The sequence below is a fragment of the Pantherophis guttatus genome, chromosome 3 (assembly GCF_059756535.1).
Source record: "Pantherophis guttatus breed Tessera chromosome 3, ASM5975653v1, whole genome shotgun sequence".
Taxonomy (NCBI): domain Eukaryota; kingdom Metazoa; phylum Chordata; class Lepidosauria; order Squamata; family Colubridae; genus Pantherophis; species Pantherophis guttatus.
Genome location: NC_142065.1, coordinates 163,022,728 through 163,139,179, shown reverse-complemented (window position 1 = coordinate 163,139,179; position 116,452 = coordinate 163,022,728). Strand labels below are relative to the sequence as shown.

Sequence of the window (116,452 nt, the reverse complement as noted above, 5' to 3'; positions counted from 1 at the left end):
TTTAGTAGTTCTCTCCTTACTCATACTCAGTCATGGAGAAGGAACAATTGAACCCATGATCGCACTAACGAGCATCACAGGACTTGGCCCTCTGCTCCATGGTATTTAATATCTGCATATTTCTATCCCAAACCAGGCCAGAGATGCCATGTAAATTTTGATCTGGAGTCTATTGGTCCTTGATAACACCAAAGAAGCTCAGATTGAATCCCAGCAAATTAAGCTGTTCTTTCTTTAAAAAGTAAGAAAGCTGTAATCTTGAACTAATCATTATTCTAGATAGGGGTAACACTTTCTCTGAAGGAGCTACTCCACAATTGGATGGTTCTGTTGCACTTTACAACTCCTGCTAAACAACAGGTAGAGATTACGGTCAGGACAGGTTTCATCCATTACACCTTAACTGAGAGACTCTGACAATAGTGACTCAAAACTTCAGAAAGATTATTATAATACGCTCTTAAGTGGGATTTTCTTTGATGACAATACAGAAACAGCAGTTGGTACAAAATATGGTTGGACTGTTAGTGGGTAAGAGTCACTCCTGTAATTGTTTTGTAATGCCGCTATTGATTAACAATAAATTTTCAGCTGCAATCATTGGTGCTAGTTTTGCCCTATAAAATGATGGCTTGGTTCCAAGTATTTGAAGAACTATTTTCAAAATAATTCCGCTCTTTCCATGCACATTTCCAGAAGGGAATGCTTGTAATTCAGTTGAAGTAACATGGATAGTTGGGCCCAAACAGTCCTACCTTGTGATAGCATCAAAGTTGTGAAATACCTTGCCACTGAAAGTTTGCCTGATTTTCTATTGGTCTTTAATAGCACTGCCAAGACATTTCTACTCAAACAGGCATGGGGAAGTGATTTGGACTGATTGATCTGATTGGGGAATTCTTATTTCTTATAGTGTTAATTTTACAGTAAAATTGAGCCATATGTTTTTATTATTATACCCTTTGAAGGTTAATTTGGTTGTTTTACAATATTGATATTGTAATTTGCCAAGTTGTTGTATTAGCATAGTAGTGGTTTATTATGGGATTTCATAATTTTTAATTTAGTCAGAGTCTAGGATCCTGGGCAGCATAGAACTGCATGTAATAATTTCCTGAAGACCATAAAAAGTGATCTCAAAGTTCATACTTCTACCATTTTGCCCAATACAGTAATAGATATGAAGTTGAATATAAAATCCTTATATGAGATTTGGAAGTGAGCTGAATCAATGAAAGGCCTCATCCAGCATTCTTATTCCATTATTCCATACTGACCAATTATGTCATGTGGCTACAGAAAGTCAATAAACAACATGTAATGGCACCTTCTGTCTGAAAGCTTCTATTTGGAGAAGAAAGTGGATGGAAGATGAGTCTTAAGGAGGTTCTCCACATCCTTCACACAAACAGCATCTAGCCGAAGAAATTGGCTCATGGATTTTATGGAGTTAACAGTATTTACCTCTGTAATAAAGGAAAAGGCTAACCTCATATAACCGATAAAAATGACAATACTGTATAGACAAATTATATTTTTGTTTTGCTACAATATTGAAAAATAAAACAGCTAAAATGTCATACTAATGGTTAATGATAATATATTTTTCTTGAAAGGCCTGACTACTAAATGGAGCTGGAAGGGATCTTTGAGATCCCAACCTTCTGTTCACTGCAGAAATTGCAATGCATAATGCAGCTAAAGACTTTCTGCCAGATGATTACTCAATCTGCTGAAAGATCTCCAAGCAATTGAAGCCTTGATTTTACCTTATGTCAGTCAGCAGAATCATAGACCCAGGCATTGAAAGTCACTAAAGTAACAGGTGAATACCTCTCTTATGTTTGGGAACATATAAGTATTGCTTATTAAAAATTAGACAATTTAGTAACAGTGAAATAATTTATATTTGCCATATAAAATGGGGCAAAGAAATATCTTCAAAATAAATTGGAGCTTATTAGGACTTGTTAGGACTCGTGGCAACATATCTAGAAAAACCATTTTTGTGCTCATTCTATTCTGTAAAAGGCTTAAGAGGTTTCTGAAATAAATCCTCTTTTAAGTATTATACAGATCCACCAGTTCACTCAGACATTGTGTTTATGTAATTGTGGCAAAGCTTCAAGTATTGAGATAGATAGCTGTATTGGGGCCAAATAATCCTTGGCACAATGTTTCTTCTTATAATGCTTTGAACATACTGTACCACGGGGAGGACCTGGATGCTAAAAGCAGTGTTTCTGCCTTTCCAAATGCTGCTTATATTCTTAAAGGCTATTTAAGTAGGGTTAACAAGTAATAAAAAGAGAGTATAATTACTGAAAAAAGGAAGGACAGAAAAACACATGAACGTATGAAGAGTGTATCAGTTACAAGCTGCAATGTAGAAATTTCTCATTAGTATCACTGTTACAGTGGCCTATAAATAATTCAACAGAAGACTCACCGATTCCAACTACAGCATAAAACTATACAAGCCAGCTGAAAGGAAATAAATATTTCATAAATCGCTTCTGGTTTTTTTTTTTAATAACACTGGCAGGAAACTGAAAGGATTGTGTCAGAAAGACCAAAGTTTAAAATAAGGTAAATCTTGGGAGAAATACCTCACACAGGAAAATATAATTTTGGAACAAAAATAAAAGAAAGGCAAAGAAGCTGTGAATCTGTTGCAAGGAGAAATGACCAGATTAATTATAGCCTGGGGTACTAAAAGAATAAGGATGATTATGAAACTGAAAGATTGTCAAGGTCTCAAAAAAATATATTGAAGGAATAGTGATTAATGCTATAGAAAAAAAGAAAGATTGAAAAGTTCTAGATAAATTTAAGGACTAGGCCAAAAATAACACAATGAGATTTAATAGGAAGAAATATGAAATCCGGCAAGCAGGGAGGGGAGAGGCAAATGTATAGAATAGAGGAAACCTGGCTTGGTAGTAATATGTGAAAAGATCTGGTGGTTTCTGTATATTACAAGCTCAATGGGAACCAAGTCTCATTCATCTGTTAAAAAAACAAGTGTTATCACATATGCTCATAACTCCCATCTGCAGATAAACTGACCTTCAAACTTTTAACTAACATACCATTAAAAAATCACCACCCGTGAATAAGCTGACTCATACTTTTCATGATATTTTGGCTAAAGCCTCAAAGGTCCGTTTATGGATGATTTAAGTATATATGGGAAATACAATACTTTAAAAACATATTATTGTACAATATATGCTCGTGGATAAGCCTATCTACAGATAAACCAAACCTAAGTTTCCATCCAAGTTTGGCTTATCTTGCCAAATTGAAGCTATATCCTTTTAACCTGCAGCTAGATATTTCCTGAAGGATTGGGGGGGGGGGTAACCTGAACCTCTTACCTCTTCTCCCATCTAGTTCAGGATTGCATAGACTCTTAACCAGGGCCAATTTTGAGAAAACACTGTATTTCCAAATCTTACCTCACTGCTGCTCCAGGTGCACAATTCAGTTAGGTCCCACTTAGAATATTGTATCCAGTTCTGGCATTGCAGTCTGAAAAGGACAATAATAAAAAATGAGAGATACAAGAACAATGAAAATGGTGAGAGCACTGGAAATGAGTTTCTACTAGGCATGGTTAAAAGAATTTATATGCTTATCTGGCAAAGAGAGAAGTACAGGGGAAACATAATAGCATTCATCAGGTATCTAAAGAATTGACATACAGAGGAAGGAATGGACAGATTTCTATTGCCTCAAAGATCACAGCAGAACCAATGGGTTGAAATAACAAGGGAAGGAGATTCAGATTAGATATTAGCCAGAATTTCTAAAAGTTAAGACCTATCAAGCAATTGAATACATTGCCTCATGAATGGATGTTCCCCTTTACTGGAGGTTTTTGGAGGCTTGATAATCATCTGTGTAAAATGCTTTAGCAGTTCTTGCACTGAACTGGAGCAGAGGACCTCTGAGGACACATCCAGCACTATGATTCTATGATATGTCACAGAGTTGCTTGCATGCAATTACACAATTTATTCATAGTAAGTTCAATATAGAATAAATAAAAGCTAATTAATTAAAAAAAAGAATTGTATTTATTTGTTGGATTTTTCTATCCCAATTTTTTGGGATAGCATGTATAGTATTACTTCTTGAATGTAATCCTGAATAGATTTTTGAGTTCTTGGTTTTACGGAGAGAAAAATGAATTTAGATAATTGTCATTCACAACTCATCTTTCATACTGGATTTACTTAAATTATGATAAGAAATATGGTTATTGAACCTCCAAATATAAATTTTCCAAATAAAATAAATGATGCTAAAGCTCTTCTCTAAATCAAAATTCCTTATCTGTGCAAAAGTAGAGAGGAAATTATGTTTACATGCCACTCTGTGCTAAAATAATGTCTAGCTTACCCCAAATCATATTTCCTCCATGACTGAGGAGCTGTCCTTCCAAGAACTATAATTCAAAATGACAAGACTGTTTTTATGCTACATTCATTAATGCTTGATTACTCTGAGGGCAGAAGCAAATAAGGAACAGAGGAAGCATTTTCCACAATATATGTTGATTCATTCTGTATTATGTATTCACAAATAAGTGTCTTCTATGTGACTGCTTTCAGTGATATCTAATTAAAGTTTTTTCTGAACCCAAGATACTGTCAAATTTCTAACCAAGGAATACAAAAAACTTGGGATGTTCTTAGCTATATGTCTCAGGGGTGGGCTATTTATCTTTACTACCGGATTGCAGCGGGGCCGTGTGTGCAGTTTGCTCACGCGCTCTTCTGCGCAAGTGCAGAAGCGTTTGGATGACGTCAGGGTCGGTGAGCAGAGCCTCCCACCGGTTTTACTACCGGTTCTATAGAACCGGTGCGAACCGGGGGCAACCCACTACTGATATATCTATACGTTCAGAAGAGATCCTCTACAAGATGACCTTATAGATGGGAAGCATTCATTTGACAGTACAGGTAGTCCTTGACTTACAAAGTTCAATTAGGAACCAAAGTTACAATGGCACTGAAAACTGACTTATGACCATTTTTCATGTTTATGACTGTTGCAGCATCCCCACAATCATGTGATCAAAATTCAGATGCTTGGCAACTGGTTCATATTTATGACTGTTGCTGTGACCCAAGGTCACATGATCACCTTTTGTGACCTCCTCACAAACAAGTCAATGGGGAAGCCAGATTCACTGACTTATCAACTGCAGTGATTCACTTAATAACTGTGGCAAGAAAGGTCATAAAATGGGGCAAAACTCATTTAAATGTCTCACTTAACAATAGAAATTTGGGGCTCAATTGTGGTCATAAGCTGAAAACTATATATTGCTTCTGAAATAAACACTGGATTAAACATGATTGAATGCAAGTCTAAAGACTACCTCAAACAATGCATGACTGTACATCTGGGATGCCCCTTAACGTTGAAAAGGATTCAAGAGACAGTTAGGTTAATAGATACTTGCAGCTTCATCAGTAACAAGATTTGTATCCTTGACAATTCACAGAAAATCCATTAGAAATTATGAAAAGGATTAATTTTCTTAGAGAAATCACTTTTAAATGAGACATAATTCCAGTGCTGAAAGCCTTTCTTTTCAGTAAATCTTGATAAGAAGATCCTGTGCAATTTGTGGCTGTGAAAAGGATTGCTTTTTGGTCTGAATCAATTGCCAAGAGCTTGACATTACTGTAAAGTACATTTATTAAAGAGTGTGCAATTCAATTTGGTAATTTTGCAAACACTGGCTATTATTGGAATGAAAATGTCTGCTTGACATTAGACTGCACATGATTTGATAACATTTTGTAAAATATATTTGCCTTCCCAGGGGTCATTATTTTGGTTTGATGTTTAACTCATTTCCCATTCTTAATTCATACTTTGGAAAGAGTGATCTGCAGACAGTAAATTATTGGGTATCTTCAACTTCCTATCTGATCAATGTTAGGTCAGATCCTTTTGCAGCTTACATGTCAATTGTAAGCATCAATACACCTGTCCAGAGAAAAATGCCAGCACATGTCATGTTTTTTTTAAATCGGCTGCTAAACTGAAAGGGTTCAATCTTTGGTGCTCAGTTATACAAGCAGTACAGTATTTTACTATGCATTTCATTCTTCATTATAAACATTAGGCTCTTACTTTTGACAGTTGGAACCTTAATTTAACATTAAATTTCATTATCATCTCAGTGTGACCTACTTCCAAACAAATTTAAGCCATGATTGATCATAAGGTAAATATTACATGATATTCCTTTGGCCATTAAGCATCAATTTTGTACAAAAATATGGCACAGCAGTAGTTTTAAAAAGCTGTCAGTCTAGGGAACACTGAAGTTAGAATATTGTTATGCTATAATTTAATTTGTTTACAATTGCCTTAATACCGCCTTGAGTCTTTGGAGAAAGGCGGCACACAAGTTGAACAAATAAATAATTAAATATAATAATTAAAGCCAACCAATTCTGGTTTGTTTAATAAATTATAAGCAAACTGTGGCATAGCACACTTTGCACTTTGCAGATAAACGCACGTTGCACTGTATTCTCTTCTTTTAGCATGGGAAAATGCCTTTTTTAATTAAACTTAACAAAGTTTCCTCTGCATTATGTTAGTGTAGCATAAAGGGAGATTCGATGTTCGTTTCATTGAGAAGCTAATCACTAACGAGAGCCCTATCAGAAGTGCAAAATCTCAGGCCACCACTATTTCTGTGTGGTCGCTAGGAGTCGAAAACGACTCGATGGCACAATAAGCAGTACATATCTCTTTGACGACACCTAAAGGTCATCTGGATTTGTGCAGCCCTAATTCAAGCCTTTCAGTCGTGACAAAGAACCGTCACTGAAGCAAACTAGCACTCCCTAAAGTCGAGAGAGGCAAGTTCTAAGGGCGCGCGACGTAACTCCTCTCTCCCATTTACTTCAAGACTACAATTCCCGGCATGCATCTGAACGAAATTCGGGTACGCGCTGTACGCGTGGAGTTTCAGCAATCAAGCCGCTTGCTTTCGGCGTCGTTGAAGCTAACGTCCTTGAGTCAGTTTTCTCCTTTCTGGTTAGCCGAGTCGTCAGGCGCTGCCCCCACTGCAGAGGAAACCCTCCCGACTGACTCTTTGCCTTTGGGCTTTACGTCCCCTCGCGCGTGACAATTCCCGGAGCGGCGGCGATCCCCGCCCAGCGAAGCTGTCAACCAGCGAGAGCCGGGAGAGAGAGAGGAGAAGCGGTGGAAAGAGGGAGCGCGCGGAGGCGGCGTTTGTCTTGGCTCGCGCCCGCGCGGTTCCCCGCACGGCTTGGCGCGCGGGTGCTCGAACTTCTCGGCCGCTGTCCTCGTGCCCGCGCCAGAGTTGGCGTTGATCGCAGTGCGCTGGGGGAGCCGGTGACTCAGTTGCTCCAGGGGCAGCGAAGGGAGGCGGGAGGACAGCAACGCAAAAGGCAGCGGCTGACCCTGCGCGCTTCTGCGTCCGCGTGCTTTGCGGGGCTACGAGGAGGGGGCGGCTGCGAGCCTTGCCGTCGCAAGTCCTCCTCGGAAGGCTCCCCCTCCTCCTCCTCCTTCCCCAGCGGAACGTCCTCCCTCCCCCCCCCTCGCCCGCCCGCCCTCTCCTTCCTCCTGGAGTCAGCGAACGTGTGAGCAGCGATGGCGGCCGCCGGAGTCCTGGCCAAGCACGAGCAGATCCTGGTGCTCGATCCTCCCACCGACCTAAAATTCAAAGGTACGGTAATAGAAAGGCCGGTGGACGAATGGAGAGCCGAGAACGAGAAGGCCGGGAAGGAAACCGTATGCCTTCTCTGCCGGTTCCTTCCCGCGCGCAAGAGCCTGAGGAAGGGGGAGAGATGAGTGGGGGTAGCCCGAAGAGGCCCGAGCTATTCCTTTGCCCCCCGCCCCCCACCGCACACCCCCTTCTGAGGCCCGAGAAGGAGGTCGATTCGGGGGAATAGGACGAAGCGCCGCAGTCGCCATTTTGCTCTTCTCTTGTCTTTACGACACCCCCTCCCCGCCTCTCCCGCCCCAATTCCCGGTGGGTTTGCTGTAGCGAGCGGTAAAGGCGGCGGTTCGCTGGCTTTCCCTCCGAAGTCGCCTCTGGTTGCTGCTCCCCCCTCAGCGGCTGCTCGAGGTCCGCCAGTGGAAGGGAAGAGGCTCAAGAGCCCAGCCGCTTTTGGCAGGAGCTGCCTTAAGATCTGGCAGGCGTCCCTTTCTTCTTTTTTCTTTTTTGCTGCACCGCAGCACCCTCCGTCCCTGAGCCCCGGGACGCTCGGCTGCCAGCGAACCACGGCGTCCCTCCTGCTATGAGGCGGGAATGGCCCCTGTCGCAGGCATGACACCGAGTCTTCCCCGGTCGACTTTTCCCCGCCCTCCCCTGTTGCCTACGAGAGGCCCAAGTTGCAGAAAATGCCCTGCTTGTGGACTGTGGTGGTAGCTCTCCACGCGTCTTGTATTTTCAGAGCTTGTGGCAGCCGTCTGTTTTTTTGGTACCGGGGCTGGCCGAAGGGGGTTGCTGCCTTCCATTCAGTACACAGCATACAATACAGTACTGTATGTAGCGCATTACCGCGGCGGTTTGTCCGTGCGGGTATACGACCGTAAAAGAGTGGCGATACCTTGCACCAACACCCTTTGATGTGTCATGTATGTACTTAGTTCAGGGCGTTTTCCACTGCAACGCTTATGCTTTTTTGCATTTTGAACTTTATAAATTGCATTCGTGTTCTGATAGATGGCTCAATTAAAGGGAGTTCCAGCTGCAGTTCGATGAAACGGCGTGGAAGACTCCGGATAACTTTATAAGCCTTGGATGTCCCTTGTATGCTTAATACAGTAAATTCGGATGTGAAATCCTGTAGGACTGTTATATAATAGGTGATAAAAAATGTTACTTTCTGATTGGCTCCATTAGAAGAACAGTGATATTAAATTAAGAGCAAGGTAAAAGGTAACATAAACCAAGATTTATTTTTCTTCTGGTAGGATTGTATTTGTCATTACTTCCAGATTTTATAGATCGTTTTAAAATTAGATAATTATGCTTTTTAACAGAATGAATTAGGTGTGGGAAATGGACTTGAATATATAATTCTTATAGCCCTTTTTGCATTAAATAATAATTCTATAAAAGCCTCCAGAGTAATTTAAAGAAAAAAATTAAATTCAAAAATTGAGTGGTTGGGGATCAGTCTTTTAAACTATGCAAACCCTGAACAGGAAAAGCATTCTGCTCAAAAGTGAATTGAATGTTGAGAAAGGATATGCAGGACAAGATAATAGTACATTAGTTTGCTGAATTATTACAGGATTTGCCTTTCAATTGTTTATAGTTTGGGGAAAATAATGTATTTTAAATGGATAGGACTTAAGAGAAAGTTCTGAAAGCTCTCATATGAAAATTTTACTCATGTGAAATTGGCATAGGATCAAATATATTTTTCCTATAAGGTTCATGGAGTTTATATTTTTATGAACATGAGCGAATATATTCATATTTTTGAACCATCGTTTTATTAATATTTTTAGAGGAATCATCATAATGCAAGATGGTCATTCTTGTTTCTGAACATAGCTCAAATGGTAGAACATACAAATGCTTTGAATATGTGTGGTTCATTCATTGACATTTTCAATGAAAGGAAATTGTAGTGGAATTGTTAAGAGGAATCTTTGTCTGTAGAAGTTTGGCAAGATAGATCATGAAGACATTTCAGTGTAGTGCCAAACATGCAATATCCTAGCTGGTTTTAGGCCAGCAAGATCTACCATAGATCAAGTGATAATCCTATAACACCTAATGGAGAAATGTAGCTTTGAATCTTTTGTTCAGCTTTTTTAGATGGAAGAAGAACCATCTAACAACATAGATAAATGACTGCTTCTCCTAATATATGAACTTTACAGCAATACCAACTCGAGGGTAAGATTTGGTTCCCAAGAGCAGCTAGCCAACTCAATTTCAACAGTACAAGGATTAAACTATATTGTTGTCCCATTATTTTGTAATTTACACAGCACCTCAATAATGGCAACTTTCACCCGCTAAAATTAGCGGGTGGGCAGCCTTCATTTCTCCTGCATGATGACATGGTTATTCTGTCATTATCTGTGGTAGGGATGTAAAGAGTCCTTTGCTCAATATTGTGAAAAAAGGAAAATTGATTTTGTAATAAAAGTCCTCAAAAGCATAGTTGGTATATCAATGACTAAACAAACCAAATGTTTTAACTACCGAGAAATTATCTTTCACTGGTTGGAATGCAAGGATTCACATTTGGCACACATATTGCAGGTTGTCTAGAGAAATATCACAGTGAATTGCCCTTTCATTTCTGCAAAGCTGGCCATTATATTCCAACTCCACTAAGACTTTTTGAGGCAAAAACAATGGTATAACTATTATTTGGGATTCCAGTGAGGCCTTACACTAACTGCAGCCCAGAGGATACAGACCAAGTTCTTAAGATTAATCATGCAAGTCCCTAAATGTGTGTCTAACTCAGTTTTAAGACTAGAATGAAGAATAGGATAGAATTTGGATCATTATTTTTAATTACAGACTAAAAGTACTCTTTAAGCCAATAGGCCTAACATCCCTCATTAACAAAGATCACTTCCAATCTATCCTATGGCTTTTGTAATGAGCCAATACAAAAGATGGGCTATAACCAAGTAAAAAGATCACTGAAGGAGAGCTTTCTTGATGTAGGATAGTAATATGACATTAGTTTAGCACAAAGGGTACATAAGTTTTGGAAACACTTCTGCCACCAAACCAATTATTGTTAATCTCAATCAACAAACATTGTAAAACATTTGCTCTGGCCAGATTCAATTCCCTTCAGCAGTAATCGATGGTAAATATATTTCCACAAATATCTTTGCCCCGTAACTCCGATACCATAGATAATGTTTAGTATGATAGTAATACTTTCCCTTCTTTTCATCCTCCTTAATTCTTACAGTTTATTTTAACTGCCATGTTTAATGTATATTATATTTTTTATATTATATTTTTTATACATACCTACATATATACATACATATGCATGCTTGTCAAAGACCTCAATAAAAGTTTTACCTATGTGTTATACACATATGTAGTAAGTTTCACTGAACTCATGTTAAATGCTTTGGAGAAAGCACATTGAATTCTGTGCCAAAGCAACATGTAAGCTTTGAGTGGCTCACAAAATATGTGAACATTAAAAAAATATAACTAAAAAACAGGTTAAAATTATAAAAAATTCAAGCAAACTATAATGATTTCTGACTTTCTTTGGTAGAGCTATGAATAAAAAAATAAACTTTTAGTATAAGTTTAGCATTTGTTTACATTATTTCTTTAATCCTGTGTAATTCTAATTGTCAAATCATTGAAATTCCCTTGTATATGTTTCACAATTTTTCCAGTGTTATATACCAGGAATATATCATTTTATAAAAATTCTCAAGATTATAATTTAATGTAAATTTAAACCCTTTCTTCCCCAATACTCTCCCATTGACCAACCTATATATTATATTTATTTTTGTCCATTTTATTATACAGTCTTTCACTTGTTTATCCTGTTTTAATTTTCAATAAAAGTTAATATATTTTATCAATAATACCATCATTTATATACAATTCAATATTAAAATCAGTCTTAGCATTTTCAAATTCGTTAGTCTTGTCAAGTTCCAATGGCATGTAAAGTCTTCCAACTCCAGGTTTTCATTTAAATACTCCTTGGGAAAAATGTAGCAGATCAGCGTTTAAGTGCAATTTCCCTTCTAATAAAAGCTTTTTAGGGTGACAGGAATTTTAGGAGACACTTATGATTTATGCCAATTCAAAATTTTCAGTAAAGTATGCCTAATAAAATGATTTAAAATTTTTACATTAACTTTAACTTTATCATATCCCAGTAGCTGTGCCAACAGGTCTTAAATCATGTTCTTCCAATTCCAATAGCTGCCTATTTCTTAAAGTCATCTACTCTTTTACCCATATTAAACACCAAGCTGCAAAATACAATTTCAAAATCTCGTCTTCTAACTCCTCTCTTTCTTTAGCATCCTCCAGCAGTTTGTATTTAATTCTCAGTTTCTTGCCTTGCCAAACAATTTTGGAAATACCTTTTTTCTGTTGTTTAAATGTTACATCAGTGGTACGTATAGGTATTGTCTGGAATAAAAATAACATTCTAGGTAAAACATTCATCTTAATCACAGAAATTCTTCCCAACAATGACAGTTGCAATTTTTTCCATCTCAACCTATCTTTTTTAACTTCATTCCATATTTTAACATTATTTTGAAATAACATGCAATTCATATTTTTCTAGTCAAATATTTAACCTTGTTATAATAATTTTTAAAACCTGATTTTTTTCATCAGATTGTCTTGATCTTGTTTAGTCATATTTTTACCAATATCTTTTTTAAAAATTAATCTTAAAACCTGCTAGTACACTAGAATCTTTCAATGTTTTAATCAAAAACTCAATCCCTTTCAGAGGGTTTTGTAAAATCAAAACCAAATTATCAGCAAAAGCTCTGAATTTAAACATCTTTTTTAGGCCCATTATCTTCTCATGTTGTGTAATATCACTGTTCAAAACTACAAGAACCAAAATAAACAACAAAGGGGACAGCAGACAACTTTATTTCATTCTGGATATCAAATGATTTAGTCAAATTAATTTATTAAATTAAATTATTAATTTAATTTAATCTAATTGTATCCTACCTTTATTGTTTTTACAAATAACTCAAGATGCCAGACATGCAACATACCTTCCTCCTCCTACTTTCCCTACAACAACCCTGTCAGGTGATTGTCTAAAACTTTCTCTGTTCTAAGAAAATTAATGCAGCTTGATTTCATTACATTGTTTGGCTATTCTTTCCAAGATTCTCCTTGTAGAATGGAAAATATTAAATAATACCAGTATTAAAAGTTTTAAAAACTTTTAAAAGTTTAAAGCGTTTAAAAAGATTTAATCCTGTTTTCATAATTTTGAAAACCAGTAGCAACACAATTATTAATGGGTTTGACATAATACAAGAATTTTAGATATTTCAAGTAAAGTTAATTACTAATTTTATGTTACATAAAGTAACTTTTTTTATTAAAGGGAATTGGTTGAAACACACATTCTGTATTACCTTTTTGTTTAATTAATCCATATAGGATATTCTTACAGATTATTAGTATATATGCTGGTTTATAACTACTAAATATTCATTGTTAGCTTGAAGTTGAGATTTTCTGTGAACATTGAATACGTATTCAGGAGTATAGCTCACATTTGCTTGTCGTATTAATAATGAAATATATAACTGCAAATACAGTTGGTTACACAAGTGTAAAAAATATTTAACCACTAAAAATAGTGATATAAGAATAACTAGCATAGTTGGAGCCATGGGTAATGGAAAGATGTTGCTACCAATCCCCTTCTAGCACACCCAGGAACTGTCCATACCCTTATTAGATTTAGAGAGCTATGACTATGGTGTAGCTTTCACAGGAGCTACAAAAGTACCTCTCTTTTTCCATGGGGGTTTTCAGATTTATTTATTTTACAGCTCCCGGTATACCAAGAACGATATTATTGGTATACTTTCCTTTGCCAAAAAGTTAAGATTCGAGAGAACAAAAGTGAAATATTAAATTTAGTTGCTAAAATGCAAAAATTGCTTATTACATAGCAAATGTATGTCTATAAAATTTTAATTTGATTGGAAAATAGCTGTTAAGAATAAATAGACCCTAACCGCCCATTATAAATACTTGCTTCTGAATCTCTAATAATACAAAAGAAAATAGGTCTACATGTAATAGAAGAAGTAGGTTTAAAATATCAGTTATTAAACATTTGGCAGTGCTGGTGGAGAAGTTAATTAAGTTATACCATACATAGCAGATTGATGTGTTGCGTCTTAAGGATTTCTGGTTATTCACAGTAACAAACTAGGAAAATATCCATAAAACAAAAACATAGAATCAGTAAAAATGTTTAGGACAATAACCTGCCCCAATGTTTTAACAGTTGTTATTAATCTGTGTTCTTCAAATTGCAAGCAATATACAATTCTACTCTTAAATGCCTTAGACTGAATGAATATAAGAATAGATCTAAGCAGTTACATAATAGTACAGTTACATTTGTAGTGAGAGATGTGGTTCTTATAGCCCAAGCAAATTAACTCAACTGCAAGACTGAGCACAATAATAATTATGATGCAACTTTTTATAGCATCACTTTCTAGTTCTAACAACTTTGAGGTTTGTGGCCAGATAACAGCAGCTTAATTGCCTTGTGAGGAGGTGAAAACATAATCATTAGTCTTAGTATTTAAAAATATTAAAAATAAGGAAAACTAAAACATTTTTTACCTTGGATACCTAAGATAAGGTGTTTAAAATGCTATGGGAAAGCAGACATAGATCCAAATATGAATCTGAGGCACAAAGAAGTTAAGATGGAGCAAATCATACTTTAGTTATAACAAATTTTCTCTAACCTGATTCTCCAGTTAGCTGGTCCTTACTCCCTCAGATTGCAACCTTCAACCAAAGTTTTAGAAGCACTTCTTTGTAGCTCCTTTTAACTCACCAGTTTTATGGGTCATGGTTCAACATTTTTTCTCTCTTCAATCCAGACACCTAACATTGCTGTTACCATGGTTTCCAAACAAATCATCCCTGGCTCCATAGAGTCTTTGCCTGTCCCTCCATAAGCAGGCCTTGTTCTCTTCTCCTTGAAGATATTCTTGATTCCAAGTCACACACTCATCTTTAATCACAGAGAAAGATTGTTAGCTCTCTCCTGGAAACTAGTCCAGGACGGTCATGTGACTATTTCCAATCTCATTGCTTAGGTTTCTATACACCCTTGCTTTTTCCTTCTAGATTACTAGTGCAAGATTTTTATCCTGCATTATTAATATATAACTCAAAGCTGCAAACATACTTAATACTCATGCCTTCTATTTTCTCCACAACAACAACCCTGTGAGTTGGGTTGGAATGAGAGAACAAGACTGGCCCCAAGTCACCCAACTGACTTTCATGCCTAAGACAGGGCTAAAATTTATAGTCTTAACTACTACAGATAGTCTTCAATTTATTATCAGAATTGGGATTGGAATTTTGGTTGCTAAGCAATGCAATCATTAAGCGAATCATCACATGACCAGACATGATTTTATAACCATTTTTGCTGTGGTTAAGCAAATCTCTGTGATGCTTAAGCAAATCACATGGTTATTAAGCACATCTGGCTTTCCTTATTGACTTTACTTGTTGGAAGTTGGCTGGGAAGATTGCAAATTATGATCGTGTAACCACAAGACACTTCAACGATCATAAATGTTATCTGATTGCCAAATTGTGATCATGCCACCATGGAAGTGGTGCAACAGTCATAACTCAGAATGGATCGAGACACTTTTTTTCCTGCACCTTCGTAACTTCAAATCATCATTAAATAAGTGGTTCTAAATCAAAGACTACATACATACCAAATTGGCTCCATCAGATGTTCTCTTTCTGAAGATATAACGCTGATTGTTCTTTTCTCTACAGACAACAGTTTTTGTCGGCAATTTTGAAGAAAGGGGAACTTATTGAGCAAACCAGGGCAAGATTCTTCTTCTCTATCACCCTTGAGGCTTCAATTTTGTAGTCATTATGAGCTTTCCTGCCTCTCTGGGATTGAATATTGGTTATATAATTCAATGTACAGACTGAAGGAGTTTCCTATGGGGTTTGCCTGATCAACACAGTAGCATATATTTTAAATATTTTTAAATTTGGAAGCTAGAGCTGATGATCGTATTGATCTAATGAACACCTTTTATAATTTCCAGGTGGCAGTGCTTGAATGTGGAGTTGGCTGAAGCAAGCAATTTATGTTATGTATAACTTGGGAAGATGATATATTTTGAGATAATTTTATTTAATGTTTAAAAGCACATTAGAAATCTGAAAGCATAGTATGCTCTTAATTTGATGCATTTGATAGCATTAAAGATGGCTTTCGTGCTACTTACTAGTCCTGGTCAGCTCAGCGTAATATTTTCCACATTTTAATACTCACCACATTTTGTATAGCTTCTAACATAATAAATGCCCAAATAGTTGGTTGGATAGTGAACATGAATAAATGTTGTAGATTTTAAAACTAATCTAATTCATTCATTCATTAAATAACATTTTAAGTAGTTTTTAAAATCTTACAGGTAGTCCTCGACTTATGATTGCAATTGAGACAGGATTTCCCATTGTAAGTTGTTCTGGTTGTTGAGGCACCCACATGACTGGATCTGATTTTACAGTATTTTTTGTGGCAGTCATTAAGTGAATCACTATGGTCATTAAGTGAATGTCATGATCTTAAATTGGTACACTTATCATCTCATATCTCTGTAGTCTCCCCTTTCCTCATTATATTTGGTACTATGCACCCATTGAATATTGTTACCGTGTTTCCCCGAAAATAAGACCCTGTCTTACACTTTTTTGAACCCTGAAATAAGCACTTGGCCTTATTGCCATGCGCTCAAAAGCCCAATTGGGCTTATTATCAGAGGATGTCTTATTTTGGGGAAAACAGGGTAGATTTATTATTTAAACAATGTGTATGGCCATCCAATTCATAAAATGCAACTCTAGACAGCTAATTTACGATTAAAAACAAAACAAGGTATACCATAAATATAAAAGAACCACAGTAAAACTGTATAAAGCGCCAAACAAAAAAAATAAATCAAAATCTTGATTTAAGTTTCCTAATAGGCTTACCCTACATCCTAATCTAGTGCTTGGGAAAGCTTTGCTTTTAAAGTTTTATGGAAGACAGCAGAATCAAGGTTATCTGTATTGTGGCTGGTCTGCTATTTTAAAGGGCCTGTGCCATGACAGAGAAGGCATGCTTATTGGGCTTTATTAGAAGTCACTGTTTCATGGAGGGGATCCAAAATTTGACTGTTCTATCTGACACTGTAGGAAAGCAGAAATATTTGAAGATAGATGGTTCTAAAAATAAAGTAGTTCTGTGCTATGAAGGGCTTTATAGGTGATAACCAGTACCTTGAATTGCAGTAGAAATTACAACAAGCCAGTGCATCTCATGAAATAGTGATGTTAAATTGGCATAATGTGCTATACCCAGCCATGGTACATTCTGGACAACCGTAGTTTCCATATGATGTTCAAGGGATGTAGAGCATGTTGCAGTAGTCTGAGATATAATCAAGGCATAAATGTCTGTGAACTAGGCCTCCCAATCCAGGAATGGACACAATTGATATACAAGATGGAGTTAGGCAAAAGGATCTCTTGCTCCTGGCTGCTACCTGCTGCAAACAGGAATTGTGAGTCCAAGAGGAACCTGAAATTGTTATCAAGTTCTGTCTAGGGGAATGCTAGATCTAATGATGGAAAGTCTTCAAATTTGAGAGGGGTGGGGGGAAGGGATCATGTCACTAAAATCCACTGTCATTCCTTTTTTGTTGGGTTGAGCAGAACTTGTTCTTCCATATCCAGACGCCGACAGCTTTCAGGCTCTGGAAAAGAACTTAATTTGATTGGGCAGGGATAAAGATATAACATTACATATTATTAACATATTGATGATACTTAACCCTGCGCTAACAAATAGTCTTAGATGTTAAATAGGAGCAGAGAGAGAAAGTGGAACTCTGAGGAAATCTGTAAAGAAGGAATGCAGAGCTAAACTCCTGTTAACATCAATCTGAACCGCTCTGGAGGAGAAAGAACCATGTCATTGATGGTATCAAAAGTCACTGAGGGATGGATCAAGGTGGGCCAGATGAAAACTCCATTCCACTCCTACTATGGATCATCTATAGGTATGATCTGTGCTGTTTCAGTGCTACATCTGATCTGAAACTGAAAAGGATAAAATAATCCATAACCTGAAGGGTGGTCTGTAGCTACAAACTGATTACCTCCTCAACAGTCTTCCCTAAAAAGGAAGCCTAACCCTAATCCTAACCTTAAAAAGAGAATGTTGCAGGCAGGATGAAAATTGTCTAGGATTGTTGGATCCAAGGATGAAACTTGGAGGAGGGGGCAGACACCTGCCTCATTAAGAACTGGCAAGCTACTGCTTCCTTCAAGGATTCATTCACCACCACTGAATGCAAAAATATTTTGTCTCCCAGCAGACTTTTTAATCAGTAAGGAGGGACCTGGAACTGATTCATTAGCTGGCTGCACTTAGCAGCCCCGAGAATCGTGTCTTTCTCAGGGCTTATAGCCATGATGGTGAACACATGCCACAGATGGGACGCAGCGCCGTCTCTGTGGGCACATGAGCAATCGCCCCATCTCAGCTCTGCCACGCATGCATGCACACCTCCCATTGGCCAGCTTGGTCTTTGGGTCTCTGGTGTGCATGCATGGGGCAGGGTGCACATGGGGGTCGCACATGCATGGTCATGTTGCATGTTGGCTGTCCGTGCATGCGTGGGGTGCATGCACATTGCATTTTGGGGGTTCGGGCGCATGCATACATGCGTGTGCTTTGGGCATGCGGTCTGGAAAAGGTTAGCCATCACTGGCTTATAGGCTCAAATTCTTTTCAAGTGTCTATATTTGACAAGGCTATGGTGAACTCCATGAGCTTGCACAGAATCCAACTCAGAGTAGACGGAAGCATATCCAATAATTACATGAAAACAGTCTTCACAGAGAGCCTGCAGCTCAGACCCATCCCAACCTAGGTGGGACTTGACCACTTTGAACAGGGTTGCCTCTCCCAGACATCCTGCCCTAGAGATACTTAGCTTGGATATATCCCATTGCTTGGACTCTCCAAGCAGTGCACAGAAGGTACATTGGACTTACCTGAACGTTCGTTCTATGTGTGCTGCAGGAGAGTCCAACCCCGCCCTGGTTCCATCAAGGTCCAGTGTCCAGGGGTGATTGTTTCTTCATACTGGCTACGTCATCTCTAGGTCCAAGTCTTCGTCGAAAAACTGAAGCTCAGCCAACAGGAAGAGGCATGGCCAAACAAATTCCAACTCAGTCTCTGGTCAATCAGACGAAGTTAACCCATTGCTTGGACTCTCTGCAGCGCACATAGAATGAACATTCAGGTAAATCCCAATGTTCCACCTCAGATATGCAGATGATACCACTTTAATGGCAGAAAGCGAAGAAGAACTAAAGAGCCTCTTGGTGTGGATGAAGGAGGAGAGTGCAAAAGTTGGCTGGAAACTCAATATTAAGAAAACTAAGATCATGGCATCCGGCCCTCTAAATTCCTGACAAATAGATGGGGAAGAAATGGAGGTAGTGACAGATTTTATTTTCCTGGGCTCCAAGATCACTGCAGATGGAGACTGCAGCCAAGAAATTAAAAGACGCTTGCTCCTGGGGAGGAAAGTTATGGCAAATCTAGACACCGTACTAAAAAGCAGAGACATCACCCCAAAGTGTGTAGAGTCAAGGCTATAGTTTTCCCAGTTGCAATGTATGGCTGTGAAAGTTGGACCATAAGGAAGGCTGAGTGCCAAAGAATTGAGGCTTTTGAACTATGGTGCTGGAGAAGACTCCTGAGAGTCCCTTGGACACCAAGACGATCAAACCGGTCAGTCCTAGAGGAGATCAATCCTGACTGCTCTTTAAAAGGCCAGATCCTGAAGATGAAACTCAAATACTTTGGCCACCTAATGAGAAGGAAGGACTCATTGGAGAGGGCCTAATGCTGGGAAAGATTGAGGGCAAAGGAAGAAAGGGACGACAGAGAACGAGGTGGCTGGATGGAGTCACTGAAGCAGTAGACGTGAGTTTAAATGGACTCCAGAGATGGGAGAAGACAGGAAAGCCTGGAGGAACGTTGTCCATGGGGTCTCGATCAGTGGTGGGTTCCTCCCGGTTTGGCCCGGTTCTCCCGACCGGTAGTGGTGATGATACATCACTGAACCGGTTCTGCCCCCCCGCACCTCCCCCACCACCCCACGTTATTCTTACCTTTTATTTGGCCCCACCCCCAATCTATTGCTGCCTCCTGAGTCCCAGCTGATGATTAGAGGGAAAAAAACTGTTTAAACTCTTGCCACAGGGCTTCAAAGGCCGCCCTACAGCTGATAAGCGTTAAAAGAAAACAAATGAGTAGACCGGTGCCTGCAAAAAATAAATAGGTAGATTGGTACAGCTCTGCAAGCAGTTAAAAGCCTGGTAGACCAGTACCTCTGCTAAATCCTAAATAATTGTCACATGACCATCAAGCCATGCCCACAAAATAAACCACGCCCACAGAACTGGTAGTAAAAAAATTTAGAACCCAACCCTGGTCTCGATGGGTCAGACATGACTTCGCAACTAACAACAACAACATCCTGCAGATTAAAAAAATGAAAACATGGTGCATAAAGATCTATACTTTAAAAAATTGGAGATAGAAATAAATGAAATTCTGAAATTACTAATACTGACCTTTTGTAGAAAGTAATTAATATTATACACTTTCTTGCCTTGCTGAAGATAAGTAATAATTTACTGTCATATTTGAGGCCACAGAAGATATTGTTGTATTTCTTAATGAATTTAGTTCTGAACTGAATTTGACTTTTAAATTGTTGTTCAATGCTTTATGTCTGCAGCAGAATAATCTGGAAAATTGAAACCTCTACAGTCATCCCCATAGGAATATATTTGCATCTCAAGATAACAGTTTATGGATCAGTCAAAAGGGGCAAAGGTATTCAGCCAATATGCACCGGTTCAGATGAACCGGTAGGGGAAATTTGGCCTGGGTCGCCGAACCGGTAGCGACCTCTGGCTGGCCCCATTGCCTGCCCCGCCCAGTCACTCCTCACCTCTACTGTGTGGATCCTCGCTTGCGCACAGTCTCTGTTCTGCAGCTTGCTTGCCTGAAGTGCTGTGCCCCAACTGAGCAGCACTGATCTGCCTGCCAGGTAAGCTTGTGAGTCGCCGCCTAGCTAGCTGCTCCTGCCCATCGTCCCAGCCTGCCTCCCATACTCCCTTCCCCGTGGCCCGTGGTCCTGCCATGCTTCCCTGCCTCCCACGTGGCCTTCCCGGTGATCCCCGTGGCCAGGCTGCTTGCGAAAGCCTCCCCTACTCCCTACGAAGGCAGGCAAGCAGGCCTGGCCACGGGGACCGCCCGGAAGGCCTCATGGAAGGGAAGCAAGCATGTTGGGGCTGGGGGCCGCAGGGAAGGCAGCTTGCAGCCTACTGCCTTCCCAGTGGCCCTGCCATGCTTTCCTGCCTTCCATGTGGCCCTCCTGGCAGTCCCCCATGCCTGCTTGCCTTCCGAGATGGGGTCACACATCCAGCCCATGATGGGAAGATGTGCCACTTCCGGTCCGGCCCGTCAGTGGGTAGGTTGGCAGCCCTGGGGGAGAATCAGCAGCCGCTCGGCTGAGAGGGGTGGCAGCGGCGCTGCTCCAGGAGGGCGGGTGGATGTCCAAGGGCTGCATATGTGCGCATGTGCAACCCTGGGACATCCGCCTGCTCTCTTGGAGCGCCGCCACCGCCGCCCTGGAGCTCGCCTTTCTCCTGCCTACTGCCGCCCTGGAGCTCACTTTTCCCCTGCCCACCGCCGCCCTGGAGCTCACCTTTCGCCCACTGCTGCCATGGCTGGAGCTTGCCATCAGTATCAGTAAGTTCTTGCTTTGCTCCCCGCCGGGGAAGGGCTCCGTCGGGGAGAGCTGTGTGTGTGCCCAGACCAGGCGCTTTCTTTCGGGCCTCCCGTCTCGCATGTCTCGGGTGGGTCTCACTGTCCTATCTTGGGAAGGAGGAAGGGAAGGGAGAAAGAGGGAGAGAGAGAGACAAGAAAGAAAGAAAGAAAGAAAGAAAGAAAGAAAGAAAGAAAGAAAGAAAGAGAAAGAAAAAAAAAGAAAGAGGAAGGAAGGGGGGGAGAGAGAGAAAGAAGAGGAAGGAAGGACCACAAACCCTGGCACTACACGTGGCATCAGAAGACACTTTGAAACAGCACAGCAATCTAGGCTGGAAGGGACCTTGGCCATCTAGTCTAACCCCCTGCTCCAGCAGGAAACTTTACGTTGGATTATTTTGGTGCCTCTAACAGAGGAAAATTGCCAGAAAGGAGAAGGAGTTTAGTAGGACAAGGCTGCCATGCAGAGGAAGGCAGAGATAGTCCTTGACTTATGACCACAATTGAGCCCAAAATTTTGGTTGCTAAGCAAGAGTGTTAAGTGTGTTTCACCACATTTTACTCAATCCATGATATCTGGCTCTAACAGTCATGTGCAAGGTAGGGAAGAACATCTGAAGGTGTGTGCAATGTTCTAATGTACAGAAGTTATAGTTAAATGTGTGGCAGAAAGTGGACTCTGGGTGTTTTTCCAAATGCAGTAAGTGAGGTTGAATGTGTATAGTTTTAAAAGAGCTGTGTGTGTGTATATATACATACACATACAGTATATATCAGTGATGGTTAACCTTTTTGCCGCTGTGTGCCAAAAGGGGGGGGAGTGCGGGGGGGGTTGCGCATGTGTGTGCCCGCACTCATAATTCAATGCCCTCCATGCCCCATCTCCCTGTGCATGTGGGGAGGGCAAAATGGCCTCCCCCACCCCTCCAGAAGCTGGAAACAGCCAGTTTCCCGACTTCAAGTGGGCCCAGAAGGCCCATAAGTCATCTGGCATGCATGCTGGAGCTGACCTAGAGCAATGCTCATGTGCCCACAGATATGGCTCTGCGTGCCACAGGTTCGTCATCACAGGTACATATAGTAGATAATGTGTTGGCGAACCTTTTCGGCACCGAGTGCCCAAACGGGAGAGCACGTGCATGTGCGGGAGTGCCAGAAACTGGAAGAGCAGCTCCCTGGCGTGCATGCGTGCGCTGGGAAGCTTAAGCTTCCGGTTTCCAGTGTGCGCATGCACGCCTGTCACCTGGTCTTCTGGTTTTTGGCATGCATGCACACGTGAAGACCAGCTGGCCAGCGCGCACATACCAGAAGCTCAGCATCCCAGGGTGCACATACATGCCTTGGAGCTGCTCTTCCGGTTTCCGGTGCTCCCGTGTGCGCAAAGACCTGTTGGCCAGAACCCAGAAGAACAATGGGCGACAGCTGGCATGCCTGGAGAGATGGGTCTGCATGCCACTTTATTTTTATTATTTTTTTATTATTATTATTATTTTTTTATATGCCGCCCTTCTCCGGAGACTCCGGGCAGCTTACAATGCGTTAAGCAATAGCCTTCATACTTTTGTATATTTTATACAAAGTCAGCTTATTGCCCCCACAAACCGGGTCCTAATTTTACCCACCTTAGAAAGGATGGAAGGCTGCGTCGACCTTGAGCCTGGTGAGAATTGAACTTGCAGTAATTGCAGGCAGCTGGATGTTAAATGCTGCCTTAGTGGGGGGCATTAGCCTCCTACGCCACTCAGGCTCCTAAGCATTTCTGGCATGCATGCCATAGGTTTGCCATCACGGCTCTATACTGTGTAATATGTATGTATACATATGGCATATATACATAGGATTAAATATTTTAGCATTTCAGCCTCTTTCCTGTGCACCTGTAGTGAATGTAAATAGGAGAAAAACAAAGTATATAAAGTATGAATAGCATGGTTTTTGGAGTTCTTTCTAGCCTTTTATTAGTAGCAGTGATAGGAGACATTTTACTTTTTGTGTGGAATGCATTGTGTGCATTTATTTGCATGCGTACACTTTTCCTGGGATTAACAATGTGCATAAATTGTACTTGTGCACATTTCTATATGTAATTGGAATGAGGACTGTCCTGTTGTTGGAATTTTTATGATGAATTCCTCTGACTCATTTTCTCATTATTTATTCCTTCCTACTAGTCAGCATGCTAGCCATAAATCGTTCCCAACAACAACCACTTATTTAGTGATTGTTAGGAGTTATGATGCTGCTGAAAAAAGTGACTTATGACCAGTCCTCCCATTTACAACCATCACAGCCTCCCCATGGTTACATGATTGTGATTCAGGTGCTTGGCAACTGGTATGTATTTACGACAGTTGCAGCTTCTTCATGATTGCTATTTGTAATCTTCCCAGGGTGTTTCCAATAAGCAAAGTCAGTGGGGGAAGCGGGATTTGCTTAATAACCGTATCAAAAGAATGTTGTAAAGTCAGGCATGGTCATGTGGTGACTCACTTAATGATCTCATTGCTTAGTGACAGAAGTTCCAGTTCTAACTGGTCAGAACTTAAGGACTACCTGTATATCAAAAGAATGTTGTAAAGTCAGGCATGGTCATGTGGTGACTCACTTAATGATCTCATTGCTTAGTGACAGAAGTTCCAGTTCTAACTGGTCAGAACTTAAGGACTACCTGTATAGATGTTCTCTGAATACATGTGCACTAGAAAGCAGAAGGTGGACTATGAATGCTTCATTCAGTGTCAAGTGATCAGGAGGGAGCAAGACTTAGAATGGGGCTGTCAGACACATTCCAAGTCACTATCTACCATAAGGATAAATTGGGAAATATATTTTCTGGATTTTCTTTGTAATTCTTACCTATTTGAAATCAAACTTTCATTTGTTGACTTCTGCCCTACCAAATGTGGTCCCATTGTTTTTTTTGTTTTTGTTTTTTTTTGAGAATTATTCTGTTAAAGGACAGATGAACACAGTCTTGGGTTTTTATTCCTTTTCAACATTTTGCTGAGTTGTAAGAATAATACAAAAGAGAAATACTCAAAGATGTCTTATTGTGCTGTAAACTTTCATCTATGGGTATCAAACTCAATTACATCACGTGATGTATTGTGACACATCACAGCGTTTTTTTGCCTTTGTGGAGCTGGAGTGGGTGTGGCCTGCATGTGACGAATCCGGCCCATGGGCCACCAGTTTGATAGGCCTGATCTAAGTGATCAGAAGAGAAGATTAATCCTGTCTTCTGGACATGTGTAACACGATTGAAAAAATCTGGAACTTTTGATTTAAATTCCTCAGTGTGTCTGAGTTGTGCATTTATATGACAAACTAATCACATTTATGAATATACTATATGATCCTTTTGGTAGGTCCTTTGGAAAAGTTTTGCTATCTTGAGGATATTTGTACTATGATAAGCACTGATATCGGTGAAATCTGTAAATTATACTGTGAAGTATTATTAACATTCAAAAATTCGATTATGTTTCATTCCCCTTAGGTCGTACCCAGTATTTGGAAACACTAGTATGCTCAGATTATTTTTGAATCTGAAATATATACATAGATATGGAAATCAAGATTTGAAGAAATTGAAAAGAAATTTGAATGTTTCATTTGAAAAAACATTGAAAATATTTTAAAATTTATATAGAGGTATAATTTGAAGACAAATGTAATGTGTTTATTTATTTGTTAGATTTAGATCCTGTCTTTAAATTAGAAGTTCAAAGTGACATGAATAATGCTGCTTTCTCTCACTTTTTCTAATGTTAACAACCCTATAAGATAGTTTGAGTTGACAGTTATTTGAGGTCTCTGGTGTGACTCCTGATGTAAGTGAACATTCTTAAGCAATAAGTGTGTTGGGTGACTGCAGTCCAATTTTCTGTCCCTGGTGAAGTAAGTGATGCTGTGAATGTTCTTTTGTGGTGCTTGGAAGCAGTGAGGGCATGGATGGAGAACAGTAGACTTTAGCTGAATCCTTGTAAGACAGTGTGGCTTTTGGTGGGCTGCTCTGGAACCAGGAGTTTATCATCTTTGGTCTTGAATGAAATTGTGCTACCCAGACAGAAAAGATGTGTAATCTAGGGGTCCTCCTGGACTCACTGCTCCTGCTCAAAGAGCAAGTGGCAACTATAGCTAAGAGGGCCTTTGCTCAACCATGCTGTGTGTCAGTTATGTTCTTTCAGATTGGTCAGTCATGCCCTGATCATCTCCCATTTGGACTATTGCAATGCATTCTACACAGGCTACCTTTGAAATATATCTGGAAGCTTCAGCTGAATATGGCCGTGTGAGCAATCTTGCATGCCCAAAGAAGGTGCATATAACACCTTTGCTGTGAAATCTGCTTTGGGAGTAAGTTAATTCAAGGTGTTGGTTATGACCATTAAAGCCCTACATGACATGGACCAGCTTACCTATAGAACCATCTTCATTACATTACATCAGCCGTTGCCCCAGCCCAGCTGCACCGTGCATGCACGCATGCCTCCCGCCGGCCAGCTGGTCTTTGGGACTCTGCCGCGCGTGGGGTGGGGCACATGCATGGGAGGGCAGGGCACACGTGCTGGGGTGCAGGAGACTTTCCAAGCCCAAAATGAGGCACCGGGGATGGGGGGCTCGTGCACGCTTTGGGTACTCAGCACCAAAAAGGTCACTGCCCTAGCCTGTTCTTTCAAGTCTCCCAATGGTGCACTTTTTGCCATCATAACTATCCACTTTGCTGCTGATTTTCCTTTTCCTTCCCCTCCCCTCTCTTCCCTCTTTCCTAGCATTAGAATCTTTTCAGACAGTTGGGTCTTTGCATAAGGTGTCAAAAGTGAGATATTCTCCATTGTGGATGGAGACAGGAGACAGGCATGAGTTGTATTCGTCTGCACAGATTGAAGGACTGAGTCTGTCATAATTGTTAAATCCCGCTCTTATTGCTAGGAGCTTCCAGCTTCTGACTCAATCCTTCAGACTGGACAGACATGTGGGACTGTCTCTCTGGCTTCAATCACCTTTCTATTCGCCTCTCTTCTCACCTTTGGACTTTAGAAATTGGACTGTGTTTTGCCTCTTCAACTTGTGAGTGACAGGGTTGATTCCACCTTTTGTGGATTAAGTAAAATAATTTGAGTCTGTGACTTGAGATGATTTGTGCCTTGAATAAGAACACTTGGTTGATTTGTTGATTGATCAATTAATATATTTTCTTGGCTATCCATTATATTCCCAGGAATTTTTGAAGTCTTTGTTAGTTCTTCTATCCTGATTCTTTAAAGTCCACCTTTTGCTTTCATTGTCACAGGGAATACCAGGGCTTCTATGATTCTGATTATTGTAAGTATAGACACATCACAGCATTTGAATATCTTTTCCAAGGCCTTGAGGGCTGTAATGTATTTCTTGACTGCTGTAGTCTAGTTCAGTGTTACAGTCCTGTGCATACAGTTTGGTTAGTGGTAAAAACAAAATTCAAGAGTTTGCATGCTGTGGTGTGTGTGTGTGTGTATGTATTGTCATTATTGTTATTGTTATTGCCATGGTCCTTTAATCAATCTTGCTTCTTGGTGACTATATAGAAGTGGTTTTACCAGTACCGTCTCCCTAAGGCTGAGAGACCGTGATTGCTCTAATGTCCCCAAGCTGGCTTTCATGCCTAAAGGAGGACTAAAACTTGGGTTTCCCCAATTGCGATTATGTGATTGGGGGATGCTGTGATGGCTCTAACTATGAGGACCATAGGTTCCTCTCATTAACTGCCATAATAGCATTTATTTATTTATTTATTTATTTATTTATTTATTTATTTATTTATTTATTTATTTATTTATTTATTGGTTCGATTTATATACCACCCTTCTCCGGAGACTCAGGGCGGCTTACAATGCGTTAAGCAATAGCCTTCATACTTTTGTATATACCTGCTTAGTAGGGCTTTCGGCCCCCCCTAAGCGGTGTTCTTTTTTATACAAAGTCAGCTTATTGTCCCCACAATCTGGGTCCTCATTTTACCTATCTCAAAAGGATGGAAGGCTGAGTCAACCTTGAGATTTGAACGTGCAGTAATTGCAGGCAGCTGGTGCTACTTAACAGCACTTTAGTCTGCTGCGCCACCAAGGCTCGTTTTCCACCAAGGCTCGTTGATGACTTCCAAATGAGTGGACTTTAAACAAGGACTACCTATATTAAATATATTGATAGGTATTGTTGTCTAAGGAGATTCTTAGTCATTCAGGTCATGGTTTCCCAAAAGGTACTTTTTCAAGAAGGCAACTGACTTTCTTGTTTTTCTTTGACAATGTTTTGCTTCTTAGCCAACAAGCTTCTTCAGCCCTAACTGGATGGGGAATGGAAGGATTTATAGTCCTTGCAGACAGGTGGTCATTTGCATTCTTTTAGAAAATCGTTGAGGCCACTTTGGAGGCTTATCTGTGTGTTCAGGGTCAGCTGAGTAGTGCAAATGGATGTGGAGCCTTCTTGGAACTGTTGACATTATTTTATTGTTGTTTTATTTTGGTTGTTTTCTAATCTGCTGGTCAGAGTTGCACTGTTTGACTTGGGTGGCCGTAATCACTCACAGAGGCAGTTCTTTTTCTAAAGAAAAATGTCTTAGCTCCTCTATGAGATCATTTGGAAAGATAACTTTCTAAAAGTTAAATTAGATGCCAAATTCTTTCCCCACTTTTGGATAATGATTCTTTTTCTATGAAAATCCAAGAGAAGATACATAGACTATAAGGGTTGAAAAACAGTGTAAAGTGTTTTGGGTGGCAACGCCGGCAGGAACCGCTTGCGCCTGAAACGTGATGCTCTTTTTTTTGCCTCCGCACGCCCCGTTTTTGAAATTGGGGAGAAAAGTGTTTTCGGGTGACAGTGTAGTGGGTGTGTGGCAGGTGCTGTCACCCAAGAACACTTTCCTCCCCAATTTCAAAAATGGGGTGTGTGGAGGCAAAAAAATGAACATCACATTTTTGGGCAATTCCAGGTGGCGATCGCAGCAACAGTGTTTTCGGGTAGCAGCGCCTTGCCTTACGCCCCCTGTGCAGCGCCCCTTTCGCCAACCGAGTCCCGACCTCTGCGCTTCCCCAGGCCGCTTCCGGAATCAGGCTCCAACCGAGGCACAAAAGCGCAGGGAAGCCCAGCACTGTGTTTAGAGATGTCAGCGTCCAGGAGGACTGAAGTGTTGCATCTCTATCAGGCCTTGCTGCAAGAAAGCCAGACTTTCAAGGCCTACGGCTATAGGTAGGAAGATGGAGGCGTCTCAAGAGTGGAGCCTTCGGTACCAAGTCCCTCTTCTGCCCCCATGAAAATCATCCCCCATCCCACCCACTCCAGTTAAATGTGCGTAGAATGATAGGATTTGTTTTAAACGGATAAAAAGATCTGTGCTACTCATTATCAAAATCCAAGTGGAAATGAGGATCCCTGCCACCTGGAACTGCGGGAAAATGCGAGGCGTGGAGGCCGACAACCTCCGAAGGGTGGGGACCAGCGGGTGGGCGGGGCTACATTCGGTGTATAAGATGCACCCAGATTTTCACCTTTTTTGGGGGGAAATGGTGTGTCTTATACTCCGAAAAATACGGTGCTAAAATTAGATGGTAAATGTAATAAGAAAATTTCTTCAAACATATAAAAAATTCTATTTGGGTGGGATTCTTGGTTCTTCAATAGAGTGATTGATACAACTTACATGAAACAACTGCTAAGAAAGAAGTTCTATTTTTGTGAACACAGAAGTGATAGCACAAGCACTGAAAAACGAATTGAAATACTTTTAAAAAGCATGCTAACTTGTCACATTCTACAGTCTTCTAAGAATAGTCTGTTGATTTTTTACTTTGTTAAATGTTTAAGAATTAATTCCTAAAAATAATCCTTGAAACTTTTTACAGGTCCTTTTACAGATGTAGTCACCACGAATCTTAAACTACGAAATCCATCAGAGAGAAAAATATGCTTTAAAGTAAAGACTACAGCACCTCGTCGATACTGTGTGCGGCCAAATAGTGGAATTATTGACCCAGGAACTTCAGTAACTGTATCTGGTAAAAATATTAAATACAATTTTATTCCTTTTTGGGGCTTTTTTTATTTATAGAAGGTATTGAATATTTAGGTAGTGCATAATAAAAAACTAATAAATGATATATTTATTATTTGAATCATTAAAAATATCAGATGAAACTAACCACATTATTATTTGTTGACATTTATACTACTTATACTCTGCCTAATAGTTTGATTAAGAAAATAATCTTGATTTTTTATTGGGAGGGTTAGTTGGGATATTGGATATAGCGATCTTTTCTAGGTTTCTATGGACCAGTCGCACTAGCTTTTGCTCCAGAATAAGTGTTAATTAGTAAGAGGGCACAAATACAAAAAAATTCAAGCCAGTTTATTTATTCACTTGTACCTTATCAAAGCTCTAAAAACACTAACTTAGTTTGATATAATGAATTCCAAATAGGAGCAGAGAAGGAAGTTTTAAAGAAAGATACAGATAACCACCTTATGCTTCCTCAATGAACCCCTACATCCCCAGGCACCAATTAAGATTTTTTGGGGGGAAATAACATTTAATTCACCTTCAGGAAGAAGAAAACCTACTAGGATAATAATATCTATCTATCTATATATATATACATATTTACATGATATGAATTTCTCACCCCAAATAATCTATTGTGAATTGGAAGCACCATTTTAGATTCGCCAAGAAAAATAGAAGTCACTGGGTTGAGTGTTGAGAAGGACTGCTTGTCTGGCACATTTAACCTAAACAAATATCTCCATTTTCCTTCCCTTGATGCCTCTTTCCCCTTATCTATATCCAGTTTTTCTCCCACTTTTTGTTTCTCCTTTTTAGTGCAGTTGCCCCTTCCTCTCTTCTTCCTATCAGTTTTTTCCCTTTCCTCTGGAGAAAAAAACCAAATGAAAATCTATACAGAGAAAACTTAGTTGTATGAGAGATAATAGTTGGTATAGGCAGATAGGGTTTAATTGATTTCATAAAAGAAGCATCTTACTTTACAGGCAATTATAGTTTTACAGGAATTAATAAATTTCTATAAAATAGTTATTAAATCAGTGTGTTTATGTGTGTGTATATGTGTGTGTGAGAGAAATTTGGAAGTCAATTTATCTACAGTGTTTGTGGCAAATATATATGCAGATGCACATATGCCTACTCATAAACAAGTTGTCATTTGCATACATTTATTTGGAATTAGAGTGTCCATGCTTTACTGTTGATGGTTGACCCTAAAAGGCGAAAGCTATCCACCAGTTTGAGCTGGAATTGGCAGTCTTTAGGATGACAAGAAGAAGAAGCCGTGCATTGCCAAAACCTGGGTCTGAATTTATAATTCCTTTATTTTATGTTCCTTTGGGGAGAGATCAGTTTAAATTAAGAATTGTCATCCTTTCAGGCAAACACATCATTATAATGTTGCTAGTGCTTTATCAACCTGTTCTCTACAGATCCACAAGGTGGTGCTACTAGCATTTTCTTAATCCTTGTTTTAGGAGAAAAATTATTCTGGATAGTGTACTGTGATTTCATGCTTTTCTACTATAGCTGCCTTAATATTTTAGTTGTTGTTAAAAATAGTTTTGCCTTTAGAGAATAATGAAGATATTTTATAATATAAACATTAGTTAATAAATATGTCACCTTTTGTTTTTGTAGTACATTACATGTTTCCTCCCATTGGCAATATTTTTTAGTTAAGGTGGAAAAGATTTTTTTCAGTATTCTAATATAAATAATAAAAGAAAGCAAATATTAATTATATTTTGCTAAATTATGGCAGATGTCCTTGAACTCGTCATTGACATATCTTTGTCTATTCTTCTGAAATGTTTAAGGTAACTAGGTTAAAGTAAGCATGATAATTATGAGTAAATATACAAAGCAGTTTCCCCCTCTGCCATTTTTGTAGCTACCAAAGACTTACAGGGAAAGTCTCTGTCAATCTGGTAAGGTCAGTTCTAGGTAGAGAAAATCTAACTCTATTAATCTCTACTTAGATAGGCAAAGTACATACAACTTAATCAAAATAAATATATCATGTTCAATGTATTACAACTCTTCTATCTAAAGGGTAGTTGTAACAGGATAATGCTGTAGGTTCAAATGAATTTTGCTGACTGGAGCTGTCCCATATTTAACAGGAGGCTGGAGAGATGGAATTTTTTTTGTAGGTACATAAATGGCAAAATTGTATCTTCAGTATAGAGTGTGTGGGGAATGAATAAGGGAGTAATTGTCCTAGTGAAGAAACATACTGAGACTTATTCTTACAGTTTTGCATTTGTAGATTGTGGTGAGTGAGAAGGTATAAAATATTACCTGGATTGAGTTTTCAGTGATGTGGATGTGTTTGTTTTCTTGACTGTTCATGGTATTTCTCATGAGTAGACATTAAAACTTTAGCATTTAAACTAATTTACTAGTCGCTGGATTTTTTTTAGAAGAAAACACTAGCAATAGGTCATAAATGGCTAATACCTTGCTAGGTGAATTCATCTAATAATTATATCATCATCATCATCATCATCATCATCATTATTATTATTATTATTATTATTATTATTATTATTATTATTTGCTTTGGAAGGCTCAATTGGTCCTTATTTAATTGTAAAATAAGAGTTGTAATGTGAATTGTTCAGATTTGGCTCAGTGTGATATATGAACTAATCTCAAGTAATAAACTTTGGTTTACAATATATACTTTCAGATAAGCCAAAATAAATACTTTGGATTGTTTTTTAATTGCTGTATGTGAATGTGTATGTGAACCAGGTGTAATACTTTCTGCAGGGCAAAATGTATCCTGTTTAGGCAAATGTTTATATGAGCTCTGTTTTTATCTGTTGAAGCTATCCAGCCTTTTGGGAGGAAGAGTATTTTGTTTTATCTTTACTTTGCTTTCCAATGGTTACTGAGAACAACAAGTGCACATTGTTGTATAAAATAAATAAATTGGCTGAGAAGTAGTCTTCTCAGATTCTTCATAAAATGTGTACTAAAAAGCTCTATTCAGTGCAATATGTGTTGAGTTCTATTTATGTAATAAGATTCATTTCTCCATCATCTATACTTACAAAATGACTAGTTCATTCTATCCTCAACAGAAATCCCCCACCAGCATTTTTGGACTCTAATTTGAGAGCTACTGATCATCTTTAATGTACTTCAGAACATTGAATACAATGTATAACAAAAATTTCCTTATTTCTTAATGGAACTACAGTTTATTTGTCTTCTCTGAATTTATATTCATTTGAGACTAGAAATTATTAAATTAAAGATGACAAATATTTGAAATAATACTTTATTTTTCAAACTATAAAGTCTAGCTAATTACAAGAAAATAAGGATCAGCTGATATGTAATAAAAGAATTTGGTTATTGAAAAAACTTCAAAGTATACACTGTATTTTCTGAATTTAAAATAAAATTAAAAGTTCACAAGAAAAAGTTTGCAAACTTTTATATAATACAAACTTTGTCTATTATGCAGTTATGTTACAGCCTTTTGATTATGATCCAAATGAGAAGAGTAAACATAAGTTTATGGTACAGACGATCTTTGCCCCTACAAACATTACAGATATGGAAGCAGTGGTACGTAAATATCTACAATTTCAGTTTTTAAATAAAAGGACAGATATGAATTCCTTTTCAGGTTTTTTGAAATCAACCCCCTTGGACTTCCTTTTGTTTCATATATCTCAAAGCTTTTCCAACTTCTCTGAATCTGTGTTGTAATCTACAATATTACAACTTTGCAGTCTCCCTCCTGCTGGGAATGTGCCTGTCAAATTTCTTTCCTAATAAAAGAATTCATAAGTATATATTGTCCATCATCTTAGAAATAACCTTGTGTGGGCAGTTAAACTTAAAATTATGTGGTAGCACATATAATCAAATATGTATTTCTGCACATGACACTTTTCCTCTTCTCAGCATAGCCTGAATATAGGCATCTTTATTGATTTTATTCAGTGTAGGTTCATTTTACATCTGAATTAGGAGATTGTTACATCTCTGACTAGATTTCAAACCATGGCTTCAGAAATAAGCTTACCAGTATTCTGGTATTTGTAGCTTTTTGGTTCAAATGTAAAGGGAAACTGACTATTCAAAACTACAAAAAATATTGATGCTTGATGAGGAATGATTTATATATCACAAGGATTAAGGTCTAGATTTCCTACTTAAAGACCAATTGCCTGCTAAGCCATGCTAGTTCTTGAAAATCAGTATGCAAAGCAGAGTTTATACATTATAAAAATTTATTTGACAACATCTAGTAACATAATTAATGTTTTTCATTGTTGTCATAGTGGAAGGATGCAAAATCTGAGGAATTAATGGACTCCAAATTGAGATGTGTATTTGAAATGCCTAATGAAAATGATAAACTGGTAAGTAAAAGATATATTGAAAAGTTCATGTTCTGCCTAGATCGTTTGCATATTGTTAAATATAGAGATTATAATTAGTGCTTTAATAAAATCTCTAAAGCTTTCCAGTCTTTTTTCTAATGTAAAAATACCGTGCTTTTGTAAACTTTTAATCACGCTACTTTTATGTTAACATATGTTGTAAATTTAGTCAAAGTAAAAATTGGCTTGGAATCAATAAAGCCATTTAGCCTGTGTAATAAGCGCAAGTTTATAATTTGTAAAAATGGGTACATCTCAAAAGAAAACAAGAGACATGGATATGCAGAAGAAGAAATAAGAAATAACTACTGGAAGTGATAAAAGAAATTTGATCCTATTCAGTTTTCTTGAAAGAATGAAGGTTCTTAAGATTTACACCCAGAGTGGTGAAAGTCAGTTTGTGAATTATCAGCAATTCTGAACCACCTTTATAACTATCTATAATTCTGAACTATTGTATAGTGTGATCAGAGCTTCATCTAAGTCCTGTAATAGATAAAAAAGATTCTGGTGAAACTAATAACATCCAGTGTTATATCCTGCTTATTAGCACGTTGATCTGGCATTCGGTGTATTTGATGGGAAAAGTACATGATGTCCTATTTCAATTGAGTAAATTAGGTCCGGGAGATAACAGTGAGATGTGACCCTCCCCTGTTTAAAAAAAGTATACATTGTGTTATTTGCCATACTGGTTATCTTCATAGCACAGGTTTATGGAAGTGAACTATGTATCCATCAAAAGAAAACTTGATTTCAGAAAAAGGATTTGCTGATACTCATGAGCTGGAAAGGGTACAGAATCATTGTCAAAACTCCCATCAGGTCACAGGCAGATAATTACATTTTATTGTTTTTACTTTGATTTCTTGTAAGCTGCTCAGAGTTGGGTGGCATGCAAGTTTAAACTTTATTATTAGTATCCATAGTAGTAAGTATTAATAAAAAGGGGAGGGAAACTGTGTGGATGCTCCATCACTGGAGGTTTTCAAGAAGAGTTTGGAATTTGTACCATTTGTTCAGAATGGTATAGGGCAGTGATGGCGAACCTTTTTGGCACCAAGTGCCCAAACCAGAATGCGCGTGTGCTGGAGTGCCAGAAACCAAAGATCAGCTGGCTGGCGAGTGCATGCCTGCTTTTTGGGCTTTTTAGGCTGTTTTTGGGTCATTTTCAGGTCATTTTTCAGCAATTTTAGGTTAGTTTTCGGCCCAAAAAACAGGCTGAAAAGGGCCTGAAAAGGCCCTGGAAAACATTTTTCAGGCTGTTTTCCAGTGCTCCAGTGCCCTCAAAGATCAGCTGGCCGGCGTGCATGTGCATGCCGGGAACCAGAAGAGCAGCTGGCAACGGTGTGCGTGCCCACAGAGAGGGCTCTATGTGCCACCTCTGGCACGCGTGCCATAGGTTCGCAATCACGTGTATAGGGTATCCTGCTTGAGCAGGAGATTGGGTTAGAAAATGTCCAAAGTCCCTTCCAACCCTATTATTCTATGTTATAGCATACTACTACTTTACTACTGCTACTAATGCTTGTTATTGTTAACAATTTTTGAAGTAGTAGGATTATACTCAAGGTACTTGGGAACTGCATGCCACAGCAGTGGTCTCAGACTGTATATTTCTGTTTTAAAATATCCAGGAAATATTAGGCCATTTGTTTACCCTAAATGGAAGTTTACATTTTAAATTATTTTAACATTGTTTTATTAGTTTGTTCTATTTATAAGCAGTTCCTTTATTATTAAGCTTTATTCTATAAGGAAAGCCACAAAATAGGCATGCTTCTTAATATGGCATACTTGCGAGGCAGCCCTCAGTTTTTTGTCAAAATATTGCTTTATAGAAAGTGGATGAGAAGACCTAGTTAAGGAGATTTAAACTTGAAAAAAGGAGGAATTTCCTTATCTTGAAAAATATTAAACAGTAGAAGAGCCAGTTTCTTGGAGTGCTCCATCACTAGAGGTCTTCAAGCAAAGATTGGATGGTCATTGGTCTGAGAAGTCTAGGATGATATAGGTGAGGGATGGATTAGAACCTTTAACCGTTGGTTTAGTCATTCCTTTAAGCCTTGCAGTGAGAGATCTGAGTGCTGAGGGTATGTCTTACCTGCCATCTCAGGTTTTATCTTCATCAAGCTCTGTATACATAACTCCAGCCAACAGAAACTTTCTTCAGGAACCTGCAAATAATAGGCAGAAGATTGACATGGAACCAGGCAGTGAAGTCAATCACAAGATGGATCAGGTTTGTTGAGGGAGTTGAAAGCTTCAAGATTTTTCTAGTTCTAAAGTGGTTCATTGCAGCTAGCTAAGAAAAATATCAAAAGAGGCTCAAAGTCAAGGATGTTCAGTTCAGTCAAAGTGAAAACCAAGCTACATTATTAAGTTTATTTTCTATTGCATACCTTTATGTTCAGAATTTTCATCATTTATATTCCTGTGAAATTTGGACTGCTTCAAATTTCTAGGATTGAGATGCATAGGAAGGAGACAAAATGAAATACATTGCTTAGAAGAGGCAAAATTGATAATTAAGAATTAAGGTAGAGCCAGTGGGGAACTTTTCTACAAGCCGTGTTCAGCAACTGGAATCAGCCCAAATGGTGTTGGACTAGTTGGGATGATATTTATCTGTTAAATAAACAGTGATAAGAACAAGGTTTCTACAAGTTCATACAACCCTCTTGCTTTCTTGTTTTCTGGTGAAATTAAACCCAGGACTCTTCAGATAAGGAGGAATTTCCTTATCTTAAAAAATATTAAACAGTAGAAAAGCCAGTCTCCTTGAGTGTTCCATCACTGGAGGTTTTCAAGCAAAGATTGGATGGTCATTGGTATGGGAAGGTCTAGGGCTGTGATGGCTAACCTTTTTGCCGTCACGTGTCAAAAGCAGGGGGAATGTGGGGGGGTGTCACACACACACACGTGCCCACACTCATAATTCAATTCCTCCCTGTGTCCCACCCCCCCTGCACATGCACGTGTGACACCCCCCCTGCGCTCCCCCCACTTTTGGCACACGACAGCAAAAAGTGGGCCTCCCCAGGCTTCAGAGGCTTTCTTGGAGTATGGGGAGGGCGAAAATGGCCTTTCCCACTCCTCTGGAGGCCGGAAACAGTCCATTTCCTGACTTCTGGTGGGCCCAGAAGGCCCGAAAACCAGCTGGCTGGCACATGCACGCATGCTGGAGCTGAGCTAGGGCAACTCTCATGTGCCCACAGATATGGCTCCGCGTGCCACCTGTGGCACCCGTGCCATAGGTTCGCCATCAGGGGCCTAGGGTGATATAGATAGAGGATAGATTAGAAGATCTTCCTTTACATTTAATTTAAGTTAACGAGCTCAAGAATATGTGACTATTTACTCAATAGTAAATAGAATATTACTAGAATATTTACTCAATTTACAAGTACAGGTAATCCTGAATTTATGACTGGCCTCTTTGCAATGGGTTCACTTTTTTGGGAAAAAACGGGACGAAAAAAGCCTCTAAAACAGTCTGAAATAAGCCTTGAAAATGGGCTGAAAAAAGCCTCTAAAACGGGCCGGAAAAAGCCTCAAAAACTGGTTGAAAAAAGCCTGAAAATGGGCTTGAAAAAGGCCAACAAAAGGCCCGAAAACGGGGCGTGCTGAGGCCAAAAAATGGCTGGCGGGTGGGCAGGGCTTCAGCAATATTCAGTCTATAAGACACACAGACATTTTCACCCCCTTTTGGGAGACAAAACACTGTCTTATAGTCAAAAAAATACGGTATTTATGAGTGTGCTGAATGTTCATTCAGTCTGGTAAATAACACATCTGACTATGTGAGGAAAAGTAGTTCAAGCAAAAAAGTCTTTTTTAAAATAAAAATCAGCCCAAATTAGGGTGCTTATGTTTATAATATTATAAATTAATTTTTCTGCAAGATCATTAGAGCTGCAAACAGCCAGAATGGAGTTTGCTATTTAAGTTTGTGGCAGTTTACTTTAAGTTATTTGTACATTTGGAAACAACTTTTTTTTGCTCCAAAATTATTTTATAAAATGACCTGGATTTAATTTCTACGTAGTTCTGTCTATAGTATATATTATGACTAAATCGTATTATTTTTAGGGCTTAATCCTGCAAAAATGCAATTAGAGTTTTAGTTTTAGTCTATAAAACTCAAGTGTCTAAATACAACTTTTATTTTGTTTGTTCAATGCTTTATAAGCTATTGCTTAACTGCTTGTACATAACATTCATGTTTTTCTAAGTAGCAGAATGGGGTTCCAGACCCTAATCCTTTAGCCGTTGGTTTAGTCATTCCTTTAAGCCTTGCAGTGAGAGATCTCCTGAGTGCTGAGGGTATGTCTTACCTGCCATCTCAGGTTTTATCTTCATCAAGATCTGTATACATAACTCCAGCCAACAGAAACTTTCTTCAGGAGCCTGCAAATAATAGACAGAAGATTGACATGATGGAACCAGGCAGTGAGGTCAATCACAAGATGGATCAGGTTTGTTGAGGGAGCTGAAAGCTTCAAGATTTTTCTAGTTCTAAAGTGGTTCATTGCAGCTAGCTAAGAAAAATATCAAAAGAGGCTCAAAGTTAAGGATGTTCAGTTCAGTCAAAGTGAAAATCAAGCTACATTATTAGGTTTATTTTCTATTGCATACCTTTATGTTCAGAATTTTCATCATTTATATTCCTGTGAAATTTGGACTGCTTCAAATTTCTAGGATTGAGATGCATAGGAAGGAGACAAAATGAAATACATTGCTTAGAAGAGGCAAAATTGATAATTAAGAATTAAGGTAGAGCCAGTGGGGAACTTTTCTACAAGCCGTGTTCAGCAACTGGAATCAGCCCAAATGGTGTTGGACTAGTTGGGATAATATTTATCTGTTAAATAAACAGTGATAGGAACAAGGTTTCTACAAGTTCATACAACCCTTTTGCTCTCTTGTTTTCTGATGAAATTAAATGAACCCAGGACTCTTCAGTTAACAGTTTACTCAAAGTAGGAAGTAGTTCACAGTTGCTTTGGAGATGGCAGGATTTAAATTATCATGGTTTATTCCAAATCCATTAAATCAGAGGTTCCCTCTTAGTTCATGGTGCCCTTTATGTCTTGGTAATTTTTTCACTGTGCTCCTAGGCTAGCAGTTCGTGCAATGTCTGACAGATGTCAAGTATCACAGGCTTTTCTTCGGAAATTTTAAATACTTTGCAGTGACCCTATGCGTTCAGTGTGGCTCCCCATTTGGGAATTATGACATTAAGCATTATTTCTTTCTTGCTGAAACAGGAAGTTGTAGAAGTTGTAGTTAATAGAAGATTTTTCTATTTGTTCTGCCACTTAGCATGAAGGGGCAGAATACAACAAAAGATTATTAAGTAAGGTATAATCTTTTGAATGTTGGCTTGATTCACGTGCAAAACCAAGCTATGGCATGATGTTAATGAGAACAGATACTTTTATTCATTTCTAAACTATGTATTTTACTAAGAATAGTTTTTGTGGATTTGCTGTTGTTACTTAAAAAAACAGGCATGTCAAGAACATTGAGTAAAGTAAAGGAAATTGCATGATGTGTGTGTGTGAGAGAGAGAGGGAGGGAGGGAAGGAGAGATGACCCAGGGCACAGCACAGAAATAACACAAACAGCTGGCAGTTCAAACTGTCCCTTTATTGCTCCAAATTTCCCCACATGCTCCCACATTTCTTACAAGTCCCAGAGCAAAGTGATAACAAACCCCCACACAAACCTCAAGCAGCCTCTGGCTTCAATTAGTCGAGCTCAGTGCTGTATACACTGGGGCTACACAGCAATAAATCCAGCAGGACAAATCAAGGAGTTCAGGAAGCAAAAGATCCAGGTAATTAGTTCAGAACGCCAGAAAGAATGCAAGGACTCTTGGAAAGTTCAAATGTTGGCACTCAACACTTCTGGAACTCAATGTTTGTTCCTGACAAATGCCCCTCACCACAGCATCTTCTTAAGTTTCATTCCCCAGGTGTACCTTGTGGAGATGGACAGGGCATTCTTCTCCTGAGTAGTCTGCTCAGTCTGTGCTGTTCACGCCTTCTGTCCACTTTCCAAGCTCTTGGATCAGGAGGGGATGGTTCTTGCTCCTCGCCTGTGTTCTGTCTCTCATGTTCATCCTGTCCCTGTTCCTCCCTGTCTACAAGATGTCCTAATCCTGAAAGGCCCTGGCCTTCCCCATTTTTTTCCGAAGACAACAAAGCCGCCGCCCCCCCCCCCACAAATCTCTGTCTGCTCAGGTTACAGCTCGTCTTCCCCCACAGATTCAGGCTCCAACGGGGGCATGACATATCATATATCACAAAGATGAAAATTTTAGAAAGCTTAATTTTGTGATCGGATTTTCTCCCCCTCACTGCAGTATCTCTGTGTCTGCTCATAAAGCTTAGGGACACAATAGTGGTGGAACACTGGGGAAAAGAAATAACTCCGTCCATGTTCTTTCAGTAGAAACTGGTAATTGCTGGCAGAAAAATGCAAACTTCGTTTATACTGCATCTACTGTGACAAAAATCTGCTCAAAATACTTTCTTGATTCGTGTTGCAGACTGGCCTCTTTTTTTTTTTTAATTTGATTTATATGCCGCCCTTCTCCGGAGATTCAGGGCGGCTTACAATGCGTTAAGCAATAGCCTTCATTCTTTTGTATATTTATACAAAGTCAGCTTATTGCCCCCACAAACTGGGTCCTCAATTTACCTACCTTAGAAAGGATGGAAGGCTGAGTCAACCTTGAGCCTGGTGAGATTCGAACTTACAGTAATTGCAGACAGCTGGTGTTAATCAAGGCTATCAGTCTGCTGAGCCACCAGGCCCTTTATTTATGTATATAGCACTTTCTGTGTACATTTAAACCATGCCACTGATGCTTTGATTTAAATGATATGCAATTTATAAATATCCCTCTTCCATCTTTCTTTCCCAGTTTTCAAAGCTACATTTGTTCAAATATCAATGTTGGCTATGACTAGCTTTAAATTTTAATTGGTGGAAGTATAGTTAGAAAATAATAGAAAGAGTGTGGAAGCCTTGAAACATTCTCCTAATCTCTTCAGGAACTTTGTCTCAAATGAGAAATTTCTATCTCTATCTATTTTATCCTTGGGGATAAATGTATTAATTCTTTAGAGATTTATCTTGGAATGAAATGCAGGATGAATATATCATTCTATTGTGCCATCTTATTTTTATAAGTCACTTAAAAATACTTCTTTCGAAACAAAGTTCTGCTTCTCAAACCCCTTTCATAGTTATCTTCTTGGAAATTACCTGCATTTTAAAAAAGTAATAAATGACATTATCATTGAAATACTTATTTTGAATCTGTTTTTTTTAATATTTCCAGAATGAAATAGAAACAAGTAAATCTGCTCCAATACTGAATGCAACAAAGCAAGATGGTCTGGTGCCAAAATCACATAGTGTTTCGCTTAATGACACTGAAACAAGGAAGCTAGTGGAAGAATGCAAAAGACTTCAAGCAGATATCGTGAAACTATCAGAGGAAAATAGACATCTGAGAGTAAGATACAAAATACATAATAATCTCATCAGTAAAATTGAATTTTACAGATTTGTTCATGAAATACAGTTTTAAAAATTGTTTACATCAAGCTGTTTATAATAGTTTTTCTATGCTGGAAGGATAGAATACTAATCCAGTAAATAATTATGATAAGAATTTTAAGAATTAAGGCAGTTTTAAGAATTTGTTTCAAGAATTAAGGCAGTTAAATTTACTAAAGTGATAAATTAATCACATACAGTACACCTTATATTTAAATATTTTAGGTTGTGCTTCCATTACTCAAGAAAAATAAAAATGTGTTTAAAATGTGCATCAGGTTGTTTTAGTAGTTTAGTAGTCTCTGACTTACAAGTGAATTTAGGCTTAAGTTTTTCTTCTTGAACTTTCTGTAAAGCTGGGATGGTGTTAAAAGCCTAGAAGTTCCTCTGTGCTACCATTTGTAATCCTAAAGCTGAAATAAGTAGTAATGTTTCCAGCAAATCAGTGTTCTCAATTATTTTAAATATTTAATCATACTATTATAGTAATCATATAGATCGGGAAATTTCTTAGTTCCTATTTTCTATTTAAGATTAATATTTTATGCCCCCTTTATGTTAAGTATCACTCTTTAAAGTCAGAATGCATGAATAAATAGTCTATGATAGCATTGAAATACTTCTATGAAATGTGCCCTGGTTATATTTGAGCCTGATGTGGTCTCGTGATTTTTCCTCTGTTGATTAATTTCTTCCATGTATTTTCAGGATGAAGGCTTGAGGCTGAGAAAGGTGGCACACTCAGATAAACCTGGACCGTCAGGCTTGGCCCTCCGAGATAATGTCTCCAACCCTCTTCCTTCACTCCTTGTTGTAATTGCAGCCATTTTCATTGGATTCTTTTTAGGGAAATTCATCTTGTAGAAAGGGAGAGAGAAGAGAGAGAGAAGCATGCAGAATGCTGCTTCCTTTTTTTTCTTGGCCAGAAAAAAAAAATTACCTACCACTTCATTGGTAGTATGGCCAAAGTGACCATTTTTGTGTACAGCATCATACAGGCTTTGCCTCTAATGATCTTGCACGGTTAGACAACACGATAAAAAGACAAACTGTTCGGCTGCTGGACAAAATTGTATATTAATTCATTAATAGCAGGTGTCAGTTGCACATTCAGTCCTTTATGAAAACTCATAAATAAAGAATTGTTCTTTCTTTTTGTGGTTTTAATAAGAGTTAAAATTGTTCAAAGTCTTGTAAATGTTATTTTAATAATCCTTTTCAAATTTTATCTGTTATTCTTGCCTCTTGGAAAGAATGATTATTAGAATGCTAATTCGCTTGTTCAGGAAAATGATGAGGCATTCTGTGGGGAAATGTTCCTCTTAGTGTATACATTTTTCCCTTCACCTTACTTTGCTGATATCATGGCAGAATTTCTTACCCTTGTGAGGTGGTTGTGGAAGAAAAAAATAATCATCCTGACAGCCCTGTCCCATGGTATTTAACAAACAAAAAAATAAAACTGTTAACAGACTTTCTGATGGGTAGCTTGTTTCTGTGAATTGTTCTTTTAGAAAGATTTTACAACATATGCTATACACAGCCTGCTTCTTGTCACAGATTTATATTGTTCACTAGTTGTGGCTTAGACTGGTGCCAGTGAAGCTTCAGAAGAAATGTAGCAGTTTCCATATTGTGCAGCAACAGCTGTAAAATTACCTGACTTTTTAGGAAAAGGTCAGAATTTGATTTGTTTTGGGACATGGGATACATACTTTAAATTTACTTTTTAAAACTAGTATTTTGGGTTTTTTAGATACTTCTGTTGTACCACTGATATTCTTTTAAATTTATGGAATCAATTGTATCTTGATTTTTCATCCAGACTTATTTAGGCCAAGTGTCCATAGAAGAATAATCCCTATATTGTTTCCAAATAACCCAAAGTTAATACTGATTGAGAAAACATTGATCATTTAGTGTTGTTTTAAGCCTTGTTCAGCAAATGTCTTGGCACAGCTGCCTGTTAGCTATGCATATCTTAATTCTATAAAATTCATTTTATTTGGTCTGAATATTTTTTCTGCACAATCTTTCGGTTTGTTTAATTTCTGGTATTCACTTCATTGAATAGATGATTTTGAAAGCACAATACAGCTATTCTACATAATCCATCATAGGCAAGTATTTGAAATTGATATTTTGGAAGGCTTATACTTATAAGCAGAATTTTGTATGTCCTTGGATATAATGAAACAGTGCTATGTAGAGTTTACATAGCTGAGAACTGTTCTAGGAAAAATATAAATCTTCTTGGTTGCCTTTGATTTCTAATGCTTTTTTTAATGGAAGAGCTACTTATGTCATGTACCATCACAATTCGCTGTGATAAACTTTTATAAACATCTTGCAATTTACAAAGAAGATGATGAACAAACTACTTGTCTGATGTTTCACTTAAAAGCATGCAAATACAGTTACTCTTTGTGTTTTCTGGTATCTGCATTCTGACTTTGGTGACTTGAAGAAGCGTGCTCATATCTGGTTCTCACTTAATTGGTTCTAAAAGGAGTAGTATTGTTCATACTGTATTGTGTAACTGGTACATCAGGAGAAGCATTTATTCTTTGAAGGAAGTTGATCACTGAAAGAGATTACAAGGAAGATTTATGTACAGGCTATAACTTCTAGATATGTTTTGATAATTCTGTGAAAGAAGAAAGCTTCAAAGATATGTTCGCTATTCAACAAAAGCTACAACAGTTTGCACTGGCTAAATACTTTAGCATTTATTAGCCTGAACTTAGAATTTATTACAGATAGCCAGAACTGTGGCGAAACATAGTATGAGGAAGTACTCTAACCTTGGCAGATCTCTTGCCAAAAATAAAATAAAATAAAGACAACAATAACAAAAGCATTCCACAGCTTATACTATGATGATCATAAGTGTAGAATTAGGGTCCTAGCTGGGCCACTTAGCAGGGCAAGGCTTTCAAAGACAAATATTATGGAATGATTCAATAATTACTGTAAGTAAAGTGAGAAAATCCTGTTTGTGGATGCGCTTCTAGTTTTTAATAATCTTTTCATAACTGTATATAAAATGTAATGCTGAACTATTTCACTCTCAGGAGTGATTCTGGATGATACCAACTGTATTTAGTGAATTTATGTAATACGGATTAAATTGTTCCTGAAATGGTTAGAACTTTGCCTGTTTGCTTGTGTACACCAATGTGAGGAACATACTTGTTCCTGTTAGTAAGTGCTTCCATCAGAAAGTGCAGTGTGTTCACTGTAGTAGGTCTTATGTATAGTGAATTATTGGCTCCTGCAGCTTGCATGATGCAAGCTTTATATTTAAGGTTGGCAACTTTGCTTATGACAAGAAATTATAGCAGAAAGCAGAATTATTTAAAAGTCCTGAAATATTTTTTTTGTCTGCTTCTTGCAAAGTAAGAAAGAAGGTCTGCCCAAAATCTGTTTAATCGATTTCAAAGAAAATAATTATGCTTAAGTAACATTAAAATGAGTTTTCCAGTGAATTTCTCATTGCTAAAAGTCTTTTGTGCATTCAGGTAGTATTAAAGATATTGGGAAAATAACCCTACAAGTTATGAACTGAGTGAACATTGCAAAGGATTTATGGTACCCATTGGTTTTATAATACAAGATATTTCTGTTGTGTTGAATGCAAAGTTTATAAAATAAATTAAAACTTGGTATTCATAAAATGGGAAGCCGGCAACTTCATGCACACAAATTGTTTTGGATTATAATTCTTGAACATCTAAAAGACCTGTACTAAGACTGGGGATTATAAGAGAAACATAACACAGAATGCAGAAAATATGGAGATGCCCCATTTGTTCTTGGTAACGATAATAAAACTTTAACATAGCCTGTTATGCAATCACGTGTATAAAATAGGCCATTGGATTTGAATATCATATTCAGTAAATACTGGCTTGTTGGGATATGTTGAAATTTGTGCTCAGATAAGTAACTATATTTTGTGAATCAATGCAATTGCGTAAGAATAGGCATATTCTTATCTAACAGAAAAGACACATGGATAATTTGAGAGGCTGTTTGATTTTGTTCTTGACTCTCAGCAACTGTATTCTTTTATCTAATTTGTGAATTTATGAATTAAAGCAAATCTTTTCCCTGATGATTATCTAATACTATCTTATTACACATACTTTTCCTGTATTGTTCAGCCTAATACACTAGGTGACAATCTATATGCTCTTGTAATAAAGTAACAACATTTGTTAAACCCAAAGTTGTTGCTAACAGATTATTTTCTAGTAGCATGATCAGTTTTCAGGCAAGAAATTATTGGAATTGTAATCCTTTTCACTTGTCTCCATTTGCATCTTTCTCTCTAAAACATGCCAGCGCTAATCATGTGGTGATCATAGAATAATTTCAGACAGCCTATATATATAGCAAAAGCAAACTTAATTCTTTCTAGGATTAATGATTCAACATACATGTAGAAGTATTTTGTATTAGAAAACCTTTGTTTTGGCATACAGTCTGATTCCAGAAAACTGAAGAAGCTAGACAACTATATTTTCACTACAGTACTTAAATTTAAGATCACATCATATTGAACATCTTGTTTGCTATGTTAATAATTTATGTGTGATACAATTTTGAGGTATCACATTTCATACATGCTCATTTAAATAAGCATTCAATGTAATACAAAAAATAAGTCATCCTGGATTTGATTAATCTAGGTGCTTAAACATAAAGTTTCTCTGAAAAGTTGAATATATTTTGTCATTTGTCTTACTCTGCACTTTTTCAGTTGTATGTAATATTGTGCCATTTCCCAAATGTCAGCATATAAATCTTGGTATTCACAGTGAAAATGTTCTGAGATTGAGCTGCTGCCTTGATGCTCTTTGAGTGCTCTTTTTATGGTAGCTGTTTCCCTAAACTAGAAAGGATGCCTGGGGAAATATGTTCTTAGAGTATGGGCACCCCCATTTATCAGTCATTCTGAAAGTGGTTTACATGGAAGCTACCAAAGTAAAAATTATATAGGTAATATCGGAGATTATCTAAAGTTACGTCTTTGTGAAGATTTCTGTTTTGTTTACTTCTCTATTATTGTGACTGAGCTTTGTTAAACATAATTAAACCTCTTGAGTTGATAAAATCTTAGTTTGCAGAATTATATTTATTCTGTTAGCTTGGGTTTGGGGCTTCTTGAATAAGAAGACACCTGTCTCAAGCTTGCCTTTATTCAGAAAAACTGTAAGTTTAAACATTCTTCAACTCAAAAGCAGAAATAGATCAAATGAGGATTATGGGATGAGCTATAAATGGATTGATGCATGTGGTTTAAGCTTTCAGTGCCGTTCTTATCTTTTTTGTGTTCTTAGTACTAATGAGACCTATAAATTATTGGAGAAAGAAACAAAACAGAAATTGTTTATTATAATGTACAGAATTGTACATTATATGTTCAACAACTTCAATGTTCGTAAATCTTTCCAAATCTTACATTGCCTTTCTCTAATTACAGAAAAAAATATTTTGTATGACAACTCTAGTTTTCCTGTTGCCATTTTCATTTTAACTGTTTTTAAAATCACCTTACAGAGATGTCTGCAGGAATGCAATCAAAGCTCTGCCCGTTTTTTATGTGTACCACATTAAAATAAACCAGTTGTGATGCATAAAACATGTACATTAGAAAAACCATGTCAGTCACATCATTGTAGCCACCATCATCCTGATTCTTGACCATAGCCTATGGACACCCGTGTCCTTTAAGTCAGAGTTGACCAACATTTTTTATACATACACCAAGGAGTTGCATGAACAGTATAGGCAAAAGGGGTGTTTTAAGGACTGTCAGGCTTAGAATTTAATTCTAACAATTCCTATTTTCTGATGCCACTTAATTTGTGCACAATCTTTTTTAATGTAGCATCAGTCCTAAAATAAAAGTTTAGATGAATTGTACAATAAATTGAAGTTTGCTTTCAACATGCTTTTGAAAACCAATTGCCCAAACTAAATTTAGAAAAGAGCCTAGTTTTTTAAAATGGATTTATGTTGGCAATCTAGATGTTAGTGATAGTTTTATCTAATAGTTGGCTAGACCAGAGGATTTTTTCTCCATTTACATTTTATTACACATTTTCATTTATTTATTTCACACTTTATCACAGTGTTTGGCTGTCTGCCCCTGACTTGTAAGATTAATATAATAACTACTATGAAATCTATCCATCTTTTGGAGGCAAGATGATACCACTAGATGGCAATATCTTAATTCTTGTTAATCATTTTAATTCTTGTTGGAAGCACTGGAACATTTTTCTGTGTAGCTTTGGTTTCTAGCACAGGCTTGTACTAATAGTGTTTTACATAAATCATCTTGCTGTGTTCATTAAAAAAAATGCTTACGCCATATTCCTTTTTTTAATGCATTACAGAATAGCCAGTATGCACAGCAGTAGATTAATGAATATAAAATTTGGATTTACTTTGCAACTTTTTCAAAACATTCTGAGTTGGAAATATTAAATGGTAGGTAAAGATTTTATATATCCTCTCAGAATATAAGAGCAAAATGAAAATTTTGAACTTTAGCTGCAATGTCATGCCAAGTTATTTGTGAGCATGCCCTGCTATTTTAAAAGTAAAGATAATTGGATATAAATAATTTCAACTAAGTGAATAAGATAAAGCTAATTTCTACCAGAATTACTTTGTCAGGGGTGTCAAACTCGCGTCATCACAGCAGCATCACGTGATGTATCGGGACTTTTTTTCCCTTTCCTAAACCGGGCATGGGCCTGACCAGCATATGACCCATCTGGCCCGCAGGCCGGGAGTTTGACAGCCCTGCTTTATGTGCACCATTTTATCTATGTGAATTTGCTAATTCGTACTAGAATGTATTTAATGTTCACTATAGCATGTCACTTTTTTGTAAAACAGCAAAATGTTTCATCTTGCAATCTAACAGAACAATTTTCATAGGCTTGCACCCTTAAGAGTTTTTGTAACCATGGTTCCTAAGGGAATGTTGGGAGTTTCAATCTCAACACATCTGGATAGCAACAAATGAGAGACAGCTGTAGTTGACAAAAACATGCTCTACTTAGAAGAATTAGTTATTCTTCTAGTAATTAGTTTCATATATTCAGGGTATTAACATGTGCTCAAGTTTCCCAAGCACTTTAAATTAGAAAATGAACAGGGATAAAATATTAGGATAAAATATTCCTTGGGCACATACGAAAATATAAAGCCAGTTTACAATCTAATCCCAAAAAGTGGAACCATGCTTGAATCCATGCAGTTGCAGCCTGCTGATTGTATAGTCCAACACACTCTAAGTGCAGAGGATTACTGTATTGGTTTTAATACAGTAGGTGTAGTTTTGCACACATGTAAATCCATTTGCCTGTTAACATCAGAAAATACAGCTGATTACATGCAGTTTTCATTATTTAAATGAATGCCTTTAATATAAATGAATTGTTCTTTTTGGAAATTAATATGTGGCTGGTGTATCAATGGAATATTTCAAATGATACTAATTTGCTTTTAAGAATGTCTGTGGTTTTCATACATCTTGTGAATGCTCATTTATAGGTTGTTTTTGTTTTTTGTTTCATTTTAATGAAAGCTTATAGATTCATGATCTGCCCATTCCCTTTGGTTTTAGTATATTTTGTTACTTTTCCATACAACTGGAAGGACATTATTTAAACGAGCATTAGTGTAAATTTCAGTATATCAGGAAGAGATGAAAATTTCAGAACTCAGTCCCTTTATTAGCATTAAACAATAGAATGCATTATATACATTATTTTAACGCAAGATTCAGTTTAAAGATAGGATATTCTTATGATCTTCCCTATTAAATATAAAAGTGGAAGGATTTTGCCAATCAGCTCGGTATGTAAACTGAAATTTTGGAGAGGAAATTGTGTCAATAAACATGCACATATCCTCAAATAGTATGTGGGAAGTACATGGAAGTGAATACAGTAAAGAGTACTGACTGGAAGTTCAAGCATATTAAGTCATCTATTTCTTATTGTTAAATTAAAAACTAAATTGCTACCGTATCAGTTTAAAAACTCAAAAATAATGGAGTTTAAATACAACTGTCATTATTGCAGAATTATACATTTGTCTTCCAAAGTTAAGTAGGTAGGTGATATTGTTTTAAAATCATTTTTAGAAATGTTTGAGAAATAAAGATCATAATGTACTAATATACTTTTGATTTTCTGCATATATTGCTAACTGTAAAAATTCAAAAATATTAACAAAAAGCAATCTTAATAGAATTGCTATTGAGCTTTGACACAACACCAGGAAAAAAATAGGTAAGAATTTTCTTAATCTCATATTCAGATCTTTGCAATACTTTCAATAATACATTTTATTAAAAAGGGAATAAATTATAAGCTACAATGTTAAACATGACATATTAAAAAGTTTAATTTCAAAGGATAAGCTTCACTTTAACTTTTTCTTGTATTTCTAATTCCAATTAGACTTCTAAAATTAAGAAAGTTACAAAATGGCTAAATCATAATCTATATACTACACTCTTTTTTATAAGATGTAAGAGAGCTATTTGTTATATTTTGTGATTATAATGGTGGTTCAGCTTATCCATATGCTCTGTTTCATTGCTATTTCTATGCACAGTGGTAGTTGGCATGCATACTAGAAGATGACAACCTTATAGGCATTTGTGAGTGCATAAGTACACACAAATACACACCTGTAGAAAAAAAACGATCTAGAGAATACTGTGTTTTCTGGATTTGTTATATTTGATAAGGAGCTGTGAATCTAAAGAAAAAGAATGATGATACATATTTGTAGTGTATTATTTCCCATTACTAATAAAGATGGAGTTACTCTTCATCCAAAATGCCTCTACTTTTCTCAACCAGCGTAAATTTGCAATTTGACTTAAGTTGCTTATAAATCTCTGTTCTTTAACAAATTGCTACATGTTCTTAGTTTTAAAAGTTTCCTTGTAAAGAATGACGTTAGGATTTAGCCCTGTTTTAATTAATTTCCCACTTTAATAAAATGAGATTCAAGGTACGTGCAATGAACATGACAACATTTCTTTCATGAAAATATATTTTAAAAATACTTTTGCTGTTAACAGAGAAGTCTTGTAATCTTTACTCCCCCATTTTACTTTACAATTTTAATTACAAGTTATTGGAAATCAGAAAAACATTAAATTATCATATATTGAGCAACAATATAAAACGTGTCATGTGTTATTCTGCATCATTGAATTTAATTTCACAAAATCTTTATACATTTTTAATTTTTGAAGATTTTATATTTATCCAGTTTTTTTATTCTAAGCATTTAATATGTAAAATCTATAAAAGTATATTTAGATACATCCATGGTTTGATTTTTTTGTATATACATATGTACACTGTAGCTTAAGAAAGTTGCAGTTTTCTAATATTGGCACTATAAAAGTATATCTGTTAATTAAATTCAGTGAAAAAATATTTTTTAATTCAATGGACTGCAACAGCAAAGCTGATGGAAGAAAGGTTGCAGAATATGTTCTGGTTAGTTGTAACAGAGTTTTTAACATGAAATAAAGAAACTGCAGTCTTAAAGTGCAATTACTATTGTGCAGTCATGTCAAACCGTAGATCAGACTGGGTGAAGCTCAAAGAAATGAGTGCTGTTCATGATTCAAATACAGGAAAGCATGAGAAAATAATAAAAGTTCTTAGGCATTCAAGTGCATCAAGAAAATAATTATTCTTGTCTTAAAAATGCCCTTTGCCAGTCTCATGAATCCCAATTCTTATATTGCCCTGATCTGAGAAATTTCAAAATGTTCTAGCTGAGAAGGTCCAAGTGAGGCACAGTATAAATAGCAACCATTGTGGCTAGCACAAATGCACAGGAATTGCTTGCTGATGCTCCATTATTATACCATCCTAGAATGTTTTCTTCTAATGTTCCTTCTATTCTTGGGGCTGCTGATGTACACTGGATTAAGGGCATTTGGTAAGAGGTTGCTCTTTTTTCTGGTTTGTCTGGGCTGGATCCATCACTAGGCCTCTGGCCGTTATACAGCAAGTATCTCCCCCTGGCATCCTGCTCCATTTTGAAGATCTCGTATTCTGTGTGAGGCAGACGGATTCCCAAAGCAATACATCCATTTGTGTGAGTCACATCTTGCTGCACCCCAACTTGCCAGGATCCTTCTGCTCCACATTCATTTCCATTGAAAACATTCAGTAGAGAGGCTGTAGCTATATCCATTGGAGTAACTTTCATATGGTTCACTGCAAAGAGAAGAAATTGCTTATTATATTTTGAAGTATAGCAATTTATAGCCCAGTCATGAATTGATGCTATTTTGTGAACATGATCAAAATCCTTACATTTAAATTATAGTTTTCCTTTAAACTGTGCTTTTATACATTAAAATTGATGTAACTATAATAGGCCTAAAGTTAATTTGCTTCAAAGGTATTCCAACACTTGCCCATCTGCTTCAGCATTGTATTTCCAATGGTATTGAAGATCCTTTCAAAAAGTCAACAACCATTCCACTTTTTATTTCCTTTTAAGCAACTGGTTTTTAGATACTTTTTAAACTTTGAGATTCCATTAGAATTCATGATTAACATATGTTAACAGATGTACCCTCTATCAATGTGGCTAATATTTAAAGGTGCCTAAATTACTGTCTACATCTTGTAGAAGCATTGGTATGCACTGAGTGAAAATATCTCAGATATCATAAAAGTAAAGTACACAGATATTCACCACTATTGCAAACACAGATTATTAAAATTAAGCAGAGTATTTTGAATAATACATGGATATATGGATATTCTCAATATATGCTCGGTCTTTAGAAATAGCCTTAAAATAATGCTTTGAAGGGACCTAAAATGTCACCTCTCTATCTTTATGTCTGGACATTATTGTTTGTTTCTGCCTCTCTATTTCTTTATTATTCTAGTTGGGGTTGCTGTAATGAATGCAGAAGCTTGACTAAAAGGCACCCTGTTATTAAGTTGGTTATTAGGCCAGATGCCTGCAATTACTGCAGGTTCAAATCTCGCCAGGCTCAAGGTTGACTCAGCCTTCCATCCTTTCTAAGGTAGGTAAATTGAGGACCCAGTTGTGCAGGCAATAAGCTGACTTTGTATAAATATACAAAAGGATGAAGGCTATTGCTTAGCGCATTGTAAGCCGCCCTGAGTCTCCGGAGAAGGGCGGCATATAAATCAAATTTAAAAAAAACAAACAGCTGATCTGATTGATGGCAGTGCTTCCACAACTGGACAATTCCAACCAAGTAGAAAAGTGTATTATTGGCCTTCCCTGAATAACTGCTGAAAAACTGTGATGCAGTGGGGACAGAATACATTTCATGCAACTAAAGATAGCATTCCTTTTAGCTCCATCTTTCTTATGTCCCTCAAAGTATTTTCACATTGTAGCTACTGAATGTATGCGTGAAATATATGCTGTGGAGAAAAATCTAAAAACACTCAAAAGAATTAGTTTCTGTTTGTGACAGTACTGGATTAGTACTCTAGTTTCTAAAATGCAAACAAGTGGCATAACTATGCAGTATTAATCATGACAAGCCACAGTTGTCTATTGATCTGTGACTAATAAATGATGTCCCTGGAACACAGTATAGTAATTTTGTTGTAGCTGTACTCTGCTGAATCCAGATGTTTCCAGAGGTCAACATCTTGCATCCAATATGTGTGGATATTGTGCAGCCAGAAAAGCAATGAGCTGGCAGTTTTGAATGGGTTTTGTTCCTCAAGTATTTCAACAATGCATTTTTTAGAATTTTAGCATGCACAGTGTTTACAAATACATAATTGTACTGCTTATTACTGCCAAGTTTTTGTGAATGTCGTCTGAGTAGATTGCACACCTGAAGTTTTCTTTTTATGTGGGTAGTTGCATTTGATTTAAATGGAGCGAGCTGAGTGATATATAGAAATAGATAATCTTTAGGAGAAATCGTTACAAGATAACATGGGGAAAATATCTCTTTTACAGGCCATCAGAATGGTATATAAAGTCCACCTTTCCTTAAGGTCTCAGAGGAGAGAAACAGATGTTATATTATACTGTATATAGTCATCCATCTGCAAGGTCCTTGAGTTCAATTCCCAATAATTCCCAATAGAGGGCATGACATCTAGCTACCCACATCTGACAATTCTAATAAGGATGAGACCAGTAACATGCTGGTTCCTGGTGTTAATGTAACTCATCTTAAAGAGACCTTGGAGTGAAGCCACAAGCAATATTGCTCAAATTTCCTTATTAATTTTCTTTAACCTAGGTATAAATAATTTCCGGATATCTTACTCATGCGATTAAACACTGAAATTGCTAGAGCTGTTAGTTTTGGTTTGTTGCTTGGACTAGAGTAATGAAGTCTGAAGAGTACAGGTAAAATTTATCATTTTGAAAAACAAGATATCTTCTGTGTGGATCTCGTGGTTGTTTTGCTGAAAATTCTATTACACTTTTAATACACTATTGAAAATACTACTTGGGAGGAGAATGCAGGTTATTTCTTGGAAAATTAGATCAAGAACAAAGCCTTATGGCTTCTTTTATTAGGACAAAGTAGCACCAGGAAAAAAAGCTTTTATTTCAAAAATGAGATAAATGTAATTTGCAGTTTGATTTTAACAGTTGTGCATATGAAACTCTTAGAAATGCAGAAATCCTATAATTTTATCTCACTTGCTGGCAAGAAGAGTAAGGTGGGATAAATTTATTTTCCTTCTATTACCTAAAAATAATATGTATGTAGACATTAATGTTTTCATATGGTGTAATTCTACTTTTTTCTAAAATTCAACACCTTTCACAATTAGACGTAAAATGCATGTACTAAATGTAGAATATATCTACTCATCAGTCAGTATATTTACAATTCTTGACTTATTTTTGGATCAGTTAAGATTAAGTGATCTACTCATTTGTAAAACAACGTAAATGTTTCTAAATGCATTAAACAAACTACCACAGCTCAGGGTTTGCACATAACTATCCCATTAAAAAAAAAAAGAAAATGCTCCATTTGAAAAATCAATTTCTTGGTAGGAAAATTGAATATATTTTTTGTTGTTTTTTAATGTTCTTGGCCAGCCAAACTTATAAACTGGTATTTATGAAATATTGTGAAGAGAGAATGATGCAAAACTTCAATTGAATTTCCTTTTAAAATTGTAGCCAAATGGGAAGTAAGCAGCAGATAGAATGGCAGCCATTAATATATTATCCTCTTTTGAGTCTTCATCTAGCATAATTTCCTGAGGAACGATAATGTATAAAGACCAGTGTTGTGGAAAAATAAACTTGATTTATATGAGCCAAGTTATTTTGATTCTGAGAAGAACGACTAAATGCAATTTTAAATGATTTTAGTTTTGTCTTCCAACTGAACTGAATAGTCTCCCTCAAAAGAATTCTCAAGCAGACAGACATTGGTTCTATTTCAATTCTGATGTCATCATCATATATAAAACTCAAAACCCCAGCAAAAAGTTCTTTGCAATTATCAATACAGATGTAATTTCATTTTAAAAGTTTACTTTTATGGTAATAATCTCAGTCAACCCTTGTAACCAGTTAACTGACCAATTTAGCCAGGGAGGCTATTCTATAAATAATTTGCAAAAGGTACATTTTAAATTTTGTCATGTCACCTGATTTTTATAAAAAAAAGGCAAAGTAAAGGCTGTTAATCATCTCTGTAGACTTAGTGTTATAATGTGTTTGCCTGGCCCAAAGCCAACATCTCAATATAGATCAAAAGCCAATATGGTGGGAGAACACTTTTCATTCAAAGGGAAGAGGATTTTCAAGTGCGTGCTTAAGCTTTTAGACAGCACCTGTTGGAAATGCCTGAAGTCAATTTTGCCTTTCTCAGGACTGTGTGGCTGCCCTGCAAAATGACAGCACAATCCTAGGAAAGGATATGTGTGTGTTAAGGAGCTAACAGGCATTTACCTGCACAGTCTGAAATCAAGGGGCTAAACTTTGCTCAACCAAACTAAGAGCTGTATTAAACTCTTACACTTACATCATGAAAGTTGCTTCCAAATTTCTCTATTATGCCAGCCTTCTCTAATTCAAATATATTGGTCTTACAGTTCTGCCTGAAAACTAGTGTATCTCAACCTCAGTGACTTTAGGATATTTTCCAGAATTCCCCAGCTAACAGAAAAACATAGTTCTAGCAGGTATAAACACAATAAAGCTAAAGGCAGGAGATTGGGAAAACGGCCTTAAACCAGTATTTTTCCTCCTTACCTAGAAGATAAACATGCCCTTGCTATCTTTTCCCTTTAATAATATGCATATTTTAACTTTCCTTGATTAACTGCCTTTACTTGCATACTCTCCAAAACTTTAACTAAATTACAACAATACAAATGGGCAAACAGAAGCAGTGTAACTTCCTGATATTTTTTGACAGAAACCAAGAGAAAAACAAAAACCCACTAGTGCACTAAGTCCCTCATCAGGTTTAAAATCATTCCCCACAACCAAGAGGAGGAAACATGCCTCAAATTCCATCTCTTTCAGTAACTTTATTACATCACCATCTCACCCAGAATGAAAGAATATGAACCTGAAGAGAATAGAATCTTACCTTTAAAGACAAATTCTGTTCCTCCCATCACTTTGGTTGAATGTACACCCCTGCTGTAACGGCCTTTTGCATAAATAGTGAAGGTGGGATGCTTGCAGATTGGATCAGAATAATGATAGTAGTGACCTTCCCAGGTATTATTGTTGTCATGGAAAACGAAATGTCTAGTAAGAAAGAGCACTTCAGGACGTACTTCACAGCGCTGGCTCACCCATTCCCCATGTAATCCAATAGTCAAATCCGCCTTTGGAGGCAAAATTGGAGGGTGGTGTTCATCTGATCGATAGATGATCCTACACGCTATACACGAATGGTCATGGTTCTGAAAGTTTTTAAAAAATTGCCATTTAAAAAAAATGTATGAAATACAATTCATTTCATAATGCTCATAACCTTTACATATCATATGGCTCATGTGCTTAAATGTGGCTAGAATCTAAAATGAGACAAAACTAGAGTTGCCTGTTTAAGAGATCACGGTGCTTGAAAACTTTCATGCTGGAAATAAATCTTCAGACTTTTTGTTTTAAAAAAAGCCCTTTGAGCATTCACAAGCCTTAGTACGTTATGTTAATAATGGTGAAAATAAAAATTCTGATCTTTCTTACAACTCTATGCAAGAGATGTATTTTTTTTCCTTATGGTGGTTTATAGGAACAAAGTTAAGTCATCCTAATTCCTTGATAAATGTAAAATTGCATAGGATAGGTTAGGGAAATGATCCTTACCAAAACAATTTTTCCCCCTTGCCAAAATACTGTATCTCAATTCAAGAAAACTTTGTTTAAAGGACCACTAAATTCTCTCCCATTCCCATTACCTTTCTGTGCCTTTTCTAAATCAACCTTCAAGAAAACCAGACTAAGATCGATAACTTCAATGGAATTTTTAAAATGTAAATTAAAATGGTTGATTCTCTCATAGTTGTTAAAAATGCTATTCTGCAATTTCATTTCTTTTACTGAAATGTGAGAATAAAGGTCAAGAATCCATTCTCAAAAAAGAAAAACAAAACGTATTTTAGGTAATAAAATTGATTTATGTGAAACCACTTAGATTCTGCATTTGAAAGTACTGTGTTATGTTAAAGATATGGAATCTGGAAATGCATGAGACAATCTGAAATTTATAAGCAAAATTATTAAGCAAAATTGATATTCTAGAACAAAAATCAAAACTTTTAACTTGATTTATACTTTATATAGTTCTTAATTACAAGTCATTAATCCTGCTTTATGTGTCTGCATTTTCCCATTTCAGAGACGCAGAATATTGCATTTTACATGTGGAACCATTTCAGGAGAATGATCTTCCTTTTTCTATACTTAATCATCCCCAAATGCAAAGTATTAGTTTCTTCTATTTAATATAGATTATAATATGAAATACTATGTTAAATCCCAAATCTTACTCAAAGCCACTTCTCCATAACATACATTCTTACCAGACTACTACTTTTCCTGTCCTTTTCTCTACATTCCAGAATGCTTCAATAAAAATGTCCAGATGCTCTGATATGTATCAGCTTTTATCCAATAACTTGTGTCAAGCTATGCCAGTTCCAGTTTGTTGATTAGGAACTGATTTGTATTTTGATTAAAAAGCTAAAGAGTTACAAATAGGCAACAGAACTAAGAGAATGGTTTTCATTTGAGCTGACTTTGATTTGCTTTAAAATAAGTACTTATTTGTGAACCTTGAAGCTCATAAAATGTTCAGTTACAAATATTGAAGGAAAAAGACATGCCAAGTCAGAATTATTCTGTATTTTGTATTGTATAAATGATAGCTTTATGAAACATTTGGGAGTAGCCAATACTAGAATTATTTTTGGTGTAGATTCACTTAATTTTGAACAGGGTATTTTTAAAAAACATTATTTTAGATCCTCGGTATACTTTGATAGTTTGAAATGCTAACATGCTATTAAAAACTATAGCATTGCGTTAAACACAACTAATTTGTGGGATTAAAAATATACTGTCACCTGAAACAATATATTGCTGAATTGCTATATCTTGATCTATGCAGTTCAGACATCATTACAATAGTTTATCAGGAGATTTTCTTGCCTTGTTTATTTATTTGCTTATTTGCCGATTTGTAATCACCTTATCCAATGTAATCTCTTGTTTACCCAATCACTGCCTGAAAACAATAACACATCTTGAGTTTTATGGCAAATGGTCTATCTTATCCATTTAGTTATTTAATAGTAAACATAGTGCCTGGTATGTTTGTTAATACAAATCTCCTACCTAATGTAAAATAATAAATGTTTCAAATGAGAAAACAATTGAAAGGCAACATTTGACTTACTTCAGTTGCTTTGTCCTGAACTGTTTATTTTGCTTCTCTCCCTCTCTAAAACACTATTCTGAGAGGTATCAAAATGTGCTGTTGAAATATTCTTGCTCGGCCCTTTAGGACTCAATTTGTGGACAGTATATCTTTAGGCCATAATGGACCTGGATGTTGAAAAAAAAGCTAAAGCTGAATTCAAATGAGGCAAGATCTACTATTGCTGATTCTACAAACTGAATTTTTAAATTTGGAAGATGCCCTTGACCCTTTCCGATAAGAATCAAGTTCTCTGACTGGTGTTCCACCTAAATTTGACACTAACACTTACCTAAATAGCATTTTTTTGTCTTAACATGAGCTGATAAACCATAGCCAGTAACTTTAATATTGGATTTCTGCAGTTTACTCATTTGAGTGTCCAGAAACTGCAATTGGTCCAGGAAGTAGCGGTGCTATAAGTACTATATTAGTCCTGCAGTGAAGTAGCTGAACTGGTTACTAATTCCTTGTCCATTTCAAATTGCTGCGCAAACTGTGCAAAGACATACATGACAAAGACCTAAGTTACTTTCATAGAGTCCATCTTACACTTTAGAGCTCTTCTTTACAACACATTAATATGCTACCCTCCCATGCTTGAGACTGAATGTTGATATAAGTGCTGCTCCCACATCTTATTTTTATCAAGTCTCAGAAGCAGAGCCACTCAGGGTTGCTGACTTCATAAAGTGTAAATTAGGACAGGTTTAGAATAGTAACTGAATTCCCTGAAGTTCCTTCTCTTCCATTCTGTGTCACCTACCGATGAAAAAAACCAATGGCTCAATCCTAATTAAATGGCAGAAAGGAAGATGGTTGGGCTGCCAGTTTTATTATTCTATATTTAATATTTATTTATTTATGAATATCTTGGAATATCAATGTCCTGGAAGATATGGGAGATCAAGAGATTAATATATCTTTCAGTGGGAATACGTGTAGACCCTCAAACTTTGCTCTCCCATTTTCAAAAGAAAAACCTTTACGTTGGTCTGCTCTGTTTCCCATATTGATGAGTCACCAATATGGGAAACAGAACCAGAAAAGGTCAGGGACAACTCAAATTAAATAAAACTAAAGTATCTACAGTGAAACATTTGCCAATCCTGGAAAGAAACATCAGTATTGCCCAGGGAAAAGTCCCTTATTAACAAGGCTTTAACTAACGTTTACTAACCAATTGAAAATAATACAAGATGAATAATACAAACAGTTCATTTAAAGTAGCTCAGGACTGATGGATGCAGGAAGTTGTACATGCCTTGTTCAGACAGAGTGTGATGTTCACCTCTTTAAAAACAATGATCAAGTTGTTCCCGAAGAAACAAAACGTGGACCAAGTGGATGAAAACAGTTGCATGCTAGTGGTCAATACTCCCTTGCTAGGCAAGGTGTTTGTGAGGGTGGTAACTGATTAGTTACAGATTCTCTTGGGTGAAAATGATTTTTAGATTCCTTTCAAACTGGTTTCAGCCATAATTATCAAAAAGAAATAACTTTGGTCCCTGTGGAATGATCTGTGTCAGGAAAAAGACAGAGATAGCAATTCTGTTGGTTCTCCTCAATTTATCAACGTCCTGAAAATATTGAACATAGCCTCTTGCTGGCCAGACCGTCTGAACTGGAGGTGAAGGCCCTGTACCATGGTAGTTCAGATTCTATTTCAATGACAATTTTCAGAACAAGGTGCCAAGGGATTATTGTTCTGCTTTTTGGCAATTTGGCAATGGAATCTGTCAATTTTAAAATCTTCTAAACTCTGTTATAAATAGGATTATATTTATGTTTTACAATTTAAAAACAGATCATCAAGCAAAATTTGTTAGACAGATTCTCTACAACGGATTCTGTTCAGGGGGGTGTTTTTTTATTTTTTGTTTTGCTTTAGTTTTGCCAGAATTCTGCCAAAATTCTGGTGCAAAAAGTTGATTTTATGTCTCTCTTTTCCAATTCCAGAAGCAGCTAAAATGAGAAATTTTAAATATAGTCCAGCATTTAAGTTGATTTTCATCAGTGTTGCTCTGGGTCATTAGAAAAATTATAATTCAAGGCAGAAGGATAATAATTATGCACATCATTTTATATTTAATGTAAGTCTTGTTTTATGCTTACCTCATAAGTAATCAAAGTGCAATTGTTCACTTGGTAAATATTTCTGCAAAAGTTATTTTTTTTTTTTTTTACAAAAAGGGGTATGAGAAACTAGAATATGACACATTTCTATGAAAAAGTGTCACCTATGCTTTCAAAATAATTATCCCCAGGAAGAATTATATATATAAAAGTATATGTTCATAACTGTACTGTTGAGGTATAAAACAACCTGAAGGCAAATTTAATATTTTAAAAAGTAGGACATGGGAAAAGTAATATATGCTCTTTGCAGCCACATGAATTCTTTCTTCAAAATGCAATTATACTTCAAATAGAAGTTCTACTTTTGTTTAAGTCTTATCACAGCATTCCCAATTTTCTCATTAGTTACGCTGGCAGAGCATTCTTGTAGTTAAATATCTGGAAGATGCTTTGTTGGGGAAAGCATAATATTCCCCCCTCCCCACACGCGTATTAACTTAATTGCACAGTCTGACCCAAAGACTTTAGAGTCATATCTGCACTTTTGCTTGAAATGGAACATTACATCGAAGGGTTCTGGATCTGAACCAGACAGCCAGTTCCTCTGTTCTCTTATTGCACATTCATGAAAATAAAACAATTTGTAACACTGCATACAATAAAATTGTATAGTCTAAAATAATGCCATATGCTTCACTTAAATATGTACTGTTCAATTTTATTTCTACAAAACATTATGAAAATGTTTAAAGGATAAACTTGAAGTAATTCTAAAAGACTCTGCTGGAATTAACTGATGACAACTGTGATCTCAAATGTGGTTCCAACTGCTATGTACATTCCTTTGAGATGTCATCAGAAAAGATGTATAGCCCTACTGTGAAACTTTAACAATATAGTATGTTTTTGTGAATAAGATAGCTCATTGAGGTTTTCATTGCAGCTAAAATGTGTAAATATATATTAATTTCTACTGTTGTATAACTCTAAGATAAGAAAAAATATTACCAGGAAAGTTGTCATAATAATAATTATTAGACATAATTATAATAAGTATTAAAGAAGCTTGTGGTAACACCTTACTCAGAAGAAAAGTTAATCTTACATTGGTGTGTTCCATTGCATTGGCGTCACATGATATATTACCAAATTATTCCATAATGCAAAAGTAAATCTCTATACCAGTGTTTCCCAATGTTAGCATCTTTAATATATCTGGATTCAACTCCCAGAATTCCCCAACCAGCTGGGAAGTTCAGACATTTTAGCATTTCTAAAGTTGAGAAACACTACTCTAAACAATCTTAATCTCATGACCAAGTACCATTCTCTGTATTCTTGTCAGCTGCTCCCAAGTTCCCTTCTCCCTCAAATAGGTATTAACACAGGCAACTGGGTGGGCTTCTTTACTCTAGCTGTAATATGGAAGTACATTTTTCCTGAATGGTGCTTCTGATCCTCCTGATCAATAAACCAAACTGCCAGTACGCTGGAATGATCCTCAGATTATTTTGAAGGACACATGTATCACCACTTGAGGAACTCTACTTTAAGCTCTTGTCCTTGCTGTTGACTGCTATCATTTTCTCCCCCCACTTCTGTTTTCTTAGACATTTTTTTTTCTTTCTTTCAGTAAAAGTCTTCCCCATTAGCATTAACCTTTTTGGGGCTGTAATGATAATCATACTCCATGCAAATATCAAAATCTATTGTGATATTGCACTCTAATGTGGTGGGCATTGTAATAATTGTAGTATTAACTGAGAGATAAAAAGGAAAAACTTGATAGCAAAGAGCAGCTTGTCAAATATGAACAGATTGCTGGAGAGAGAAAATGCTATTAAATATTTTCAGGAATTGCTTCCATTTATATTTTTATTCTCCTCAATCTTGGATGCTACATTTCAATCAAAACTTGTAAGGCAAAAATTTTATTCTTTGATTCATGAGAGGATATGCTTATCCTGAATCTGTGTTATTCCATTCTGTTACAAACAGTTAATTTTCATTGCAATTTATGAAGTTCTAAATCAGAGGTGGGGAATTGGGAGAATTCTGGGAGTTGAAGTCCACAAGTCGTAAAAGGGCCATAGTTCCCCAACCTACTCCAAATGGATGCCATTTACCCCCAATGAAATCAGCAAGACCCAAAAATGTTTGAAGATTATATAAAGCAGAGGTGGGAACAATGGCCTCTTTATGACTTGTGGACTTCAACTCCCAGAATTCCTGAGTTGAAGTCCACAAGTCATAAAGGGGCCATCATTCCCCACGCCTGATATAAACGAATGCTGCCCATTGAGGAGGATTGCCCATTTTTTGCTGCTTTATAACACTAATTCATTTCAAAAGGAAGGCATTGGAGATTCCATTTAATAATTTCTATATTTTTTATAATTTTGAGGGAAGAGATACTATCAGCTGTGCTGGGAGACTAATGTTTAATACATTTTAGCAAACTGCTTCCCCCATTTTGCTTCTTCCTTTCGGGGGCAATAGGGAGGAGACATATAAGCTATTCTGAATATATTTTGGATAAAGAGCAAGGAGAAAATATTATAAAACAAATTAAGTGTATAAAGTATGTAAAAGGTGAAAAAAAGTTAAGGCCTTGAAAAAATCTTATGAAATGCACTTTGAAATGGCAAATATTGAAAAGCAATGAACTACTATACATTATTTATTGGTTTTTTTCACAATCATTATGAAAATCTATAGATAACAAGTTTGCCATTACCTTATTCTACTTTTATCTTTCCTGTAAATATGAACTACTTCACTTTTAATAAAAAGAGGTAAGAGCCTTGGTGGCGCAGCAGACTAAAGCACTGTTAAGTAACACCAGTTGCCTGCAATTACTGCAAGTTCAAATCTCACCAGGCTCAAGGCTGACTCAGCCTTCCATCCTTTTGAGATAGGTAAAATGAGGACCCGGTTTGTGGGGGCAATAAACTGACTTTGTATAAAAAAGAACACCACTTGGAGAGGGGGCGAAAGCCCTACTAAGCAGGTATATACAAAAGTATGAAGGCTATTGCTTAACACATTGTAAGCCGCCCTGAGTCTCTAGTAAAGGGCAGCATATAAATCGAACCAATAAATAAACAATAAATAAATAAAGTATAAAATTTGGAATTTCCTTTCAGTTGGGTAGCTGGGTAACTGGCCACACAGTATATTTTTCAGTTTTTCAGGAAATTTTGCAACGTATTCTCTTGCAACTATCAGACAGATTTTAAAGAGCAGAAACTTTTGAGAGTATGGATCAATGCTTCTTTGCCACCAAGGAAAACATTCTGCCAAGCAGCAATGTCTGCAGCAATGTCTGTTCGTCAAAAGGACAAAAGCAATATTGTTGCATTCTGTCAGCAAGCTCCGTCCCTTTTGTACATGTATGTTACACTGCATTAGATGCAGGGCCTATATCATGATACTGCTTTTATCATTTTGTACCTCACTACCTATTCCAGATGCCACTGCTGTAAATATATTGAAAAAAATGATACATTGCAACATTCTTTCCAATTAAAATATTAAGAACATGAAACAGATTTGATCCTACAAGTCTGCACCCAAGGTGCAAATTAAAAAGACATGAAAATGTGGCAACATGGGTGATAAGCCAGCAAAGAGAATATAGCAGTTTGATTGTCAGATAGGAAGATGTAACAGGATAATAATGTCTAGAAGGCATACCTGACAGACAAGCAACCCTGATAAGGAAAACAGACAAAGCCTGCATGGGATCTGGACTCAAGCTTTGGGCCAAGTAATTTTAAAAACATACTTCGTTTACATGTCTTGGAAATACAATTGAAATGTTGACATACCTTGGCATTTTGGAGTGGAGGTTGATAACTGGATGGGCGATAATACATCCTTTGAGCAGGGTCTGTGTGGATGTCTCCAAGAAACAGTTCTTCTACTAAGTGATCTAAATTATGATGAAGGTATTGTTTCTCTACTCGAATCAGTTGAAGTTCATGCATAGCAAAATTCAGTGCCTTTGTGCACTCATAGCCATTCTCTTCTCTCCATAAATCATAGCTCACATTCTGTTCCCAAGGTTTATCTCCTGCTACAAATCCAGGACATGTACGATTCACCAACTGATATAGTTTATCGGCTTCTGCCTCATTGTGGCAGATGATCTGAATGTTATGCAATTGATAATCTGCTTCGGTCCCTCCTCGGATAATCCAGGATGCTTGACGAAGGCGGACTTTACCACGGATAACCAAGGTATAGATTGGGGTTGTACACCGATTGCTTCCATAGTAAAACTGATAAGCTTTAAATGTATTGTTATGGTAGAATCTGTAGGATCTTGTGATGAACTCTGGGCCTGCTCTAACTTCACAACTATAGTCAAACAGGGAAAAAAAACCTTTGTTAAGGTATGAAATTATAAAACTTATTGTCAAAACAGGTTCTGAAGTTAATACATCTCTAAGTAACAACCTATTCACAGTATTTATAATAATGATAATTGGAATACTTGAGCTTTAATGCTTCTATATATAACAATATTTGCTTTGGTTTCTTAACAGAACACTTCAGGTAAGAGCCTTTTATTTCTCTTCCAACTTCTTGTACTACACCTTGTTTTCCTATTTTACTTATTGTTTTTTCTCCCTCTTTATTATATATTAAGAATTCATTGTATGCTGTATAGAGATAGTTTAATGCAATTTCTGTAAAGATGCTTCATCCACATTCCTATAAAAAGACTGAACCCATCCACCAAATTTTAGATCGGTAGCATAAATGTATTCTAGATTAATAATGTAACATATGCTACACTAATATACTAAACAAATACCTGTATCAAATGGTTGTATACAGATTATAAATGCAAAAGATGATGTATAAAATGAACCAATTTGCCTATTTGCCAATTATAAATAAGAATTTGCCTAAGAAATGAGCTTCTATATATTCCACCAGGACTTTTAGTAACTTGAATGAAGACTGGTATTTATCAAAATAATCGTCCCATTAACTTTAACTGTGGCTTTTGCCTGAATAAGGACTGCTGGATTAGACTTGAAGGAACTGTATGCCTGGAGAATACTCCTAAGAACATAATTTAGAGTATACTGTAAAAGAAGACTATAAAATAAATCTTATTCTACAAAAAAATCTATAATGTCAATTAAACATTTACACATGCTTGGGTTGTCAACTATAACTCTGTAATTTCAATTTATAAATGAATTTGTACAAATTCAGAAGATAAAACATGAAGTCATGAATTTATTCAGAAGATCTTATAATATTTAAGTCCCAACACAAGAACAGCATATGAACAATTTTCTGCTATGCTGCAGTTTCCAAGTAGAAAATATTTGAAATGGCTTATACACAGATTGTGGTCACAAAATTCTGCAGACAATCACAACAACCACATGTTACAATAAGAACTGACTTTAATACTTATGGAGAGAGAGAGAGGGACGCAGGAAAGAGTTGGGAGAGAGGGAATGGGGAGAGAGAGGGAGGGGGAGAGAGAAAGAGAGCATGAACTACTATCATTAAGGGGAAGAAAAAAATTAATGTATCGAAATCCTTTAACTGATTGCAAATGAAAAGTATTTTAGGCTGTAGTGTTTTCCAATATGATCATTTTGTTTGCCTATAAACTTACCCAGTTGAGACCCAATGTCCCTCAATCATGGGTGGCATCTGTACAGTAATCCGAGCTCCATTGTGAAGATGTTTCAGCATGTGATGACACTGTGATTCCTTGAAAGTTCGCCACACGTTCTTTTCTAATGTTTGAGGATGAGTCCTGCTGTCATGAAGTGCAGAACCTTCTCCCAGCCCTGGATAATCAAAGATGAACTATAAGTATTCTGGTGAATGTAGATTAATAAAAATAAATATATATATAAAAAATAAATTTCCGTTATTGGCAATGCGAGATAGTTTGACATGTGAATGCAGGGCTCTAGAAACTGACCATCTGCTTGACATGGAGATTATGATGAATGCAAATTTTGGAAGACTGTAGAGATATTATGAAGAGTTTACTGACTGATGGATTCTAATACTTGGATCCAAAATATACCGAATTATATGCATGCTATCACTACTTTGGAAAAAAAACTATGCAATGCTCAGCTTCCAAATTTATCAACTTGGAGTTGCCAAAATCAGCTGAAGCCTATTCTAAAAATTCCCTTTTGTCAGTAAATGAGTATAAGTGACATATATGATTTTATGTGTGCCAATATGGATACCTGTCAGCAGTTATAATTCCCCCTTCCCCTGCAAAAATCAGGGCTGGTATGAAAGGAGTTAATATTGACTAAATTAATGGTTATTAAATCAAATTAATTGCCAGTAAAATAAATGACACTTTTAACAAAAGTACTGAAAGCTTACCAGTATATTTCAACTATTCTTTCTCATGCAGAAATCGATATTATACATATTACACACACGTGTGCATGCACACACACGCACATGCACGTACACATGTCCTCCTCCTTGAAAGAAACAGCAAAAAAGAAAAAAGAAATGGGGATAGGAAAAAGAAGAAAGAGAAACGGGAGGAAAGAAAAGAGACACCTGTTTGCCCATTTTAAAAAGGGTTAAATTTCATAGTCAAACAGCCCTTCTAAGCTATAACTAATCTTCAAAGGCATCAGGAGCATCTGCTGAGCCTTTTGCACTTCATAGTAATTCCTTTATTTTCAACACCCTCTTCTATTCTCATTCTACAGAATTGTTCTTTTAAACAATCAAGTTGTGTTTAATTGCAGATCCCAATTTCTTTCTTTGTATACATTTAAATTTCTTGTTTATGCTAGAACGTATTTAGAAAATAGCTTTTATATATATTTGGACAAGTTATAGCAGGATTAGTTTACTTTCTAGGTAGCACTGATCCGCTAATCACTGTAAAGGGAAAACCAAGTCTTTATTATATACTTACAATATCTCTATTATATACTTTATATACAGTATACAATATCCCATGAAAACACTTCATCCTGTAATACATTGTAAAAAATATAAATGCCTTTAAAGTTGAGATATAGAACTACCATTTAATGTTTTTTCTATTTCATTTCTAAAATTCTGAAACTGAGGGAAATCTGAATTGATAGAATTATACAAAAATTATACGATGTATTAATACCCAATATATGTATAGATCTCAAGTTTATACTCATTGTGTTTATAAATTTTATGCAAGGAACATCTGAATAACTATGTATAAAAAGTTACTGTGCAATCATTAGCAAATATTTTCACTAAGAGAAATTAAGACTTGGCCTATTTGATTCCATGGTTCAATAGGTTTAGCACATGAGAGCACTGAGAGCCAGTTGGTCTAATATTTAATGCACCAGGCCAGAAAACAGGAGACTGTCAGTTCTAGTTTACCTTATGCCTGAGAGCCAGCTAATGACATTGGACCAGTCACTTTCTCTCAGCCCCACCCACCTCGCAGGACTGTTGTAAGAAAAACAGGAAGAAGAAGTAGTATTATATATGTTCACCACCTTGAATTATTTATAAAATTAATAAAGATAGTATATAAATGAATAAGGAAAACATGTAACCTGTGAATAGTCACCCTGTTATTAGAGTATTGATATAAAGTTTTACATTCTGCAACATGTTTTTTGGAGCAGAAACTTGTCAGAAGTTTTACAAAGTTCTGAGTTACATGCAATGGAGCTTTTCTTTTCCCTGCATCCCAAATCATTGCTGAAAGGACTTGTCATCCTTTAGGATATTTGTTGCTATATTTTCAGGGGTGTCAAACTGGTGGCCCACAGGCCGGATGTGTCTTGTCCAGGCCATACCCAGCCAGCTCCAAAGGGAAAAAACATTGTGATACGTCAAGTGACAGCAAAGTAACGTGACAGGTTTGACACCCGTGCTATATTGCATTTGCTCATAATTTTTGGTCAGCCAAGATAGAGGTAGAACATCTATCACTGCCCTCTCTCATCTGTCAGACCTTCAAAAAAGCCAGCCGGAGTAAGTAAGTAAATAAGTAAGTACCATGTTTCTCCGAAAATAAGACCCTGTCTTATATTTTTTTGAACCCTGAAATAAGTGCTTGGCCTTATTGCCATGCACTCAAAAGCCTGATTGGGCTTATTATCAGGGGATGTCTTATTTTGGGGGAAACAGGGTAAGTAAGTTAAGTAAGTAAGTAAGTAAGTAAAAATAAGTGTCATTAATCATGGTATCCTTCTGGATCAGCATAGGATATTAGAATTAGGAGTGGGGGCGAATGGTGTTACAGTAGTTTTCCTCCTCCCTGTGGGCTAATTCCAATCATATTGGTAGGAAGACAGGTCTAGTTTTAGGCCTTTGCTTCGTGAGGTTCCTTAGAGCTCATCTCCCCGCTTTTATTTCACATTTACATGAAGCTTCTAGATGAGGTGCGTCTTTGGTAAGGGATTAAGTAACATCAATATGCTGATGATGCTCACTTGCACATCTTTATCCCTGGCCAACCAAGTGATTCCACCTAGATTCTTTGCCAGTATTGAAGGCTATGAGGGTCTGGAGGAAGAATAGGCTTCAAAACCAAATGGCTGTGGGTTTCAGGGCTCCCCAGAGCTGAGGACTTTCATCATTAGTTCTGGATAGGGTAGTGCTTCCCTAAACAGAATTGGTACATATTTGGGATCTTCTTGGATTCATAGCTCCTATCCAATAGTGGTTGCTATGCTATGTATTAATTGCACCAGCTTCTGGATTGGGAAGCCCTGTTCATGAGCCCTTAAACTTGATCACTTCCTGTTTGGACTACTACAATGCAAACTACACATTAAGTATCCTTAAAGACCACCTGGAAGAGACAACTGGTCCAGAATGAAGCAGTGTGGTTAGTTTGAGGGGCTCTTCTTTGAGGCATTGGAGTAGGATATTAGACAAGCCTGTTGTATAAGAGTTAAGAGTAGTTGCAGTTAAGGATACGTGTCTTTTTAAAATTCATTTTGTTGCCTTTTGTTTATGTGTTTTTCTGCTGATGCTAGCTGTTGAAAGTCACAATTGTGAGTTGGACGGCCATACAAACTGATTAGTAAATTATTAATAACATAGTAACTTTTCCTACTTAATCCAGAAAGATGGGAGATTGCACAATGTTGGAATGTTTTCCATTTGGAGCTAGTTAATGAAAGTTGCATGGAGTTCTAATGACAGTAACTTATTATAGCCAAGTTATTACAGGATAATCAGATGTTCTTCTGAAATTCTGTACCTATTTTCCCTCTGTGGGTCAATAGATATTTCAGTATACATCCCTTCAAACATGTATCTTTTTCAAGGACTTAATATAAAATGGAACTGCAAGATACCAGAGAATGACTAAATACATTATTTTTTGCTGAGCAATGGCCATATTCTTATGTTTTCTTGCTTATGTTTAAATCTGTGATTGCGATGCAAACTTACTAAAGGAAAAAAGTTTATAAAGGGGGAGGAGCTAAAACTCAGTGATAGACTACATGATCTGTTTGTAAAAGGTCTTAAATTTAACAACTAGTAAGATTATAAAAATATCTGGCCTGAAAATATCTGGGCTGTGGTAAGTCAGCAAAGCAAAGATAGTACCAATGATGATAGACACATTGGGTACAATCCCAAAATAACTGGAGTACCACTATCGGGTACTGACAAAATCATCATCAGTCAACTGCAAAAGGCAGCTTTGCTTGGAACAGCTTTAACTATAACACCATCAAATAACATCTGCCTATCCCAGGTCCTTGGGAAGGACTTGATGGGTGCATAAAATGCCAAATCCTGTCTAAACATGTGGCTGACGGTGTGACCAACCATAATAAGCAGCTAAGCGAACACAGAATGAACAGAATGCAACAGTTTACTGTATCCCATGAAAGTCTGTAGCAGAGTTTGTTAGATAATTCAGTATTTAGTAATTTAGAAAGAATCTTCCAAAGTTTAAATAATGTAGATGAAAATTCTTTATTTAAGAAAAAAAGAGGGGGATGAGACCCTGCTTGATGAAATGATTAAAGTAGTGAGCTAGAAAATAGGAGACTGTGCGTTCTAGTGCTGCTTCGGGCATGAAGCTAGCTGAGTGACTTTGGGCCAGTCATTCTCTCTCAGACGTAGTAACAAGGCAATGACGAATCACTTCTGAAAAACCTTGCTAAGGAAACTGCACATGTAGTTAAAGGAGTCAATTACAATAGGTACCATATACTGTATGTATTTGCCAAACATTCTGGTATTTCATGTTAACTAGCTGGAAACTCAGTATAACAGTGATAGTTATTTTGAGAAAGCAAAATTACATTTAATGTACAGTATAAATATTAATTATTTTGGAAAGCTATCCTAGTGTATTGTAAAATAAATTAACCCCACTGTTCTGAATTCATTTTACCGCTCGTTTTAATCAGAATTTCAGTAACAGAAAAATGTCACATGATTCAAACCTTCTTTAACATTCAACAAGTAATAAATATAGGATTTTAAAAGTCATTTCTAAGTTACTGAGATAGGATGCTCTCTTTCTCCTTTTTTCTTCTTCCCTCTATACAGTGAATTTTCTCATTTTATGTTTTACTCCATTACATAATGTCAGTAGATAAGGAAATTACCGGTAATTCAATTTTTAAATATATAGCAGTTTTTGTATATTTGATATAAAATATATAATAATTACAAATTGCCACATCTAATCCCGCTTGGTTACTAGATGTAATCTAGTATCTTGAAAGATTTTTTTCAGTTTTATCTTGTGTAATCAGTCATTAATGATGTCAATTTTAATAATTGACCTGAAGGAATAATTTAGCTTGAATTTGCCATAGAAAAAGCAAAATCCAGAGATTGGGATGTAATATTACTATTATGCAGCTCCGACAGATATAATCTTCCAGACAAGATTTTCAAGTTTTGACCAGTGGTGGAATTGGAAAAGATTCAGAGAGTATGAGTCATAGAAATAATAGACAAAGACTCTCCATGTTTAGAACAAAAATCAAAGACATCAGAAGTCCATTTAGATTATCTCTGCCATCTGCTTCCAACAATGGTTTGCCAGATGCTTATAGGAAACCCACAAACAAGCCACGGGGAGGCAATGTGTGTTTGCATGCAAGAATGTACTATTTCTGAATATGCAACTCCTGCATGATTATCAGCGTTAATAGTCTGACAAATCTATTCTCCAATTAATTCAACAAATCTATCACATCTTAAGGCAACAAAAATTGTTAAATTAATTATATGTAATATTTCTGTCCTCTATCCTAAATTAATTAACTGGGTAATCCTAAATTTATATCCCACCTAACCAGTAGTGGTTTTCACTTATCTCCGCTACTGGTTCAGGATTGTGAGTGCGCGCAGCACTTCTGCGCATGCACAGAACCTTCTGCACATGCACAGAGCGTCCGTGATGATGTTCAGGCGAGTGGGTGGAGCCTCCTGCCGCCCTATCTATCTATCTATCTATCTATCTATTATAATATATATATAACTTACAACCATTCATTTAGCAACTGCTTGAAGTTACAATGGAACTGAAAAAAGTGATTTACAACTGGTACTCACACAATGATCACATGATCAAAATCCTGGTACTTATCAACCAACATGTTTTTTATGACAGAGTCGTGTAATCACCATTTGTGACCTTCATAGCCAATTTCTGACAAGCAAAGTCAATGGGGAAGGCTGGATTTGCTTAACAACCATGTGATGTGATTCAATTAACAACTGCAGTGGGTTATTTATGATGGCAAAAAAGGTCATAAAATCAGGTGTGACTCACTTAACAACCGCCTTGCTTAGCAATGAAATTCTGATCCCAATTGTAGTCTCAAGTCAAGGACTACAGTTGCTGAGACAGTAAATTATAAATGTAATGACAGAATATATATAAGCATTAAAATATTCTTTTATTTCTCCCAAGGTGAACCCCAGGCCCTTTGATACTGTTTGGTGTATCATACAAAACACACACGCGCGCGCGCCCACACACACAGATTGAAAACGAGTGATTTAAGGGATATTAGTTCGGGGGGGGGGAAATCTTAAATCTTTAATAACAATAATAAAAGATTTAAGATACATACCAGAAACTGATAAGATTCTTCAATTAGCTGTATTATATAAAAAATAAAGGTGGCAGTTGCCTTACTTTATAGATTCCTTTAGTCATAAACAAATGTCACCATTATGAAGGTTACATAAATTTAGCAACAAAAAAAATCACCCACACACAAGAGGCCAGCATTGCCCATCCAATTATCTGTCCTTACTTCAATGCAAAAGGGTTATGATTTTCTATTACGTTCTTCACTTCTATGCTTACTGTATATACAACTGATTCTTTCTCCTCCCTCTTTTTTCTTTTCTCATGTTCCCAATTTGATAGTACTCTGAGGGAGGGACAAGCAAAACTCCCCATTTCAAATTCTCTTGGCAGAGGCTGTTTTGATCTGACTACTGGCCCTGATTTGTTTCACATTTCAGCCAAAGTTTAAAACAGCTTGGTAATTCTAAGCAGATGAACCTATGAGTCTAACCCTATAATTATACCTTCTCTCCTTACTTAGCCTCTAACTTCAAACCTTCCATTCTAACTTCTAGACCAAAGAATTTTAAAGTACACCTTGGCGTCCATGCATGTCTGTTTCAACCATATATATTTATGTAGTCTGTATATGTTGTGCTGAGTTATTGGAGGAGAATAAGTACTTTTTTAAAAAAGCAGTCCTTTTATCTATAAAATAACAAGTTACCTAGAAGGTACAGATTTTTTTAATCAGGATGGAGTGGCATTTCTGCATTTGGAGTGGCATTTCTGCATTTGAGAGTGCCCAAACAGATGGGATGGTAACATCTATGTGTTGAAAACACCTGTATAAAATCCACATCTAGGTTCAAATGCTGATTTTAAACTAATTTCTATTAATTTAACAGATACTGGACAGCTATGCAGATACTCATTCATCCAATAAATGAACATTTCTATCAAATAACATGTAGGGTAAGGTGGAAAACATAATGTTACTGGATTAGAATTCCAATCATTCATTTATCCTAGCTGGGAACCAGACCTCATAAGTGGAGAACCCAGAGGTTCCTCAGCTATAACTTAAAATAAAATATTAAAAACTTTTATGGACATTCTAAATTGGAAATCGCCAAAGCTAGAATTTTATGAAAGAACAAGTCTTGCTGCAGAATATTAGCATTGTTCTTAACAATTTTTTAAATCTATAATTGTTTTTAATAGGCTTCTATATAAACATAAGCTCTTATACAAATTTAAAAGTCCTCTTGTTGATTAATAACTAAAGAATAAGAAGGGGGATGAAATGAGTAAATCCCCTTTGGATGTATTGTGATCTGGAATTGGATGCAACAAGTAAATGGGGTTTTTGCACAGTTGAATTTTCCCTTATATTCCTCTCACTGATTCAAACTCCCTGAAATTTGCTTTAATGCAAAAGGGGAGCAACAGAAAACATATATATATATATTTGTGGGCAGATATTGGTCTGGTAATAGATGAAGAAAACAAGATATAATCAGGCTGCAGATGTAATCAAATGATTCAGAATGGAGAAATACAATTAAGATACAATACAAACAAATACAACAAAGGGCTCCTGAATATTGAAGGCACTCTCCTCATATTGAAAACATAGATAATCAAATCACAAACAGAATATTAAATGTGAAAATCATATGTCAAATAATAATGCAGTAATATAATGCATAATGAAGACAGAAAATCCCAATTATATGTAGACTATGATGACATATGAAGCAGCTATGATTATTGGAAGACATTGGGATTGTATCGGGAATAAGAATACCAGATTTTGCAGCAACAGTAAAAAAATTTTTTTTAAAAAGACTGAAAATAAGATAGGTATATCATAACACTATTACAGACATGTAACGGTATTACATCATCTACAATTTTAGTTAGAGTTTTAGATATCCCATCTCAAAAATGACATTAAAACAATGGAAAAGGTGCAAAAATGGTGCAGTTATTATCTTCCACTTGAGAAAAGACTAAAATAATGAACGTTACAGTCTAGAAAAGAAGAAACTGGAGGGGATCATGACAGAGGTACATTACATCACTAATAGTGTGGAATAACACTGCAATACACATTAATGAACATTAAAGTCAGGGCAGGCCAAGAAATGTATTTTCTTACATAGCATGTAATGTAGCTTCTAGAAGCCATTACTACAGTATGAAGTTATATCTCTGTTTTAAGATGAATTTAAAAGATTTGGCAATGACTAAAAACCGTATGTTTAAAAACAGTGTTCAGTACTCTTGGATACCAATTTTAGGATCAAACTACAAAAGACCACTATGGGTCTAATTACTCATTTGTGGAGTGCTGAGCTAGGCATTGCTGGGAACAGAATGTAAATTCTACAAACGCTTGGGGTGATCCTGTTGTTACTTTTATGTACATAACTTTTACACAACCCCCCCCCCCAATTAGAACACATCTTGGCATTTCATCATTAAATGAAAAAGAACTGTGACTGCAATATACAATCATTTTATTATTGAACAATGCATCTGAAGCAAACACTGGTTTGGGTCAATGGCCTAAGACTCTTTTTTCTAGGTCTTCTTGGATGTAGAAGTCAACTTGGCCTCTCTATTAAGCCCATGGTGATATTAAGGTAGGCATTTAAGAAAATAAAAGTGGGAAGCTCTTTTATGAAACTTCTAACAGGCAAAAATGGGACTATATTAATTTCTCTCTACCTAAATACTGTGTTAGATCTTTCAGGATCTTATATATCAAATATGCAACTGTTAAAAACAGACTTTATAATGAATGCATCTATACAGCAATTCCTGCTTTTGGAGCTGACATTTTTAAGAAAAAAAAATCAGCCTCACAAATGTTGCATATTTAAATTGTTCACCAATGTACCTCTTTCAGTTTTTCAGGAAAATAAGAAACTTGGCTGTCATGAGAATACCTCCAATAAATACTAGACTCATGTCTCTAACCATCTGTACAGCAAAAAGAAAACATTTAAAATATCATTTCCCACTACAACACAAAAGGCTTGAAATGACGTTAAAGGGAAAAATTATTGTTATCCATAAGAACAGTGTTAGCAAATACCAAGGAGCTTGAAGTTAAGGCAAGAAGTAGCTTTTCTAGCCTTACCCGAAGTCTGGCTAGAAAATGCAAGAATTACTCTTGTTACAAGAATAATATAAAGATGATTACAGATGCATTACTGTTTCTTTCTGGAGTACTCACCATGCAAGAGCAGGACTAGGAACAGGTACCCAACCAAGATGCAGCAGGGATAGGACATTTCCAGCTTTTCAATAGCTTCTCTATTCCGGACTTTTTTTTTTTTTTTGCGCTCTTAAAAAAAATCTCTCTCTCTTTTTTTTTTGCTTTAATAATCCCTTTCTTCCGCACCGCTGAAGTTCTTCCAAATCCCGCAAGTTCTCTCACGCACACGAAGCTCGAATACACGCGCTAGTAATAATAATCATAAAAAAAAAAAAAAAGACGAAACCCAGCGCAAGAGCGAGCGAAGGTTCTGAGCTGGAGGATGAAGTCCAGATCCGCGCAACCCACCTGACGGGATCCAACCTACCCCAAACCCTCGCACCTTCCCCTCCCAACTCGGGGCGAACCCCAAATGCAAAAAGCAGCGCGAGGCTCCAGCGTCTTCAGGCAGCTGCCGCCCTGGGCTTCAGTCCTCCAGCTATCCCACCCACCGCCGGCCAAAACTTTTCAAGGGAAGGCGGTCCGCCTCGTGCCGGCCGAGGCGAGGGGCTTCGGGCGCGCGCTCAGCTCCCAAGGCTTTCCCGGTCTTTGGCCTTCCGAAGCCGCTGCCTGCTCAGAGCAAGCCTCGGGCGCCGACCGCCGTCTTTTTTTCCCCTCCGCGTCTCCTCCTGCGGCTTTTTCTGAAGCGCGGCGGCGGCGGCGGCGGCGGTGGCAGCAACAAGTACTCCCCTTCATATTTCCCTTCCCAGCCGCAACCCCAGGAGGGAGGGGTCTGAGGTGGCCCGGGGCGGGGCCGGGCGGGGCGAACTGCTTGCCGCCTGAAACCGGACACCCTTGACTTGAAAGGAGACTACAAAGAGCGGAGAGGCTTCGAAGGGAGGATCCGGCAGTTCCTGCCCAGGCTGCGTTGCCGCTTCAGCCCTCCTTTGATCGTGGATACCAAACAAGTCGGGGCCTAACAGCGGATGACGTTAGAGCCAGAATTTGAAAAGGAGGGGTCTCCCCCGCCCCGCCGCCCCCCTTTGGCTGCAAAAGAACGACAGCGGGCAGATGTGGTATCTTGAAGCTAATAGATTTTATTATATAATACTCCTGAGAAAAAGACGGCCCTCTGTCTTGCTTCATGCACACCTATTGACTAAATCGCTGTTTCTGTTCGGGAAGCTCCAGATCTTCTCTTGTCCTCGCTGCCCTGGGAGTTGTGTCACGTGTAGAGAAGATAGAAAAGTGTGCAAGCAGCGGTGGGCTCCATTGTTCCCTAATTTGGGCACTATGTCTGCTGGGGCATGGACCTACCGAGTTTCTGGCCAACGAAGCAATCTTCCATCATCCCAGCCTCTGACTGAGAAGGAATGAAAGCAATTTTTTTTTCTAGTTTGAGGCAGAGGTGAATGAACAGTCTTAGATGGTTGTGTAGCCCAGTCTTGCCCTGGAGTGCCAGATTTTCGTTGTTGAATAAACACTTATTTGCACAACGCTGAGAATTGGTTATGTTGGGGTAGAAATCTAATAAATACATAATTTTTAAGGAGATTCCCTAAGTCCTCCTTTGTTATAGTGGGAAAACCCACATTTTGTCCCAAGATTATAGATGAAGGCTATTTGGAGTTGAGCTTTATTCTTGGTGAATTCATACCCATCTCCATATGGTTTTCTTGGTGAAAGTACAACAATGATTTGCTACTGACATCTTCTGAACTGTTGTTTCAACTTCCCAGTCCATCAGATATTAACCAGTTCCAAACTTCCTTAGCAGTTCAAAACAAACCAAGCTCCACTAAATGCTGTCATCCAGATCACAGGTCACCAACCTTTCGGACTTCAGGACCACTAAATTCATAATTTTAAATCCCGTGGACCACTAATATGAATTTTTTAAAAAGATAAATAGTATTTAATGCAATATAAAAATGCAAATAATTTTTCTGCGGACCACCAAAATTTTCTCGCGGACCACTAGTTGGTGACCGCTGATCTAGATAATGGATTGTAGTACAATGCAACATGGCAGATAATTAAAGATAAATATCTTCCCACTATGTTTATCTACAGATAGGTCACATTAATTGGATGCCCTGTATTTTTTAGTTGTATATTGTTCGTTCATTCATTCATTCATTCATTCATTCATTCATTCATTCATCAAATTTATATAGTTGCCCATGTCACAAGAGACAATTCTAGGCAGCGCACAACATTATTTTAGTATAATAGGTTAATCCAAAATATACTATTTCTCAAACTGTTATTGAATCCTTATTGCCTTATGGACTTCCAAATGGGTTTTAAAGGAAATATTCCATGTTATGCCATAAGGCTAATACAAAAAAAGCTAAAACACACAAACTTTTCGGAAGCATCTTCACAATTTTATCACTTATTATTAAGGACACAACCACATGGACTAGCAACACTTTACAGACAGAAACCTTAAGGCTTAAACATTTAAACATTTTAAAAATATTACAATTTTGTAATCCATGTAATTCCATTAAAATAATTTCATGAAATATGTGGTCTGGTATCTTACCCCATATAAATGTTGGATTAGGAGGAGGGAAAGCCAATTTCTAGTTTCTCATTGAATTTGGTACTCAATGCATTTTGATGTGGAAATGTTGTCCCAGTATTCATTGTTTGTTTGGTATTTGACATGCTGCAAAAGGAAGTGGGGCACAGCGACAGAGGGAAGATAAGAAGTCGGCCATGCTTGGAGAGTTGCTGACATAGGAAAAGAGACAGGCAGGAAGACCTTCCAGCTGAAACAGAGGGTCGGGTGGTCTGTCACATGGTTTGTTTTTAGTACTTGTTGCGCCTCATGGAACCAAGGACAAGTGCCCGGGTACCACTGTATTATATATAATAATAGTCCACTTTATATTCTCACCCAATATATTTTGACCCAAAACAGATGGCTGTCATGATTCTATCCCATTGTTTCAACCTCATGTATAGTACATTTAGCATATTAATCTTTATCAATACAAATGTACAAAAATGAGATGGCACACATTTTATTTGTATATAAAATTTATTTATCAAATTGTTTAAAATTGCCCATCATTTTCACAGAACGATTTTGGGCAACATACAATACTATTAAAAACATAAAAACCGGGGTGAAATCCAGCAGGTTCTGACAGGTTCTGGAGAACTGGTAGCGGAAATTTTGAGCAGTTCGGAGAACCAGTAGCAGAAATTTTAAGTAGTTTGGAGAACTGGCAAATACCACCCCTGGCTGGTGGGATGGGAATGGAGATTTTGCAATATCCTTCCCCCAGGAGTGGGGAGGGAATGGAGATTTTGCAGTATCCTTCCCCTGCCACGCCCACCAAGTCATGCTCACCAAGCCACACCACGCCACGCCATGCCCACAGAACTGGTAGTAAAAACATTTGGATTTCACCACTGATAAAAACTATATATAAAATTTAAAATGTTATTACTATTTGTTTATCTATCTTCCATATCACAATTTCAGATAATATTTGCTACAAGGCAATCAGGGCAGTTTTAACCTTTCATTAATATATTCAAAGATGCAAAGTGTTTCTGATTCATATTTCTCTGTCTTCTATACAAAGACTTAGAAATCTATGGTCTAGAGGGCAAAAGATGAGAAGGAAAAACAGGAAGCACCTGTACACTCTCATGGACTGGTACATAAAAGACAAGATTCTATGCCACAGCAAATAAGAACTGTCCTTTAAAAGTCTTTCCAATGTTCATTACTATTGTGCCTCTTTATTTTCAGAAACAGGAGAAAAGTCTGCCTTTCATCCTAGCAGAGTGGGTTTGGATGCCTGATAACATTTTAACTGCCCTATTTTAGTTGGATATAAGTTCTTTATCAATTTTCCAATATATTGTCTTTTGTTCAGTTTGTCATAAGTGGATTCTCTGGTGATGGCAATTTAATACATTCTAGCTAAACTGATTCCTGCTTTTAGCTTCAGATGGTATGGCTACCTAATAAATTATAATAATTTGTAATATGTAATAATATAATAAATGAGTTGTCTGTTTTTCTACTTTTGCAAAATGTCAAGGTGTTAAGTCTGTTAATAGAAATGGAAACACTGATCTTCCCTTGCATGCTAATGTGACTTCCTCGATTTCTCTACCATAAATGTAAAGTTTTAAAACTTTACAAAATGGGCAATATGGTTCCCCAAGGTGATTTAGACATAGCTCCCACAGTTATTTGCTACTAACTGTGCTGCTGGAATAAATTTAAAAAAATATTCTTAGCTTTAAAACAGAGAGTGATTTCACTGAGCATATAGTGCTCACATCTGAGTTAACATATAGATGATCTAGCTATAATGCTGCAAGTCTCTTATTTAGCCTATGGCCAATTTAAATAACAGTTTCATTGTGCAAGAATAGAGAACATCCTGAAATGTATTAAATGCTGCCACTTTTAAAAGGGTTTTCTTTACATTGTAATAATTTTAATTAATTTTAATTGGATTTTAATTTATATTTAATTCATATTGTTGAATTTTTATCTTGTAAGCCGCCCTGAGTCCTTCGGGAGAAGGGCGGCATATAAATTGCAATAAAATAAAATAAAATAAAATAATAAAATAAAATAAAATAAAATAAAATAAAATAATAAAATAAAATAAAATAAAATAAAATAAAATAAAATAAATAATAAAATAAAATAAAATAAAATAAGAAAGTGTTTGCCTTATTGCAATTGCTGCTTTCACTTTTCATTTGAAGAAATAGTATTTAATATTTATTTACAAAAACCCATACAAAAAGTACAACTTAAGCGAAAAGCAGCAAGAAGATAACGCACATTAAATAATTGTCAAAATACATAGCAATATATAATCAGAGTTAAAATTTAGCTTCCAGATTAACAGTTCTAAATTTAAATCCATATTCCCCTTGAGGCAATTGCCATTGAAAAAATGAACAACCTTTCTCATATTTCTTTGGAATATTTAAAACAATAATCAAAATAAGCTTTTTCAAAATATCTAAAGAAGGGAGAAGATAAGTTTTAATATACTATTTTTATCCAAAAGGAGTATCTGCAATACTGTTTTATCTGAAGAGACAATTGGATGGTTCCCATCACAAAGGTAGATATGAGAATATATGCACACACACACAAATCTTGTTCAGTGTCCAACCTTACCATTTGTTAATTTAGGATTGCCAATTCCAGTTGAACCCAATAATGAGATTCCTCTCTGCCATAAATGTATACAAGTGATACAGTTTTTGTTTATATTATTTTTATATATAAGCATAACAATAGACTATTGTGGTCAGTATAATTAATTTTTTAATCTATTCATCAATGTATGAATGTATTACATACTTTCCAGAGACAACATTGCAAAAAGGTAGAATCATAGCAAAAAATGCAAATAGTAATTAAATGTATGATCATTGATTAAAATTAACATTATCAAACAAAACAATCAGTTATAAAATTAATTGACCCATGGTAATTATATAATCTATTTTCTCTCTCAGAAACTTTTATGTAGTGAAATATGAAAGCACACCTGTGCATTCCTTTCCCTTTCAGGATAAAGTGGTGACAAACTAGTAGGAATGGAGAAAAATGAAAAACAGGGAACAAAACTGAACGAAGATTAGGAAGAAGAAACTCAACAGGAATAAAACTTGTACATTACATATAGAATTTTTAAAAAACCTCTGCAAATATCCCATGCTAAACAATGATTAATCTTGAAAAGCCGCAGTCAAACTTTTCAGCAATGATGTCTGTAGCCGTTTAAATCTTCACTTTATTCCCTTATTTTCAACAATACCTTCTATTTTTTTCAGCAAATGTAAGATGACATCTTTCTCCAACTCAAAGAAAAAAATATTTTGGGGAAAGAAATCTTCTCTTCTTATCAAGTAAACTGAGGTTTCAAGCCGAGGGACAAGAGTTACACTAATATCAAAGATATGGTGGAATAGAATCATTAAAGAAAAGGTGCAAAAGAAAAATAAAATGTGAATGGCAAAAATTAAAATAATTTTTATTTATTTTAAATAATTAAATAGAATTGTTAAATTGTCCCGCCATGAGCTGTTTTGCAGCAAGTTGGCTGTGGTGAGTTGGCCACAGTGAGTTTGCTGCAGCAAGTTGGCTGTGGCAAGTTGACCCATTCCCAACTGAGACAGTGAGTTTGCAACTGTGTAGTTGCACTGAGAAACTAAAAAAACCTCAGGATTTACACTATGACCACATTTATTATATGATAATATTGCATCCAAAACATACAGAAAAGAATTAAAATTGTTGTTGAGAAGCACTTGCATCAACATGTTAAGAGAATGTGGGCAGTGGTGGGAAAATATGATCACCCTGAGGTATCATAAAACCAACACTGTCTGCTTGCATATGTCGCACATATTGTATGGTTGGAACACAATATACTCAAAAGTGTTAAATTCCTTAGCTAATGGGACATAAGTGGGATTTTTTTTTGGCTAGCAGCATTATTATCTATATGCTAGAAGCATTGAAACTACAGTAAAATACCTATCCAAGGTTTTTTTTCTGCCTTGCCTGCAACTTTAAGCTACTTAACACCTGTATACAAACCAGGTGGAAATGGACCCAGCTTGAGAAATCTCCACTTCTCAACCCCTTCTTGGCTTTGGCCAAAATGGTGGCATTGGATTCTGAATGGACATACTACTTATCACATTTGTTTGGTGGATTTCCCTTCTACATTCCTATCTGATAAGACTTTTTTTTTTTTAAAGAGTTTTAAGGCTCTTTCTATTATGTGGAATAGAAAGAAGGGAAAACTGGCAGAAATCTTGCCAATTTCATCTGGTTGAAAAACAGAGTATGGAAAATCCTTTTACACATTAAAAATGCTCCATGGCTAAAACAAATAAAAAAAGCTTAGGTAGCCTACCATTTGAGAACAAAATGGAGGGGAGCAAGTATTGGGGGAGAAAGTGTTCCTGCCACAATGCCCAGAAACCAGATAGAGTAAAGGTGTTGCCTATAATAAAATGAAATGCAAAAGGTGAACCAGACAGTTTCATCTTTGCTGGTACAAGTTGAAAGATACAATTTCTGATGTACAATAGGAAATTCTGAGTGGAGGTTGTCTTCTCAGTAAACTGGACAGTAAGGAGAGATACCGTGCTTTCTTACCTTCCAAGAATTGGTTAATGGCCCATACTGACTGATGGTGGGGCAATCTCTGCAGATATTCATCATGATTTTGAATTTCTACACCATGTTCTTGACTCACTTAAAATATAATTGGATTAAAGCAATTAAAGAACACTTTTGGTCTGGGAATGTAATGAAGGATAGACCTGGGAACAGTTAACCCATTTAATAAAAGTCTCACCGAGAAATTTCTAAATCAAACTAGATGACACATAATTTTGCAGAACAAGGCTAAGCAGATAAACCCATAGCTTAAGGCTATTTTATTTCACAAATATATTATTAACTTGGTCCACAAATAAATTAAATACTTAAGCTGATTTGGTAAGATTGAGATTGAGCATTTAATTGAGTTTAATTAAAGTTCAAATGTTGGGTTTTATTGATAGGATTTAGGTGGAACTATTTTGGATTAAATCTGACTAGTTCATATGAACTGTTTCATGGGTTTTAGAATAATGTGAAGGAGAAAATTGGAATGAACATAAGCTTGTTGAATTGTCATAAACAGTCATTGCTTAAAGGCTATTACATTTAGCTACTATTTGGAGTTACAATGGCACTGAAAGAGTGACTTTATGGCCAGCCATGCTTGCAATCCCTTGCTCCCTTTCACACACATCAGCAGCCATTTATTTGCCTGCTGCAAAGGGAAGGAAGGAAGGAAGATTTATTTAATGGGGAAGCCGGTATTAAATGTTGCTCCTGTTCCCATTGCTTTTTTGCCCACCAGTAGTCATTCTGTTTGTCTCTTTAGGTAGAGGAAATATCTAGAGGAAATGATGACTCAACAGGGCATGGGTTGTCTCATTTAAAATAAGAGCATTAAAATATAAACTTGCCTTTCCTTTTAAAATCTTCCATTTCTTCTGTTACTTCTTTTAAGATATTCAAATATGCAGATATTCCGTGGATTTGAAATGTTCACACTGGATATGCAGAGCTCTACCAAATATTCTTTACCAGATGGTAAGTTGCTTCATTTTAAATAAATGACTTCAAATTCAGCCCAACTAAACAAAAGCATCTGCTGAGAATAAATTCTACATTTTAAATACTTTAATGTTTGTATTTCTATTCTCTTTTGAATAAAGGAGGTGGGGTTAAAATTGATTTCATTAATACATTATTTCTCTCTTCTAACTGAGGATGTCAGACTCTACTCAACCTCAACCTCTACATTAGCCAGATAACGTATTAATAAACCATCTGCCATAAGTATCATCAGTGCTACTAAAAGTCTGTAGATTGTCATGATTGTCCCGAAGACGCTTTTTCAGGAGGCAACTGGACTTTCTTGTTTTTTCTTCGAAGAAAAAACATATTTTCTTTGAAGACATTTCACTTGTCATCCAAGAAACTTCTTCAGTTCTGAAGATGGATGAAAGACGTTTCTCATTCTCTTGGATGAGAAACGAAATGTCTTCAAAGAAAAAACAAGAATGTCCAGTTGCCTCCTGAAAAAGCACCTGTGGGACATCAGTGCTACTACAAATTATCAGACCAGTTGAAGCAGTACCTGATCAGGTTTATTGGCAGGAAAAATGATGCGCTAGAGCTGGAACTCCTGAAGCAGCTATTGCAAATATTTTGACCATTCAAACACGAATCATACAGTTCCATTGCACTCAACAATGCTCAATTTTGCCAAAAGCCAGCAATTTGATGTAATATGACTTTCAGTTTTCTAATGACAGGAGAATTCTAAGAAAGTTTTAAATGAAGTAAGACCCAGAGCATTATAGCTATTCATAGATTTTAGGATAGAAATTGAAATAATGATTCTTTTATCATGAAGTTGCATCCTTCCTGCATGAAAATAATTAAAAACCAAAACAAATAGCTGAAAATAAAAATTAGGTAGATTTGCAGGCTGAAGCTTGCTTAACATGCTTGCCTCCAGTTGTTTTTTAAAACATGAATGTATACTTCATCTTCCTGAAGATGAAAGGTAATAGTGCATTAAAATTTATTTCTCTGAAGGCATAGTACCCAATTCATCTTTGGCTGTATTTCAGTACTTTGAGTTTATATATTAATTATTGCTAGAGGTGATCATTTAAAAAAATACATTTTTCAAGCTGTCTCTGTTGTTTTTTATATCTTGCCCTTCATACAAATATGAATAAAGGGAACAGATTCCTGAGTTAGCTAATAAACCTGATCTATGATAGATTTAGATAGTCAAAAGTCAGGGCATTTTTAATTTCTCAAAAATCCATAATAAAGGCTAGTACTTTCATAAACCCTTTAATGACATTGTAGTCTTCATCAAAAGCAGAAGAATGGAAGGCATAAATATAGACAGTGTTAAATGGATATCACTATATAGAGAGGAATGGCGAGATAATATTGATAGTTATTAGAACCATTAAGGAATAATAAACAAGTAAAAGACAGCTCAATCCTTGAAAAGAAGGAAGCATGGGAAAGAACATAAAATAACCACATCTGATTCTGTACACTATAAGAAGGGAAAAGGGAAACTCTGCCAAGTTTTCCAGGTTCTGTTATTATACCTTTTGACAGTGCCATAGAGATCCAGTAATTTTTGTGCTGTCTATTTTCTAACTTGATGTAACTTGAAAGACATGATTACAGTGTTAAATAAAATGAAGGAGTAATCTGCAAAGATACAGATTACCTCCAGTCATGTGCAAGGAGTCATTAGCTGAATTAAGTTACTCCTAGAACTTCGGGATTAAAGAAACAAACCATAGCTGTTGTTCTTCATATTTGGAAATACAAATTACCATTGTTAAACTACATCTATTTCTATCTGAGTTAGATATTCATATCCCTCAGGAAAACAATGAATAACAAGTTAGTTATTATATTAACAAAGCAGGACACATATTTATTAGTTTATTTAGTCATGTCAGAAGCATCACAATTAAAATAAGGCATATTATATGACATAAAATTTAAAATATAAGATTAAAATACGTACAAGTTAAACAGATCTTGCCCAGAAACTAGCAATTTAAATTGCATTCTGTCACACTGTCATGAGGTCCTCAAGTGTATAATGATCAGGACACAAAGGGCAGGTATACATATGTGTTGTTGTCTGCAGGTCACCACAATCGCAAAGGACAAAGCCACCAGGTAGCCCCATTTGTTCAGAGTGTTTTTGGATCTTGTTGTACCCATACGCAACCTATTCAATGATTTTCATACTTCCAAGCTTTCGCCAGACTGAGGAACTAGCTCCTCTGTTGACTCCATCCAGTGTTGATTCTTTATAGCTTTCCATAGGTCCACTCTGCTTTCAAATTCTTCGAAGTCTTCCATCACCTAAGGAAGCTTTTCCTGGATTTTAATCTCTGATGAAAATCTCTGTGGTTGTAGGCCACAGAGATTTATTAGTGAAAGCTATGAATTAATAAAAGCTAAACCAGATAACATAATATTTCCTGGCAGTAGAAGGGCAGATAGTTTCAGCCTAAAGGATATCCATATCTTTCACCTTGTATAATTTTTCACTATTGATTAAATTAGATTATCTGGTTATGCAAAAAAACCAGAGAAAGTGGATTAATAATGACAAAAGTTCCAAAGCTATAGATACTAAGCTATCAATTTTCAAAAAAGGTACAAATGTTCAGTATTCATAAAATCCAAAATGGCTGGGAGGAACACACCCAAAATTGGTTAGTGAATATTCCTTAAATCCTCAAAGGAACATAGGTAATTACTGGTCGATAATGCTGCTATTTGTTATAGACTAATAGTTGGGATGTGTGATAGATGTTAAATTGTTTTAGCTGCAAAAAAACTCCCCAGTAATAATAAGGATAAGAAACAAATAAATACTATTTTTCTGTTCCTTTCTCTAGTTTGCTTCATATATCTAAGAGCTGAAGCTTTTCATGCATAAACGATAGGTTTTTGCAAGATTAAGCAGCAGGACTTTTATGCACCTAAAAAAAAGTTAGATATTTTGCATCTATGACAAACTATGGTCTCTTTCAATCAGAAATTCACTTACTATTAATTTAAAATATTATGAATTTATTATGGCACATGGAAGAAGCAAATGTTGAACTTTGAAGAAACAGGGTAGTAAAAGTATTAACACTTTCGAACTTTATATTGGAGAAGTCTGTTGAAAATATCTTGGATAGCAAAAACACAATGAAATGAATCATATCGCAAATCAATCTAGAATTTTCATTTGAGACACACATGACCAGACTCAAATGTTCTCGTTTTTGACATATTATGCAAAGGCCTAGCTCTCTTATAGAGTCTAATGTTGGGCAAGGTAGAAGAAAAGAGAAAAAGAGGACATAAGTACAGTACAAAGTGAATAGTTTCAATTACACTGGCAATGGGTGTACTGTTGGAATACCAGAAGAATCAGATTGGGGACAGTCGTTTTAGGGAAAATCTACATGTGTGGTTGCCAAGAGTCAACATTAATTTAGTGGCATATAATTATTATCTTATATGGACATCAGTTCACTTCCACAGTTTATACCTTTATACCTGCTTTAGAGATTCAGAGCCGGCAACTGACTGCATAGAATATGTGCTCACACACAAGCAAATACACAAATCTTTCTATGTCCAAAGATAATTTGGTTTTAACATCTTATTCAATTAGATCTAGATAAAGTGGGTCAAGCTTTAATTCCATTGAAATCAATTTCCATTTATTTCAATAAGTAAAATGTATGATTGACTTACATTGTATTACGTTGATTGACTTAGAGACATATTTGGCTCCTTCACTTATACCAGCGTCTGCTTTTAATCCTCAAATATCTCTTCATAAAACCTGTCCCCACCTACAATTCTTTGAAAGAAAAGAATGAAGACAGTGTCCGTAGATCTTTCCAGATGTTACATTTAACCGGGGGCTTGAGGCATTATCTGGTTATTAGAGATAACAGGTTTTTACTTCCACCCAAAAGTATTGTTCAGGCATATGTACATTGGACATTATTTTTAGATAGATAAGCTGTAATAATTTTACATACTTCTTTATAAAACTAATCTCAACATTCAGAAGAAATGTGTAGTTTTAATGCTGGGACTATACCATTTTATATGATTGTATGCTGCCAAAGAGAACAAAAAAATACATATTTGATTCACACAAAACATTTCTAACCTTTCTTAGCTTCTACTTTCCATACTAATTTTGTACAACCTGGGAAAAGTTTGTTTTAAAATGTTTATTATTTAAAATGAAATAGTAAGGTTGCAATCTTTTGCATTCTTACTTAAGAATGTGTGCAATTGATTTCAACATAATTGGAGAAAACAAGAATAGGTTAAATATTATAAAAGTAGTTTTTAAAATATAAAACTAATAAGAATGCATTTTGAAAGAATACACTTCTAAATAGTAAGAATAGTAAGAACAATGAAAAAATCTGTTCTAGCTCAACTCGAATAGCTGTTGTATATTAACTTTACAATTGACAGCCTATAATTGGTTTAAATACTATTTTATATATGATGAAATTGAGAAATTTGATTTATGCCATTCATTGGCTTATACTTATAAACCAATGAGCTGGCAGATATTGATATAATTGAAAGTCATGTGTCAAGGGATTCTAACCAAAATTATATAAAAGAGCAACCACACTATTTTCCATTGGAAAGAATGTGGTCTGGTGGTCAGTTTTTAAAAAACGGAAGAGAAAACCTAGTAAGAAGCAGAATATGAACCGAGACAAGTACTGTAAATGAAGGCAAAAGCTGTGAAAGATTGAAGATATCAGAAGAGATTATTTGGACAATATTTTTCAGTTTGTGTGCCACTGGTGGCATGCAGATGGACAATCAGCTCCTTAAATTGGTGCACAAGAAAGAGAGGAGAGCCGAGAAGGGTAGAACAATGTCCAACAGAGGTATGTTGAGCATGCTGAGGTAGATTATTATGGAGGCACTGCAGAAGAAAGGAGATATAAAGATGATGCTATTATTGTTGAAACACCTGGCTTTTGCTGCCTCCTCTTAGCATGTGCTAGAGAGAGGGGCAAGTATTGTATTAGAGAAAGAGGGTTGGGCTTGAAAATGCATTGTGAAATATACGGAAAAACTACTGTTAACCTTCAAGTGCAGTTGAGGATATGAGTAGTTGTTAGAGTTATATACTTTCTTATGACTGAGACACACATAGACTTCATTGTATTTTATACCAGTACAGGGAAATAGTTATTTCTTTATCTGACCGAGACACTCACTTACTCACTTCACTGATATACTTTTCTTTTGACATCGGAATATAATCACTTAATTATGGCTCCTATATGTTGGCTGCAAAACTCCAGTTGACAACTAGACCACAGTAAAGAGATAGAGGAAACTAACTCTGTTGCCATTTATAGATTGTCTGGGTTTCTAATATTCATGTTTGGTAGCCTTGCTAAATTACAGATAAAATCTCCTCACTAATAACTTAATTTTACTTTTTCTGGTGATGAAATAATTTGTTAATGTTATGTGTAGACACACACATACTTACATGCATACCAGTGGTGTGTTCCTCCCGGTTCGGTCCGGTTTCGCCGAGCCGGTAGCGGTGACAATATGATGTCACCGAACCGGTTCTCCCCCCACCCCCCACGTTATTCTTACCTTTTATTTAGTCCCACCCCCAATCTATTGCTGCCTCCTGAGTCCCAGCTGATGACTAGAGGGAAAAAAACTGTTTAAACTCTTGCCGCGGGGCTTCAAAGGGCCGTCCTACAGCTGATCAGTGTTAAAAGCAAACAAATGAGTCGGGTCGTAAGTGCGAGGACTGGTCGTAAGTGTGAGGACCTTCCAGAAATGACTCTGACCAGCTAGCCACGCCCACCTAGTCACATGACCTCCAAGCCACACCCACAAAATAAGCCACATCCACAGAACCGGTAGTAAAAAAATTTAGAACCCACCCCTGATGCATACATGCACACAGGGAGACATATAGAAGGTTATACATCTTTTTGAAAGAAATGGGGGAGTTGTTTCTATTTTCTTAGAACCCACTTTGTTAATAAAGTGATTGGTGTTACATATGAAACAAAAAGCTGGTTTAAGAAAGCTTTTTGGTGGAGTGGTAATAGATATAGTTTACTTTTTAAAATATAAAGGCTTTAGAAAGATGTGATATGCTGAGTATTTATTGGCAAGCCTGTTAAAGAAACACATTACTGTAATCTTTAGAACCTGGAAGTTCATTGTGTGGTCCAAGAATCTATATTCTATCCAATAGATATTCTTGATCAATGAGAGTCAATATACTACAGTGGTTAAGGTGTAGGATAGGATCCTGAGAGATCCAATTCTCCCCTAATTATATAATTCTTTGGGCTACTTTGGACCTGCAACATTTAGCAACCTGAGCTAAAATAAGGGGAAATCCCTCTCTGAATCATGTAGGCTGTCTTGGAAATTCCAGAGGAAAAACTGTTTATCAAAATATTTTACTTGTTTGTTTGATAAAATATATTTGTGGCACAGCTGTATTTATCAAAATGTACTTTTTAAAATCTTAATGTTATTTACGTTAATATACCAAATACACCAATAAATGGCAGGGAGTACATAAAAGAGACTACTCACACAGTCAACTTAATATTCATAGATTTCTTGAGCTATTGTCAAATGGAAAGGGGCAGCAAATTAAAAGGCATGCTCTGATGATCCCTTGTAATGACAATCCCTTATGTGTGGGACTTGAAAGTGTCTTCTCAACTAGTTCATACTGAATGGTAGAAACTCCTTGGCAAAGATGCATCTAGGTCCTAAGTCATGGGTTCTAAAGGTGAAAACCAGCACCTTGAATTGCACTCAGAAGCCAACTAGCAACCAGTGCTACTCTCACATAAATGGTGTTATGGGGGGACTTCCGGTTTGGGGTTGCGGCGAGACAGTCGGGGAAATAGGCTCTGATGAGCGCCGCGAAAACCCCAGCTGCCGAACCGTCGCCGATGGGTCTTCGGACCAGAACTGTCCTGCAGGGACAGGGAAAAAGGAGGGACACCTCAGAAGACCAAGAGGAACAGGCAAGTTCCTTGGAGGTCAGAGGGAATCCTCTATGTGTCGGCGGCAGGGACAACTGGGCTAAGAGATGTGCTGGAAGAAAGTGGATTGAAACGGAGCTCTTTGAAGCCGGGTGAGTGACAACCAACCCAGTCTTGTAACAACGCCTAGAGCAATATTATTATCTATAAGATCCCTAGCCATAAAACAGCGGCTGAATAACAAAGGGGCTATGGAAAGTTTAAAATGCAACTTTAAAGAGACAAAGACCCGATGAACAACTAACTCTTGAAAAGAACTAATGGATTAAATATCGAGATATGGTGAAGAGATTGTATATCTTAAAATTTGAATTGGATTTTTTAAAAAAGAAGACTTGATATCTTTAAAACAAAAGAAAAGAAGAGTAAACAAATTGGACTGTTACATAATTGCAAGAAAATGGATACTCGCATGACTAATGGAAAATGTGGATTGTAGAGGGACACCTTCTGGTTTAAAAAGGAACATTGTAACTCTTCTTTGTTATGGAAAATTTTGAACTTTACAGATAACCAGTCATGGAATTTGTGGAGCTTGACTTTGACTTTCATGAAAAGAAAAGGAAATTATAGTGGAACTCCTATATTTGAAACAACAATAACTTTAAAAAAAAACTGGCGCAGGAATAAAAGAAAGGATTTAGCGCAGGATCAAGAGAAGGGAACTTGATGCATTTTATCCGGAATAAAAATAAGAAAAAGATTTAATATGTCATATGAAGGACAAATTTGAAGACTTTGAAAATGGAAGGAAATATATGGTAGCAGGTGAGGAAAGGAAGAAATAAGGTATGTACGACTGGAAAAAGAAAAAAGACTAAAACAATGTGATCAAAAATAAAATAATGTATAGGTGGATAGTAATAATAAAAAGGAGATTTTTATAGAAATACAAGAGAAACTAAGCAAGTTAAAAGAGATTTATAAATATATTCAAAGATATGTTTTAAGTAAGAACCATGTCTCAATGTTAAAGTGTTTTGAAAAAGGATAAGGATAAATATGATTAACTGGAAATAAGCAATGTATAGATGGATGGAAACAACAAAGAAAGGATTATGTAGGGATTAATAGTTAAATTAACTATGATTATGCTGTGTTTAACAGCCAAAAAACAAAAATGGATATGCTGTGTAACAGCCAAAAAACAAAAATGGCTATGCTGTGTTTAACAGCCAAAAATAAAAATGGCTATGCTGTGTTTAACAGCCAAGAAATAAAAATGATTGGTTTAACAACAAAGAAAAATGATGTAGGATAGCCAAAAAAAGGAGGAGTATGTTAAGATTAACAGTAAAAATGAAATGAACAAGCTGGGTTTAACAATAGAAACAAAGATGATAAGGTTGAGTTCAATAGTAAAAAGAAAATGTACATTGTTGGAATTAAATATTTTTTGAATGCTTATAACAATGTAATGTAACAATGTAATGATTTATATTTTGAAAATGTATCCATCTAAGCAAAAGAAAGAGAAAAATGGAATGATATTTGGTTAGGATTTAAGATTTAAGTAATGGGTTTTTGGGGAAAATGGCATAGTTAAATAGATAGAATTGAGAGAAATAACTGAGTAAAATATTAAGTTGTGTTAATTGAAAATTAAGATTTGTTAGTGATTTTTATTAATTTGTGACTGGATCAATGCTTCGTTTTGGAAAAGATATGTTTTATGTTTATATTTTAAAAAATAATAAAAAACTTTTAAAAAAAAGAAATGGTGTTATGGGCAGATAGAGAGATACCTTTTATTACTTGTCTGATAGTTGTCAGGGTCCCAATTCCAAATTCTGATTCTCTAATCCAGTGAATTCATATGATTATTGAAAAGCGTGGGAAATCCCATGGATCATTTTTGATTCCATAGCACAATTGCCATGGTATTAAACATAAATTCCCCAGTGCCACTTTCTGAAACCTACCAATATTTACTATGTCTCTTACACCCAATCTGCATAGCCATTCTAGCAAGATACCATAATACGTTCTATCAAAAGCTGTTGAGAGGTCAAAAGCAGTCATTTTTGCATTTCTCAGTGTAAGAGGTCACCAATAAGGTTGATGATGAAGGATGTGTCAGTGCCTAACCCAGTCCTGAAGCTTGAATTAAATTAAATCTAGACAATCTGCTTCAGGCAAAACTACCTGAAGCTAATTTGCCATTTTCTCATCTAAGACTTTGCCTCAAAATGGAATATTAACAACTGAATGTTAGTTAATAATATCATCTGGTTGAAAGAGGCTTTTAATAGAAGTAATCAGTAAACTGTTTCTGCCTCATAAAGAAGCACTGTAATATCTTAGATCCAGTTAGTCAATCTCGTTTCCCTTTGTCTAATTATTAATAGCCAGGATGAACAGGTTCAATGATAGAAGTGCTTTGCTGTATAATGTATCTCCAAAGCACTTCTAATATTTCTTTAGACTATCTCCTTTGCTATTGAGCCAGTTCCTTCACAGTTTAAAAAGATTTGGTGAAATATGGGAAGCAGTCACGAACATGGTTTTTTTCATTAAAAAATTTCATAACATTCCATGGAGCTTTATATTAACTTGAGATTGTTGAATGGGATTCTTCAAGTTAGTATTAACACAGGGTTATGCATATATACTCAAAATATGCACATAACTGAGTTGCATTAATGCCTATTTAAATAATGGGTTTAGATTTCTATATACCAGTGTTGGCAAATGGGAGCATGTGCGTGCGCACACGCCTGCAAGCTGGGAACCAGAAGAGCAGCCGCCCGGCGCGTATGTGCGTGCCAGGAAGAGATCTTCCGGTTTGTGGCACGCATGCCACCTGGTCTTCTGGTTTCTGGTGCACATGCATGCGCAAAGACCAGCTGGCTGGTGTGCATGCATACGCCAGAAACTGGAAGAGTGTCAATGAAGCACCCCCCCAGTCCGCCACCGAGAATAAGGCAGCTCAGCCCTCTTATCCTGGTGCTGGACAGATGTTCCTCCAGCACAGACTCAGCTCCTCCGCAGCCCTACTGCCCCAGAAGAGCGGCAGCCACAGGGCAAGGGGCAGAAGCGATGGGCCGGCCCCTGCAGCCGCTCCCCTGCCAGAGAGCCAGGCCCTCGGCGGCGTCTCCATGCGTGAGCAGCTGCGCTCTCCTCTGCCCCTCCTGGGGCAGCTCACCTCCCAGATGGCGGCTCCTCCTCCCTGACCGGCCACCCTGCCTGCAGCTCCTGCTGCAGCCGGGGGCAAGGGGGTGGGGTGGTTCTCGCGCTGCCACTTCTGGCCCAGATGCTGGAGGAGGAGGAGCCGCTATCAGGGAGACGAGCTGCCCAATGAGGGCCAGAGGACAGCGCAGCTTCTCACACATGGAGGCGTCACCGAGAGCTAGGCTTGCCGGCGGGGGAGCAGCTGCGGGGGCCGGCAAATCACTCCTGCCCTTCGTCCTGCAGCTGCCTCTGCTGTTCTTCTGGGGTGCCCGAGTCAGCTAAGTGCTGCGGACCATAGATGCCTGTCGGTGCTGCGGGCTGGAGGGCTGGGGCCACACAAAAAGCCCAATCGGGAGAGAGGGAAGCCCCGCCCTGCCCAACCTGGCTGATAGCTCTGCTTCCCTAGGAAGCGACTTCTGGGATCTCCTTTCTGCATCTTGGGCACGCGAGCTGTTGCCCGTTGTTCTTCCGGGTTCCAGCAAGCTGGCCAGCTAGTATTCACGCACGCATGCATGCCAGAAACCAGAAGACCAGGTGTCCTGCATGCATGTGTGCACCAGAAACTAGAAAATCGTCTTCCTGGTGTGCGCATGCGCACGGAACGGCTGCTCTTCCGGTTTCCAGCATTCCCGCTTGCGGGAAGACCAGCTGCCTGGCGCGCCAGAACATGGAAGAGCGATGGGCGATGGCTTGCATGCCCAGAGAGATGGCTTTGTGTGCCACTTCAGGCACCCGTGCCATAGGTTCACCATCACGGCTATATACTATTTCATTTAAGTGTTGAATTATTGCAGGCCCTCTGAGTTGTCACTGCAGGTCAGCAATTTTATTTTTTCGAAAGTTAGTCCTATGATTTTGAGGCAATGTGACAGTTATTTTGAGTAAGGCATAAAAATACAAAGCTACACATACTATGCTTTGTTTGACATCTTATTCATAGGTTTAGTTTGCTACAAGTCATAAATCATTTACATGGCAAAAATTTGGAATGAAATACAGATACAAATATATATGAAACTTTCTACTGTAAAAACCCTTCTTTAAAATTAAAAACTTAGTTGCTAAAAGTTCTTGCCAGGATCATTCCCACTTAAATGCATTAGACTTGTTCAGGCAGAGGTGGTTAAGGACTAAAGGCAGCATCAAAGTGAATGAATACTAGCCTTAATTTTCATATGTTTTTTATTGTGGTCAAACAACTGCTTAAGTCTTTAGAAACAGCTAATTACAGTCCATATGGATATAATTTAACTGTCTTTTTTTCTCACTCATATTTGCATTTTGACATTTTAAAAGACAGTGGTAAAGTATGAAAATAAACAAAAGAGAAGAATGAGGCTATAGAACAAAACAAAATTGTTTTTAGAAAAGCCAGATGTTATGTTACAGACTGCAGAGTGTTATTAGACTTTTAAAGCATAGACTGGAAAAAGAATTGAATTTGGGTGATTATTAAAAGCGATTAATATCTGTACATTGAAACCATTAAAATACTACTACTTAGCACATACTGTACATCAACAGAAAATATCTAAATAGCAATCATGAGGTTCTTTATTGTGAAAAGCAATTAAAAATCATAGGAATAACTGGAATAATAAATAAATAACACTTTTAGATTATTTTTGCTTTTAAGATTTGTTTGTGGCTAAGATCATCTTATAATAAATTTATTATTATAAAATACTTATGAGAGCTGGTCTAATGGTTAAGGCACCAAGCTAGAAATCAGGAGACTGTGAGTTCTAATCTCACTTTAGGCATGAAAATCGGCTGGGTGACTTTGGGCCAGTCACTTTCACTCAGCCCACAATGTCAGGCTTGGGCAACAAGATAGCCTATCAATTCTTGTCACAACCAATAGATCAACATTTGGTTGATATGAAAAAAAGCAGACTTTGCACTTGCAATAAAAATTATGAAGAAAAAATAACAAATATATCCCTTTGTTAATTATTTTATTATTAAGAGCCAGGAATTGTAACAAGCAACAGGTGAGTACTATAACTCTCTGCAAGTTCTGAGTAAAACCTAATTCATTGAGATGCGAAGTCTTGACAATGAAAATAACAGTGATAGTTTTTGCTGGGAAATACAACAGTGATTGTATTTCCCTCCCCCGTACGGATTTTTTAAAAATTATTATTTATTTTATTGAACTGATATAAGAGAAGTGTCAGGTGCTATAATAGGATGTTGGAAATAGATAACATGACAGTGTCAAAATATAATTTAAAGTAACCTAAAAGGGACACCATGTATTCTGTTGCATTGATATCTATGAATGGGAATGAAATTATGTGGTTTTTTTATCTGATCCTATGTAAAGTCCTCATTAGCATCATCTCTTAATCTTGCCCCATGTAGTTTGTTAGCTAACTCTATTTCTATTTCTAGAACATTAGTGCTATTTCTTAAAGGTTCATTATTGTTGAAGAGAACATTTAATAGTTACTTTACATGTAGTTGATTATTTTTAAATAAAAGAATCATAACTTATTGCTGCTCCTAAATCAGCTAAACCTTATAAAATTGTATGAAATGCCATTTCCAGTTGTACATAGATATGTGTCTCATCAATTTAGAGGTAGGCAAATGCCCATACTGCAAATGATGTTCAGGTGTTGCCATGGTTGTATAGAATTTTTCTCCCAGTTTATTGTTCAGCTGACAGTTTTTGACATATGACTCAGGAGCAGAATATAATCCAAGGTCTGACTCTTGACCTGCCCATCCAGCTAACTCAGGAATTTGTGTTTCTCTCAGTTTTAAAAACAAATTTCTAATGTTATTATAATTCAGTGGATAGAAAACTCATTTCAGTGGTTCAAGAAAAGACCCCCCCCCCAAATAGTGTAATTACCTCCTTTATTAGATATTGAATTGAACTGGCACATTTTCCCCCAGGGCTGTACCAAATTGTTCCTGGCTTTGTGATACATATTACACAATTGTTTAAAGGGTTAATTTTGAACAACCTCATAGCTGAATTTTGCTTAGTGTTTACTTTAGTTGGTTGTAGAATTATTCTAATAATTCCCATATTTTGAGTGGGTGATTTCATGTTGGATATACTTTTATACGGGTTTTATTTAGTTTGCTTAAATATTTCCTTTCCCACTCCCGCCCTCTCTCCCCATTTTCTCTGTACTTGCAGTTTTCTTTTCATTATAAATTAGGAAGGTAACTAAGCATTGTTAGGATTCCACCCACCACTATTTCAGTAATTGACCTACAATCAGGGAAGGCCTGCCTATGGGATATGTACGATTCAGTTAATACTTGTATAGGCAAGTTGCCAAGCTGTTAATGAAGCAGATTCTTATTTACAGACTTCATTAGAAACCATTTTATACTTTATTACAGATCACAGATTTTTAAAAAACCAACATCAAAAGCTTTTAGCTCTTGCTTTGAACTGCATCTTGCCTTTGTATTTTGGAAGGCTATGTGGGTGTGTGAGTGTGTTTGTGTGTCTTTCGTTTGCAACTGCTCAGTTTCTTACTGGGTCGATGTAACTTGTGGCAGATGTAGATTCTAGCCGGCATGCTTGCAAAGTGAATCAGTGGCAACATCTGTTTCCCCAGAGGCATGGGTGCATCGTTTTTACGCCACCCACATAGTTTCTCCTACCTATGAGCATTGGTATTTCTTGATCAGTGCATGTTCATTAAGAGGTGAGGACAAAAAGTTGCTGACTTTCAGAATATTGTTTTGTTCTCAAAGAATTAATTAAAAAATACTAGACATCTTTCAAATGAACTTTATTCTTAAATGTAGTTTATCATGATGTTGGTATGTTTATGTGGAACATTAAAACATTGGTTTTAATGTTCTTGACAGAGGAAGAGAAGGAGTGGTTGGTTTGATTTTGCTTATGGAAAACCATCATCCTAATAAGTAGAGACAACTTAGTATTTTAATGATAATTGTTGAATGGTTCGTGGATGATGAGAACATGACAAGAGGAGTAAATATATACACAGGCAACATATGTATAGGTAAAATGTCTATAGGGTATGGCAGTGGCCTCATAACTGGCTGTCCAATTCAGCCACCCAGGCGATTGCTTTTGGCATTGCTTCATGCAGATCTTCTAGGGAATCACAGAACATACATTGTGGGTACTTTTACACAATATGCTTAATAGTTTGCATAGCAGTACAATTGCAGCAAGGGAGATTTTTCCATTCCCACTGGTACAGGGCAGAGGCACCTAATTCTGTTCAATTTTGACCAAAGCAGGTCAAAACCAGGTAGTTGGGTAAAGGGATCACTAATGGCCAGACTACAATAAGGTACCTTGGACCATACCTCTCTCCAGGCGTTCTCAGGAATAAACTGGGTAGATGATAAGTGAATAGCTGTTTTCCAAGCCAGCCTACAGGATGGGCTGTGCATTGTCCTGGTAAATAGGGAAGGCCTTGTTCAGCATCCTTGACCATAGCTGAATGAGAGCTTGTTGTCTTCTAATGTGAGATGGTATGATATTGCTCACTACAGCTAATCAGTGCACAGAAGTGGGGTGCTGTTGTGGCCCACCAGCAGCCTGCGGAGCTGGCAGTAGAGTCAGACAGTGAGGAGGCTGGAGAGGACAATGGGTCAGTCCTAGAGTTAAGGGAAGGCCCGGATGAGGGCTCTGCGTCGGAGGCAGAGATGGGGCCAGGGCCATCTGGGAGCAATGCGTGGACTCAGGAGCCTCCAGAGGCGGATAGCAGAGAGGCAGAGAAACAGGAGGATCCTATAGCTATAGGTAGGAAGACGGGGTCGTCTCGAGAGTAGAGCCTTTGGTGCCAAGTCCCTCTTCTGCTCCCATGAAAATCATCACCCACCCCACCCACTCCAGTTAAATGCACATAGAGTGATAGGGTTTGTTTTAAACGGATAAAAAGATCTGTGCTGCTTGTTATCAAAATCCGAGTGGAACTGAGGATCCCCGCCGCCTGGAACCTCCGGAAAATGTGACACATGGAGGCTGACAACCTCCGAAGGGTGGGGGCCGGCAGTTGGGCAGGGCTACATTCGGTGTATAAGACCCACCCAGATTTTCACCCTCTTTTTTGGGGGGAAGGTGCATTTTATACTCCGAAAAATACAGTAATCAGCTAGATTTCCTAGCACAAGAGGAAATTATTGATATTTCTCTGTCATCCCCTTTAACAGGGACATCAGACATAGTTTGGCCAACCTCTGTAGTAAACATTGTCCTGTTTGCTACAGAGGTTGGTCAAACCGATCCAATCTTGGCTGATTTCAGACATAGTCTAAACAAGGTTTGATTTGCTTACTATGTGTATGAAATAAATGTGAGGCTGTAGATTAGACTGGAAAGCCAAAAAATATCTTGAAAAAAGACAGTGGCAAACCACTTCCATCTTACTATTAGAAAAACTACCTAATATATCCATGGAGTCACCATGAGTGGAACTTGACTTGAGAGATTTTTCTAAGTGTAGTACATTAGAAAGAAAAGTATATTTGACATCTTAATATAAAAATACAGTAAATTAAATAACTTTACAGACACTACAATCTTTTTATTAAACCATCCAGTATGTAACCCCAATTGCCTTTTGAATTAAATAAATTTCATACAGTAACAATATTGGAAATTGATTTTGGTAAAGGTATCTGCCATGTTAATCAATACTGATAAACATTTACAGAGATGGTGTAGAGACTACTCAACTTCATATTATTCCAGATAGATTTGGATATATAGCAATAATTGTTACAAAGAATTGGCACAAACTGAAAATTAATTTGGAAGAGAAGGAGTGTGCCTCTAACAACCGTAGTGGCTAACAGGAGTTGGATGGCTCTTAAGCTCTGACCACATGATTATCCATAACATAAAAAATACCTTCGGATGTCTTGATTAATTGTATCAGCAGAAGAGTGAAAACACCACTTCAGAACTAAGCAGATTAAGTTGCTTCAAATGATGTTTCCGTGTGTATATTCCTTCCTACAATTAATTGGGAAATTTATGTTTTTCTGAATCCTGACTCCCAAGGAAAAACCCCCAGGAAAATGGGAAAAAGTATTGTAGTTGTCCTGTAAAAATTAAAGTGAATGGTTCTCATATAGACATTACTGGTTTGCAGGATTCTGTTGACGTCAAGAGCAGGAAACACTGATTGCAGAGTGAAAAGTTAAGGTTGACATTTCTAAGAACTGGAACAGGAGCACAGAGAAGAGAAGTAGTCACACAATCATCAGTCTTGCATGTCATAGCTATTACCATTTATAACAGCGGTTCTCAACCTGGGGTCGCGACCCCTTTGGGGGTCGAACGGCCATTTCACAGGGGTCGCCAAAGCCCTCTCTCACCCCCCCACGCCTTCACTCACCCTCACTCTCTGCTCTATTGGATCGCCGGCCATTCGCTTACCCCACCCACTCCCAATCTATTGCTGCCTCCTGAGTCCCAGCTGATGGCTAGAGGAAAAAAAAACTGTTTAAATTCTTGCCGCGGGGCTTCAAAGCCTGCCCCTTGTCCCGCCCCTCCGCACCACTAGTTATTGCCAATAAATAGTGGTGGGCGAAGTGTGGGCGAGCCAGCAATTTAACAAACAGTTCGGTGTTTTTTTGTAATTTTATTGGCCCGCGGAGCTTCAGCATAGGCTAATTAGCCCTTGATTAGATCGGCTCCCAACTCTCAGCTGATTTGCTCTCAGTTGTTTTGCTCAGGGCTCTTCTGCTTGCTGGAGCAGATTTTTTTCCCCCTAGGTATGCTGAAAAACAAAACTGAAAGTAAAGCAGTCTGTTGGCTTTGTTGTTGCTGCAACGTTGGAAAATTAGGCAGGCAGATTTCTTTTCTTTTTCCTCACCAAAAAAGGTAGGTGCAAACAATGGGAAATTTAGGGAAAAAGAGGAGAGTTCAAGATTTTAAAACACAAAAGAAAAAAAGCTCTATTTAATTAGAGAATTGTAATAATTGAGATACTATTAATTGTATATTGTGTTGAAAGCAGAAATGGTTAAGTTGTGGTTTGGAGGAATATATGGGGGAAATTATTTGGTTTATTATTATTGGTAAATATAATTAATTGATTTGTAAGAAATTGGATTGCATGAAAATAATTGGAATATTCATGTTCATATTGATTAATATACAAAAAAGGTAGTTATATAACTAATTGATTTATATTAAAATGTTGAATTTATATTAAACAACTGTAATATTACATAATTAACCAATGTGAGGATGGATATAAAAATAGATGACAATGGGAAGGGGTATAATATAGAATAGAAGGGAAAAATTGAATTTGATTAAGATTAGAAATGAGGATGACAAAAATAGATGAGGAATAAATACGGCAAAAAGGAAATATAGAAATTGTAAATTTAATTGAAATGACTAAACACTGTTTAAATTTGTGAACAGGCCAAATACTCTGTTCAAAGAAAATACATTGTATGTTTGTATGTGTGTTTCTAATTATTGTTATTTATTCATATTTGTTCTCTTTTATTCTTTAAAGTTTAACAATTCATTCTTTATCTTAATATCTATATATTTGTTTGGGGTTGGCTTTCTTCCCTTTCATCTTTTTTATTGTACAGCAATCTTTCTCCTCAAACCTACCACCTCTCTCTTTTCTTTCCTTCTTACTTTCTCTTCCTCCCCCTCTTCTTCTCCTCCCTACTTCTTCTTCCTTTCTCCTTCTCCTCCTCTCTTCCTCCCTCTCTTACCCTCACTCCTATTCTAATTTCCCTTCCCTTCCTTTATCCCTCTCTATTGCTGTATCCTTTTATGCATATGGACTACTCAGAGGGCTGAAAAAGTTATTTCTGACTGGCCCTCGCACTTTTGACCAGTCCTCACATTTTACGTTTTTGTCCTATCTTGTCACCATGGTGAAGAGAAGCAGTTGTGAAATGAGTGACATGGTTGTTAAGAATGCTGCACGGGCATAAATGTGAGGATGGTCATAAGTGTGAGGACCAGTCAAAAGTGCGAGGACCTGTCAGAAATGACTTTTTTCAGCCCTCTGAGTAGTCCCTATACACATAGCTATGGCCACCCGGTCACATGACCAGCTAGCCACGCCCACCCAGTCACATGACCTCCAAGCCATGCCCACAAAATAAGCCATGCCCACAGAACCGGTAGTAAAAAAATTTAGAACCCACCCCTGGTTGGGGGTCACCACAACATGAGGAACTGTATTAAAGGGTCGCGGCATTAGGAAGGTTGAGAACCACTGATTTATAAGTATGTGTTCACTGCCCATATCCTACCAATAATGAGTCAATCTTGCAAATAAATATTTTGTCATGGGATTCTATGTAGTGCCATTAACCTAGCTAAGATTCCCTAATGCTACACTATTTTATTATTACCCAATAATGTTTGCTGGTGGTTTTCAGTATTTGAATATTTGCTACATTACAGTTGTTTATAATTCTACTAAATAATATTTATTATTATGTTTAAGATATCCATAATAATAGATATAAAGAATGTTGGGAGTAGTTTAAGAAAGATAAAGAAAAACAGCTCATTGCCAGGAATGTTTTAAAGTTGCAATGTAAAGCTTCATCAAGTAGTTGATTTCATAGACATCTTGAGCATATTCATGGCATGAAAAGGGGAAAAAACTCTGATAATAATTGATGAGCCCGTGCTTACAACTTCTAAGGAACTATTTTACAGAACAACACAGAACAAGTTTTAGAAAAAATGGTAAGGAGATGGGGCAATACTGTACATCTTTGAATTAAAACTTGAAACATATGTGGTTGCAAAAATAAGTGGTAGTGCAGAATTATAGAAAAATTCAGAAAGTTATCACCAAGATCCAGCAGTTAGATAAAATAGTGAACTTCAGCTTGCTGAACAAAAGAATTTTACATCAAATGTAGAAAGATGAAAAGTAAAAAACAAACAACCACAGAAGAGAATACAATCAGATTCTGAATATGGAAAGATTTAAAGTAACAAGTCTAATTCAACTAATGTAACTGGAGCTGGTCAGTATGATATGCAAGATGATATCTCTTCAGCAATTTTTAATGTAAGAAAAATTGTAAAACTGCTTAAATATTCTCATTTTGGTTACAATATGCATATAGAATAATGGGTCGAATTTGTGATAGAAAAGATTAAAATTTAAACTATGTTATTATCTTGAAGTGAATTTTTATGAAATGATATACTGTTGGTATATGTCACCTGAGAAATTGTCTAGAATTTATCATGTTAGAAGTGTGAACAAGAAGAAGGGACATTTTATCAAGTTTGATAGACATGTAAAAAAGCTAGAAAATTTTGGATTTCAATACACACACTGATTCAGAAGATTTTAAAGATTAATATACAACTGACATCAGAGGTTTTCTTTTGAGATTGATGACGAACAGTTGGAAAAATGTCATGGAACTTTGTTTTTGTACATGGTAACTGCAGCAAGATTATTGTATGCACAAAGTTGGAAAGTTCTGGCACCACCCACAATGAAGGAATGATTGGTAAAGATGATGGAACTCATTGAGATGACTAAATTGACTTCTTTGATCAGAAAAAAAAGACAATATATATGTTTTTTGCTGACTGGAGACCCCTTATCAACTTTTTGCATAAAGCAGAAAAAATTAATTTATAGTTTATGGTTTTGATGATTAGACAAGCTAGATTATAGAAAGAAGGGAGTTATGTTGTAACCACAGAGTAAGAAATAAATTTATAATTGTACTTATAACTTGCTTTAAGGAAGATTAGAAGCAACTTCTTTGTATCTTTCTTTTTTATCTTTCTACTTTTTTGCCCTTTCTTGCACTTTTAACTTTTTCCTTGATTTCTTTCTTTTTCTTTTCTTTTTCTTACTTTGTATTAGTTTGCCTTTCTTTGTAAAAATCCTTAATAAAATTATATGTACTCTTTTGCAGCAATAACTAATCAAGAGTGAAAAATGAATTACAAGTCATTTGGCACTGTGAAATACACTGGAACAAATTACCAGTAGAAGGAATGATTGGAAGATTTTTAAAGATCTTAAATCTGATAAAAATATTTTATGACACTGAAGCTTATTCACTGTTGGAAAGAGGATTATTATGAAATTGTGAGAGATCCATTAAATTTCTGAAAAACTGTTCAATTAGCAGCTGAACCATTAAGTAAGCATCAAACAAATGTTCTAACAAATAAATGTTTAAGTTTCTTTTCAGAGATTTGAAGAAATAAAATTCAGTTTGAGCAATATGCTTCCAAAATCAGAAATGAATTGCTTAAATACAGAGATTAATATCTAGTTGCTTAAATATTTAAGCAACATTAGGATATGAGGTGGAAAAGGACAAACTTAGCTTTGGCAAGCAGGAATGAAAAAGAATGATTAGCAAAATCAATAACGGAAATACTTTTTAAAGGAAAATGTGCTATAACAGAAGAAAAGCAAAGAGAAGATGTGAATGTTGGGCAATAATGCAAAACGAAATCAGAACCTGATTTAAAATCTGAAATAGCAAAAGAAATGTAGACATCAACTTGCAAAACCAAAATCAGAGAAAGCAGACAAAACATTTTTATCATTAAAAAAGGAAATGAGTTTAAATGAAGCAACATGTCTCTTAATATCCAACTTCAAGATGCTTTTGGATACTCTTTAAGAATGAACCAACAGAAAGTGAAAGGAGGATTTCTACATCTGGAATATTTGTCACAAAACAAAAATCAAGCCTGCTGAACAGAGCAATTAATGTTTTATGTATTTTAAAATTTCATTTTAAGAATGATAACTTTTCAGTTGTAAATATTTGTATTATTCTTTTTGAATTTTTAAAATGATTTTATTGGGTATTTATTTTATGTTAATGTTCCCTTCTTTTAATGTTTCTACCTTGTCACGCCACAATACATTAGTTCATAATAATCAAAAGCCAGACATTTCTCTGTCTAAGCCCCCTCATAATGTTGTTTCTGTGGGGAAAATAGGAGATGGAAACATTAGGTCTTGAATTAAAAATAAATAAAAGCAGGATATATCAAATTAATAAATCTTGGGAGTTAAACCTTAGTATAATTCTTATGTCAGAAAAATATTTCTGTATTTATTATTATTGTCACTATTATTTAAAAGCACATAAAATGTTATGAAAAATAAAGGATTCTGCAACTTATGATTTCAGGAATTCCTGAGATTTCTGATTTCTTATTCCCAAATCCTAAAGATTAACATCTGTCAAGAATTTGGAAACACTACTCTTAATTGTGGCTATGGATTAAACCAAGGCAATGTGTTAGGTAAAGGGCAGCAGATGTAGGATTCTGCCATATTGAGGAGAAATAAACTGAGTCCGTGCTATCTTATGTGTGATCAATGCCAAGAGAAAACAGTATCCAAAACCCCGCAAAATGCATGCTCTTTGCTAACAATAAAAATCCTTCACATACTACCATCACTCTTAGAGTGAAAAAATAAACTGATTGTAATTTGGTGAGACTTACAGATCTGAACATGACTTCTCATTTCTTTGCAGCAGGCCTATGTCTATTTCAGCATTGGGAGTTTTTGGGGATTGTAAAGCAGTGAAAGAGGCAATTCTCCAGTGCTTTGAGATAACCCTTCTGGCCTCAAGAAGGTAAAAATATTCCGTGTCAATTTACTAAGCAAAAAGAAGGGAAGGGAAGGTACAGATGCTTGTTACTCTTTCAGCAGATGACTTAGAGACTCTACTCCTATTGGTTAGATACATCTAAGAAAGATCCTCATTTTGAGGCCCTGCAGACCAACCCAAAGTTTAAAAAATAATTAATTAATAATCTGATGCATGGAAATAAATCACCAGGCATTTACACCATAGGATAAATAAGAGGAATGCAAAATTGTAAGGTAGAGCCCTACATAATCCCTCAAAAAACTAAGGGATTAAGTGAGAATTTCAAAAAATGCTGAAAATACACATAATTGGGCCTTCCCACAATGATTGCCCTGCTACCAATGGGGAAGTCCATTTCTGAGTGGATCTAAAGTTGTTCAATGACTTTGTTCAAGTCATTGGTACAGCTACCCTACCTCATGCTTAGATAATCATCTGAATTACTACCGTAGGATTTGCCCAGTTCCTTTTGAGTTTGGACCTCAGCAAAGGCAGATTTGACAGATTTGTTTGGAAAAAAGCATCAGAGGAAAAACAAACCAGCCTTTGGTATGACCAGAGATATCACATGCAACATTACACCTTCCATCAGCCCCAGGGGCATAGCCATTATTCCAGCAAAGCCACTTTAGGACTTTGAAAATCAATTTGGAAACAGATATTGGAAATTAGATGTGAATTTTAGAATAGAAGAATGGTATTGTGAAATGTGGAAATTAGCTTTAAATGATAAAATGACATGTGATATTAAAATTAGAAATGGTGACTATAAAGAAGATATTTTCTGGAAAATTTGGAAACCATTTGTGGACTATGCGCTGGGAAAATTGGATGCTCCGGTACCTGTACCCCGAGAACGTGGATTTTGGCGATCATGAGGATATATCCGAAGAATCAAATCTTCCTTTCTTATGTATAGCACAGGGTGAAATATTGTATATGTTGTTTGTAATGTTAGTAATTTAAAATAAAAAAATTCTAAAAAAAAATTTAAAAAAAAAATCAATTTGGAATAAAATACTCAGAAGGAAGTACCAGAGTCTACCCAAGACCGTTTGCAGCAAAAGTAAAAAGAGTAACCTTTCCAATGCCATGTAGAAAAGCTGGACTCTATTTTATACAGCTAATGAGCCAATGTTTTCTATTTTTTTTAACCATATTTAGAGTAGCAGGCTAATTTAGAGGCTTGAAAGCAGATTAAATAACATATTCATTTCTGTCTTGGTTGCTGCTTTCCCACAGTATCTATTATAACACATTATTTTGCCTTCAAAATATAAGTTTCTTAAACAGAAGGTCTGCAAGAATACATAAAACTTTTTGGGAGCAAGATCCATTCAGCAAGATCATGAAGAAAAGATCTTTTCTCCATGATATCAGAGATAATTGCATGACATATACTGCAGATATGCACAGCAATAACCTGCAGGGATTCAGTTTGTGGGACAGATTCCTCCCACTATTACATTGGTGCCTTCCAGATATAATAGTGCAAGAGTTCTCAGCCACCTTCTGTGAAGTTGTCATTAATTTATTTCAGCATTCCTTTAAAATAGATTTAATGATAAACCTTTGGAGGGGTATGCAGTATTTAATCGGTAAATATATGTCTGCCACGCTAGATAAAAATCCTTTTAAAATTCTTTCCAGAACTTGAGGAAAGGCAAGTGCAAAGCAGGATATCCTTAGCACAACACTTGTTCTAACGGATATGGAAAGAGTCTTTGTTTATGATGGCCTAATACACTGTTTTTATTTTAGCTGGAGAAGCAAAAGTCATCATAGAAAGTTACTGTTTAGTAAGTTCTGTGCTCTTCATTGTAGCCTCCTTGACAAGGAAACCAAATGGTTTTACGGATGTTGTTTTATCCATGATATTGCCTCAATTCAGGTGTTAGAGGGAACTGGAGTTTCTTGACACATGGAAGAAACATAGTAAACCTTGGGCTGTGTGTACTCTTTTTTCCTCCTCTTTCTCAACTAGGATTAGAACAGAAAGTTGTGCTTCTAACTATAAATCAATCATGGTTTTCCATATTGATCTCAGAATTGGACAGTAGAGTACTATATACTGAAGGTTGTAAGACAGCAGAAATACTTCCAGTTGTAAGGAATAGTAATAGTAACAGAGTTGGAAGGGATCTTGGAGGTCATCTAGTCCAACCCCCTACTCACACAGGAGAGCTATACTAGGGATTCGAACCACCAAACTGCCGACCTTTCTGATCGACAAGCTCAGTGTCTGAGCCACCTCCCATTCTCCCATCATTCAGTCAGAACTGAAGAAGCTTCTTGGATGAGAAGCAAAACAAGAAAGTTCAGTTGCCTTTTGAAAGAAAACACCTTTGGGAATTGCTGAGCTCATTGCTGAGAAATAAAACAGGGAAATTGGGGGATTATGGAGGGAAAGGCAGATGCATCATTTCCAAATTTCCTTTCACCCAAACAGGAACCCATCATAGAAGGAGGTGGAAGACATCAAGATTGTACCATGCTTGCCATACTAATCAAGCATAGAGTAATCGTCTCAGAAGTAGGAAAACTGCACTTTCAGATTGTAATATAATAGTTTTGCAGTTTTCAGTTTTGCCATTTTTTGAGATGGACAACACAGAAAAGTTTCCTTAATTAATCTCCAGGCTCAGTATATTCATAGTTCCAAAAAGATGTCAAAATCCAAAGTTTTAGCATATACTGTAGTTCAGCATCATATTTGCCTCTTTAACAACAAGGTTGTGATAAGATCAAAAAGATAGTACAAGCAAGGTCTATGTATCAAAGAACGCTAGATAATTCATTTGTAAATCATAAGGGATAGTTTGCATGCTTGTTTAACACATAAAAACAAAGATAATTGGTTTTAACTAGACATACATAGGTTTGAAAAGGGGAGCCTGTTCCCCCAAATCTCATTATTTTTTCAGTTTGGAACACTTGTAAAATAATCTGCTAGTGAATTATTTTTTAAAGATGACTTTGCTCTAGATTTTCAATTTTGAATTTCAATTGCTTCTATGTTGTAGAAATATAATATGGATTTATTTACTTCCTTATTTGAATTTTTGGAGGCAGATGAAAAAACAATATTTAGGAAAGGAGAATTGTTGTTGGAGAGACTGCATTTACTTGTAGTTGTGTTTTCCTTGGCTGTGCAATGACAGGGAGAATCAGTGAATATTATTTTGAACTATTTTAAACCCATTTGAGAAGAGGGGATTTCAGAACCCCTGTCTTTTCAGCCACTACATTGCACAGCGGCTCCTTGAGCAAGTACATATTGTTTCCAAATCTGGAGATGTTAGTTTTGCTGTTGCTCATGCCATCTTAACTTAGTCTGTTTTTCAGACTCTTTGATCCAGTAGTGCTTGAAAAGCAGGAGTTAATCTTCAATCAGTCAATATGCAGGAAACCTGTACAAACTGGGTTGAATGCCACTGTAACTAAGTGAAATCCAATGTTATGTGAATAAATGTCTGTTTACATTGCAAATCCTTCACCATGGAAGTTTTGCTTTTCAGTTGTTGCAATTGGGGTTGTTTATTTTTATTCCACATTATTTTTTATGAAAACATCTACCATAATACTCCATCCTCCTCCTATTTTCCCCTCAACAATTACCCTGGACTGGGCTGAGAGAGAGTGACTGGCTCAAAGTCACCCAGCTAGTTTTCATGTGCCTAAGGCAAGACTAGAACTCACAGTCCACTGGTTTCTAGCCTGGTACCGTAACCATTAAACCAGACTGGCTCTCTTATGAGCTATGAGAGAATTTGACTTAACACTATGTTCCTTTGGTAGAAAACATAATTAGAAACTATATGGTAAGCCACTATATCCCTGGCAGCATGCAAATCCAATAAATAAATGGACACATTAATAAATGCATATGGTTCTTCCCCTCAAAGATTCTGCTTTGTTTTGATATTTGCATTTCTTTACTGGATGCCATGAAATGAATTTAAACAGTACAACACCTGTTTTTAAATAGACGTGGACTGAAGATATACTTCAGTAATATTTGTTTTTTTCTTTTTAACTTTTCTCTTTGTCATAGGCATCTCAATTATCATTATATTTATTGCAGCGCCATACTAAGACCTGCTGACTTGCAAGATGGGATCAAATTTATTTCTCTCTTCTCTGAGGTGTTCTCTAAATTAGGCAACAGCAACCATTCATAATTGTGTATGGAGATTCTCAGTCGTCCAAGTCATGGTTGTCCCAAAGGACTTTCTTGTTTTTTTTTTCCCCCTTTGGAAGTATTTCACTTCTTATCCAAGATGCTTCTTCAGTTCTAACTGAACAGTTGGAACTGAAGAAGTTTCTTGGATGAGAAGCAAAACATTTTCAAAAGAAAAACCAAACCAAACCAAGAAAGTCCAGCTGTCTTTTGTAAAAAGCACCTTTGGGAGCATCACTTCAGAAAGGCGTTTGTGAACATGGCCTTTGTTTTACACACAATATGGACTAATAGTAGTATATGTTGCTTTACTTCAGTACTACCTTTGTACACATACATACAAATAGACAATATAGGTACCCCAAGAACAACTATCCAAATAATTAGTAATAAAAACCTAAAGCTTAAAATAATCTTCTCAGATTACCATCTGATACAATAGCACACACTGAAGCAATATTTGGCAGCTGTTAAAAATATATATGTTGAATTTAAGTTTGCCAACAACAATGAAGTATAAAAATTGTCTAATATATCTGGGGAATACGCTAGTATCAGGGCAATCATATCCAATAGAGCACTGGATGTGTTTCAGCCTCAGATGATCATTTGTTCCTCAAATTCCCCTCACTACTCCCTATTTTATACTAACCCATAATTTGCCTTACAAACCACAATTGGCTGAGATCACAAGATTTTCTTTGCAATCAGTCATGATGTATGAACATTAATAGTCAATTTAATACAATATGCTAAAAGAAAAAGAACTCTACCTTCTTCTGAATAAAAGAGCAAATCTGTAATAAGAGAAGTCCTGCCATAGGCATGATAAACCATCTGTGTGACTTTGGGCCAGTTCCGCTCTTTCAGCCAAACTCACTTTGCAGAGTTATTGTTGTGGGAAAAATGGGAGGAGAAACAACATCAACACACACAAAAGAGCAGCCATCAGACCTTTCCTCATAGTACCAAAGAACAGAGTGAAATAACTCAAATATCTTGAGAAGTATAAATATAACCAAGTAACATTGGAAGAACTGAACAAGAGCTATGCTTTTCTCTGTTAGGGCTGTGCAAACACTTGATAGAAGTACTGTGGAACAGACCGGAACAGGATGAATAGCCTGGTTGCTCATCTCATGCTATCCTTACTAGACACTGCCTTTCCTCAGTCCAAGTAGACCACTCTATAACCTTTTCCTTGGATGTGCAAATCCAGGTAAGTCCTACCCAGCCATTTTTCTGCTGCATAGCTAACAAGTTTGTACATTGTAACTTGGAATTAGGAATTAGGCTGAGATCATAGGAAAAAAGGGATCTGAGCAAAAATTAAGAGAAAGAGAAGAATGAACTTGCAACTTGTGTGAATTGGACTCAATTGACAAGATAATATTCTGGAATCTTTCGTAACTTGGCCAAAGGCAGAATGGTGGGAATTCTAAAAATGCTATTTCATCCCTTATATGTTCCAAAATTTCCAGTTGGAGAATATTTGGGTGGAAAAGACTTGCATGATTAATTCCACCTGTATGTGAGTATCAACTGAGAATAGCATCCCATGAAAGCAGCTCATGTGTCTATACATCCATGCTTAACATGAACACTATCCTCTTAACATTTGTTTTTTGGTAAAAACATCCAGGGATAGGACCAATGCTGTATTGTCATGTTGTGGCTGGATTATCAGTGTAATTTCATTGTACCCTTCTCCATGCATTTTCCTTGTATATAAAGAGGATATCTTGAGCAATGCTCAAGTTTATGCCAATTGGGGCAACGATGAGGTAGGAAGTAACAGTGTTTTCTTTAAAGGAAAAAGGGGGGTGGGTGCAGAGCAAACAAAAAGTAACAAACTTTCTGTGTTAGTTTTCAACTATTCAGTTCTTTACCTCCAACTATTCAAATAGGGTTACACTTGGAGAAAAATAACCATATTGTGACAGCTTCTTTTATGTTACTTTAGAAACAATAAACTTCAATAACTATATTCTGTTAGCTGGACAGACTGATTTTTTTCAAAGGATTGTTTAAAAGACACTTTTCACTAAAGAAAGAGATTAAGAAAAATATGCGAGCTGCTCTTGAAATATCTACAACAACATCTTATCATGGTATGAAAGCCCCCTTGTTCCTTCACTCCATTCCTCCCTGACTTCAAACAATTCTATAATCCCTGTGACCTCCAAAGGTCAATGACACATAAAAGTATCTTTCTTTTAGTGTAGGATCATATTCATCATTCTTCCATATGCACCCTTTAAAATCTACAATAAAATATAAAGATTAATATTCTTTCCTAGAATGATCTTTTAGTGCAATACACTTTGCAAGAGCAAATTTGGGATATTTTCATATGCTTAACTCATTGAGATTTCTTGGGTTAGGAGTGCATAAATCATAAAAGTATACAAATTGTGTGCTTTAATGCCAAAGTGTAAAAAAACATTTCTGTAAACGACCTCTGCTTTTTTTGTGAAATTCTGCATCTCTATGAAATTCTGCCTTTCAGTAATGGTTTTAGCAATATAGATTGATTTTTTTTCAAGAGAACAAGGTGGCATAACACATATCTAATTAACTGTGAAAGAAGGAAGTCAGCATATTTATTTATTCAGGGTGAAGCAGGATTTTTGGCAGGTGCAGCTTGTCTTATAGCTGAGAAAAACACCACAACCTAAATATACTTTCTTACATAATATCAAAGCACAAGTTGTGCTTTATCTTTGCATCAAGATGCCATAGATACCCACCTCTTTTCGGAATAGTTGTTTCTAACAAAACAAGAGTTCTGGAGCAGCCATATGAAGAAACAGATGTATGGAAACACTACAGAAAGTCCACAACATTTTTGTGCTTGAAATAGAAAGTACAAATAAACCCTTAGTATTAAAAATAAAAGCTTCCTTTCACAGACTTCAGAGGGTTTATTCTTAATATAAGAAAGAAATGACAGTGGGTTCATTGCACAGGCAATACTAATTGATTGCATTATCTATTTTTACTTTCAATATTGAAATTCTTGTTTTTTTAAATATATGTTGACGGCATGCATATGTGTGGTCTTAATACAAGAATTATAGGATTGTGTTTTTAAAAAGAAGTATTGCAGGGGCCAGATTTGGTTTTGGTTCTACCTACTACTTGAGTAAGTTTGGCGTACCACTGATATGTGATATATCTTCTGACATGTTTCATCTTAAGAAATGCAGGAAGATAGTTGCTTATCTTGATGCAGAATTATATCTGGTCCAAACAAAAGCCCTCCACTTTAGTTAGAAAAGATGGTTATCTCAAACATGGAATTAATTAAGAATGAAATCCACCATCACTGACAGAGCAACATTTACTTCTGAGTTGTCCCAAAGGTGCTTTTTTTCAAGAGGCAACTGGACTTTCTTCACCAGAAAATCCAGTTGCCTCTTGAAAAAAGCACCTTTGGGACATCTGTGACCTGGATGACTGAGAATCTTCCTTTACTTTTGACTTGTACTATAATGTTGTACAGTTTATAATCATAAGATTGTGCTAAAATAATGTGTTTTTTAAAAAATATTATCAAACTATTAGACTCGAAGATGTGGATAATATATGTAGAACATATTACAGTAATTTTAGAGAAATTTCTGATTTATCTGGAGAACTATTTACAATTATATTACTTGATTAAATTAAACACTGTATTCATTATTATTTTTCTTCTGTTCAGTTGTGTCTGATTTTTGGAGACTGCCTGAACAAGTCCCTGTAGATTTCATGTTTGCAAGGTTGTTCAGTAGTGATTTGTCATTGCCTCTTTCCTAGTTCTGAAAAAAAGTGACTAGCTCAAGATCACTCAGGTGGGTTCATGCCCATGGTGGGATCAGAACAGAGGTGGGTTTCAGCAGGTTCTGACCAGTTCTGGAGAACCGGTAGCAGAAATTTTGAGTAGTTCAGAGAACCGGTCGTAAAAATTCTGACTGGCCCCACCCCCATCTATTCTCCTGCCTCCCGAGTCCCATCTGATTGGGAGGAAATGGGGATTTTGCAGTATCCTTTCCCTGGAGTGGGGTGGGAATGGAATTTTTACAGTATCCTTCTCCTGTCACGCCCACCAAGCCACGCCTACCAAGCCATGCCATGCCCACCAAGCCACACCCACAGAACCGGTAGTAAAAAAATTTGAAACCACCTCTGGATTAGAACTCACACTTTTCTGGTTTCTAGCCTGATTTCTTAATCTCCACACCAAACTTACTTTCATTCAATAATTATTTAACTATATTTAATCATATTGTTAATGAAACCATGGAAATATTAAATACAACATTTTTAAAAAGGCAGAGAAGGGAAAAGAAAACTACAACTGAAATAACATGCGATTTTAGAATATAGGAATAAATGAATAAAAATACTTATACATTTTTAGAAGTTTTGAAGTCTCAGTAGGTTGTTTTAAACAGAAATCAGAAATAAAGAAGAGTAGCAGTTGTAAAATAAGTCTATTTCAGAAAGATAATTTTTGGTTTTCAAAAAATCAACAAATCTATAAAGATTGTAATGGCAAGTCTCTGAGGCTAGACTGTACCATTTTCTTTTCCAGCAGGCAAAATTTGAGCAGGTAGATCAAAGCACAGCTGTATGGAAAATAAGAACTCATTTGGAAGAAATTTTCTTAAATTATAAATGAGAAAACACATATAAACAGGAATTCTTCATAAAAATGTGAAAAGGGAATACCATTGACATTTGCAGTTTATAGCCTCCTATTTTTTTTTTTCAACTTTTTAAAAATATATATTTATATTTCGCTCATGAGCTTGCAAGCCTAGATGTGATTATCTGGAAAAATGTCAAATAGTTTGTCTCCTAAATTTAGATCAGCCCTTTCTTAAACCTCCAGTATCTTCATGATATCTTTTTTCCCCCAAGAACAGTAACATTAAATATTTTTCACTGTTATAAAACTGAAAAATATGAAATTATTACACTCCAAGCTGTTTTCTAGGTGGAAATTAGAAACACATAGGAAGCATGATGAAGACATGATGACCATATGTCACATTTTAGTTTTGTGCTCCTGATTTTTGATAACAATTCCCAGATCTTGCTTTGAATGAGGTTATTCCAGAGAAGGTCGTTGAGGGCAGCAATTTCTAGGCTCCACATTGTAGTTTGCATATTATTCTTGCAGCAGCAACGCACAGTGTGGTGGTTAATGCATTTTGTTGAAAGCTATTCTAAAATTTCACTAATAGGATTTGCACATTGTATCTGACTTTGGAGAAAATGAAGCTCAAAAGGATGCTGGAAGAAGCTTAAAATGAAAACAAGAAGTTCAGCCTGAATGTGATCTTTTTATTTCTTTTTTTTTTTTTTCCTGAAAAGGAAAACTCATTCTTAGTGTCTTGCAGCAGTGGTATATAATAGAATCAGCAGAGGTATAGTTTTAATTTTCAGATTAAAAGGATACAATGCTAGCGCAACAGGCCCACCCTGTTTTTCTTAATCCGTTGCCACACAGATCCATTGTCCTACTTGAACTCAGTACAAATAAAGAATAAGACTTTTTCTCTCCTCTTGATCTACTTAATTTAAACAGGCTGAGGTTGCTATGGAGGGGGGGGAAAACCATAGCAACCTCACAATGCTTTTTTACTTAACCAGGATTTATAGTATTTATGAAGGTCTATATACTTCAAAGGCCTCAATGGATATGAAAAAAAGAGCAACTGAATTATTTTCTAGAAATTAATTCAGTTAAATAGAACTTAATTTATGAACTTCATGCTTATCCTATGATTCTACAAGTTGATTTATATACTGCTTGATAACTATTAATGGTGTTTCTCAGTTGATCCAGAAACAAAGCTAATGTATACTATAATTAGATAACTGTAATTCACCAAATACATAATGTACTTAATCGTTACGTCTTCTAATTATTCAATTTACTATGTGACTCATAAAGCATTTATGTTAAAAAAAGCAAATCAAGGAAATATTAAATGGTAGCACTTTCTAATTATTTATTTATTTTTCTCATTGTGAGCTTCTGTAATATATGACAGCATAGTAGTGACCGAATGGCACAAGCTAATGTACAAGGAACCAGTGAGAAAGAGCTGAAAACCAGTCATCAAACAAATAATTACTGGGCCTTAGGGTAAACTGTTTTATTATTAGCTTCTGATTTCCTTCTGGGCAATATAGCGATATTACTTTACTCACTTTCAAAGTTGCCAAATGTGACAAATTCTGAACCTTATAATCTTTTACCAAAGATAAATACCAGCAAAATATT

General features: G+C 36.5%; 2 protein-coding genes and 1 long non-coding RNA gene across 5 annotated transcripts; 2 read left to right on the top strand and 1 right to left on the bottom strand.

Annotated features, from left to right (window-relative positions):
* Positions 1 to 5,304: 5,304 nt before the first annotated feature.
* On the top strand, positions 5,305 to 44,835 carry VAPA (VAMP associated protein A). 2 transcript variants are annotated; one of them, XM_060682044.2, is made up of 7 exons: positions 5,305 to 7,729; positions 29,546 to 29,698; positions 33,185 to 33,288; positions 34,011 to 34,091; positions 38,462 to 38,590; positions 41,467 to 41,643; positions 42,396 to 44,835. In XM_060682044.2, exons 1-7 carry the CDS (start codon positions 7,654 to 7,656, stop codon positions 42,549 to 42,551), a joined length of 876 nt encoding a protein of 291 aa, XP_060538027.1. In that variant the 5' UTR covers positions 5,305 to 7,653; the 3' UTR covers positions 42,552 to 44,835. The 2 variants fall into 2 exon arrangements, with proteins under 2 accessions (XP_060538027.1, XP_034285345.1); XM_034429454.3 differs by lacking the exon at positions 38,462 to 38,590.
* Positions 44,836 to 49,423: 4,588 nt separating this feature from the next.
* Positions 49,424 to 77,449, bottom strand: APCDD1 (APC down-regulated 1). 2 transcript variants are annotated; one of them, XM_087891325.1, is made up of 6 exons: positions 68,149 to 68,212; positions 67,141 to 67,244; positions 66,401 to 66,578; positions 64,584 to 65,115; positions 56,335 to 56,656; positions 49,424 to 51,967 (listed from the first exon to the last, which is right to left on the bottom strand). In XM_087891325.1, the coding sequence occupies exons 3-6, from the start codon at positions 66,478 to 66,480 to the stop codon at positions 51,516 to 51,518; spliced, it is 1,386 nt and encodes a 461-aa protein (XP_087747451.1). In that variant the 5' UTR covers positions 66,481 to 66,578; positions 67,141 to 67,244; positions 68,149 to 68,212; the 3' UTR covers positions 49,424 to 51,515. The 2 variants fall into 2 exon arrangements, with proteins under 2 accessions (XP_087747451.1, XP_034285341.2); XM_034429450.3 differs by lacking the exons at positions 67,141 to 67,244; positions 68,149 to 68,212 and adding an exon at positions 76,029 to 77,449.
* Positions 77,450 to 84,032: 6,583 nt separating this feature from the next.
* On the top strand, positions 84,033 to 105,512 carry LOC148114885 (uncharacterized). Its single transcript, XR_015733595.1, has 2 exons — positions 84,033 to 84,153; positions 104,280 to 105,512. It is a non-coding gene; the product is annotated as an uncharacterized LOC148114885 (long non-coding RNA).
* Positions 105,513 to 116,452: the final 10,940 nt, after the last annotated feature.

Excerpts from the sequence above, each read along its gene's own strand:
- VAPA (XM_060682044.2), top strand. The coding sequence starts at position 7,654 with ATGGCGGCCGCCGGAGTCCTGGCCAAGCACGAGCAGATCCTGGTGCTC. Across the intron at positions 34,092-38,461 it reads CTAATGAAAATGATAAACTG|GTTTTATCTTCATCAAGATC; the intron begins GTAAGTAAAAGA and ends CTGCCATCTCAG. Across the intron at positions 38,591-41,466 it reads TCAATCACAAGATGGATCAG|AATGAAATAGAAACAAGTAA; the intron begins GTTTGTTGAGGG and ends TAATATTTCCAG.
- APCDD1 (XM_034429450.3), bottom strand. The coding sequence starts at position 76,086 with ATGTCCTATCCCTGCTGCATCTTGGTTGGGTACCTGTTCCTAGTCCTG. Across the intron at positions 56,657-64,583 it reads CTCCACTCCAAAATGCCAAG|AACCATGACCATTCGTGTAT; the intron begins GTATGTCAACAT and ends AAAAACTTTCAG. Across the intron at positions 51,968-56,334 it reads AACAGAATTTGTCTTTAAAG|TGAACCATATGAAAGTTACT; the intron begins GTAAGATTCTAT and ends TTCTCTTTGCAG.